The sequence below is a fragment of the Chlorocebus sabaeus genome, chromosome 12 (genome assembly GCF_047675955.1).
Source record: "Chlorocebus sabaeus isolate Y175 chromosome 12, mChlSab1.0.hap1, whole genome shotgun sequence".
NCBI lineage: Eukaryota > Metazoa > Chordata > Mammalia > Primates > Cercopithecidae > Chlorocebus > Chlorocebus sabaeus.
This window is the reverse complement of record NC_132915.1, coordinates 62,264,607-62,407,771: the sequence shown is the minus strand read 5'-3', so window position 1 is coordinate 62,407,771 and position 143,165 is coordinate 62,264,607. Positions and strand designations below refer to the sequence as shown.

The window sequence follows — 143,165 nt, the reverse complement described above, 5'->3', positions numbered from 1 at the left end:
TTCACCATGTTGGCCAGCCTCGTCTCGAACTCCTGGCCTCAAGCAATCCATCTGCCTCCGTTTCCCACAGTGCTGGGATTACAGGCATGAGCCACTGTGCCGGGCCCAGGATTCTTGTCTATTTCCAAGCACCAGACTTTGTAGATGTCGAATGCAAGAGGGATAGGGAAAGTGCAGCGGAGTAATTCAGTGTGCTTTTTTGCTGCATCTCTCATCTCTTTTACTTTAATTCTCCAGAGTAACCTCTCCTTACACAGAAAAGATGTTTTGGGGGCCGCCTTGATCCACAAAACCGAAAAATAAAAATAAAAAACGAAACTAAACTAAACTAAAAACCTCACACATGTGATGACATATTTAGGAAGTGCTGTAGACTTGAGAAAATCTTATCAGAAATATGAAAATAAGACCCGATTATGCACTAAGCTTGCTCCTCCTCCTTTGTTCCCATGAGAGAGGGGCACCACCCCACCAGAAACCCTGGAGCTACCCCACACTTCTCACACCTGCACCCCGACTTGATCATTCACTGGCGCCATCCTCCAGTCCAGCCCCTTTTTCCAATCCTGATGCGACTCTCTTTGTTCCAGTTACCACCAACTCCTGCCTTTATTACTGCAACTGCCTCCTAACCAGTTTCTCTGCTCCACTCCTGCTCTTACCACCAAATTCGTGCCTTCTGAGCTACAGCAGTGCTTTAGAGCTTTCTAATATACTAATATTTCCCTGCCACTCCCCTGTTTACAGACCTTCAGTGACCCCCATCACTCCCTGGAGCAAGTACAAGACCATTCATGGTCCAGCCCGGCCTTAGCTCTCTAGTGTCAGGGGCTCCCATCTTGCTCTAGCCACACATTTCCCAGGCTCCCTCGGGGCCTCTGCATGAGTTGACCTATTCTTTCTATTCCTCACCCTTTTGCCTGGCTCTCTCTCATCTCTGCTGTTAAAGTGAATGTCCCTTCCTCCAGGAAGGCGTCCCTGATATTCCCAAGCCCCAAGCCTGGTTCAGTGCTGTCCTTTCAACTCCCACAGATCCCTGTGCTTATCACCTCTAAACTTGCATTGTAGCTTTTACTCACCAGCTTCCCTACATGCCTTGTAAGTCCTCCAGAGCTGGGACTGGGACTTGCACATCTACTACCTAGCACTTGGGAGAGCTCCCACGGCTGAATAAATGAATAATGAATAAATGAAGTACTCTTGTAGGAACTGATTAACACTTTTTCTTCTTCTGCTGCTGCTTTATTTTATTTTATTTTTTTATTTTATTTTATTTTATTTTATTTATTGAGACAGAGTTTCACTCTTGTCGCCCAGGCTGGAGTGCAGTGGTCCAATCTCAGCTCACTGCAACCTCCACCTCCTGGGTTCAAGCGATTCTCTTGCCTTAGCCTCCCAAGTAGCTCGAATTACAGGTGTGCACCACCACGCCCAGCTAATTTTTGTATTTTTAGTACAGATGAGGTTTCACCATGTTGGCCAGACCTCAGGTGATCCACCCACCTCAGCCTTCCAAAGTCCTGAGCCACTGTGCCTGGCACATTAACCCTTCTTAAGATGGTCAGTAGACATTCAGAAAAAAATGTCCTAAAAGGACCCATACATGCTCCAAAGAAGGCTTAATTGTCTTAGGATCTAAGAAATCATGTAGATTTGATTGGCAGGAATTTGGGGGTGAATATATAGATAGGAACTGTGGTGTACTAAGTGGAGGGGGCAGTTGGTTCCCCACAAATGGGGTATTTACCACAAATGGGGTAAAATACCCCATCTGTGTATTTTACCACTGACGTTGTTTAACATTGCTGCTGATGGTGACAACAAGAAGCAGACTGACTTTTAGTCAGTTTTATTGTTTTTAAGTTCATTGCCAGTGATGTACCCCCTATTGCCGGCCCCTGGGGAGGATAGCACCCATCCCCACGCCCCCATTTAAGTATGCCACCAGTAAGGAACACTAATTACTGGGTGAGCTGGTCTGTTTTCCTTCCCTCAGCGCTGAGCTGGGAAGCATCCAACCTCCCAAAACTCTGCAGGGCAAGACTGTCTCTCCTGGACTGGGACCCACCTCCCTGTAACTCCTCTAGCACCCCCCACTCTCTCAGGCGAGCCCTCTGAGTCTCCTCCCTGGAGGCTGTCTGTGGGAAGAAGCCTTCCCGTGTAGGGATGGGAGGCCTTCCCTTGCATAGGATCTAGCCTGGGATCTAGTCTTGTCTCAGCCACTAACCCACCCTAAGGCCTTGGTCTGGCCCTCAGGGCCTTACTCCGCCTACCTATAAAGCTTGAGGAGTTTGGTGAACTGGGTCCTGAGGACCTTCATGGACCTTCCTGAGTTGCGGAAGGGGTGTCAGCCATGGGAATGGGTGGAAGGTGCCCCCTCCAGCCCCCTCTTCCTGCTGTTCTCTCCGACCTGAGTGAGACATTCTACCACAGGGCACTGGCTGGGTTGGGCGTGTCAGCCCATAGGACAGAAGGCAAGTCTGGACAGGTGGACAGTGGAGCCTCGGCCCCAGGGTGGGGTGTGTGTCCTGGAGAACTAGGAGACAGGGGCGGATCCTAGGCAAAGATCAGGGCTGGGAGAGGTGGCTACAGCAGGCTGGCTGCCCTTACCTGGTGACTGTCTCCAGGAACTGCAGAGACAGATGCTGGGCTAGGCTAGGTCCTGGCTCTGTGGTAGGGCTGGGGAGGGGCTGGAGGGTGGAGAACAGCCCCTTGATGAGGTCACTTGTAGGGTGGGACCCCAGATCCCTTTCTGGGAAGGAAAGACAGTGTCATGAAAGCAGGAGAAATTCAGGTTAGACTATAGGAAGGGCAGACCGGGTGTGGTGGCTCACACCTGTAACCTCAGCACTTTGGGAGGTCCAGGCAGGTGGATCACGAGGTCAAGAGCTCGAGACCATCTTGGCCAACATGGTGAAACCCTGTTTCTAATAAAAATACAAAATTAGCCTGGTGTGGTGGCATGTGTCTGTAATCCCAGCTACTTGGGAGGCTGAGGCAGGAGAATAGGTTGAACCCAGGAGGCAGAGGTTGCGGTGAGCCAGGATCACACCACTGCACTCCAGCCTGGGTGACAGAGTAAGACTCTGTCTCAAAAAAAAAAAAAAAAAAAAAAAAAGGAAGGGCAGGCGATGGCAGATTAGGGAGAATGAGGTGCCTATTTGGGCTGCCTCTGAGGAGGGAAGGGAAAAGCCGTACCACTCAGTCCCTCCATGGGAAAGGGGGCTGTCTCGTTAGAAGGCAGGGGAGGAAAAGAAAACAAACGAACAAACAAACAAAAAAAGGTGTGGAAAAGAAAAAAAGAAGGCAGGGGAGGGAGATGGATGGGATGACCTTGGGAACGGGGTAGTCTAGGCCGGTAGCCGTGGTTCGGAGGATTCGCAGCTGAAGGGGAAGCCCTGGGATATCTGAGGCTTGGAGGAGGCCAGCTCTGTGCCTCAGTTGTTCCTCTGGGAAATGGGAAATCTCCTTGGTCACTGCCTACCAAAGGGAGCCCGAAGACAAAGCATCTCCTGACCTGATTACTGAAGACCAGGGAGGCTCCCTTATAAGTTCCTTCTGAAGTCCAAGGGAGCTGAGAGAAACTCTAGCTGCGAAGCAGGCTGAGTGGAGTGGAGAGGGGAAACCTGCACCTTGTGGGGGCAGGGTGGTGCTTTAGGATGCCAGTAGATCAGCCGTCTCAACCCAAAGGCCCCCACAACAACTAGGGGGCATTCTGACCCTGCCCTCCCAGACATTCTGAGCCCCTGGATGAAGCCCCTCTCATCAGACCCCACTTCCCTAATTCTGTCTTTTTGCCCCAGTATCCTTCTGCAAGGCCCCTCAGCCCCTTCGTACTTCATTGCACACCTTTTAATGGAGTGCAATGCATGTGCATGCACGCATTTTATTGCAAGAAAATAAGTGGAGTAGTCTAGCCCTTAATGGCTATGAGAGAGAAAAGCCTACATGGCTGTGAGAACCCATCGAAGGCACCACATCCAGTTTAGGTGAGCCAGGCAGCAGGTAATGTGGACCCTAAGTTTCTTTCTTTCCTTTCTTTAAAAAAAAAAAATATGGAGACTGGGCAAGGTAGCTCATGCCTGTAATCCCAGCACTTTGGGAGGTCGAGGTGGGTGGATCATGAGATCAGGAGTTTGAGACCAGGCTGGCCAACATGGTGAAACCCTGTCTGTAATAAAAATACAAAAATTGCCGGGCGCGGTGGCTCAAGCCTGTAATCCCAGCACTTTGGGAGGCCGAGACGGGCGGATCACGAGGTCAGGAGTTCGAGACCATCCTGGCTAACACGGTGAAACCCCGTCTCTACTGAAAAATACAAAAAAACTAGCCGGGCGAGGTGGCGGGCGCCTGTAGTCCCAGCTACTTGGGAGGCTGAGGCAGGAGAATGGCGTGAACCCGGGAGGCGGAGCTTGCAGTGAGCCGGGATCGCGCCACTGCACTCCAGCCTGGGCGACACAGCGAGACTCCGTCTCAAAAAAAAAAAAAAAAAAAAAAAAAAAAAAAAATAAAATAAAATAAAAAAAAAATAAAAAAAAAATAAAAATACAAAAATTAGGTGGGTGTGGTGCGTGCCTGTAATCCCAGCTACTCAGGAGGCTGAGGCAGAATTGCCTGAACCTGGGAGGCAGAGGTTGCAGTGAGATCGTGCCACTGCACTCCAGCCTGGGCGACAGAGTAAGACTTCATCTCAGGGAAAAAAAAAAATACATATATATACACACACATATATATGTGTATATATATATGGAACGCTTCACAAATTTGCCTGTCATCCTTATGCAGGGACCCTGCTAATCTTCTCTGTATCGTTCCAATTTTAGTACATGTGCTGCTGAAGCGAGCATGACACTTGAAGAGTGACTTGGCGTTTGCCAGGGAGCGTTATGGGAGACGGCACAGGCACAGGCGGTGGTATGTGGAGCCAGTCCAACAGGCTTGTGAGAGCCAAGTGTTCCATTTTCAGGAAGTTTGCAGGCTGCTTGTTAAACACTGCCACCACTAAAAATTAAATTATATAAACATATAATTAAATTATTTTAAAAACAAAGGTAATACATAATCAAAACTCATCACTTCCTAATTATTACTATGTTTTATTGTTATAGGCTCTTCATGGTATTTACATCTGTTGTATCTTTAAGGTGGAGAGTCTGTATGATGATGTGCTCTGCTCATCTCGTCCCACCTCCTTGTTCAGTGACCACACAGTGGTATTTGGAAATAGGCCATCGGGGGAGTATTTGCATCGTTGAAATTGACAAATACTACAAATCAGGGCTTAATTGACTATTCTGTTGATTGCATGGACCAGAGGTTGACAAACTACAGCCTGCAGGCTAAATCCAGCCTGTGAGCTAAGAATAGTTTATATGTGTGTGTGTGTGTGTGTGTCTGTGTGTATTTTTTTTTTTTTTTTTTTTTTTGAGACAGGCTTTTGCTCTGTCACCCAGGCTGGAGTGCAGTGTCATTATCGTGGCCCACTATAGCCTTGAACTCCTGGGGTCAAGTGATTCTCCTGCCTCAGCCTTCTAAGTAGCTGGGACTACAGGTGCGTGCCACCATGCTTGGCTAATTTTTGTTTTGTTTTGTAAAGACAGGGTCTTAGTATGTTGCCCAGGTTGGTCTTGAACTCCTGGGCTCAAGGGGTCCTCCTGCCTCAGCCTCTCAAAGCCCTGGAATTACAGGCCTGGGCTACCATGTCTGGCCTAGGAATGACTTACTTATTGAATTTGATAGTAATCAAGCATTTGTTCATAGTTTGACTTTGTCATACCCTATGAATTGCAACCATACGTTGGCTGCAGATGTAAGGGTTGGCAAAAAGTCGAAAAAGCATTCTCTGGAGCATTTAACTTTGTAGAATTTACAATAAAGAGCACTGTATACTTTGGTATGATTTATCTGGTATATTATGTGCTATTTTACAGCTTTATACTATTAAAACTTATAATAAATAGAGGGACATATCTATGCATGCAGTTTTTACAGACATCCAGTTGTTAAGCATTTTCCAGCACACCAGGGTACAGAGGGTTCTAGGCAGAGACAACTGAGGGAAGTCTGGGTGTGCAAGGCAATGTGAGAGGGGCAATGGAAGGCTGGAGCACTGGGCCCGGTGTGAAGGGCCTTGTGAGCAGGGCTAAGGAGCCACGGGGAGCCATGGACGGATGGCAAGTGCAGGAGTGACCCCATCACATCAGTGGTTAGAAGGTCACATTGACTGCTGTATGAAGATTGGATAGCTGGGGACAGACTATAAGGGAATGAATCAGTAGGGGGAGATTAATAGTAGCAAACTGTTAAGAGCTCTTATGATAGAGCAAGCCTTCTCCTAAGCACTTTCTATGTATTATTAACTCATTTAGAGTTCACAACAACTTCATGTGGTGGGTATTATTTCCTTTTCACAGATGAGGAAACTGAGGTACAGAGAGATAAAGCAACTAGCGAGCAGCAGAGCTGAGATTTAAGCCCAGGCAGTCTGGCTTCAGAGGTCATATCCTTCCTTTATTTGTTATTTTATTTTTTAGTACAGGTGAGGTTTCACTGTGTTGCCTGGGCTGGTCTCAAACTCCTGAGCTCAAGTATTACACCCAGTCTCAGCCTCCCAAAGTGCTGGGATTGCAGACATGAGCCACCATGCCCAGTACAGAACCCATATGTTTAACCACTTTATGAAAAAAAAAATCAGCTTTGAAAGATAGAAAGTTGGCAAGAGTGGCCGGGCGCGGTGGCTCACGCCTGTAATCCCAGCACTTTGGGAGGCCGAGGCGGGCGGATCACAAGGTCAGGAGATCGAGACCATGGTGAAACCCTGTCTCTACTAAAAATAGAAAAAATTAGCCGGGCGCAGTGGTGGGCGCCTGTAGTCCCAGCTACTCGGGAGGCTGAGGCAGGAGAATGGCGTGAACCCGGGAGGCGGAGCTTGCAGTGAGCCGAGATTGCGCCACTGCACTCCAGCCTGGGAAACGAAGCGAGACTCCGTCTCAAAAAAAAAAAAAAAAAAAAAAAGAAAGTTGGCAAGAGTTAGTTTTCTTTCTTTCCTTCTTTCTTTCCTTCCTTTCCTTCCCTCCCTCCCTCCCTCCCTGTCTCTCTCTCTCTCCTTCCTTCCTTCCTTTTCTCTTCTCTTCTCTTCTTTTTCTCTTCTCTTCTCTTCTCTCTTCTCTTCTCTTTTCCTTCCTTCCTTCCTTCCTTCCTTCCTTCCTTCCTTCCTTCCTTCCTTCCTTCCTTCCTTCCTTCCTTCCTTCCTTCTTCTTTCTTTCTTTCTTTCTTTCTTTCTTTCTTTCTTTCTTTCTTTCTTTCTTTCTTTCTGAGACAGAGTTTCGTTCTTGTTGCTCAGGATGGAGTGCAGTGGCGCGATCTCGGCCCACTGCAACCTCTGCCTCCCGGGTTCAAGTGATTCTCCTGCCTCAGCCTCCCAAATAGCTGGGAATACAGGTGCCCACCACCATGCCCAGCTAATTTTTGTATTTTTAGTAGAGACAGTGTTTCACCACGTTGGCCAGGCTGGTCTCAAACTCCTGACCTCAAGTGATCTGCCCTCCTCGGCCTCCCAAATTGCTGGGATTACAAGTGTGAGCCACCATGCCCGGCTGAGTGACACATGTACAAAGGTGACCATGTGTTTACTGATATGTCTGGCACAGAGTAGGAGTGGAGGACATTCTTTAGACCCAGCAAGACTTGACTTGGTGATTAAAGGGGTGTGCTGGTAAAGCAGAGGAGGAGCCAGGTGGGCCTTTTTTTTTTTTTTTTGAGACAGAGTCTGGCTCTGTCCCCCAGGCTGGAGTGCAGCAGTGCGATCTCGATCTCGGCTCACTGCAAGCTCTGCCTCCCAGGTTCACACCATTCTCCTGCCTCAGCCTCCCAAGTACCTGGGACTACAGGCGCCCACCACCACACCCGGCTAATTTTTTGTATTTTTAGTAGAGACAGGGTTTCACAGTGTTAGCCAGGATGGTCTCGATCTCCTGACCTCGTGATCTGCCCGCCTCAGCCTCCCAAAGTGCTGGAATTACAGGCGTGAGCCACCGCGCCCTGCCTCCAGGTGGGCTTTTAACCAGCTTCCTTCATCTGGGGGACAATCAACTCACCTGGGCTACTCGGGTTTCCTGGTTTTCTGTCTATGTTTGCAGACTGCCCTTCTGTCCTCAGGGAGTTCCCAGACTTGGGGACGGACTCCTGAGCAGGAATACCGAGGTGAGAGAGGGCAGGAGGGGATGGAGCCCGTCTGGGCCTAGAATGGGTCTCTCTGCTCAAGCGTGTGTGAGCTAAGAGGGGTAAAAGGTATGAATGATCAACGAGAAGGGGTTCCATGGGGGGCAGAGTTAGGAGTCTTGGGGTTTGGACAGAGGAGAGGAGAGGGATGGGTCCTGCTGCCTCCCTGGTTTTTCCTTGAAGTCAGGCAGTATCCTTGAGGCGCAGCGACAGCTCAGCTGCAGATATATGTTGTAAAGGAAAAGAGGTGCCTTTCTGGCATGAGGCCCGGCTGAGGGTGTGGGCAGGAGGTAATAAGGGTGGAGGTAAGGGGCTGGGGGGCACTGGAGGCTGGTGGTTGGGCGGGCCCCACGCGGGGTGTTGGCCCCTTGAGGCCACAGCTGTCAGCTTGTGGCTTCCCATCCTGCTAGCTCAGCAGGTCCCACAGGTTGGCAGGTGACTCACCCCTCACCCTCAAATGGTCCTCGCTCTGAAAGGTGTAGGGGGGGATGCAGAATGTAGCACCTGTGTGTTCATCTATATGGGTGCAATGCTGTGTTACATTCCTGGGTCCAAGATGCGTACCCGTGTCTGACTGAGCACACACAGGGCGTCCCCAGGCACACAGCCCCCTAGACTGTGGGCCACAGGTGTGAAGGAGGCATGTGGCATGAGGCGGAGGCTGTGTGGATGAACACACAGCGCTTCCCAGAGCACATGCGCATGTGACAGGTGTCTTCCTGAAAAGAAGGATGGCAGCTTCAGGGCCTGTCGAGCCATAAGAAGGGCAGGTCTGAGAGGTGGGAAGGGCTCCCTAATGACAGCTCATCTTCCCCAAGAAGGACTTGGCTGGATCAGCTGGCAGAGCTGGGCACCCTAAGCCTGTGGTGACGGCAGCAGCTTCCCTAGCCTTACCCTAAGCTCCCGGCTGCAGGCCAGGGTGGTTCCACTGTCCTAACCCTGAGACGGGAGGTACACCCCACAGGCCACACAGGCAGGCCAGGAGCAGTGAGTGGGAGGTGGGCCCTCAGTCATTGTTTTCTCTTACTCCTCTGCACGCGGGAGGGTCATGAGGGTCCTGGGCGCGTCTGGTCTGCAGGGCTGCGGGATGAGCGTGTCAGCGCCAGGTTGCCCATGCCCCTGGTTTGTGTGGCGCTGTATGCACACTCCACGACTTGGTGTGTTGGCCCCTGCCTCGGCACCTGGGGCCTAGTGCTGCCTTCCCATCATGCTCTGTGATCTGAGAGATGTTTGAAGTGGGGCAAAGAGTCTGGACTAGGAGCCAGGAAGCTCTCACTTGGTGACTTTGGAGATGTCTCTTTACCATGTCTGGGACTCCATTTGTAGAGGGGCAATAATCCCTGCGGGGTCACCTTCCCAGGTTGCTGGGTAACAGATTCTCATGGAGGTGCATGGAAAGTCAGGAAAGCTCAGTCCTGGAGGCTTCCCGTGGGGGATGGTGGTGTCCCCTGTGTTGCTCAGTTGAAGGACTCGGGGCTGAAATCAGATAGCAGCTTCCAGAGAACTTGCACTGCTCCACAGAGGGGTTCAGACCTCCTGGAGATGTGAGGCATTAGAGTTCTGGGGCTGAGCTTCCAAACAAACTTCAGAACAGTGATGTGACAGGCCAAGACCTGCCCTCAGTGAGGCTGGAAAAATCCTTCCACCCATCCCTGCCCCTAGGCCCCGACCCTGCTGCTGGAGTGAACAGCTATGAACTCCAGCCTGAGGCTGGGAACCAGCTCAGATCTTACCCTCTCTCTCATTTGCCTCCGTCCCCACTCCCAGCCTGCTGCCTCTCAGGTTCACACTTCCTGGGCTCAGAGTTTCATCCTGCGGCTGTTGGCTCAGCCAGAACAAACAGAGACAGCACTAAAGTCAACAAAACCAGAGAGCAAGCAGCACAGGTGACGTGGAAAAGAAAACTTGGAAGCCACAACAAAGGCGTGTGGGCTGGGCTGGGTGGAGTCTGTGTCTCCCCTCTGAGCAGAACCCTGGGTCTAAAGTGGGCCCTGCCAGTCCCTTGAGGGGACTGGAGTTGGGGACACACCGGTGGCACCTCCAGTGGACTCAGGCTAAAGGAGTCAGCTTTGGCTGCCAGCAGGGGGTGCTAGAGCCAGTCTCATGGGTGCTGAAAACAGGATGAGGTTGGGAGTCTGGGGGTTAAGATTCCACCTCACCCAACCCCATCTCACTGAGGCCCTCGGTTGGGATGCCTCAGCTGCTGTGAAAGGAGCGAGAGGCTCAACGTGCGTGGGGGTGGGCAGGGCGGGAGTAGACAGGCTGGAACAGGAGGAGGGAGGAGCTCCCAGCTCTTTGCCCCACCCCAGGTGCTTCCCCCTGCTCCCCTCGCCCAGGACTCAAGGGCTTGGAGCCATGAATTCCCGGGGATGCCCAAGACACCCCCACAGGCAAGAGTCACCTGACAAACGATTTCTCTCCCACTCAGGGGAGGGAAAGCTCCATTCTCTCAACATTTATTGTGCATCTGCTATGTTCCCAGCGTAGGAGAAACCATCTGGGAATCAGATGGCCTCACCCGTCACGGGCTCAGCAGGCCATTTGTTCCCAGGAGGCGGCCTGCCCAAGGCTCTGTCATGCCTGGATCCCCCAGCCACTCAGCAAGTTGGCTGCCTGTTAACTGGGCTGGCAATTGCAGGGTGCCTGGGGCAGCCTGGCGCCTAGACTGAGAGAGTGACCAAGGGTTCAAGTCCAGAAAGTTAAGCCACTAGGCTGCAATGGCAGGGGCTGGGAGACCAGACGCACCCACCATTAGAGCAGCCAAAGAATAAGGTGGATGACCCTGAGCATCGCCGTTGCTGTCTGCAGAATGAGCACATTATACTCTACTCCCAGCACTTCCGGCTTGGCCCTGGCATCGGGCAAGGATCTGTTAGGGCAGGAGGTGTGGAGTACAGAGTTCCCCTCCCTCAAACGGGCTTCCTACCCACCACCCAGAGTGTTTACTCTACCAGGCCCTTGCCACGCCCTTGCCCACTCAGTCCATTCTCCCAACAACCCTGCAAGGTAAGGATTACTATCTTCATTTTACAGATGAAGAAGCCCAGTTAAATTTCTTGCTTTAAGTCACCCAATGCTGATTAAGAAGCTGAGCTGGATTCAAGTTCAGGTCTGTCTGTCTAAAAAGCCTGAGCTCTAAACCACTCACCACCCAGGTGGGGCCCGGAGTAGGGAAACTTCACACCAGCCTCAAACTCAGGCTCCTGGCCAGGAGGTCGCTGGATTTTTCCACTGCTCCTTCCGGCCACCACTTCAGTCTCTCTTTCCTCCTTCTCATGAGGCGTTCCTTATCCTGGCCCTCCTCCCTGCTCCGATTAACCTCGTACCTGAGTCTCTACCATTTTTAGACTCATTCTTTCCTGTGGGTTAGGAAATTGCTGCTTGGAGCTTTTCCTTTAAAATGCTTTATTGTGTAAGATTATGAAATGGGGCCGGGCGCGGTGGCTCAAGCCTGTAATCCCAGCACTTAGGGAGGCCGAGACGGGCGGATCACGAGGTCAGGAGATCGAGACCATCCTAGCTAACACGGTGAAACCCCGTCTCTACTAAAAATACAAAAAACTAGCCGGGCGAGGTGGCGGGCGCCTGTAGTCCCAGCTACTCCGGAGGCTGAGGCAGGAGAATGGCGTGAACCTGGGAGGCGGAGCTTGCAGTGAGCTGAGATCCGGCCACTGCACTCCAGCCCGGGCTACAGAGCAAGACTCCGTCTCAAAAAAAAAAAAAAAAAAAAAAAAAAAAAAAAAAAAGATTATGAAATGGGTTTAGGTAGAAATCAAAGAATAAAAGCAGAAGGCGAAGGACTGATGGGGGGTGGGCAGAGGGGAATGTGACAATGGAGGGGTCAGGCTGTCACTCCCTGAAGCCACTGAGCAGTTCGCATCACTGAGCGTGGGCAGCTAGACATGATGTGCTTCCTGATGGGATGAAATAGGAAGCATGCAGCACCTCCGCAGAGGACAACTGCCCCAGCCCACATGCAAGACTGAACCTAAATAAAATCACACCAGGCAGGGCGCCGTGGCTCGTGCCTGTAATCCCAGCACTTTGGATGGCCAAGATGGGTGGATTGCTTGAGCCCAGGAGTTCAAGACCAGCCTGGGCACATGGCGAGACCCCATCTCTACAAAAACCACAAAAATTAGCGTGGCATGGTGGCACGTGCCTGTAGTCCCAGCTGAGAGAACCACTTGAATCCGGAAAGTCGAGGCTGCAGTGAGCAACATTCACGCCACTGCATTTCAGCCTGGGCAACAGAGCGAGACTGTCTCAAAAAAATAAACAAACCCGGGCAGGGCGTGGTGGCTCACGCCTGTAATCCTAGCACTTTGGGAGGCTGAGGCAGGCAGATCACGAGGTCAGGAGGTCGAGACCATCCTGGCTAACATGGTAAAACCCCGTCTCTACTAAACATACAAAAAAATCAGCCAGGCGTGGTGGTGGGCACCTGTAATCCCAGCTACTCGGGAGGCTGAGGCAGGAGAATGGCATGAACCTGGGAGGCAGAGCTTTCAGTGAGCCGAGATTGCACCATTGTACTCCAGCCTGGGTGACAGACTGAGACTCCGTCTCAAAAAAATAAATAAATAAAATGAATTAATAGAAAAAAAAACCATACACCATTAGAGGTTTTTTTTTTTTTTTTTTTTTTTTTTTTTTTTTTTTTTTTTTTTGAGACTGAGTCTTGCTCTGCCACCCAGGCTAGAGGGCAGTGACACAATCTTGGCTCACTGCAACTTCTACCTCCCAGGTTCAGGCAATTCTCGTGACTTAGCCTCCTGAGTAGCTGGGGCTACAGGTTTGCATCACTGAGCCCAGCTAATTTTTGTATATTTTAGTAGAGATGGGGTTTCACCATGTTGGCCAGGTTGGTCTCAAACTCCTGACCTCAGGTGATTACAGGAGTGAGCCACCACACCTGGCCACTTTTTTTTTGTTTTTGAGATGGAGTCTTGCTCTCTTGCCCAGGCTGGAGTGCAATGGGGCAATCTTCGCTCACTGCAATCTCTGTCTCCTGGGTTCAAGTGATTCTCCTGCCTCAGCCTCCGAATAGCTGAGATTACAGGCGTCCACCACCATGCCCAGCTAATTTTTGTATTTTTAGTAGAGACGGGGTTTCATTATGTTAGCCAGGCTGGTCTCAAACTCCTGACCTCAGACGATCTGCCTGCCTTGGTTTCCCAAAGTGCTGGGATTGCAGGTGTGAGCCACTGCGCCCGGCCCAGAGCTAACTTCTCATATATTTTCCTTTATTTCTTTCTCTCTCTTTTTTTTTTCTTTTTTCTTTTTTTGAGACAGGGACTTGCTCAATGGCATAAACATGGCTCACTGCAGCTTTGCCTTCCCAGGTTCAAGTGATCCTGTTGCCTCAGGTTCCTGAGTAGCTGGGACTACAGGTGCATGCTACCATGCCCTGCTAATTTTTTTTTTTTTTTTTTTTTTGAGGCGGAATCTTACTCTGTAGCCCAAGCTGGAGTGCAGTGGCATGATCTCAGCTCACTGCAAGCTCCACCTCCCGGAGTAGCTGGGAGCCATTCTCCTGCCTCAGCCTCCAGAGTAGCTGGGACTACAGGTGCCCACCACCACATCCGGCTAATTTTTTGTATTTTTAGTAGAGATGGGGTTTCACCGTGTTAACCAGGATGGTCTCGACCTCTTGACCTCGTGATCCACCCGCCTCGGCCTTCCAAAGTGCTGGAATTACAGGCGTGAGTCAACGTGCCTGGCAATTTTTGTATTTTTTGTAGAGACTGGGATTCTCCATGTTGCCCAGGCTGGCATTGAACTCCTGGGCTCTAATGATCCACCTGCCTTGGTCTCCCAAAGTGCTGGAAATACAGGCGTGGGTCACTGTGCCCAGCCACTTACTCAAAGAAATACAGGGGATGAAGGAAAAGCTAAATGACACTACAAAGAAAAAACACAGACAAATCTAGAATGTGGGACTCTTATAGGACCACATTTATTCAACAAGTCAATGACATGCAAAAATAATGACGGAGAAAGGGGAATTCCTCTTGTTTAAGAGAACATTTAACCCAACGTAATGTATGACCTTGTTTGGATTCTGATGCAAACAACCAACAAATCAATGCAAAAAGACATTTTGAAACAATTGCAAGTATTTGATCATTCTATGGAATTGTATATTTTGTCAGGTATGGTACTGATTATTTAAGAAAATGTTCCTATATTTTAGAGGGAACACTGAAGAATGTAGAAATGAAATGACAGAGTAGCTGGAATTTAACATATTTCAGAAAAATAAAAATAAAAGAAAATAAAACAGGCAGTTTGAGACCAGCCTGACCAACACGGTGAAACCCCATCTCTACTAAAAATACAAAAATTAGCCAGGTCTGGTGGTGGGTGCCTGTAATTCCAGCTACTTGGGAGGCTGAGGCACAAGAATCTCTTGAACCCGGGAGGCGGAGGTTGTGGTGAGCCGAGATTGCTCCATTGCACTCCAGCCTGGGTAACAGAGCAAGACTCTGTCTCAAAAAGGAAAAAAAAATTGCTGTAAAATGGAGAATGGGTGAGGGTGATGCAGGGGAGGTGAGCCCCAAAGTGGGGCTTGGCCTGTGAGGGTTCTCGGCTTTGCCTCTCAAGGGCAATGCAGAGAGAAGTAGAAGAAAACAGCTTTACTGAAGCGGCAGTGTTAGAGCTCCAGGACTGCTTCTGCACAGCAGGGCTATACATAGGCAGAGAGCAGCAGCCCAGGGCAGTTTTGCAGTTATATTTAAACCCACTTTTAATTGTATGCAGATTAAGGGGTGAATTATGCAGAAATTTCTAGGGAAGGGGTGGTAACTTTGGGGCCATTGGGTCATTGCCATGGAAAGGGGTGATAACTCCCAGGTGTTGGCATGGCAATGATAAATTGACGTGGCACATTGGGGGGCATGTCTGATTGGAAATTTGCTTCCAGCCCTGTTTTAGCTAGTCCTCAATCTGGTCCGGTGTCCAAGCACCACCTCTGGAGTCCAGTCCTGCCTCCTACCTCAAAGGGGATGCAGACTGGGAGACCCGTGAAGAGGCTCTTGGAGATGGGATAGATTTAGGGCTGACTGAAGGGGCCACGAGAGAGGGAATAGGTGAGTGATTCCTGGAGGGAAAGCTTCAGAGATGTGGTGGGGAGGAGCATTCCTTGGGCCAGGCTCTTGGGAAGGGGCAGATTGTGGGGAAGTGAGGTTGGGTTGGGGCAGGTAAAGGTAAATGTGCTTGTTACACATACGAGATAACAAGAGAGGAGGTGGATCACTTGTTCTGGAGCTCTGGGCTGGAGATGGAGGTTGGGGAGGTGGCAGCATTTGCGTGGGGGAAGAGGATGTGAGAGACATTCAGGGCCGCCTTCTCCATGATGCACAGGAGGCACAAGACCCATGAGAATGTTGAATCTGAGGGCCCACAAAATGTTTAGTTTGCATCAAAATAAGAAAAAGAAGAACTTGTAGGCTGAAGAAAATGTTTTAATATTAATATATTGGGGCCGGCATGGTGGCTCACACCTGTAATTCCAGTTATTTGGGAGGCCAAAGCGAGTGGATTGCTTGAGCTCAGGAGTTTGAGACTAGCCTGGGTAACATGGAGAAACTCCATCTTTACAAAAAATATGAAAATTAGCCAGATATGGTGGCGGATGCCTGTAATCCCAGCTACTTGGGAGGCTGAGGTAGGAGAATCGCTTGAGCCCAGGAAGCGGAGGTTGCAGTAAGCTGAGATCGTGCCATTGTACTCCAGTCTGGGTGATGGGAGTGAAACCCTGTCTAAAAAAAAGAAAATTAATATATTTGTCTTTATACCAATAGTTGTAAAATAGAATTAATTATTATTATTGTTATTATTTGCTGGAAGAAGGGGCCCAAAAGGGCAAAAATGCCAAGGGCACATATATCCAAAAGAATGGAAAGCATTGAGAGCTAAATGATAAGAACTTGTGAACACAAAGTAGGAAACTACAGACATTGGGGTCTTCTTGAGGGTGGGAGGGGGGAGGGAGAGGAGCAGAAAAGATAACTATTGGGTACTGGGCTTAATACCTGGGTGATGTAATAATCTGTACAACGAATCCCCATGACATGTGTTTACTATATATCAGACCTTCATGCGTGCCTCCAAGCCTAAAATTTAAAAAAAATAATTGAAAACAGGATTTCAAAAGATAACTGTACACCCATGTTCATATCAGCACTATTCACAATAGCCAAAAGAGGGAGCAACTCAAGTGCAGGGAGTTGAATGGATAAACAAAATGTGGTACATTCATACAATGGAATTTTGTTCAGCCTTAAAAAGAAGGAAATTAGCTGGGCGTGGGGTGGGCACCTGTAATCGCAGCTACTTGGGAGACTGAGGCAGGAGAATCACCTGAACCCAGGAGGCGGAGGTTTCAGTGAGCCAAGATTGTGCCATTGCACTCCAGCCTGGGTGACAAGAGCAAAGCTCTATCTAAAAAAAAAAAAAAGGAAGGAAATTCTGACATGTTACATGGAGGGAGCTTTGAGAACATTATGCTAAGTGAACTAAGCCAGGCACAGAGAGACACACAGTGTATGGTTTCACTCATATAAAGTATCTAGAGTAGTCAAACTCATAGAGACAGAAAGTAGAATGGTGGTCGCCAGGAGTAGGAGAAAGGGAATTGAGGAGTTGTTTAATGGGTATAGAGTTTGTTTTGCAAGATGACAAAGTTCTGGAGATTGTACAGCAATGTGAATATACTTTCCGCTATTGAATTCTTTTTTTTTTTTTTTTTTTTTTTTTTTTTTGAGACGGAGTCTCGCTCTGTCGCCCGGGCTAGAGTGCAGTGGCCGGATCTCAGCTCACTGCAAGCTCCGCCTCCCGGGTTTACGCCATTCTCCTGCCTCAGCCTCCCGAATAGCTGGGACTACAGGCGCCCGCCACCTCGCCCGGCTAGTTTTTTGTATTTTTTTAGTAGAGACGGGGTTTCACCGTGTTAGCCAGGATGGTCTCAATCTCCTGACCTCGTGATCCGCCCGCCTCGGCCTCCCAGAGTGCTGGGATTACAGGCTTGAGCCACCGCGCCCGGCCTCCGCTATTGAATTCTACGCTAAAAATTCGTTAAGATTGGGCCAGGCATGGTGGCTCATGCCTGTAATCCCAGCACTCTGGGAGGCCAAGGCAGGCAGATCACGAGGTCAGGAGTTTGAGACCAGCCTGACCAACATGGTGAAGCCCTGTCTCCACTAAAAATACAAAAATGAGCCGGGCGTAGTGGGGCACGCCTGTAGTCCCAGCTACTCGGGAAGCCGAGGCAGGAAAATCGCCCGAACCTGGAAGGTGGAGGTTGTAGTGAGCCGAGATCGAACCACTGCACTCCAGCCTAGACGACAGGGCAAGACTCAAAAAAAAAAAAAAAAAAAAAAAAGTTAAGACCCCCCCCCCCAAAAAAAAATAGTTCAGATCACTAAGTTTATGCTGTATTTTTTTTTTTTTTTTTTGAGACAGAGTCTGGCTCTGTCGCCCAGGCTGGAGTGCAGTGGCCAGATCTCAGCTCACTGCAAGCTCCGCCTCCCAGGTTTATGCCATTCTCCTGCCTCAGCCTCCCGAGTAGCTGGGACTACAGGCGCCAGCCACGTCGCCCGGCTAGTTTTTTGTATTTTTTTAGTAGAGACGGGGTTTCAACATGTTAGCTAGGATGGTCTCGATCTCCTGACCTCGTGATCCGCCCATCTCAGCCTCCCAAAGTGCTGGGATTACAGGCTTGAGCCACCGCGCCCGGCCTATGCTGTATTTTTTACCACACACATACACACCCACACAGATGCCAGGCTGGGCACGGTGGCTCACATCTGTAATCCCAGCACTCTAGGAAGCCAAGGTGAAAGGATGGCTTGAGCCCAGGAGTTTGAGAATAGCCTAGGCAACAAATTGAGACCTCATCTCTACAAAAAGAATACAAAAAATAGTTTGGCATCGTGGTGTGCGCCTGTAGTCCCAGCTACTCAGTGAGAGGAAGCTGATGTGAGAGGACTGCCCAATCCCAGAGTTTGAGGCTGCACTGAGCCAAGTTTGCACCACTGCACTCCAGCCTGGGTGACAGAGTGAGACCCCGTCTCTAGAAAAAAAACTGCCGAGGGCCTATGAAAGTCCTAATATGCCCCTAGGGTGGAGAGGAGACCGCCCAGAGATGGAGCCTGAGGGAGGTGGAGGCAGAGGGGCTATGCTGTGGAAAGAGCCTCAGCAGTGAGCGTCTCCCTCCATCCATGCTCCAGCCTTCTCTCTCCCATTCAGGGAAGCACTGGGGCATCCTCTAGCTGGGCTAGGATCCAGGACACCTGGGTTTGACTCACGCTAGCCCTTGGGCTGTCCCAAAAGCAGAAGAGACAGTGTCTGCTCACCCAGCCCAGCCTGGCCCAGCCTGCACCCCAGGGACCAGTGCAGGCGTGGGAGGGTTCTCCATCAACCCAGGGAGAGGCCCAGCAACTAGGGAGGTGCCACTCTCCCTGGGGTCCACATGTCCCACCAAGCCTTCCTGGCCGAAGCTTAATGCCCATGGGTGCCGGTACCCCAGACCCTGACCACACAGATCTCTGCACAGGCCCTTGGTGCAATCACTGTGCTCCTGGAAAGCTGCCAATTGAATCCCATCTTCCCATTGGCTCACCTGGACATTGCAAAGCTGCTTTCCTGCTGAAGGCAGGGGCTCGCTGTGAGCATTTCCTAGGGTCTTTGCTTCCTGTTTGTCCTTAAGGGGACAACTATGCATAGAGAGGCCTCAGGATTTGGGCAGAGATGAGGCAGTGGGGAGGGTCTTTCAAGGAATGGCTGGCCTTGGCCCATGTGGAGGCAAGCAAGGAGGCTGTCCCATCAGGGAGTCCCCAGCGTGAGTGGGGAGACTGGGCAGTCACACTACACTGGGGCTGCCTCCTTTCTCTGGCTGAGCAGGAGAGTGGAGAGAGTGCAGCTTGCCTGGGGGAAACTGAGATGGGCTCCCTGCCCACCCTAATCCCCCTGTTCCAGACCCACAGCCACTGACCAGATCAGATAGGGCACGTTCCTGCATCGAGCTGCCCACTTACTGGGACCGTGCTGACGCAGGCAAAGAAATATTAACCCGGCAGAATGGTTGCATGTTCACGTGTGCGTAACTCGGGGAGTGTGTGTGTGTGTGTGTGTGTCACTACAGAGAGGCTTCCGTGTGCAAGATCAGACACATATAAGCAGATGCATGTGTGCGCACATACACACACACCCACACACCTGTCCATCCACACAGGCATATGCTCACATATAGGTATATACAAAGACACAAATGCTTCTCACACATGCAAATTTCTTCAGTGTTGTCTCCCTGGCTGCTTCCGTTAATAAGACCCTTCTTCCTTCAGGAAGCCTTCCCTGATAGCTCCAGCTCATACTAGAAAGTGACAAGCCTGAGCTCAATCCCTGGTTTCAGGCAGCTTAATATAGGCTCTTTTCAGATGGAGTAGGCCGAGGGTGGAATTCTGGGTTCTCAACTTCAGGGGATCTTTGCCCTTGGACAAGTGGCTGTGCCTGATCCTGTCTGCCTTGGTCTCCATCTGCCCTGTCCTGAAAGCCTGTGGATGACTCCGAGAAGGATGAGAGCCTGGGCGGGGGGTGAGGGGGAGTTCTGGTAATTGGTGGGTGTGAGAGTTAAAGACCTTCCTGGGTCCTACCTGTGCCCTTGCCCCTCCCCAGCCTCGCCACCTAGTAGGGGAGCCCTGGTCTCCTTGGGGTGAGCCAGAGCCCTGGTCTGGATGTTCTAGTTCTAGGTGATCTTGGGCAAGTTGTCACCTTGCTCTGAATCTATTTTCCTACCCGAAAAATGAGTTTGGAAGGAGACACTTACCTGGGTGGGGCTTAAGTGTCTTTTCTTTTTGGGACATTCTGAGAACGTTCATGGCTTCAGATGATTTGAGAGAGACCAGGGCTCCTTGAGGGACCTACCCTGCCCTCCTACCCCCACCCCTGCGCCTGGAGCCAGAGTAGCTCCTTCCTTACTTGTTTATACCATGGGCTCCTGAGTTATGCAAAGGATTCCGTGGCTCGAAAGAGTCAGAAAAACCACAAGTGTAAAACAATGTGATGAAAAGCAGTTTTTGTGATAAGTTAATCCAATGGCGTGTTGATTGAAACAATTTAATCAAAATGTTTATTTTGTGTGTGTGTATCAATACTTTGGGGAACATTTGAGGGCAGTTTTTAGCATCTTTAGTCATTTTTGTTTCTTCATTCTGATATTTTAAAATTTCAATTTTCATTTTCATTCTTTATTGAGTTTCAGCCAATTGTGTTTATCCCATCCTGTTCATAATAGAGAAGAGCTGGGTCTGTTTAAAATTGGAGACAATCGAAACACCCATCAATAGAAGGATTCCGCATGATATAATCTCCATCAGGTGGAATGCTGTATAACAGGCATGAGGTGGACATGGACCTACTGGCACAGAAAGATATTCTTGACAAACGTTTGAATGAAAAAAGTATTTTAGGCAGGGCACAGTGGCTCATGCCTGTAATCCCAGCACTTTGGGAGGCCGAGGCGGGTGGATCACCTGAAGTCAGAAGTTTGAGACCAGCCTGGCCAACACGGTGAAACCCCATCTCTACTAAAAATATAAAAATTAGCTGGGCATAGTGGTGCATGCCTGTAATCCCAGCTACTCGGGAGGCTGAGGCAAGAGAATTACTTGACCCCCAGGAGGCAGAGGTTGCAGTGAGCTGAGATGGCGCCACCGCACTCTAGCACTCCAGTGACAACAGCGAAACTCCGTCTCAAAAAAAAAAAAAAGTATTTTCTTTTATTTTTATATGTATTTATTTATTTTGAGACAGAGTCTTACTCTGTCACCCAGGCTGGAGTGCATCTTATATTTTATCTGCTAACTCTACTCAAGCCCATCCTATGAAGAAAGGACCCCAGGTGTTCCCTCTCTGCCCCACCCCCATCTTCACTGGCTCAGAGACCCCCTGCAAGCTCTGTGCAGACTAACATGCTTCACAGCTCTGACCCAAACTCCCACCTTGGTGGCCCCTTTAGCTGCCTCTCTTCTCTTTGCAGTTGAACTTTCTGCCTCCTCAGCCTCAGCTTCTTCAGCGCTGTTGCCACCCTCTATCCCCACCAGCTCATCCAGGCAGCTCTATGCAAACACCTGCCTGGCCAGCCCCTCCCAGCAACCAACTCTGGGGCAACAGCCCCCTACTGGCTCCTGTCAGTCTCTGGGCAGCCCCGTGTCTGGGTTTCCAGCTCCTTCCCCACCCACTCCTTCATCATCCCTGTTCCCCAGAATCCTGACCCTGGCCCCTGCCTCACTCCCTGTGCTTCTTGGGCAGCCCCAGCGACTCTAGTGCTGAAGCCCAGGGGCTGATATCTCCTCTTCTCTTTCTCCAGCTAGACCCCTCTCCCGAGCGCAGGCCCAATTGTGCCTCTGCCTGCTGGATGCCCTGGGACCTTGGGGACCTCAGGTTGACCCCATTGCTCTTCTCTTTATTAAGAACCCTTTGAAGGCTCCTCAGGCCCTTGGGCTAAAGTCTGAACTCCTTGGCCTGGCCGACAAAGCCTTTCATGGTCTATCCCTGCCCATTTCCACAGCGCTCTGCAAGTCACTCACAGCTCCCAGGTTTTCTCACAATCCCATCAAGCTTCAAATGCCACGGTGCCCTTCCTCCCCCTGCTCGTTTTGGAAAACTAAGTTCCCATGTCACCTCTTCCGGAAGACCCTTGTCCCCCTCGAGCTTGGGCTAGCCCTGTCTGTATTCCTTCCAGCTTATCTGGTGTGTCCTAAGTCACCTGCTGCTTACCTGTCTCTGCCATGAGACAGACGGGACTGTGTCTTCTCCACCTCTCAGTCCCCAGGGTCAAGTACTGTAAATGAGCTTAGGGTCTGATCTGTGACCCCAGTATGGATCCCAATTCCCCCCCTCACCAACCTGACACTAGTCCAGTTCAACTCTGCTCAAGTGCTGACCTCATCCAAGACCCCAGATCCACTTCTGACATGACCTCATCCTGGCCATGGAAGCACACATGGGAAAGGAATAAAGGCAGGGCTCTCCCATTTCCAGGCGTGCACCCCTCCCTTCCTGAGGAAGAGAGACTGAGTCTCAAGCCCACGTAGAATCTGCAGAGGGAGGCCGGGTGCAGTGGCTCACACCTATAATCCTAGCACTTTGGGAGGCCGAGGTGGGTGGATTACCTGAGGTCAGGAGTTCGAGACCAGCCTGACCAACATGGTGACACCCCGTCTTTATTAAAAACACAAAAAACATTAGCTAGGCTTGGTGGCACATGCCTGTAATCCCAACTACTTGGGAGGCTGAGGCAGGAGAATCACTTGAACCCACCAGGCAGAGATTGCGGTGAGACAAGATGGTGCCACTGCACTCCAGCCTGGGTGGCGTGGGACTCCATCTCAAAAAAAAAAAAAAAAATCTGCAGAGGGAAGTTAGTGCCTTACAGAGGGCTTCTGACTAGGAAGCCCCGGGACTGCGGCCGACCCCTTCCTCTCCCTGCCTCACCCCTGCAGAAGGACCTGCAGAAAAAGCTGGAAGGGGTGGGAGGGTGTGTGGGGGCTATGCAGGTTCCACACCTGGTCTTTGGCACCCTCTACAGGACAGTTCCATTCCCACACCTGGGCTTTGGACAACTGAATCCTATGCCTTTTCCCACCCATGGAGCCTGGCCCCAGAAGTTCTCAGGACTTACCCACCATCTACCATGCCACACAGCAAGTGTCCTCAGAGTCTGCAGACCAGAAACACCTCCCTCGTGTCTCAGCACTGGGCCACCTGCTGAAACCCCGGACTGCCTGCCCCATTGTTTGAGACCTAGTCAGGCCCTGGCTCCAAAAGTCCTCTTGGACTGCCGCTGGTCCCCAGGGTCTCTCCTGACCACACCTTGGTCCCGGGGCTCCCATGCTGCTGAGCCCCAAACCCCACGCCCCGACCCAGCTCTGGCTCCTTCACAGGAGCCCTGCTGACCTTTCCTAAGGGAGGTGTTTTCCTGAGGACAGGGTCTAGGTTTCCACCTGCTCCTCGGACTAGGGGCCCTCAGAGGGCCAGGCCTGGGCTTCTGCCTCCTCCCTCAGGCTCGTGTTTCTCTGCAAATATGGCTTGTGTGTCCTCCTTCCTCTCAGACTGGGGGCCCTGAGGACTGGGCCTGAGTCTCCCTTTCCCCCTTCAGAATGGGGCTCCCTGAGGACTGATCCATGGCCTCTCCGCGTCCCCTCCACCTGGCTGTTGATCTCCAACACTTCCACCTCCAGTCCTATTCTGCACAGCTCTCCCCAACGCTGGGGGCTCAAAGGCCTCTGCAGCCTTCCCCAGGGCTGGGGCTTGGGGAGGGCTTCCTCAGGCGCTGCCCCAGAGTCAGGCTGCACATTGGCTTGGAGGACAGGCCTTTCCTCTGGGACTGTGAGGCCCAGAGTGCCCACCCGGATCTGCACCTCTGACCTCACAAAGGGCTGCTTCAGAACTCGGTCTCCATGGCACCGCTGGCCAGACGAGGGATGTTATTTTGGGCAGTGCATCTGGACTTGGCTCAAGTGGCACCAGCCAAACCCCAGCCTTACTGACCTCTCCCTTAGAGGAGCAGGAGCAGTGCTTGAGGCTGCCCTGGGAGGGCTGAGAGGCAGGCTCTGGACTGGGGACACAGGGATAGCCGAGCCCCAGTTGGGAGTGGAAGCTGAGCCAGGGACCGTCTTGGAGGAACAAGATCAAGATGCACTTTAACTGAGAAGCCCCCAAGGCAGAGGCTGAGAATCAGAAGGCATTTCAGCAGAGTGAGTGGGGCTCCAGGCAGGGTGGATGGGGCGGCCTCCTCAGTGCCCAGATCCAGAAGGGCCATTCCCTTGGTACCACACAGGGAGGAGGTGACTGTGGGATTGTTTGGGGAAGGAGCGCCGGCTGGGAGTGGAAGGCCTGGCTTTCTGGCTCTGGTGCAGTCCTGTGTTGCTGTGTCACACAGGCACACACACCCTCTCTCTGAGCCTCAGTTTCCTTACCTGTATATTGGTTGTTGGGAGGACCAGCGGTAGAGCAGAGATGGCAGGGATGCGCTGGGCTGGGCTGTCAGCAGACCATGGGAGTGGGACGAGGAGAGAGCGGAAGACCACCGGCCGTGGACCACAGCGGGAGGAGTGCAGGCCAGAGATGGGTCAGCTGCCAGCTTGCTGGAGTTGTTCCTCCCGCGGAGTCCCCTCCTGCGGGGCTAGAGCTGGGGCTGGAGGGTTTCTGCAGTCAGGGCTGGGGATAAGAGTCTGTGCTGCAGCTAGAGGGAACTGAGTTAGAGAATGAGGAGGACAGACAGGGTGAGGGGACTTGGGGCTACCTTCATGTTGTCAATTAGAGAGAAAGATAGGAGTACAAAGGGGAATTTTTAGGCAAGGTACAGGGTGAAATGAGTTTTCAGAGCCTCATCCTGTGTGTTCACCTTCTGTGTGTGTGTGTGTGTGTGTGCATGCGCGTGTGTGCATATCTGTGTGTGTGCAGGTCCTGGACAGTCACAGTTTAAGTTAGCAGCAAGTGGGCTTGAGGTTAAATGTATAGCACGCAAATACGAGGCTGGAGCCACTGAGCAGAGGCTGAGGGCATCTCCACAGTCCAAAGCCGGGCTGCAGACAGGGAAGGTCTGGAGGAGCGCTGGAGGGTCTGGCCTGGGGTTGGGGTCCTGGGACCAGCATGGGTGGGTGGGGCTCCAGGGCGTCGCCTCATTGGCTGAGCACTGCTCCTCCCTCCCTGTTGCTTGGCTGGGTTAAGGGAGTGGCACTAGTAGGAGCTGCCCCAGGGCTTCTCCCCTGGGGGCCAAGGTCTGATAGAAGTGTGGGGCCAAGTTCTGTGTGCTCCAGCCATGGTGACCTCTCTTTGGCTCCTCAGCATCTACAAATCTGAAAGACAAAACATGGTTCAAACATCCAGGCACAGGCGGTAAGTACCCAACCCCCTTCTCCCCCTCTAGCTCCCTGTCCTCCACCCAGCCCACTTCAGTGCCCTTCCTGCTCCACCCTCAGCCTCTTCCTTGGGGTAGCTGTTCCCCCTCTACCTCCTCCTCCCCACCCACCCACTCGCCTCTGAGGTCCCAGAAGAAGAGCATCTTACACCTGTTGCCTGGGCTGGGTCCTGGGGTGAGGGGAGGCTCAGAAAGCCTTGGATGAGGGTCAAGGCATGCACGTGGCCTTCAACTCAACCGAACTCAGCACCTCTCACCCTCTCAGGCTCCGTTGTCTTTGGGGTGAACAAGAACCAGTCCTTGCAGTGGCCAAGGCCCTGCCTATGTAGTCCTTGTTAGCTTTCTGGCCTCCCCACTCCAGCCCCCTGCTTTCCCTCCTCCAGCCACACTGAGCCACACTGAGTTTCTTTTCTGGGTTTTTTTTTTTTTTTTTTTTTAGACAGAATCCAACTCTGTCCCCCAGGCTGGAGTGCAATGGCGCCATCTTGGCTCACTGCAACCTCCGTGTCCCGCGTTCAAGCGATTCTCTTGCCTCAGCCTCCTGAGGAGCTGGGATTACAGGATTATAGACACATACTACCACGTCCAGCTAATTTTTTTTTTTTTTTTGTATTTTTAGTAGAAATGGGGTTTCGCCATGTTGGCCAGGCTGCTCTTGAACTTCTGACCTCAGGTGATCCACCCGCCTCGGTCTCCCAAAAGGTTAGGATTACAGGCGTGAGCCACTGCACCCGGCCTCACACTGACTTTCTTTGCTTTCTTCAAATATCCTGGGAGTCCTCTGATGACTATTCCCTCCACCTGAGGGGCTTTCTGCAGTTAACATACAGCCCACTCTCATCTCCTTCATGGCTTTGCTCCAACGCCACCTTCTCAACGAGGATTACTCTGACTGCCCTATTTGAAATCACACCCCATGTCCAGCCCCTGCACTCCCAATTCCCCTCTCCTTGCTCTGTTTTTTCCATACAAGCTGGTACCTTCTCTTATACAAATGTACTTGCTTATTACACTTCATTGCTGTCAGCTCCACACGAGCAGGGATATTGGCCTGTTGTACACTTGGAAGGAGAGAACGAATACTGCCCCTCTGTTGACATCACTGCCTCCAGCCTATGTCTCTCTCCAGGGCTTTAGATCCTGTTTCTAGAGACCCACTGGTGTCTCACAGGCAACTCAGCTCCTAGATGGAAACGGCCTCCTCCGCCCCCTGCAAGTTCACTCCTCCTGTGCTCTTGGCTCAGTCAGGGGCCCCCTTCTCCTCAGTTGCTCAAGCCAGAAGTCCAGGTCATATCCTTGATACTTCCCTCTCCCCCATGTCTCATATCCAGTCACCAATCTCCTAAAATATCTAGAATGTGCACAGCTTCCACCATTCTTTCTATCACCAGCCTACTCCCCCATGGCCATGTCAGGCCACCACCCGCCCATTCTTCAAAACCTCCTTCAGGCCCCACCTCCCACGTCTCCCCTGAGCCTCCCCAAGTCCCAGGCTGCTTCTCTCTGCTGGTGTTGCCATTACCCATCTCTTCCATTAAACAGAGTGACCCCAGGGTGGAGAGCGGGTTTTAACTTTGTATTTCTGGTGCTTGACTCGTAAGTAGGTGCTCAACAAAAAAAAATTTTTTTTTTCTTTTTTGAGACAGAGTCTTGCTCTGTTGCCCAGGCTGGAGTGCAGTGGTGCGATCTCGGCTCACTGCAACTTCTGCTTCTTGGGTTCAAGTGATTCTCACGTCTCAGCCCCCCTAGCTGGGAATACAGGTACCTGCCACCAAGTCCAGCTATTTTTTTTTTATTTTTAGTGGAAATGGGATTTTGCCATGTTGGCCAGGCTGGTCTTGAACTCCTGACCTCAAGTGATCCACCTGCCTTGGCCTCCCAAAGTGTTGGGATTACAGGCGTGAGCCACCATGCCTGGACAACAAATGTTTGTTGAATGAAGAAATGTTGGTTAGCAGGTTGAATTGTTGGCTTGTGGTTAGTTGGATAGTTTATGGTTGACTGGTTGATTCGATAATTAAATGAGCTAATAGCTGGTTAACAGGAGAGTCAGTTAGTTGGTTTTTGATAGATTAGTCAAAGAGTTAGTAAGCCACCGGGCGTGGTGGCTCACACCTGAATTCCCAGCACCTTGGGAGGCTGAGGCGGGAGGATTGCTTGAGTCCAGGAGTTTGGGACCAGCTTGGGCAACATGGCAAAACCCCATCTCTACAAAAAATAGAAAAAAAATAGCCGGGCATGGTGGCGTGCTCCTGTAGTCCCCGCTACTTGGGAGGCTGAGGTGGCAGGATCGCTTGAACCCTGGGAAGTCTAGGCTGCAGTGAGCTGGGACTGTGCCACTGCACTCCAGCCTGGGCGACAGAGTGAGACCCTGTCTCAAAAAAGGAAAGAAAAAGAAAATAAACAAGCGTTAGTGAGTTGTTAGCTATTTAGTTCCTTGGTTAGCAGATGACTTAGGGGATCTGGTTGGCTGTCAGTTCCTTGCTTTGTAGGCTGGCTTTCTTGGGCTGCTCTTCTTAGTCTGTACCCTCTTCTTGAGCTCTGTTGTCTGTGTCCATGGCTCAGAGGACCATCCGTGATTTGCTGACCTCCACATGTGTCTGTAAGTGAGACCACATGACCAGCTACCTCCTCACTGGCCATCCCACCCAGGTGTCCAGCGGGCTTCTCACACTCAGCATGTCCAGAAAGGGCCTCCTCGTCCGTTCTCCCGCGGCTTCTCTGCTGCGCCCCACACTAGTCATTCCGCTGCCCTAGCCAGGACCTGAGGGTGTCGCTGAGCTGCCCCGCTCCCTTCCCTCTCTAACCGAACACCAATCCTGTCAGCTTGACTGTGCTCTTGTGGCCGTTGGCACTGCCATCTCTGTGGCGCAGGCTGCCACCACTTCTCTACTCGTCTGTGGAGAAGCTGATGCTCACCCTGCCTTAACTCCACTTCCTCCATCCTGGCCTCCACAGGGGAGGCAGCTCTCTTGCTGAAATCCTCCAGTTGGCCCATGGCCCTCTGGTAGAGTTCAGACTCCCTAAAGTGGGCCATGGGGCCTTCTGCTACCTGGCCCTGGCCCCTCTCTGCCCATCTCATACCACCTCCACTCCTCTGTGGCCAGCCCATTCCTGCACATTGGATACTGCCTTAGCTGCAGGCCTTTGCACACGGCAGTCCTATGCCCAGAATGATCCCTGCCTCCCTGGAGGCTCCTTTACCCGCCAGCCTTCTTTTCTTGACCTAGATTTCCCTTTCTCTGGGAGAGCGGCCTACCCCCTCCTCTAGGCCATTCACTTCCAGCTGGGTCCCCCTCTTCCAGCTAGGGCAGTGCTCATCACACTGCACAGTAATTGCTCAATCGATTGCTTTTCTTCCCACGGGCTGGGATCATACCAGTGTCCCTTACTGCAGTGCCTGAACATTCTAGGCGTAGTAGATTCAAGAAATCTTGAGTTCATTGGCTGGTCGGTGGTTATCTGTTGCTTACTGTGTCTTGCCTGCTGTATGGTGATGAGGAAGGAGCCAGGCTTCCAGGATTCTCTTGGTGTTCTTGGCTTTCTGCTCTGTCCACTTCTCTCCCCTCTTCTGTGGTTGCCTCCAACACTGGAGCTGGGGTTAGATGGGGGCCAGTGGAGGGTCACCTCACCCTGCTAGGGAAAGGTGGCAGGTAAAGGAGCCTCTGGGGACGCAGGGGACCATTTTGGGCGTAGGACTGGCATGTGCAAAGACCTGCAGCTAAGGCAGTACGTGATGTGCAAGGATGGGCTGGCCAGAGGAGTTGAGGGGCTGGTGTCAGCTTCTGGGCATGCAGACAGTGAGAGAGCAGAGTGACTAGTCTAAACAAGCACTAAGGCCACACTTAGAGGTATCTGTATCCCTCTTCTTCCCCCCCACTTTATTTCTTTTTTTGAGACGGAGTCTCCCTCTTGTTGCCCAGGGTGGAATGCAGTGGTGAGATCTTGGCTCACCGCAATCTCCGCCTCCCGTGTTCAAGCGATTCTCCTGCCTTAGCCTCTGAAGTAGCTGGGATCACAGGCATGTGCCACCATGCCTGGCTTATTTTGTATTTTTTAGTAGAGATGGGGTTTCTCCATGTTGGTCAGGCTGGTCTCGAACTCCCCACCTCAGGTGATCTGCCCACCTTGGCATCCCAAAGTGCTGGGATTATAGGCATAAGCCACTGGGCCCAGCCCCTCTTCTTCCTCTTTATCCTCCATCCCCACCCCACCACCTTCCCCAAACTCCAGTCCTATACCTCTCCCTATACGCAGATTTGGGACCTGTTACTGTTTCATCTACCTGTCCATCTAATTGTGCACTTCACTAAATATATATTAAGTGCCAGGCACTTTGGGAAGCTTTGAGGATCTAGTTGAGAGTAAGACAGATTCCCCAGTTTTCACTCATTCAACAAATATTTATTGTACATCTACTATGGCCTGGCATTGTGCTAGGCACTGAAGATACACCAGGAAGTAAGATCCAGTCCTTCCTTTTCTCCCTCCCTCTCTCTTGATCATTCATTCATTCACTCACTCTCTCACAAACCTCTGTTTGCACTGACCTGGTTGCAGAGCCTGGTGCATTTTGCTGACCCCTTCATCTTTGACAGAACCTGGTACATGTTTCAGCGCTCAGTGCTGTTTATAGAGCTCGGCAGCAGACTTTGTCACACCTCATGCTGTTTGTAGAGTGCCTCACTGTTGCCAGGCCCTGGCCTGTGACCCTAAAGTTCTGGCTCTAGCAGATAGGCAGACAGACAGATGGATAGACATAGACAACTGAGCTCCACTTTCCAGTCTGCTCTCTCCTACCCTGCTTTTTCCCAGAGACTTGTTGGCATCGTGGATCGCACTTTCAGCTCCCCACCTGCCCCTCTGCAAAGTGGTTTCATTAGTGTGCCATTTTTACTGGTCCAGTCCCAACTAGAAGGAGCATGGCCTGGCTGTCTACCCCGTTCCTCTCCATGTCCCCATGGCTCTCAAGTGTCTCCAATTCCAGCTGTCCCAGCTGCCCTGGGCAAGAGGAGGTGTGTGTGGTGAGGCTGCCGGGTTACCCATTAACTCAGTTGTGAGTTGAAGAGCTGATGGGCAGCAGGCAGACTTGAGTCTCCTTTCTGTCCATGGGCTCGGGTCACTGTCTCAGGTCCACCCGTGGCTCCAAAATGGTCTCCTGGTCCGTGACAGCAAAGATCCAGGAAATACTGCAGAAGAAGATGGTGCGAGAGTTCCTGGCCGAGTTCATGAGCACGTATGTCATGATGGTGAGTGGGTGGGCAGCACGAAGTGGGTGGGGCTCCACCAGGGCCATCCATGACCCCCTCCCCATGCTGACCCTATAAGTCACATTGTCCATTCCTTGCCTCTGAGCTGGGAGCCAGGGGAAGCAGCAGAGGAAAGTAAAGAGGTGGGAGGCCTTTCTCATCAAGTCTATTTGTTTTTTTTTGTTTTTTTTTGTTTTTTTTTTTTTTTTTTGAGACAGAGTCTCGCTCTGTCGCCCAGGCTGGAGTGCAGTGGCCGGATCTCAGCTCACTGCAAGCTCCGCCTCCCGGGTTTACGCCATTCTCCTGCCTCAGCCTCCCGAGTAGCTGGGACTACAGGCGCCCGCCACCTCGCCCGGCTAGATTTTTGTATTTTTTAGTAGAGACAGGGTTTCACCGTGTTAGCCAAGATGGTCTCGATCTCCTGACCTCGTGATCCGCCCGTCTCAGCCTCCCAAAGTGCTGGGATTACAGGCGTGAGCCACCGCGCCCGGCCAATCAAGTCTATTTGGACAGAAAGGCTCATAATATGTGGGGGTCGAATGAAACCATGCACTGGGGTATCAGGGGCATGGCTGGAAATGGGGAGAAGGGAAACCCAGGGTGAAGACATTGAAGAGGCCCAGGTGCAGTGGCTCATGCCTGTAATCCCAGCACTTTGGGAGGCTGAGGCAGGTGGATCACCTGAGGTCAGGAGTTTGAAACCTGCCTGGCCAACATGGTGAAACCCCGTCTCTACTAAAAATACAAAAATTAGCTGGGCATGGTGGTGGACGCCTGTAATCTCAGCTATTCGGAGGCTGAGGCAGGAGAATCACTTGAACCTAGAAGGCAGAGGTTGGAGTGAGCTGAAATCACATCATTGCACTCCAGTCTGGGCGACAGGAGCGAAATTCTGTCTCAAAAAAAAAAAAAGATAGATAGATATTGGCCAGGCGCGGTGGCTCAAGCCTGTAATCCCAGCACTTTGGGAGGCCGAGACAGGCGGATCATGAGGTCAGGAGATCGAGACCATCCTGGCTAACACAGTGAAACCCCGTCTCTACTAAAAAATACAAAAAACTAGCCGGGCGAGGTGGCGGGCACCTGTAGTCCCAGCTACTCGGGAGGCTGAGGCAGGAGAATGGCGTAAACCTGGGAGGCGGAGCTTGCAGTGACCTGAGATCCAGCCACTGCACTCCAGCCTGGGCGACAGAGCGAGACTCCACCTCAAAAAAAAGAAAAAAAAGAAAGAGAGATATTGAAGAGAAACTTGATGATCAGCCTCTGAGAATGAATCCAGAGGGCACTGGGCGATGTTGAAGGCTGGCAAGCAGGGGAGTGACATGATCAGATTTGGATTTTAAAGGTAATTTTGGGTGCAGTGTGGAGCAAAAGCAGGACAGGCACGGCTGGCAAGAGGGAATCAGTTAAGAGGCTGTTTCTGATCTGGGACAGAGAGAGGGTGATGACTGGTCTGGGGTTGGAGAAGAAAGCACGTGTTTGAGAGGGCTGTGGAAGATGGAACTGGGGAGACTCTGCCAGCAGAAGATGTGGGCAAAGCGCTGATGAGCTGTTCTGGAGCACGGGGCCCAGCACAGGGTGACAGGCAAGATGCCCATGGGGAAATCCAGGAGATAGTTAAATACAGGCAAGGGGCTGGAGCTCAGGAGAGGCTTGGTCTGGAAGGAAAAAGTTGAAGTTCATCATAACACAGGTGGTGATTGTCGACATTGTCCAGAGAGAGTGTACAGAAAAAGGATGGTTTGAGGACAGAGCCCTGAGGAATGAAGAGGTGCACGAAAAGGAGCCTGAGAAGGAATGGTCAGAGAGGTGGGAGGAGACCCAGAGCAGACTGCATGACAGAGGGGGGCAGTGGTTCCACCAGGAAGAAGCTGTCAGCAGATGGCCACGCAAGGTGAGCACTGGCAAGAGGCCTTAGGGTTTGGCAACGTGGAGGCTGCTGGTAACCTTGACAAGGGCTCTTCTTTAGTGTGTGACTGGGACAGAATCCAGACTGCAGGCGGGATGTGAGGTTGCTCCCTCTCCACCTGCTTCAGCCCTGCCACTTACCACAGCGAGCCTCTGCCCTTAACACGACTATAGCCATGTTTACTGCACCTTATGCAGGGTCCAGGTCTAGAAAAAGAAGGGGCAGCCTCTGGGAAGGGAAGCAAAGGCAGCCAGGTGCATGCTAGAGGAAGGTGGGGTGAGAGAGAATGTTTGTGTGTGTGGTAGCGCCCATGGATCTCAAGGGAGAGAGGAAATCAGAACACCAGGGTTCTTAGCCTGACCCTGCCACTGAGTCACCGGTTGGCCTTGGGCAGGTCTCTCCCTGGCTTAAAGCCTGACTTCTCACTTATATTGTGTAGAATTAGGCCTTCATGGGCTTTGGAGCTGTGTTTGAATCCTAGCTCTGTTATCTTCTAGCTGTGTGACCATCCACAAGTATCTTAACTGTTCACAAATTTACCTTTCTTGTTTTTGAGACAGGGTCTCACTCTGTCTCCTAGGATGGAGTGCAGTGGCAAATCTCGGCTCACTGCAGCCTCCACCTCCCATACTCACGTGACTCTCTTGCCTCAGCCTCCTGAGTAGCTGGGACTACAGGCTCGTACCACTGTGCTCAGCTAAGTTTTCTATTTTTAATAGAGATGGGGTTTCAGCCTGGGTTGGCCAGGCTGGTCTCGAACTCCTAAATTCAGGTGACCTGCCTGCCTCGGCCTCCCAAAGTGCTGGCATTGCTGGCGTGAGTCACCTCGCCCGGCCCACAGCTTTAGCTTCCTTATTGGTTAACAGGAACACTAACACCAAGCTGGAGGACTTGTGTGAAGAATGCCAAGTCTCAGCACCCAGTACGCATGTGGTACCTATGTATTGGTTTCTTGTTATTAGGACAGGTGCTCTCAGCTGCTCTCTCCTCTCTGCCTCTGGCCCTCCCCTGCTCCTCTCTTACCTCCCCACCTGCTTGGCTCCTGAGCTGTGAGGACAGCAGCTGGATCCTGTCCCTCCTTAATCCAGGGCAAAGTAATTCACTTATCACAAGACATTCCAGTCCCATGAGGGCTGTTAACCCTTGGAACCTCGGAGGCAGGAGGGTGCATCCTCTGAGAGCTGTTAGGGAAATAGGCACCGCCCACATGCTTGATACCTGCCCACATCTCTGTTTCTCTTCCTTTTATTGAGATTTTCATTGAGCACCTAATGCATCCCGGGCTCTGTGATGGGAAGCACCTTACATGAAGCATCTTCCCAAATCCTCGCAATAGCCCTGTGAAGTAGGTACTATTATTATCCCAGTTTCACAGATGGGAAAACTGAGTCTCCTTGAGACTAAGCCTCTTGCCCAAGGTCACACTTTAAGTCAAGATTAAATCCAGTGCAGTCTAATATCACAGTCTTTTTTTTTTTTTTTTTGAGATACAGTCTTGCTTTGTCATAGTGGTGCGATCTCGGCTCACTGCAACCTCCACCTCCCGGGTTCAAGCGATTCTTGTGCCTCAGCCTCTGGAGTAGCTGGAATTACAGGTGCATGCCACCATGCCCAGCCGATTTTTGTATTTTTAGGAGGGATGAGGTTTCATCATGTTGTCAAGGCTGGTCTTGAACTCCTGACCTCAAGTGATCCTCCCGCCTCGGCCACCCAAAGTGCTGAGATGACAGGCGTGAGTCACCGTGCCTGGCCTAATATCACAGTCTTGACCCTTAACCTCTATACTCCGTCCCTTAGCTTAAATATGGCCAGCTTTTCAAGACTCTGGCTTGTTGATGCTCCCCCAGCCAGGGTAAGGTCCTCATTTTCAGGTAGTTCAAGACGCCTCTCTCGGCCTCAGTTTCCCCATCTATAGAGTGGGAGAAAAATTCTTGCTGTGCAGATTTGCTGTGAGAATTGAAGACAGTAGCACTTTAAAAGAACTTTGTGAGGTGAAAGCCTATGTCGGACATTGTGTTGTTGTTATTTTTAGTTGCCAGGCTGTGCCAAGAAGTGAGGGCTTTTTTTTTTTAAAAATATATATAGGAATTTCAGTGAGTCACCAGGGTGAAGGTTTTGCCAAAAAGCTACTGTGACCTTGGCCCCATTTACTGCAGCCGGGACGAGGGAAGCGGACTGATCCATGTTGCAGCTTCCGGGGTGTTGCCTTGGAGCTGTGGCCTCCTGGCTGTCGGGGAGACTTGGATGGGCTGGGCCACATTCACTGATCAGGGAGAGGAGGGGCTGGAGCCATCTGGGCCCCGGAAAACCAGCCGTACTAGTGAGCCATGGGGCAAGGGTTGTAGATCACATGCTACAGGGGCCAAGAGAGCGGCAACTCAGGGCGGTGGGGACTTTGGCTGGCTGCTGAGTGCCAATCTGTGCGAGGCTGTAGCTGCTGCCACTCCAGCTGACTGTTGCCATGGAGGGTGGAATGCAGGCCAGTGTTGCCTGAGCTGCTCATTTTTCAAGAGAGACGGAAACTTCTGTTCTTCAAAACCAAGTTATCTAAATAAAACCTGTGCGCTGGATGAATTAGGGCATGACTTGCCAGTTGGCAACCCTGACACAGGGAATCATGTGGGGTTCATTCGCTCACCCATTTTTTTTTTTTTGAGACAGAGTCTCACCCTGTTGCCCAGGCTGGAGTGTAGTGGCACCATCTCGGCTCACTGCTCTGCCTCTTGGGTTCAAGCGATTCTCCTGCCTCAGCCTCCCAAGTAGCTGGGGTTACGGGTGTGTGCCACCACGCCTGGCTAATTTTTTGTATCTTTAGTAGAGATGGGGTTTCACCATGTTGGCCAGGCAGGTCTTGAACTCCTGACCTCATGATCTGCCCGCCTCGGCCTCCCAAAGTGCTGGGATTACACCACACCCGGCCTATGCTCATTCAGTATTTTTAGCACATGGTATTGGAGTGGGGGAAAGGCCATGGGGGCCCCTGTTTTCAGACCCTCCATGCCTGCTCCAGTCCCTCTACCTCCTTATCCCGCCAGCCTGTCAGCCTGTCCTGGCCTCACTCCCCACTGCACCCACATCTGTTCCTGCCCTCCCCTGCTATACGTTATCTTGGATCTGAAGCCAGCCCAGCTCTGGGTTCCCCTGCTTCTGTCCTGGGGCTTCTGAGGGACCCAGTGGGGCCTGCTCAACTGCCTCTCCCCCACCATATCTGGGCTATTTCACATGTTCTCAGACTTCCCCAAATCTGCTCTGTACTCTGACTTTATTTATTTATTTATTTATTTATTTATTTATAAAAATAAGCAAATGTCTTGACCTGCTGCTTGACAGGTAAAATAATCAACACTTCCTGTGGTGTTCACCTCACCCTCTTGTCCCTCTCACCACCAGACCCATTAACCACCCATGTATCCACATATCACCCCTTGGCTGGGGTGGGGTCCTCTCCTTCCTTGGAGGACCCCTCCACTTCTGCACCAATCCAGCTGTCCAGCCTACTCAGGTACTTCACACTGTCACTTTATTCTCTCCTTTATCTTCAGCCTGTCCCTCTCTCAGCCTATAAACATACCGAAGTTTCTCCACTGAAAACAACACAAAACGAAACCTCCCTCCCCTCACCCTGTCAGCCCCTTCGCGGATCCTGTTCTCTCTCCCCTGCTCCTCAGGCGAGTTCTCAAAGAGGAGTCTACACTGGTGCCTTTCAACTCTTTGCTGCCACCTCCTCACCTCTCCAGCTCTGGAACCAGGCTTCTGCCTCCACAGCTGGATGACGCAGTGCTCACCATGTTCCTAATGACTGCTGGATTGTCACATTAAAAAAAAAGCATGCTTTCTAGGCCCGTACGCACTTGACCTAGAAGCTCCATGCGACAGTGTGGACCGCACCTTCCTTGGGAAACTCTGTTTCTCCTCGGCATCCATGGCACATTCTCTCTCGGTTCCTCTCCCATTTCAACACCTGCTTCACAGTTGAGGTTTCCAGCGTCCACCCATGAGTGTGATGTGTGGCTCTACAGGCAGGCCCAGCTACCTTTTTTTTTTTTTTTTTTTTTTTTTTGATAAGGAGTCTTGCTCTGTCATCCAGGCTTGAGTGCAGTGGCTCGATCTTGGCTGACTGCAACCTCCGCCTCCCGGGTTCAAGCAATTCTCCTGTCTCAGCCTTCTGAGTAGCTGGGATTACAGGCGAGTGCCACCACACCTGGCTAATTTGTGTATTATTAGTAGAGAAAGGGTTTTGTCATGCTGGTCTTGAACTCCTAACCCAAAGTGATCTGTCCACCTCGGCCTCCCAAAGTGCTGGGATTGCAGGCGTGAGCCACCGCGCCTGGCCTGGTCTGCCTTCTTACCCTGTACCCCTCCTGGGGCCTTCTCCACTGACGGCTTTGACTTCGGCCCTCATGTCCACAATTCTCCAGGTTTTCTCTTTCATCAACGCTAGAACAAAGCTCTCCAGGGGAAATACAATACAAGCCATCTATATAATTTAAATTTTTCTAGTATCCACACTGAAAAGGTAAAAAGCAACAGGTGAAATTAATTTTAATAATTAACCCATATATCCAAAATCCTATTTCAAGATGTAGTCAGTGTAAAATTATTAGGATATTCTGGCCAGGCATGGTGGCTCAAACCTGTAATCCCAGCACTCTGGGAGGCTGAGGTGAGAGGATTACTTGAGGCCAGGAGCTCGAGACCAGCCTGGGCAACATAGTGAAACCTCATCTCTACACAAAATAAATTGAAAGGCCGGACGCGGTGACTCACGCCTGTAATCCCAGCACTTTGGGAGGCTGAGGCAGGTGGATCACAAGGTCAGGATATCGAGACCATCCTGGCTAACACGGTGAAACCCCATCTCTACTAAACCTACAAAAAATTAGCCGGGCGTAGTGGCAGGTGCCTATAGTCCCAGCTGCTCAGGAGGCTGAGGCACGAGAATGGCGTGAACCCGGGAAGCAGAGCTTGCGGTGAGTGGGAGATTGCGCCACTGCACTCTAGAGACTTTGTCTCAAAAAATAAATAAATAGAAAAAATTAGCTGAGGCCCGGCACAGTGGCTCATGCCTGTAATCCCAGCACTTTGGGAGGCTGACGCAGGCGATCATCTGAGGTCAGGTGTTTGAGACTAGCCTGGCCAACATGGTGAAACCCTGTCTCTACTAAAAATACAACAAAATAGCTGGGCGTGGTGGCATGCACCTATAACCTCAACTACTTGGGAGGCTGAGGCAGGGGAATCACTTGAACCAGGGAGTTAGAGGTTGCAGTGAGCCGAGATCGCACCACTGCACTCTAGCTTGGGCAACAGAGCAAGACTCTGTCTCAAAAAAAAAAAAAAAAAAAAAAAAAAAAAAAAAAAAAAATTGGCTGGGTGCCGTGGCACATGCCCATAGTCCCAACTACTTGGGAGGCTGAGGTGGGAGGATCATTTGAACCCAGGAGATGGAGGGTGCAATGAGCCCTGGTCACGGCACTGCACTCCAGCCTGGGTGATAGAGCAAAACCCTGTCTCAAAAATCAAACAAACAAACAAAAACAGAGGCACGAGAGAGTAAGGCATGCGTGGAGCAGCGCAGTTGTTTGGTTTAAGGCCATCTGGCATAGGTAACTGCCTGGATTTAGTCCTGGCTCACCATGTACAGGCTGTGTGACCTTGGACAAGCCATTCAAGTTCTCTAAGCTTCAGGTTACTCAGCTGTCAAGTAGGGGAGAATAATAGTACCTAACTCATAACATTGGCATGTAAGGGTTAAAGGAGGTGATCAGTATAACTTGCTGGCATGTAGGCAGTGCTCATTAAATGGTTATTATTATTTAGTAGCAATACTATTGCTGAATGGAAAGAATACTGGGGCAGATATGAAACAGGCAGAAAGGATGAAATTATGCAGGGTCTTAAATGGTGGCCTACTGAGTTTGGACTTCATCCTAGAAGTGGAGGGGAGCCAGTGAGTGAGCCCGGGGAAGACGCGATGGGGTTTTTGTTAGGAAGGTCACTCTGGCTGCAAGGAGGAGGCTGGGTGAGGTTTGGGGAGAATGTAAGCAGAGCTGATTGGGTGTTGGGGAGGATAGCGAGGAAGCTCCCATTTGCAACATCTGAGTTTCTGGCTCTGCCAACGGGGATGGGGAACATAGGGTGAGGAGCAGGTGTGCTGTGAGATGGCGAACCTTCAACAGAACCTGAGACGCCCGTGAAACACCAGGAGAGTTCCAGTGGGGATTTGCAAATAGGGATCTGGCTTGACAGTGGAGATGATGGGAATTTTACTGCATCAAGCATAGCTGAAGCTGTTGATGTGGTAAAACCATGCCTGAAAAGACCTTTGGAAAATCAGGAGGTTGCTGGAGCCCTTGGAGAGAGCTTTGGTGTCTGTGACATGTGGAAGTGGAAGCCAGATTGACGAGGGGGTGCGAGGGAAGGGGTGAAGCAGCTGGACAGTGTGTTCTCTCATGCAGCCTGACTGAAACAGGGAGGGGGCATCCTGGAGAAGGACACTGGGCAGGGGTGGGACAGTTTGCTGGGAAGGATGAGATTCCAGTCTGTGGAAGCCAATCAATGGGAGGATGGAAGGTACTGGGGAGATGGAGGCCTCTGCAGAGGGAGAGGATAGCACAGAGCTAGGGCTGAAGGGAACAGTGGTTCCAGACTGAGGCTAATGGGCCTGAAGGTACGCCCCTTCCCCTGTGAAGGCGGTGTCATCTGAGGAGCCGTGAGGGATGGGCAAGCGGCAGCAGCTTGGAATGCTGCCTGAGGTCAGTGGAAATGAAGCTGAGGGCAAGACAGTTAGGACCCCACTGTTCCAGCATTGCAGAGGTTGGGGGGGAGGGTGTGTGTGTGTGTGTGTATGCAGGGAGGGGTTCCTGGCAGAGTCAGTCATGGATGGATTTGGAGGTCCCTTAAAGAAACTTCCTTCAGGCCAACCTGAAGTGTGAGGGACTCTGAGAGGGTGCAATCCACATCAGCCATCCCCTCCTCGCAGCCTTGCCTTACCCCAAAACTTCAGGTGGGCCTGGGGCTGAGGTGCTTGGATGTCTGTCGTAAGAGCTTCTGACTGCCGCTCCACCTGGCTCTCAGTGGCTCAGGTCTGAGAGGCCTCAGCAGGGGCAAGGAGAGGAGGCAGTAAGGAGGGAAGGCTCTGGAGGAAGAGGGCGTGCCAGAGGATTTTCGAGGCAATGCCAGGGAGGCCCAGGGCACGGGGGTGAGGAGCTAGAACTGAGCTCCGAGCCCTCCTCTGAGGTTGGGGCTTCTGGGCAGGCAGCCCCCTTAGAGGCCCTCCCTTGTAGGTGTTCGGCCTTGGTTCCGTGGCCCATATGGTTCTAAATAAAAAATACGGGAGCTACCTTGGTGTCAACTTGGGTTTTGGCTTCGGAGTCACCATGGGAGTGCACGTGGCAGGCCACATCTCTGGTGAGTGAGCCCAGCCCCTGCCGGACCGGGCAAGACGAGGTGTCCCCAATAGGCTCTTTCCTGCCTGCCTCAGTCAGCCCCTTCACCAGCACAGCCAGTGCCTGAGCCTGGCTACTGGGCAGCAGGAAGTCTCCTCTGAACCCCGTGCCTATGACGTGTCTGCCCCAGATTCTTCCCGGGTCCCCCTGACCCACCATTTTCACTGGCTGTGTCACCTTAGGCAAGTCATCACCTTCTCTGTTCCTCAGTTTCCTTAACAGTGAAACGAAGATGGTGGCCCCGGCCTCACTGGGTGGTTGTGAGGGCTCAGTGAGAGCGCTCTGTCACGGAGCATGTTCTTATACACACTAGCCATCGTTGTTCTCAATACTGTTTGTCACCGTTGTTTGTTTTGCTCTCCCACTTGCCTGCTGCCCGCAGGGGCCCACATGAATGCAGCTGTGACCTTCGCTAACTGTGCACTGGGCCGTGTGCCCTGGAGGAAGTTTCCGGTCTATGTGCTGGGGCAGTTCCTGGGCTCCTTCCTGGCAGCTGCCACCATCTACACCCTCTTCTACAGTGAGTGTCTTACCCAGGTGTCCGCCTCTGGCCTCAGCCGCCTCCTATGAAATATGGGCAGACTGGACCTCAGTGTCCTGATTAGTCAAAATAGCTGGGAGAAAAAAGCCCTGGAGCTCCCCCACCCTCTAACCTATAACCTCATTTCTGGGACCCGGTGGGGCTTAGCTGGGGGCAGGTTCACACGACAGTCTGTGTCTCCGCAGCGGCCATTCTCCACTTTTCGGGTGGACAGCTGATGGTGACCGGTCCCGTTGCTACAGCTGGCATTTTTGCCACCTACCTTCCTGATCACATGACACTGTGGCGGGGCTTCCTGAATGAGGTCAGTGGTCCGGGATGAGTACCCCTCCCCCTGCCCTCCACCCCTGAGGACGGAGCCAGCAGGGAGCCCCTCCGGATAGACAGGACAAGAACTCTGGATGGAGACTGTACCGAGACGTGTCTGTGCTGGTGGGCTTGGATCTGGGGCACTGCCGAGGTCCTGTGGCTTGGGGAGCGGCCCAGGTGAGCTGCCACAGCATCTGCTCCTTAGGCGTGGCTGACCGGGATGCTCCAGCTGTGTCTCTTCGCCATCACGGACCAGGAGAACAACCCAGCACTGCCAGGAACACAGGCGCTGGTGATAGGCATCCTCGTGGTCATCATTGGGGTGTCCCTCGGTATGAACACAGGATATGCCATCAACCCGTCCCGGGACCTGCCCCCTCGCGTCTTCACCTTCATTGCTGGCTGGGGCAAACAGGTCTTCAGGTACTGCCCCTGCCCAGGCCCATTCCTTCGAGTTTTTCTGTGGTTCTCCTGTGTGTTGAGGGGTGGCGGGTGATGTGAGGGGCAGCGCAGTAGGGTCCTGCTGAACCCTCAGGTGGCCTGGGGAGCAGGAGTGAGTCCCAACATTTCCCCAGGCCAGTACAGATACAGATCCTGCACCTGCACTGGGTGTCAACCCTGTCCCTGAATCGGGCTGAGGCTGACCAGGTCCCCGGGTTGGGGATGTTTCCTGGGGTAGCCTGGGGATGAATCCTCTGCTCAACCTGTCGTGGGCCGAGGTGGATGAGGGTGCTGTCCTGGGCATCAGCCCCCTCAGCAGGCCTCTGCCTCTTGCCTGCAGTGAAGGGGAGAACTGGTGGTGGGTGCCAGTGGTGGCACCACTTCTGGGTGCCTGTCTAGGTGGCATCATCTACCTGGTCTTCATTGGCTCCACCATCCCACGGGAACCCCTGAAATTGGAGGACTCTGTGGCGTACGAAGACTACGGGATAACCGTATTGCCCAAGATGGGATCTCACGAACCCACGATCTCTCCCCTCACCCCTGTCTCCGTGAGCCCTGCCAACAGATCTTCAGTCCACCCTGCCCCACCCTTACATGAATCCATGGCCCTAGAGCACTTCTAAGTAGAGATTATTTGTGATCCCATCCCTTCCCCAATAAAGCAAGGCTTGTCCCACAGCAGTAGCCCCACTTCCTGGGGGCCTCCTGTGGTCAGGCTTCCCTCCTGGGTTCTTCCAGGAGCTCTAGGGCTATGTCTTAGCCCAAGGTGTAGAGGTGAGGCGCCTTGAGTCTTTCACGCCCTGGGAACTGGGGTGCCCCAGGGGGAGAATGGGGAAGAGCTGACCTGTGCCCTCAGTAGCAACAGGGTGAGATGAAAGAATGACAGAAACAGAATGAGGGCTTTTCAGCATGGGGGAAGGAAGGGCTGTTTTGGGGAAAGGACCGTAGCTGGCTGCTGGGGGGCCGGCTTTGGAAATACTTTGAAGGGATCCTGAGATTGGACTCTAGACTCTCCCCTGGTTCTTCCTTTCCCCGAGTTCTGGCCAGTTATTGGACCAGACAAGGCAAGGCCCAAGAATGTAGATCAGAATTTTTTAGCCTTTTTTTCTTATTAGTGCCTTCCCTAGTAGTCTTCTAGATTTTTTTTCCTTAATCACATGAAATTTTAATATCACAGATATATCTATTTATGTGCTGTATATGTTCTGTGCTTTATACATAAAAAAGAGTTAAGATTTTTTTTTCACCTCTCCTTTTAAGAATCAGTTTTAATTCCCTTGAGAATGCTTGTTATAGATTGAAGGCTGGTTAGGGGTTGGGCTCCTCTTTCTTCTCCCTGGTGCCAGAGTGCTCCCACATGAAGGAATTGGAAAGGAAGATGCAAAGAGGGAAATCCTTAGAACACATGAAGACACAGGAAGAAGCCTCATAGAGCCCCAGGGAAGCAGCCGCAGAGGTTGGGTGGGGGTGGGGGGCCAGGATCTGCTGACCCTGGGGCCAGGCAGGAGTCACTCTGCTGCCTGGGGCTCAGAAAGCAGCATCACCCATGGTTCCTGTCATTGCTCATGCATTTTGCCTTTCAACAATTATTGTGCACCTACTGTGTGCACCTGCCTGGACACTGGGGATGTGCAGTGGGTGCGCTGTGCTCTGCCTTTGAGGGTTGCAGTTTAATGGGGAACAGGTAATTATAAGGAAGAAGGTGCGTGCAGAGTGGGAGGCTTGGAGGCTGTGGGGCTCGGGGTGGGGAAACTCACATCCAGCCTCTGGGTCAAGGCCAGGAGGCTTCCCAGGAGCAGACAGAGCAAGGTATGGTGGTGGGGGGTGTCTTTTTTGGGGCTGGGCACTGCACTTTACAGTTTAAGGGGATGGGCAGAGGAAGCTGGGCTTCGTTCTGGAGGTGGGGGACATGGTGAGGTGAGGTTTAGAAAGCACACCTGAGCCACAGCGTGTAGGATGCTGGAAATGGTGGAGACGGGCCTGCGAAGACTGCCGGGAAGTGATGAGCCAGGAGCAGCAGCCGGGCACCTAATAATGGGTCAGCACTGTGGACGTGGAGACGAGAGATGGGATTGATCAATACCCGAGAAGTACAATGTGCAGGACTTGGGTTCCATTTGGATGGAGTGGGTGAGGGAGAGGGAGGAGTCAGAAAAGGCTTCCAGTTTCCAGCTTGGGCCTGGGGATTGGAGATGTCCCCACTGAGAGTAGGACACAAGTGCGGAAATGGTTTGGAGAGGAAGATGATAAGTTACATCACGGACGTACTGAGTCTGAGTTGCCTATGGGACTTGGAATTGGGGGTGGCAAAAGGTGTGTGATCTTGAGCAAGATATTCAACCCTTCTGGGCCTTGGTCTTCTCATCTGTAAAATGACGATAAGAATATTACCTCCCATTTGTGTTGCTGTGAAAATTAAATGCACTACCACATGTAAAATGTTGAGAATCGTTTCTGGCTCAGAGTAAGTGCTCAATAAACACAGTTATGCCTTTTATATGGTCTGGAGCTCAGAAGTAGAAGATGGGGGTTCGTGAAGTCATGGGTCTGTGGATGTAGCTAGAGTGTGGATTAATGACAGGAGGGTCAGGGGGCACTGCACAAGGCAGATGGTCAAGAGACACTGGACACAACCCAAATGTCCCTCCACAGGGGAACAGATACATACAAGGCTGTGCAATTGCACATAATAGAATCCTATACAATAGTGAAAATTAAGGCACAACAGACACCTGCAACAACACAGAAAAATTCTGGAGGCATAAAAAGTAATAACAGTAGCTGGGCGTGGTGGTTCACGCCTGTAATCCCAGCACTTTGGGCGGCAGAGGTGGGTGGATCACAAGGTCAAGAGATCAAGACCATCCTGGCCAACATGATGAAACCCTGTCTCTATTAAAAATGCAAAAATTAGCTGGGTGTGGTGGCAGGCACCTGTAGTCCCAGCTACTCGGGAGACTGAGGTGGGAGAATTGCCTGAACCTGGGAGGCGGAGGTTGCAGTGAGCCAAGATTGCATCACTGTACTCCAGCCTGGTGACAGAGCGAGACTCGGCCTCAAAAAAACAAAAACAAAAACAAAAACAAACAAAAAACAACAACAGCCTGGCGTAGTTGGGCACCTGTAGTCCCAGCTACTCAAAAAGCTGAGGCAGGAGAGAACCCCTTGAATCGAGGAGGCGGAGGTTGCAGTGAGTGGAGATTGTGCTGCTATAGTCCAGCCTGGGTGACAGAGTGAGATTCCGTCTCAAAAAACCAAAAAAGTAATACAGACTATATACAATGTGACACCAGTCTTGTAGCTGAAAAATAAGCAAAAATACATTCTTCACTATATATATGTAAGAAAGCTATTTTAGAAAAAGAAATAATTCCTACAGGCAGATGGGGAGGAACACCAGAGTAGTGCAAGCTATTAATAATTTTCTAGTTCTGGGGTTGGACATTTGTGGGTTTATTATATGATTGATAGCATATAAATGTGATCCATATTGTTTGTATGTTTTTTATATATATATATATTTATATATATATATATATATTTTTTTTTTTTTATGGAGTTTCGCTCCCATTGCGCAGGCTGGAGTGCAGTGGCGTGATCTCAGCTCACTGAAACCTCTGCCTCCCGGGTTCAAGCAATTCTCCTTCCTCAGCCTCTCAAGTAGCTGGGATTACAGGCGTGCGCCACGACACCCGGCTAATTTTTGCATTTTTAGTAGAGACTGGATTTCACCATGTTGGCCAGGCTGGTCTCAAACTCCTGACCTCAAGTGATCCACCCACTTTGGCCTCCTAAAGTGTTAGGATTACAGGCGTGAGCCCTCGCACCTGGCCAGTATGTAGTATTTAAAAGACAAAGAAAGAATAGCTGTAGTGTGAGAATGGGGGGCAGGGGGTAGGGGTAACAGGTGGGGAGCCTGGTGAGATCACAGGGAATCCAGGGAGGACGACTGTGTCTGACATCCCATGGTGGGAGGAGCTGAGCCAGGGGAACCAGGGCTGGGAGTGACCAGGGAAGGGCCCACAGCTGGAAGTTGGAAGTCCCCAGCTGTACAATAGCCTTCTTCGGTGACCCTCTGTAAGCCCCTTCCCCAGTCTTACCCTCAGCGGCCCTGTGAGCCTCTCTCATTCTTGGCATTCCAGAGCAGAATGGTCCCAAGGCCTCAGTTACAGCTGAGAGAGGCATATACGGGGCCCAGGGTTCTGGTTCCTACCCTCCTCTGCCCTTCCCCAAGCACTTCAGCCCTCTGGCATCCTCCTGTCCCTGGGAGGGGCCCTGGAGGCAGGGCAGCCATGGGTTCATACAGAGCTCCCACCTGCTGTCCACTGCTCTGCCACAGGCTTGCACGAGGCCCGCTGCCCTTAACACCTTGCAGTTTCTGGTCCCAACATCAGGCTCAGATGAGCCCTGACCAGTTGCAGAGCAAGCCTTTCCATTCTCTTGGCAGATACCAGTTGAGAGCCCCCAGTGTGCCAGGCACCATTCCAGCATTGAGGACACAGGCATAAGGAAGATAAAAGTCCTTGTCCTCATGGAGCTAGCGTTCTATGTAAAATATATGGCGTGTTATAGATGCTATGGAGAAAAAGCAGGCAGCGTATAGAAAGTGTGGGGAGGTGTGAAGAGCAGATGGCCTCAGTGAGAAGGTGACTTTGAGTAAAGACCTGAAGGAGTGAGGGAGTGAGCCATGTGGACACTTGGGGAAAGAACATGCCAGGCTGAAGGAACAGCCAGCTCTCTGAGGGGGAGCTGGAGGGGCCATGGTGCTGGAATGGAAAGAGGAAAGGGGAGAAGATGTCAGAGAAGTAAGGGGGATGGTGGGTGGACTGAGGCCAGGCCCTGGGGAGAGATGAAAACAAGGGCTGGGGCAGAGGTGGGCAGTCTCTGGAGGAGAAAGACAGGTACTGCATCAGGAAAGAAGGAAGGAAGGAAAGGAGGAAGGAGGGAGAGAGGGAGGGAGGGAGGCATCAGGATAAGGTGGGGTGGGCATCATAGTACCTTGTAGGTCCCTGCTCTTGGTTTTGCTGTCATGCACACGCACGCACACACACGTATGCACATGCATGCATATGCATGGTTCCTCCTGTAGATGGATCTGTGCAGCTCTGGGACCCGGGCTAGGACATGAGCCATGGGAGCACTGGACCCTCTCCCATTCTCCCAGGCCCAGCATGGACTGGCTGTGTGACCTGGATAGGACCCCTTCCCTCTCTGGGCCTCAGTTTCCCCACATGTACAGAAGGCTTGGATCTTTTGGTGTCTGGAGAGCCCCCCAGCTCTTCTTATAGCACTTTGAAGCCTCATGTCATGGCCCCACTCCCAGGCCAGGCCCATCCAGGGCTCTGCAGATGAATGTATGGTTCTCAGCCTAGTAGTCCCAGCTTTGAGGGAAGCCCCTTACCCCTGCCTGGTCTGCTCTCCCATTCAGCTCCAGGGATTCCAAGGGATACTGGCAGCACCCTGATCTGGCTGGTCTTAGGTTTCCTCCCTCAGCTGGGGTCCTGCAGCCTAGGAAGAGGTGGGAGCAGTCGCCTCAGGCCTGGCCTGGTGCTGGCACCCTCACTGTGAAGAGGCCGGAGTCACTCTGAACAGCACAGCTGCTCCACACCCACCTCTGTGCTGATCTTACAGTAGAAACAGTGAAACTCAGGGTGACCCCCACCCTCCTGTACATGGCAGGGGCTCATACTGTGGCACTTAGCACAGACAATGAAGCAAGCCCGCCCGGATCCAAATACCGGCCCTGCCACTCACTAGCCATATGACCTTAGGCAAGATAATAGCTCCCACTTCACAGTGCCGCTGGGAGGATGACGTGGGCGATGCCTGGCACATGGGAGTGTGTGTGCTGCTATCACTACGCACCCTCTGAAGGGAGCTGCACGTCGTCATGCCATCTGACATACAGGGAAACTGAGGCCGGGGAGATTGGCTCAGTAAGGGGCAGAGAGCAGGAATTACAGCCCTTGTCAATGTGCCCGTGAAGCCTGTGCTTTCAGCCAGAAACCAAGGAGGTGACCTTGGCTAGTTTTTGTTTGGTTTTTATTTTTTATTTATTTTTATTTATTTTTTATTTTTTGAGACAGAGTCTTGCTCTGTTGCCCAGACTGGAGTGCAGTGGCGCGATCTCGGCTCACTGAAACCTCTGCCTTCCGGGTTCAAGTGAATCTTCTGCCTCAGCCTCCTGAGTAGCTGGGACTACAGGCATGCGCTACCACACCTGGCTAATTTTTGTATTTTTAGTAGAGACAGGGTTTCGCCATGTTGGCCAGGCTGATCTTCAACTCCTGACCTCAGGTGATCCACCCGCCTCTGCCTCCCAAAGTGCTGGGATTATAGGCGTAAGCCACCACACCCGGCCTTATTTGGTTCTTAAATTGTGTATTAAGTATATTTTGTAAACATGAGTATATATAACATATAGGTATAGTTAAAATAACAAACACACAAAACAAAACTACAAATTAAAAAAACCCACTCAAGTGTGCACCCTGAACTTTGGGCAAGTGATTTAATCTCTGTGGGCCTCAGTTTTCATACCTCAAAAATGGGATAATGAGGCTGAGAGGAACTGAGACGCTTCAAGTTTAATTCTTGACACTAGCATTCCCTTGTGACGTAGCAAGGCTGGGTGGAGTTTGCCGGAGCTCATGGTCTCTCCTTGTCTCTATGGTCAGGAGCCAAGGTGGGTGTTCTGGAGAGGATGCTCTGGGCCCAGTGGGAAGGCCTGGTTAGTGGAGGGTGGAGGCTCTGAGGCTGGGTCAGGGGCTAAGGGAGAAGACATACACAGCTCACACAGATGAGGCCCCAAATTTTGGGCTGATCCTTTGAGTCCTCCAGGGACCCAACCAAACCCTCACTGGCCAATGAGGAGTCCTTAGATGGGGGTTGCAATAGGCCCCTGGAAGAGCCCTGTCAGGGGCTAGCAAAACCGTGTTCTTGCCCTCCCCAACCCTCGCCATTCCCCAAGCCCTGCCTTGGCCTCTGGTCCTGTGCCAGGGGATATGAGACAGATGATAAACTTCTAAGGCTAAGGGAGACTCAGTTTTTGGGCGGAGGAAGGCTAGTTGAAGGTGCCCTCCTGGGCCCACCCAACCTCTGGCCCCGCAAGAGTCTCTGATGCGGGAAGGAGATGTCTCATTTGAGAGGTCCTCCAGAGCCCTGCTGGAAGGACTCCCTCTTTCCCCACCACCCCTGACCCCCAACCCAGTGCCTACCCCAGCTAAGGCACTTCTCACCCATACTAGGCAGTCTTGTTCACCAGGGACAGGGGTTTGGGGGTTCCAGCTAGAGGTAACGGCAGGAACAAAGGCTCAGAGTTCAGAGCCCCAGGATGCTCAGTGTGGCTGCAGGGGAGTGTCAGGCCTCTAAGCCCAAGCTAAGCCATCATATCCCCTGTGACCTGCATGTATACATCCAGATCACCTGAAGCAACTGAAGACCCACAAAAGAAGTGAAAATAGCCTTAACTGATGACATTCCACCATTGTGATTTGTTTCTGCCCCATCCTAACTGATCAATGTACTTTGTAATCTCCCCCACCCTTAAGAAGGTTCTTTGTAATTCTCCCTACCGTTGAGAATGTACTTTGTGAGATCCACCCCCTGCCCACAAAACATTGCTCCTAACTCCACCCCCTATCCCAAAACCTATAGAACTAATGATAATCCCACCACCCTTTGCTGACTCCTTTTTTGGACTCAGCCCGCCTGCACCCAGGTGAAATAAACAGCCTTGCTGCTCACACAAAGCCTGTTGGTGGACTCTCTTCACACCGACGCACTTGACAGGGAGCAGGCAAGGTAGGGAGTGGCTGGAGGTGCTTAGGGGGCCAGGGTGGGCAGCGGGGACTTTCATCTTTTAGATATTCAGAAAAGAGTGTTAAGCCAAGTCATGGCAGAGCCAGATTTGTGCCGGAGAAGGGGCCCTTTAGCCTCTGTGTGGAGGCTGAATTGGAAGGGGAGGGACTGGGGGCAGGAGAGCAAGGAGAAGCAGCTGAATTGACACAGCTGGTGAAGGGTGGGGGAGAAGAGAGGATGACCGGATAAGAGATTCAGAAGCTGGAAGTTATGGACCTTGAGTAGGCTCTGGGAAGGGTGGAAGGTGTTGTCCAGGGCTCTGTCTAGGAACTGGGTAGGTGGTGGAGACATGAGAAGACAGTTTGTGGGGGAAAGATGGCTGCGGTATTGAACATGCTGGGACATCTAGCGAAAGCCAGGGATCTGCATTGGAGACAAAGCACTGAAGCCCAGCAGTGGCAGCTGAAGGCTTGCAGGTGGACGAGGTAGCCCAGGGAGAGACTGCAGAGACCTCTAGAGCACCCATATTGGGGCAAAAGAAAAGGAGAGGAAGTCGGCCGGGCGCGGTGGCTCACGCCTGTAATCCCAGCACTTTGGGAGGCCGAGGTGGGCGGATCACGAGGTCGGATCCTAGCTAACAAAGTGAAGTCCCGTCTCTACTAAAAATATAAAAAATTAGCAGGGCGTGGTGGCGGGCGCCTGTAGTCCCAGCTACTTGGGAGGCTGAGGCAGGAGAATGGCGTGAACCTGGGAGGTGGAGCTTGCAGTGAGCTGAGATCGTGCCACTGCACTCCAGCCTGGGTGGCAGAACGAGATCCCATCTTGGGGAAAAAAAAAAAAAAAGAAAATAAAAGGAGTGGAAGTAGCCAACGCTCATGGCCTCCTTTGGCCCTGGGAACCCGAACACTCTTGAGGCCTTAACTGACTATGTGCCCTGGGGCCAGGCCCTTCTCTCCAGGGGTTCAGACAGGTCAGGATAAGTGAGAGAAGCCCATCCTCCCCTAGGCAACCTGGAAGAAAACCCTAAAGCCCGTCACCCTACAGGACTTCCTGTAGCACTGAGTCCTGCAGCTTCAGCCCGTCTCTGGCTTTGGATATCTCTAACTCCTGCCCTATTCTCAGCTTCCTGCCTTCAGGATGAGGGTGTACCCAGGGCATAGTTACCTTTGGACATCTTCTCTTTCACTCTCCTTCCCTACATGATTTCACCAGCCTTTAAATACCATTATAGGCACCATTAACAGCTCCCCAAATTAGATTTCCAGCCCAGTCCTGTCTCCAGACTTCAGACTCCCACACACAACTGCCTACTGGACAGATTTTCATCCCCAAGCCCGCTCCTCCCACACACTTTCCTATCTCAGTAAACATCAAACTCAGTCTTCCAATTGCTCAGGCCAAAAACTTTAAAGTCATCCCTGACTCTTCTCTCGCTCTCACACCCCACATCCCAGCTGTCGGCAAAAGCTATAGGTGTTAAGCTGCAAAATGTGTCCAGAATCCAGCCACTCCTCACCACTACAGCCCTGTTACCTTGGTTCCAGCCAATGCTGCCTCTTTCAGATTATAGCAGGGGCCTTCTGGTCTTCCAGCCTCTTCCCTTGTTCCCACTCAGCCCTGTGGTCTAGTCTCAATACAGTAGCTAGCATTACCCTTTAAAAAAATGAGCTAGCGGGCTGGAAGCAGTGGCTCACACCTCTAATCCCAGCACTTTGGGACGATGAGGCAGGCCCATGAGGGAAGCCCATGAGCAGGAACCATTATCTCACCTGAGACTGGAATGGCTAACATGGTGAAACCTCGTCTCTACTAAAAATACAAAACGTAGCCGGGAGTGGAGGTGCACGCCTGTAATTTCAGGCCTGTAATTTCAGCTACTCGGGTGGCTGAGACAGGAGAATCGCTGGAACCCAGGAGGCAGAGGTTGCAGTGAGCCGAGATCACGCCATTGCATTCCAGTCTGGGGGACAGAGCAAGACTTGTCTCAAAAACAAAAAGCTAGGCTTTATCATTCACTCCTTTGCCCTAAACCTTCCCATGGCCTATACTGTGTATATCAACAAGCAGAGAGAAAATAATATTAAAAAAATGAAATGTGACGAATTTTAAAAATATTGGTTATAAACTCTACTGAACAGTTTTACATAGAGAGCTTTCCGGAGGCAAAGTGTAAGCGTTCCTCCACTCCACCCCCAGGCTCTGGGTTTAGGGATACATACTGCACCCTAGTGGCCACTGGAGAAAAAGCCTTATCTTCTAGAGCAGGAGTTGGGGATTAACTGGTGTTTTCTGCTTTGGAATATGTGTAAACTTTCCTTCTACTTGGACTGACCTGGGCCACTCTGCCCCAGGAACTCCAAGAAGAGCTGTACAAATGCCCCAATTCCAAGGCAGTTTTAAGACAGTTTCAGGGGCAATTCATATAGCTCTTGTCAAGGACACAGACCTGAGAGGAATTTCAGATCATCGGTTGTTTGCTGAGTGATCTTGGGCAAGAGACCTAACTTCTCCAATCTTTAGTTTCCCCTCTAGTAAAATGAGGATAATAAGAATACATACTTCACGGGGATTTTTTTTTTTTTTTTTTTTTTTGAGACGTCTCTCTCTGTTGTGTAGGCTGGCATGCAATGGCACAACCTTGGCTCACTGCAGCCTCAACCTCCTGGGCTCAAGCAATCCCCCCACCTCAGCCTCCCAAGTAGTTGGGACTATAGGTGCATGTTACCACACCTGGCTAATTTTTTGTAGAGACGGGGTGTCACTTTGCTGCCCAGGCTGGTCTTGAACTTCTGGGCTCCAGTGATCCCCTCCTGCCTCAGCCTCCCAAAGTGTTGGGATTACAGGCCTGAGCCACTGCACCTGGCCTTTGTTTTGTTGGAGGCAGGGTCTTGCTCTGTCATCCAGGTTGCAGTGCAGTGGTGCAAATGTGGCTCACTGCAGCCTCCTGGGCTTGCACAACTCAAGGGTTCAAGCAATCCTCCTGCCTCAGCCTCTTGGGTAGCTGAGATGTGTGCCACCATGCTGGTTTCATGGGGCTTTGAGGAGTAAGAGATGGCTGTGGTGCTCAGCACATATTAAGTGCTCAATAGCCATTACCTACTGTAAAAAAAGGTTCTGGGGAAAATGTGAGCAGATGAGGACTTTCAACTCCCTCACTGATGTGTCAGGCTTGAAGCTAGTGAGGGGAGTGTCAGTAGGGGTGGCCAAAACCCTAGCCCTTGTCTGAGCAGCCTGACTACAGCTCTGTTCCTTTCCCCCTTCCCCAAGAGCTATTCTCTGAGGGCCAGACCTGGTATGGGCTCCAGAGGTTTGCCTGTGCTGAGATGCCACATGGCACTTAGAGACTCTCCTGATCTCTGACCCTCTCTGTCTACTCACCACCCTCACGATCGCTCTGGGAAGCCGATGAGCAGGAACCATTATCTCACCTGACAGATGCAGAAACTGATGCCCAAACTGCCCAGGGACAGAGTGAGTGGAGGCAGCAACACAGATATCCTAGCTGTCCAGCTGGATTCTCTGCAGACAGCTCTCCCAGAAGGTTAGGCATTATGAAGAATGATCTTGCAAAGCCTGGGCTGAGGGGAGCCTGGGACACTGGGAAGGACTTCCCACTGAGCTGTGTTCGGGGAAGCCAGGAAGAAAAACAGTTCCCCTTGTCCTGAGGACTCAGCCCCCTCCTGGTACAGGATGTTTCCAGTGTGGCAGTGTGACCCCAGGGAACTTGTTCCTTCTGGGCTTGGCCTTTGTAGGCTGAGGGACTGACATGGCCTAGAGAAGTCCCTGGGGATCCTTGAGCCATGGGAGATGCTATGGGACATCTGTGTTGAGGCCATGTGGGAAGTTAGGGAGGCTGAACTTCCCAATGTTTGTGTGTGAGGAAGGCTAATGAGGAAGGCAGGTCTGCTATGGTGAAGGAGCTGGCCTGGCCGTCCCTCCCCGATTTTAGAAGAGGACGCACATCAGCAGGTTCTCCTTAGGGAACAAGGTCTCCAGGCTTTTGGGCATAAAGAAAGAAGGCCAGCACTACACAGGAGGGATTCTCCCCCAAACCTTAATCTATAGGACTCAGTGAGCGAGTCTTTGCCCCTCCTCCTCCCTCAAGACTGACACTCCTCCTCCTCCTCCCTTGCCACCTTCTCTGGCTTCTCCAAGACAGAATCTAGGGCTGTGGCCAACAGACCTGCAACTAGGAGGGCCTGCTTTCATCTCCACAGTCCCGCACATAACCACTATTGCATGCCAGGCAGGTAACACTATTGACAGCAACTGGCCCTGCCAAACAAGCCAGAGGGAATTTGAGAGAAGAATTTGGTCTCTGGAAAGCTCTGGCCCATAAAAACTCTCCTGCTGAAAGACAGTGTGGAAGCAGGGAGAGAAGTTACCACCTGATTCTCAGGGAGCAACAGCTTGGGGTGCTGGTGCCCTCCCTCCATGCATGGGGTGGCAGGGGCAGAGGGCTCTTTCTCTCTAGCTCATGCTCCTGTACACTCTTGTCAATGCCACAGCTCAGTGAGGAATCCACCAAAGCTACGAGAAGCAGCTTCCCCTTGCTGAGGAGACCTGGGGTCCCCTTGGTGATTTGAGGGGGGCTAGTTCTCCCATTAACCTCTGGTATCCAATCCTACCTCCCTGATCTGAATCTCTCCCTCTTTGCAGTGCCAACTCCCATAACCCTCATTTCTCTCCCTGGATCACTTCTGCAGCTTCCTGGCTGAGCTTCTTGCCTCAAAGTAGCCCTCCAATCCCTTTTATACTCTTCTGCCTGAGGGACTGCTCCAGAACAGAGTAGGTAAAATAAAGTCCCTGGTCAAATCTAGCCTGTTGCCTGTTTTTGCACAACTCATGAGCTAAGAATGGTTTTTATGTTTATAAATGGTTGGGAAAAAAAGTCAAAAGAATATTTTGTGACATAAAAATCATATGAAATTATTTCAGTGTGCATAAATAAAGCGTTAGAACAGAGTCTTACTCTTTCATTTACATATTGTCTGCGGCTGCTCTCACACTATGATGGCAGAATTGGATGGCTGCAACAGAAACTATAAGCCTCACAGTCTACAATATTTACTATCTGATCTTTTTTCACAAAACATTTGCTGAATCCTGGTCTAGATCCTAAATCTGGCCATGCCACTCTGCTTAAAATTCTTGTCACTACCTGTGGCGCTCCACGAGCTGACCCCTGTCCACCTCTCCAGCCTCATCACCTGTCCCGCTAGTAGTCTGCCTGCTCTGGACAACCCTTCCTCGACCATTCCCCCAGCCCTGTCTCCTGCTGCTTACCTTCACTCGGCATGTGCCTCTTTCCTCCTCCAAATGGCAGTCTACCATCTTAAGCCTCAGCTCAAACGCTTCCTCCCATTTCACTTTCCCACACGTGTCCTGCCCCGACTCCCAGAGCTAACCCATTTCTACCGCGACTTCACAAAATATTCCTCTTAGGACTCTTCAGCTTTTAATAACCGATTAATGACCTGTTGGTGGCAGACCAGCCAATTCCACTAAGAACATCTGTTCACATGTGTGCTCCCTGGATTACTAAATGTACGAAACCAGCCTGCATCTGCTTCCCACAGCCCTGGCACAAGGCTGGCACAGGGTAGGCATGCAAATATTCACCAGAAGAGGCCTGGTTAGCATTCCACACCTTTTACTTGGCTAGTATTATGGAGGAAGACGTGTACATATTTTCTAGATACTGAGTATCATTTTTATGAACTTGAGCATCTTTGATGGATCAGGTACCTCCATGTATATTACACCTTTAATCCTTACAACCCTCATGAGGTCAGTGAAACTTTCATTGCATCAAGTGGCAAGTTGTTATGTGGCAGAGCTAGAATCTGAAGTCAGGTCTCCTGCCTTTTGCTGATTCTGAGATACTCTCACACGTATTGTTCATCCACTGAACCCAATGCTTGAAAGACGTAACAGATGCTCGTGGGCTTCCTGTTGTGTGTGGGGCCAATGACCTGCACTACATGGGCGCAGATAGAGGTGGTTTTATTGTTTTCTGTCACTTCCCTCCAGCTGCCTGTTCCTGCTGCTGTTCCTGATCCCTTTCGAAGCACACTGGGTAAGGACCAAAGGACAGCCCTGCTACAGGAGGAGGAGGATTGAGGAAAAAAATGAAAAGAAATAAAAAAATGAAAACATCAAAAGGAAGCCCTACAAAGTTAAATTTTGTAATTTAATTATGTGCTTGTTTTCGTGACTCTACTTCTCAAGTCTCCTGCTGTTGCTCTGGGGCTTGTGGCTTGTTCTGGGGCAGAAGGAAGTTGCTGGAGGCCTGGCCTCCAGGCTGGAGGGGTGCCAATGCAAGGGTCATACTAATGGAACTATCAATGCACCTGCCTTAAAGGAGCCTGAAGAATGCCTCCAGTGGGCTGCTGGGCATAAGCCCTGAACTGTCCATACACTACTTAGGATATTCAAAAAGAGTCCAGAGCTCAGAGGCAGGGAGAGCCAATATGGCTGCTGAAGGCCTAGGGAAAAGCAACACAGGACAGTTGTCCATTTGAGACTCTTTCTCTATCAGAGAGGAGTTAGGAATATACTGGTTGGTTCAGAGACCACACTGTGAACCTGGCAGAAGAACTTGCTCTATATATCCCCTACCATCATGGGGGACAGCCAAACTGATTGTCACTGAACAGGTTCAGTGATGTGATACGAGAAGAGCCAGGGGACTTAAGGAAATGGAAATCTGTAAAGCAGTTCTAGACCCCTTCCAGGTCTAGAACTGATCACATTGGGAAACGCTAAAGTAAGTTCAGCTAGATATACCTATGAGAGGTTTTGGCAAAAGACTTAGGTAAGATGGCTGGGTTTAAGACAACATGTGTAATTCCAGATATGGCATACCAATTCATTATTTGGTATTTCAGACTAAGAAATTCATTTGTGCTCCTAAAGATTTTAATCAGTTTGGGTAAAGCAAGCAATGTCTGTCTGATGTTTCAGGCATTTTCGGGAGAACAAATAACTGGGACAACTGAGGCTATGACTTAGTGGTATAAAGTTGGTTTCAGGCTAAAAGTATGGTTTGTCCAAATAAAACCCAATAGTCCCCCAACTCTCAGAGGAATCACAGTGATGGTGTGAAGAGCCTCTTTGAATACACAACTGCATACCTAGTGACCATACAATCGGAGATCTGGTCATAATGAAACACTTTATACAGATAGGAATAGACAAGGAATTTCTGACACACTCATGCTTTGGATGTGTTAGTACAAGACAGTATGTGAGACTGTGATTCTGCCAGGCAGAGGGGAACAGGCATGATTTATCTGCTGGCAAATGAGTCCTCACTACACCTAATCATTCTTTTATCTAAGTGCACCTTGATCTTAGTCCTGGACATCAAAATAGTCAATTATTGGCTCCTTGGTTATTTTCTGTAAATTACTGCTCCCAGGATTCCTGAAAAACAAACAAAGAATGATCAGTCTTTTCTTTTTTGGGGGAAACAGATATAGGTCTTCAGAAAGTTAAGGATCAGCTGATTTACCATTTGTGAAGCTTAAACATTTACTTTATTTTTATTTTATTCTTACTTTTTTCCTTCTGCCCTTTGTGAACAATTTTTTAAATTTTTTTTCCTAGATTTACATATTACATGGGGAATTTCATTCTGTGAGACAACAAATTCTCTATTTACACTTTACAGTTTAGAGATAACCTTTGACAATCTATTCACAGGATTTCATACATGATGATTATTTTTCCCTGCCTTCACAGTTCAATGAATGCTCAGTTAACAGCTTAAGCAAGCGAGCATCTCACTTGTGAAGTTTTGATAGTGGGACAAACATGAGCTGGTGATTTTGAAATTTGGTAATGGGCACATGGGCATTTATGATAGTAATACTATCCTCTCTGCTCTAAAAAGTTTCTGTAATGGAGTTTTGTACAAAAATAAAGCAAGCAAAGTGTTTTCAAAAAGATAGCATGGGATAAAGGGGCCAATAACTTTACATGGTTGTGTCTAAGCAGGACTGGACCCGACTGTGGCAGTGTCTGAGAAAACCCCTCATGTTTCCAAAGTGACCGCCCATATGGATTTGTAGACTGTGCTGACCAGAACCTAGGGCACTCAGCTCCTAGGGGTGGAGAGGGGCTGGTCCTGGGGACCAGGACGCTCTTGGCTGAGTCAGAGCCCAGTGGGCAACACCTACCAGTCCCACAGGAACACTAAGTGCTATGACCTTCATGGTGACCTTGTAAACTGCCCTAACCACCCTTCCAGAGGTTTTGTGCAGGAATCACAGAGGAGGTACTGCTAGGACTTGTTTGTGGAAAGCCAGAACGGGAGTAGGCACCCCTCTCCTTCTGGGCTTTGAAGTAACTTTTAGCCACACTGCCTTGGTTACAGTGGGGCAGCAGAGGAGCACCATCCCGCCTTCCCTTCCTCTCCCTGACAAGTGACAAAAAACTGGGACAACTGCGGGTATGACTAAGTGCTCTAAAGTTGGTTTCGGGCCACAATTCTGGTTTCTCCAAATAAAGCCCAATAGTCCCCCAACTCTCAGAGCTCCTTCCCTGCTCCTGTCCAAGAAAACATCTGGCAGACTTGCCCCTTGCCAACTTGGCTTTCTTTTCTCTTTAAATCATGAATATGTTTGTTATTAAAATTATTCAAACCATATAGAAGTAGACAGAGCAAAACAAGAAAGTACCACCCACCCCTATCACCGGCAATTCTCATCCCCACACCCACTTCCATCTTCAGAGTAACTGTTCTTTTTCTTTGGGACGGAGTCTGTCTCTCTGTTGCCCAGGCTGGAGTGCACTGGCGTGATTGCGGCTCACTGCAACCTCCACCTCCCACCCAGGTTCAAGTGATTCTCTTGCCTCAGTCTCCTAAGCAGCTGGGTTTACAGGTGCCCACCACCATACCCGGCTACTTTTTTGTATTTTTTAGTAGAAATGGGTTTTCACCTTGCTGGCCAGGCTGGTCTCGAACTCCTGACCTCAAGTGATCCATCTGCCTTGGCCTCCCAAAGTGCTGGGATTATAGGTGTGAGCCACCGTGCCCAGCCCAGAGTAACTATTCTTAACTACATGATGTTTTAGTCTTAAACCATCTGGTGTGACAGACTGAATCCACTTCCCAGTGTCACCATCTACACCGTGGAAACTACATCCAGTGACTGCTCTCTCTAGAATCAAGCACTACAAACATCAAACTTAGGACCCCTGTTGTGGGAACAAATGTGTCTGATACCCCAACTAAACAGTACATATATGAACATGGCACCCCAAGGCAAGGCCTGAAGAGGCCACCAATGGCTGGTGCAGCCCAGGACAATTCAACCCCTGCTGGCTTTTCTGGACAAATAGGTCCCCTTGGAAAGCAGCTGGAGAATCTTACTTGTCTGACTGATGTCTGTGATGAGGAATTGGTGGTGGAGGCCGTGCCTGCATTTCCCTTTCAAGCACACCTGTCAGCGTTGTAGGAGGACAAATGGACTTCCCCCTGATAAAAGTCAAAACACCAAGCATTGAAAAGTGAGAATCATTGGTGGAGATGGACAGAAAGCTAGAAACTCAGCCCATGAGTTTGGCACTATGACCTACTGAGCACTCTCTGGTATGAACTGTCTGCTCTCAGGCATGGCCACCTGCATTTAACCCCCCATCCCTTCCACCCATCTATGCTAGGCCTGTGGCTTGCTTCCTTTCATGTCAGACTTAAGTTTTCTTCATTGGGAAGTTCTTCCTATTCCCAGGTTCTGAGAGTGATCCTAGGTCCTCCCTGTCCCCTCCTGGTCACATTACTGCTTCAGTTTCCTCTGATGGCAAAAACACCATTCACAGAGGGTGCCTTGAATCAGAGTTTAGCATTCTTTCTGTTTTCTGCCAAGAGGACAGAGCCAAGGAGAGGACAGACAGAGGACCAGGAGACAGAAGGAGAAAAGAGCACATATGATGGGCAGGCCCCCTTGCCTGAAGAAATGCTGCTTCCGCCATCTGGTATGACTGTAGGCAGATGTGACACTTGTGCATTTTGAGTGCATCTGCCCTGTGGATCGAGGCATAGGTTTTACTCTTTGGCTCAGGCCTTTAGATTATCAGGGAAGTGCCAGAGAAGCAGATTTTCCTTCTACTTTTCCAAGAGGGAGAGTGGTAGTAAGAAAGACAAATATTGACAGACCCTGCTTCTTGGGTCCAGTTTGCCCTGCTTAGGAGTTCTTCCTCTGATGGCGGGATCGACCTACCTGACAGCAGTGATCACCACATTGCGCTTTGGTTCACTGTCATAGCTCACGCTCTCTAGGCCATAAACTTGGGCCAGGTCATGGATGATCCGGCGGTGGTCTCTGTTCATGGGAGGGAAGCTGTGGCTTTTCTTACTATTCTTTCCCTGTATTAAGGGAAGAGATGACAGATTGATCATATCATTCTGAAAACAAAAGGCTTACAACTAATCTTACCACACAAGAATTACACGGATCAATGAGGTAATTTTAGAGGCCCACAGCATACAGCATTTTACTAACTGCCAAGCAAGCCTGGAGGGGTTTGGGAAGATGGGTGTTGATGCACTTCTTTCACCTACTCTGTTAGCCACAACAGTAGCGGCTGGACAGGGTTAGGGACAAAGGGTAAGTGAACCATGACTTAGATAGACAGCATAATGGTTCTTCCTGACAGGTTCCATCACGGGGGAGTGGGTGATATTCCCCAAAAATAACTAAATAAAGACTTACAAAACAAGAAAATAATATTTCCTTTAAAAGTATGTTCTACTTTAAAAATCATGAGTATTCAGATACAGACACACAAGCAGAGAAACACATCTGTTCAGGTTTCTTAATTAGGAGAGGAACAATGCACTCCATTTTCTCCTTCATGTTAGTATTCTGCTGGGAAGTGGTAACAGAAGGAAGGAAAGGAGGGGAATGGGAAGAGGGTAATGAGACTGGGAAGGAAAACCACCAGCATTAGACACAGGGGCTAAAGCAGCTATCTCATCCTTACTCACAGTCCCCTCTGATGGAAGAGGGAGGGAGCCAATGCAGCACTGGGGGCTTCTGACTAAACTCAAGACTTTTTCACTTAAAGCTACCTCCGTGACATCCCTGGCTGCCTCTAGGACAGGGGTCTCCCTCTTCTGAAGAAGTCTATCCCACTGCTCTCCGGCTATAGTCATACAACTTTTATCCTTCCCAAAGGGGACATTCCTGCCTTTAGAATATAAAGAATCAGTGGGCTTTCCTAGCATACAATAGCCCTTCAAAGATCTGAGGGGCTAGAGTGTCTTCCTAAGTGTCCCACACAGTCACTCAACTATCACTATTGAGACCTCTCACCCAGAGTTTCTTCATCCATTCGTAGGCATTTAGCCAGTATTTTTCTTTTCTTTTCTTTTCTTTTTTTTTTTTTTGAGACAGGATCTCAAGCTGGAGTACAGTGACTCTACCTCAGCTTACTGCAGCCTTGACCTCCCGGGCTTAAGCAATCCTCCTTCCTCAGCACCCTGAGTAGCTTGGGAGTACAGGTGTGCACCACCACACCTGGCTAATTTTTTTTTTTTTTTTTTTTTTTGAGGCAGAGTCTCGCTCTGTCGCCCAGGCTGGAGTGCAGTGGCCGGATCTCGGCTCACTGCAAGCTCCGCCTCCCGGGTTTACGCCATTCTCCTGCCTCAGCCTCCTGAGTAGCTGGGACTACAGGTGCCCGCCACCTCGCCCGGCTAGTTTTTTGTATTTTTTAGTAGAGATGGGGTTTCACTGTGTTAGCCAGGATGGTCTCGATCTCCTGACCTCGTGATCCGCCCGTCTCGGCCTCCCAAAGTGCTGGGATTACAGGCTTGAGCCACCGCGCCCGGCCCTGGCTAATTTTTTATTTTTTGTAGCGACAGGGTTTTGCCATGTTGCCCAGGCTGGTTGCGAACTCCTGGACTCAAGTGATCCGCCTGCTGCCTCAGCCTCCCAAAGTGCTGAGATTACAGGTGTGCGCCACCATGCCTGGCCTTTACTGACAGCTGACTGCAGATCTTTTCTTTCTTTCTTTTTCCTTTTTTTTTTTTTTGAGAAGGAGTTTCACTCTTGTTGCCCAGGCTGGAGTGCAGTGGCAGAATCTCCGCTCACAGCAACCTTCACCTCCTGGGTTCAAGGAATTCTCCTGCCTCAGCCTTGCAAGTAGCTGGGATAACAGGTGCCCGCCACCACATCCAGCTAATTTTTTTTTTTTTTTTTTTTTCTGAGACGGAGTCTCACTCTGTCGCCCAGGCTGGAGTGCAGTGGCAGGATCTCAGCTCACTGCAAGCTCCGCCTCCCCGGTTCACGCCATTCTCCTGCCTCAGCCTCCCAAGTAGCTGGGACTACAGGCGCCCGCCACCTTGCCCAGCTAGTTTTTTGTATTTTTTAGTAGAGACGGGGTTTCACCGTGTTAGCCAAGATGGTCTCGATCTCCTGATCTCCTGATCCGCCCGTCTCGGCCTCCCAAAGTGCTGGGATTACAGGCTTGAGCCACCGCGCCCGGCCCACACCCAGCTAATTTTTATATTTTTAGTAGAGATGGGGTTTCGTCACGTTGGCCAGGCTGATCTAGAACTCCTGACCTCAGGTGATCTGCCCGCCTCGGCCTCCCAAAGTGCTGGGATTACAGGCCTGAGACACTGCGCCTGGCCGACTGTAGATCTTTTCTGCAGTCAACTGTCCTGAACCAGGACAGGCTTCCACAGATGGTATAATGGCTGTGTTTTGAGAAAGATAAGGATCCTTGAAGAAGTTGTGACTTTTTCCTACAACTACTCTGGGTTGACAGTGTTTCCAGGACTTGATTTTTTTTTTTTTTTTTCCATCAAGCTGGCCTTAGAGAAATGTCCAGTGGGATGTTTCCACTTCAACCTTATTCACGGCCTCCACGAGGGTTTCCATTTCCTTCTCAACGTCACTGACAAACTTTAAGTCCTTCCTGAAATGAGAAATCACCGCAGTTAATTTTGTCTGTCCCTGCCCTTCTGAGAACCCCTTTCACCCATCCTCTCCCTGTAAAGTGTAGACAATAGACAATGCTGGCAGAAAAACTGCAGAGATTAGGAATTGTCAGAAAACAGAAGGATGACTGTGATGGAAGAAAGAACAAAAGAGAAAAATGTAAGAAATGAGAAGATGAAAGGAGAAATAGCCACTGGAGGGCCAGGGACTCCAGGAGAAAAATAAGAGCTGTTACAGCTCCAAGTGAGAACTCGTGCAAATGTGAGACTCAGGTGGACAGAGGTGGAATGAAGCCCAGAGATCCTCCAATTTAGTCTAGTCTAGCCCTTTGGAGGCCCAAACTCTTAGCACCGCCCCACCAAAACTCTTACCTCAAACCTACCCCAAGTTCAGTTCTTTAAGGGGACAGTTTCGAAAAACCAAGAGAAGGATATTTATTAAACAGCATGTAATCTTTTACAATAGATAAACAAACAAACTTGAACTGGCTTAATCACAGGAGGAGCACATATTAGTTACGACATCTCAAAAGACCAAACCCTCTGACAAGCCACAATTAAGAAAGCAGGGAACAAGTTACATACCTGGCATCTTCTTTCAAACTATCACTGAATTTTGACCCTGAAGAACGTATATTGAAAGGATCGGAATCCTCACTGATATGAAACGCCTCTGCTAATCTCCTGAAAGGGAGAGAGAGGTATGCAAATAAAAGGAGTGGGAGGGAAACTATCTTACAGTAACACCGAGTGCCTACTATATCCTAAATTCTTTATGCATTATTTATCTCTATTTCAGTAAACTGATTAAGGAAAGAATAACAACAACTTGGGATATGAGGTGGTATTCATAAAAGAAGGTAAACAAAACAGATCTATAAGGATCTGAGTAAGTCATAGGCTGAATACTGAGGACTTAGATTATTTGTGGAAGAGGATTTTGCAGGTGTAGGATGGTCTGAGAATGGTCAATGAGGGATGACTTTCTCTGAGGCTTAGTTTAAAGATAAAGTACACAAAATAGACATACAAATGTTAAAATAAATATAGAAATCTGAAAAGTAAAGAATTCCATTAACATATGCACGTCATTTTTATACATTTCTTGGCTGGGTGCAGTGGCTCACACCTGTAATCCTAGGACTTTGGGAGGCCAAGGTAGGTGGATCACTTGAGGCCAGGAGTTCGAGACCAGCCTGGCCAACATGGTGAAACCCCGTTTCTCCTAAAAATACAAAATTTAGCTGGTGTGGTGGCGCATGCCTGTAATCCTAGTTGCTAGGAGGCTGAGGCATGAGAATCTCTTGAACCCAGGAGAAAGAGGTTGTGGTGAGCCGAGATTGCGCCACTGTGCTCCAGGGTAACACAGCAAGACTCTGTCTAAAATAATAATAATAATAATAAATAATACATTTCTTTATTATTTTACTTTTATTGACCAATTGTTATTGCTTCATATTTATGAAGCACAGTTTGACGTTTCGGTACATATATACTATGCTGTAAAATGACCAAATCAGTGTATTAGGCATATCCATCACCTTATTATTTCTTTGTGGTGAGAATATACAGAAGCCTCTTTTCTAGCTATTTTGTAAATATACTATACCTTACTGTTAACTGTCATCACCCCAGTGTGCAACAGAACACCAGAACTTAGGCCAGGTGCGGTGGCTCATGACTGTAATCCCAGCACTTTGGGAGGCCAAGGCAGGCGGATCACCTGAAGTCGGGAGTTCGAGACCAGCCTGACCAATATGGAGAAACCTCGTCTCTACTTAAAAATACAAAAATTAGTCAGGCGTGTGGTGCATGCCTGTAATCCCAGCTACTCGGGAGGCTGAGGCAGGAGAATCACTTGAACTCGGGAGGTGGAGGTTGCAGTGCGCTGAGCCATTGCACTCCAGCCTGGGCAACAAGAGCAAAACTCCTCAAAAAAACAAAAACAACAACAAAAAAACATACACTGGAACTTATTACTATCATCTATTTGTAACTTTGTATCCACTGACCAATCTCTCCTCATCCTCCCCTTTCCACCCCATCCCTCTTCTCAGTCAGATAACCACTGTTCTACTCTCTGCTTCTATATTAATTTTTAAAAAATATTCTACATATGAATGAGATCATATGGTATCTGTCTTTCTGTGTCTGGTTTATTTCACTTAACATGATGTCCTCCAGGTTCATCCCATGTTGCTGCAAATGAGAGGGTTTCATTTTTTTTATGGCCGAAGGAAGAGTATTCCATTCTGTATATATACCCATTTTCTTTATCCATTCAGCCATATTGGCCACTTGAGTTGATTTCATATCTTGGCTATTGTAAATAGTGCTGCAACAAATGTGAGAGTATAGGTATCTCTACAGATTTGATTTCCTCTGTACAGATACCAAGGAATAGGATTGTTGGATCATATGGTAGTTCTATTTTTTTTTTTTTGAGACGGAGTCTCGCTCTGTCACCCAGGCTGGAGTGCAGTGGCCAGATCTCAGCTCACTGCAAGCTCCGCCTCCTGGGTTTACGCCATTCTCCTGCCTCAGCCTCCGGAGTAGCTGGGACTACAGGCGCCCGCCACCTCGCCCGGCTAGTTTTTTTGTATTTTTTTTTTAGTAGAGACGGGGTTTCACCGTGTTAGCCAGGATGGTCTCGATCTCCTGACCTCGTGATCCGCCCGTCTTGGCCTCCCAAAGTGCTGGGATTACAGGCTTGAGCCACCGCGCCCGGCCGGTAGTTCTATTTTCAATGTGAGGAAATTCCATACTATTTTCCGTAGTGGCTGTACTAATTTATAATCCCACCAAGAGTGTATAAGTGTTCCCTTTTTTCTAATTGTTTTTTTGAGGCTGGGTCTGGCTCTTGTCACCCAGGCTGGAGTGCAGTGGTATGATCTCAGCTCACTATAAATTTCTGGGCTTAAGCCGTCCTCCCACCTCAAGCTCTCCAGTAGCTAGAACTATAAGTGTGCCACCATGCCTGGCTAATTTTTGTATTTTTTGTAGAGACAGGGTTTTGCTATGTTGCCCAGGCTGGTCTTGAACTCCAGAGCTCAAGTGATCTGCCGGCCTCAGCCACCCAAATGCTGGGATTATGGGCATGAGCCGCTGTGCCCGGCCCCTTTTTTCACTATAACATTTTTCTCTATGTGTGTATATATATGTATATATTTTTGGAGATAGAGTCTTGCTCTTGTTGCCCAGGCTGGAGTACAATGGTGCGATCTTCGCTCACTGCAACCTCCGCCTCCCGGATTCAAGTGATTCTCCTGCCTCAGTCTCCCGAATAGCTGGAATTACAGGCGCCCGCAACCATGCCCAGCTAATTTTTGTATTTTCAGTAGAGATGGGGTTTCAACATGTTGGCCAGGCTGGTCTTAAACTCCTGACCTCAGGTGATCCGTCCGCCTCGGCCTCCCAAAGTGCTGGGATTACAGGTGTGGGCCACTGTGCCCAGTCTTTCTCTATAATTTTAAGTAGCTGCCATTATTATATACAAAATTGTCTCATCCCCCCAAAAAAATAAGAATGTGAGGTAATGCATATGCTAATTAGCTTTATTTAGTCATTCCACAATGTATACTATACATACACATCATGCTGTATTACCATAAATATATACCATTTTTATTTAATAAAAAAATTAAAAAACTTTGTTTCTTTGCCTCTCCCCAGCATTATCTTGTTAGCATTTCTCATATTATTATTTTGTTTTCACACTTAACTGTTTTCATAGCTCACAGTCTTCTAATTATGTATATCCCATATTTTAATCATTTTCCATTTAGTGGAACTTTAACAGTTCCCCAGTTTCTCAATATTATATAGGACACAATTAATATCTCTGTGCAAAAAGCTTTGAAAATGTTTCCAGTTGTGGGGTAAATAGAGTGGACATAAGACTCTTGATCAATGTGGAGTAAGTGGTCTCCAGAATTGCCACTTTGTGCCCTAGCCATCAGTGTCTGAATCTCATGGCACCTCACCAACACTCAGTTATTTTATTTTTTTAAAGATAGATTTCAGCTTAGCACTTAGTACAATTTTCATTTACACTGTACCAGGAGTCACTTACAAGCTTAGTGCCCACAATAATCTGGTTCACATTGCTAGGCTTCCAATTTTTCAAAAGAGGCTTACTTTTCAAATTTTCATGAGAATTTCTAGGGGAAGATCTTTTGATGTTTTGGTTAGTTGGCCACTAATACAAATTTAAACACCTATAAAACCTGTCTGTGGGCTGAATTTGGCCTGCTAGTTTTTTATTTCTACAATAGAGATATAAACACATGCATACACACATACATATATGCACAGGTGTATGTGTGTATATGTGTGTGTGTATAAATAGATACAACTTTAGGCGGAATTTTCTTTAAATTTGCATTTTTTTTCTCTTTGGATTGTGTGTATTTATGAAAGAATCTATATAGTAAGGGTCATTATGTCATCACCAAGATTGAGGAGAAATTCGAAAGGCTTTCAAAAATACCTAGTTTTAATCAATAACATTTACTGAGTACCTACTATGTGCCAAGCTCTTGTGCCAAGAGCTTTATGAGTATCATTTTTAATTTTAATGTATTAATCCTCACAACAACTCTGGAAGGTAAATACTGTTATTGTCATCATTTCTAGATTTTTAAGAAACCTAAGGCTTTCAGACAATATGTGACTTTCCCAAGGTCTCACAGCTAAGTGATTTGTGAAGCTAGGATTCAAATCCAGACAATCTGACTCTAGATCTCTGGCTCTAACTAGTATACAAAATGTCTTTCAACCATCAAAAGTATATTTCCATGTTTGGAGACCCTTCTGTGTATTCACTATAGCATTTCTGAATACCTAGGACTCCTAATTTACATTCTGCAGCTGAGAACACTGACTGATGGTTCCTAAAGGGCAAGGGTTTTGAACAGCACTCACTACAAAGTTATTGTAAGGGTCAAACCAAGGAAAATTTGGACAGCACTACTAGTCATCATATTACCTCTACACAATACGTAAAGAGGTACTATTAAAATTGTTGAAAGTCAAACTTCAAGGTAAAATAGGGCTAAACTTTGTCTGCATTTGTCTAACATTTTATCTTAAATTTCAAGGACAAGTTATGATAATATTACAATAAACTTCTGTATACCCTTCACCTAAATTCTTCAATTATTAGCATTTTGCAGGGCTATTCAATTTAATTAATCTTTGCTAGAATCAGAAAGTTTGCCAGTCGTTGAATAAATGCCTCTTGACCTGATAGCGTATCCTCAAATAACTTACTGCTGACATCATATTTAATGGTGAAATACTTAAAGTTTTCCCCAAGAGATGGAGGATTAGTCAGGAATATCTATCTATCTATCTATCTATCTATCTATCTATCTATCTATCTATCTATTTTTTTGTGAGACTCAGTCTTGCTCTGTTGCCTAGGCTGGAGTGTGGTGGCGTGATCTCGGCTCACTGCAACCTCTCCCTCCCAGATTCAAGCAATTCTCTTGCCTCAGTCTCCTCAGCAGCTGGGACCACAGGTGTCCGCTACCACGCCTGTCAATTTTTGTATTTTCAGTAGAGACAGGGTTTCACCATGTTGGCCAGGCTGGTCTCCAACTCTTGACCTCAAGTGGTCCGCCCGCCTCAGCCTCCCAAAGTGCTGGGATTACAGGCATGAGCCACCATGCCCGGCCAAGGAATATCTATTATTACCACCTTCCATTCAACAATATACTGAAGGCCCTAGCCAGTACAACAACGTAAGAAGAAGAAATAAAAGTTAAGAATTGGAAAGAAGGAAAAAAGATAAAAGAAAAAAGAAAAGAAAAAACAGCAATTGAAATTAAATTACTATCATTAGAAGACATGATTGTATATATGCAAAATCCAAAAGAATCTACAATATCAGAAATAAGTGAATTTAGTAAGGTTGCTAAATAAGTCAATAAATATCAACTGTATTTCTAAATACCAGTAACAAGCAATTAGAAAATACCAATTTAGGCCGGGTGCGGTGGCTCACACCTGTAAACCCAGCACTTTGGAAGGCTGAGGCAGGAGGATTGCTTGAGCCCAGGAATGTGAGACCAGCCTGGCCAAAATAGTGAGATGCCATCTCTACAAAAAAACAAAAAAACAAAAAAATTAGCTGGATGTGGTACAAAAAATCTAAAAATTATTAGCTGGGTGTGGTGGCATGCACCTGCAGTTCCAGCTACTTGGGAGGTGAGGTGGGAGGATCACTTGAACCCAGGAGGTAGAGGCTGCAGTGAGCTGTAATTGCGCCATTGCATTCCAGCCTGGGAGACAGAGTGAGACGCTGTATCAAAAAAAAAAAAAAAAAGTCCAGCCATTCATAGAATTTTTTCTGCCTTATCTGTGATGTATTTTTATGCCTGCTGAAGCATATAAACATCTTCTGTAACACATTTCTAAAATGAGCATTTGCTTTAAAATGAAGGCCTTGTAATTTGCATTTTTTTCTTGAGGATGTCAACCTGGTCAAAAACAAAATAAACAAAACCCTTGTCACATTACATAATAATAATTTAAAAAAAATTAAAAGTTGGCCAGGCGTGGTGGCTCACACCTGTAATCCCAGCACTTTGGGAGGCCGAGGTGGGTGGATCATGAGGTCAGGAGATTGAGATCCTGGCTAACATGGTGAAATCCCGTCTCTACTAAAAATACAAAAAATTAGCCGGGTGTGGTGGCGGGCACCTGTAGTCCTAGTTACTTGGGAGGCTGAGGCAGGAGGATGGCGTGAACCTGGGAGGTGGAGCTTGCAGTGAGCCGAGATCGTGCCACTGCACTCCAGCCTGGGTGACAGAGCGAGACTCCGTCTCAAAAAAAAAAAAAAAAAAAAAAAAATTACAAGTAATACAAGGTAAAAACCCATCTATAGCAGCATCAAAAATCAAGAAACAAATCTACTAACAGAACACAAAATCTATATATACAAAACATGAAGTATAATTGAGAGAAATCAAAGAAGACATGAAATGCAAGAATACACCCTCCTCATGGATTAGAAAATTCAATACTGTAAGCATTGCAAATTGACCTACAAGTTAAATAACAACTCAATCAAAATCCCAGCAGGTTTCCTGGGTATATATTATAAGAAGTCAATTGTGAAATATAAGTGGATATGGGCTGGGTGCAGTAGCTCATGCTTATAATCCCAGCACTTTGGGGGACCAAGGTAGGAGGTTTGCTTGAGCTAGAAGTTTGAGACCATCCTGGTCAACATAGCAAAACCCCATGTTTACAAAAAAAAAAAAAAGAAAAACTTAGCCAGTCGTAGTGGTGTGTGTGCCTATAGTTCACCTATTTTGGAGGCTGAGGCACGAGGATCCCTTGAGCCCAGGAGTTCAAGGGTGCAGTGAACTATGATTGTGCCATTACATTCCAGCACGGGTGACAGAGCAAGATCCTATCTCAATAAATAAATAAATAAATGAAAAAGACATTAAGTTGAAATGTAAAGGGCTAAGAATAAAGAATAATCAAAGACAATATTGAAGAGGAGTCATGGTTAAGGATATATACTACCAGGTATTAAGACTTGTTATAAAGGCACAGTAATTAAGACAGTGTGATACTAGTGCAGTTGAACACGATGAGCTCAGAAATAGACTCACATACATATATTTGATATATTTTTATTTATGTATTTTTTTTTTTTTTTTGACACAGAGTCTCACACTGTCACCCACGCTGGAGTGCAGTGGCATGATCTCGGCTCACTGCAAGCTCTGCCTCCTGGGTTCACACCATTCTCCTGACTCAGCCTCCCGAGTAGCTGGGACTACAGGCGCCTGCCACCATGCCCGGCTAATTTTTTGTATTTTTTAGTAGAGACGGGGTTTCATGGTGTTAACCAGGATGGTCTCGATCTCCTGACCTCGTGATCCACCCACCTCAGCCTCCCAAAGTGCTGGGATTACAGGCATGAGCCACCGTGCCCAGCCTATTTTTGTTTTTGTTTTTTGAGACAGGGTTTCACTCTGTCACCAAGAGTATAGTCCAGGCTGGTGATCATGGCTCACTGTAGCCTCAGCCTCGCAGGTTCAAGCAATCCTCCCACCTCAGCCTCCCAAGTAGCTGGGACTACAGGTATGTACCACCACACCTGGCTAATTTTGTTTTATTTTTTGTAGAGATGAGGTTTTGCAAGTTGCCCAGGCTTATAGGTGATTTATGACAGAGGTGGCACTGCAGAGTGCTGGGAAAAGGACAATCTTGGTACTTGTCAAATGGATATTCCCATGGAAAAAAGCTGAATTGTAAACTCTCCTTATCCATACTCAAAAAAATCAGTACAGGTCAACTGTAGATTTAAAACGTGAAAGGTAAAATAATACACTTTCTAGATAGTAACAGAATATCATCATGGCCTCAGGATGACAAATTTTTCTAAATAGGACATGAAAAGTGCTTATTAAGAAACTCAAATAAACTGGACAATATTAACATTAAAAATTTCTGTTTATCAAGACATCAAGGGTTCTTTAGCTTCTGGGATAAAAAAAAGGTATCAAGAGAGTAAAAAATGAAGGTACAGAGTACAACAAAGTACTCACAATGTATACAGAAAGCCAACAAAGGACTCATATTCAGAATACATAAATAATTCCTACTAATCAATACAAAAGAGCACAAAAAAGCAAAGGACTTGTATAGGCACTTCAAAAATGAGGCTATCCAATGGCCAGTAACTATAAGAAAGGTGCTCAATCTCTTAAGTCATCAGGAAAAAAGAAATTAAAAGCTCAGTGACATCTTGTTATACACATCTACAAAATTGCTAAAATTAAAAAGACTGACAATTCTAAGTGCTGACAAAAATGTACAGCAATGGGAATTATCCTTTGCTGGTGGGAGTGTAATTTGGTACAACCACTTTGGACACTGGCAGAATCTACTAAAGCTGAACATACGTAAACCCTATTAATCAGCAATTCTACTTCTGGCTTATATCCAACAGAAATGTACAGAAATATAGAGCAAAGCAAGTTTAAGAATGTTCTGGGCCAGGTGTGGTGGCTTGTAATCCCAACACTTTGGGAGGTGGAGGCAGGTGGATCACCTGAGGTCAGGAGTTTGAGACCAGCCTGGCCAACATGGTGAAACTCTATTTCTACTAAAAATATAAAAATCAGGCCGGGTGCAGTGGCCCATGCCTGTAATCCCAGCACTTTGGGAGGCTGAGGTGGATGGATCATGAGGTCAGGAGATGGAGACCATCCTGGCCAACACGGTGAAACCCTGTCTCTACTAAAAATACAAAAAATTAGCCAGGTGTGGTGGCAGGCGTCTGTGGTCCCAGCTACTTGGGAGGCTGAGGCAGGAGAATGGTGTGAACCTGGGAGGCAGAGCTTGCAATGAGCCGAGATTGCGCCACTGCACTCCAGCCTGGGAGAGAGAGCGAGACTTCGTCTTAAAAAAAAAAAAAAGCACAAAAATCAGCCAGGCATGGTGGTGCGCGCCTGTAATGCCAGCTACTCTGAAGGCTAAGGCAAGAGAATCGCTTGAATCTGGGAGGCAGAGGTGGCAGTGAGCCAAGATCATGCCATTGCACTCCTGCCTGGGCGATAAGAGCAAAACTCCACCTCAAAAAACAAAAAATTCTTAACAGCTTTATTTGTAATAGTCTAATACTTAATACAAAGATATCCATTAACAGTAGAATGGGTAAATGAATAGTAATACAAAAAAAATCATGCAGGAATAAAAATGAATAAAGCATTGCTACATGCAACAACAGGAGTGAATGTCACAAAAAAGTAATGAAAGAAGCCAGACAAAAATAATACAAACTACATGATTTCATCACCTACATAAAGTTCAAAAACTAATCTAAAGAGAAGTTAGGATAGAGGTTTTACGTTTATGTAGAGTATAAGGGACAGTTCTGGTAATTATCTTTTCACCTGAGTGCTTAATTACACAACTGTATTCATTTAGTGACGATTCACTGATCTGCACACTTCCAATCTTCACTATGTATGCTAAACTTCAATGAAAAGTTCACTAAACATTGTTTTAAACAATGAGTCAGGAAGTTGGCCAGTCCCTGAACAAGTATGCTGTGGTATGATGTTTCTATCATGCCCAAAACTACACAGCTCATGTTTCTCAATATACTGAAATCACCTCAGTGATTATCCTTAAGACAATTCAATTCTTGGTAGCGGCATTTCTCTTGCTCTTTGATAACAGTAAAAGACGCAGCGCAGTGCTGAGTGAATGTCTGATGTTTGAAGGGTTGCTCCCTTCCATTAATTTCACAGAGCTCAAGGGCAAGGAGATTTAAAAAGCAACTGAAACTACTTACTTTTTCCTTTCCAAGGCTGAACACTCCTCATCACACTCCAGCCTGGATAAGCAAATGAAAAAAAAAATAAAGTCAGAGTACTGGCTGTACAGCTCCTATCCAGCAAGAAAAGAAAGTCTCAGTCAACCTGGAAGCACAGCTGACTCTAGGCAAAGAACATTCCCTCAGGCCAGGAAGCCTGTGAGGCCACCTGCTCTTCAGTTTCCATTAGTACCCTTGCCCTAGAAATATCATTTCCCCACGGACCCCAATCCAGGGATGGCTGGATGAGGTCTCTCTCAAGGACAGGTGGGATGGCCTCTCTGTTATGGGGCCTAGGAGTCCTCCAGTGGCCTCAGAGTGTTCCCTGGCTGCTCAGCCCCAAATGCTCCACAGGTGCCCCTCTTAACAGCCCAATCTCCCACTCCAGAGACAGTCACCACTCTGGGTTCTCTATTCTCACATGGGTTAAGCTAAACACACATAGGTCTCTGCTTCCTTTGGTTACTGTGAGGCCTGGAAAAGTCTCCTCTAGTCTTAGCTATCTCCTGAGTAGGATGCATTGGGGATGGAACGGATGTCTCAACATCAAATTGTCTATTGAATACTTATTATGTATGCAAGGTTCTACTATGAAGTACTGAGATAAATGAATAATCCCTGCCCTCTAGTTGAAGTCTAACTGAAGAAAGAAGGCACATATATGCATTTTAAAAACTACCTGGCTTGATGAACTTCCTTTTTGGTAATTAACTTGCTGATCTCCACTGAACCTCCAAGTTGCATGTCTGTTATCTTAGAGGCTATGGAAATTGCAGCTATTCTGAAATATAAAAAAGAAAGGGAAAAAGAGGCATTGCAGTTTCACAAGAACCTCCTTATACTTGGGATACAGAAGACCTCTTTAAAAGCAAATCTAGGCCGGGTGTGGTGGCTCACACCTGTAATTCCAGCACTTTGGGAAACTGAGGCAGGTGGCTCACCTGAAGTCAGGAGTTCAAGACCAGCCTGGCCAATATGGTGAAACCCCATCTCTACTAAAAATACAAAAAATTAGCCGGGCATGGTAGCAGGCTCCTGTGATCCCTGCTACTCAGGAGGCTGAGGCAGGAGAATCACTTGAACCTGGGAGGTGGAGGTTGCAGTGAGCCGAGATCACCCCACTGCACTCTAGCCTGGGCAACAAGAGTGAAACTCCATTTCAAAAAAAAAAGCAAATCTATCACATGAAAACTGGTGTGGTCTTGGAAGCCCGGCTACTATGAACTACCGACATATCTATGTCATATCTCCTCAATTATATTCAAAGCAGCTACCTGGGAAGTGATGAGGTGACTCAAACCCTCAGTATTCCCTAGAGCAACACTTGGCACTTAGTAGGTATTCAAACACAGCCAATCTGATGTGTGCATCCTCTTAAAGTCCTATATCCATGGCACCTCCCCCCATCTAACCAGATATATATAAAATATATATAAATTATAATATATCTTATATATTATACATATATATAAAACCATTCATTCTCTAACATCTCCATCTCAGCACTCAGATCCCTATATGGCTACACAGGTCCCAAGACTTCAGGAAGCTGCAGAGATACCTCACAGAACAATTAGAAACCCTCACACTGGCTGGATGTGGTGGCTCAAGCCTGTAATCCCAGCACTTTGGGAGGCCAAGACGGGCGGATCACGAGGTCAAGAGATCGAGACCATCCTGGCTAACACGGTGAAACCCCATCTCTGCTAAAAAATACAAAAAACTAGCCGGGCGAAGTGGCAGGCGCCTGTAGTCCCAGCTACTTGGGAGGTTGAGGCAGGAGAATGGCGTGAACCCAGGAGGCAGAGCTTGCAGTGAGCTGAGATCTGGCCACTGCACTACAGCCTGGGTGACAGAGCGAGACTCGGTCTCAAAAAAAAAAAAAAAAAGAAACTCTCACACCAGAAGGGCACAGGGCTTAGCCCTGGCTGTGCCAATGACAAATGGTGGGATGTCAAAGCAATTCACCTAACTTCAGGACATCTTCCCTTCTTATCTCACAATGTAATACGACCAAAAGAGAGAAAAAGAGAAAGAGGAAGGAGGAAGCGGAAAAATTTAAGTTATTTTACACACCAAAGTTAGGGAAGAAAAGGTACATAAAGCAGCACTTTTTCTTTGAACTAGAGAAACTAGATTCTTAAAAATGTATGTAAGAAACTTTCTAGCCAGGTGTGGTGGCTCACTCCTGTGATCCCAGCACTTTGAGGGGCCGAGGTAGGAGACCAGCCTGGGAAACAGGGCTAGACCCCTCTCAATAAAACAAAACAAAACAAACAAAAAAACCTTTCCAGCTTTTAGAAAAGGTGCAAGGATACTATGATAAACACATGTATCTGTGCAGTGGTGTTTACAACTGATCACAACCAGTTACAGAGTTGTTTCTTCTCCACTCCCACTGATTCACTTGATTAGCTTTAAAAACAAAACAAAACACATGTATCTGTTTCACCTAGGTCACCAGTTGTTAACATTTAAGTAACACTAACCTTTGATAAGTACTAGATGCTTCAGAGCAAATCACCATCTCTTTTCTTCGTCCACATTCACACTGTAGCTCTACCTGAAGTCAGATGACATGGAACGACTTTTAGCGCACTGGAACCATGTGAATAAAGCAGTTTTCACTCTTAAATCCTCTCAAACCATAGCAGAGACTAGAGAGTCAGCGGGTGGCCACTCTCCAAGCTGGAAGAAGCTAACCACACATGCAAACTGACACAGTTGCTGACATGCTAGAAGTGCCCCATCCACAACGCCCCCTTTTGGAAACCACCTCTGCTCTTCATCCTGGCTGAAGGGGCAGGCCTGGGATGAAGTTTTTACCATCAGAGACAGACGCTTGCCCTAGGCTCAACTGTGGCCTAGCCAACTCCACCTCAAGGTGGCCACACTTGATCCTTTAGACCAGGCTAAACCTCCCATTTACCTGCTCTCATAGCACCCTCCACAAGGCTTAAACTACTCCCTCATGACACCACAGCCATAGTTAGTTATCTAAGCAATAATTGAATATCTGTCCCATCAGGTAGTGAGGAACCATGTGTCTCTTGTTCACCAATTTATCCCTAGCACCTCATACTACGTCTTGCACAAAACACATTTATACATTTATTAAATAAATGGAGTAAACAATCAGTGTCTATTGAGAATCTGATCCAAGGGAGACACAGACTCTAGTCTGGTGGCAGCGGGTACCTGCTGAATCAAAAGGCCACACCAAGTTTGGCAGGCAGAAACCTGTGTGACTTACTCTACCTTTCTCTAACTTGTGGTTTTTGGCAACCAATGACCCCTGATTAAGATGCATGCCCAGGGGCTACTGTAGACAGTTCGGGACTCACTAGTAGCCTCAGAACCACAGTCAATGCTCCATCTGTGGCCAGAAATACCCACCTTGGCTTTACAAGCAGTCACAGGGCAGGGTGAGCTGGTATGGCAGGGTGCCATACACGGGTGACCACAGTCAGCTCTGGGGGTGGTGCAGGGCTGCTTGCAGGCCTCATCCACAAGACACTCCCCTTTGTGACACAGTCTCTGACATTTGTGCATCCCACATGGTAGCGTGGCACCGCAGGGTAATCCGCAAGAGATATCAACCAGGTGACAGGGGATGTTGCTCCGAAACTAGGAGAGACAGAAGTAGTCAGATTCTCATCTCCATGTGGGATTTGGGGTGAGTTTTAACTTCCTCTTAAAACATTTCTGAGCTTATAGCAGGTTTTTTTTGTTTTTGTTTTTCTGATACAGGGTTTTACTCTGTCGCCCAGGCTGGAGTGTAATGGCATGATTATGACTTTCCTGGGGCTCACGTGATCCTCCCACCTCAGTCTCCCAAGTAGCTGGAATTGCAGGTGCGTGCCACCACGCCCGGCTAATTTTTGTATTTTTTTTTTTAAGAGATGGGGTTTCACCATGTTGCCCAGGCTGGTCTCGAACTCCTGAGCGGAAGCAATCCACCTGCCTACGCCTCCCAAAGTGCAGATACAGGTGTGAGCCACTGCATCTGGCAATAATGGTTTGTATTTATTTATTTATTTATTTTGAGAGGAAGTCTCACTCTGTTGCCCAGGATGGAGTACGGTGGCGCCCATCTCGGGGCTCACTGCAACCTCCACCTCCAGGGTTCAAGGGATTCTCTAGCCTCAGACTCCCGAGTAGCTAGGATTACAGGTGTGTACTACCATGACCAGCTAATTTTTGTATTTTCAGTAGAGACTGGGTTTCGCCATGTTGGCCAGGCGGCTGGTCTTGAATTCCTGACTTCAAGCGATACACTTGCCTTGGCCTCCCAAAGTGCTGGGATTACAGGTGTGAACCACCACACTCAGCCTAGTTTTTAAAATAATAATTATTATTATTTTAATTTTTAGAGACAGGGTCTCACTATGTTGCCTAAGCTGGACTTGAACTTCTGGGCTCAAGTGATCCTCCTGCCTTAGTCTTCTGATTAGCTGGGACCATAGGTACATGCCACTACATCCGGCTTAAAAGCTGTATTTCTAAAAAAGCTCTATTTATCTGGAAAAAAAAGCATTTTGATTTTCAAAGTCTGAAAGGTCAGTTTGAGATGTAGAAAACAAACCTTAACTTTATTTAATAATCTCTGTTATGACTCAAAAGGATTTGTAGCAGAAGCCAAAAATGTGATCTGGGACATAAACTTTCCAAAGTGACAACAAACAAATGTAACTAGATAACTAGGGAGTGCCTGAATATGCTATGACTAACTGGGAGGGGCAGATGATCTTTTCCCTCCTTTCTGAACTGCTAAAGCAGAGTCAACAGACTAACTCTTATAGACGCGGGGGTGGAGGGCAACCTTGGCCTAGGGTTCTGAGACTGAGGGCCCTTTTTTGTTTGATTTTGCTTTTTTTTTTTTTTTTGAGACGATCTTGCTCTGTCGCCCAGGCTGGAGTGCAATGGCGCGATCTCAGCTCACTGCAACCTCCACCTCTCGGGTTCAAGCGGTTCTCCTGCCTCAGCCTCCCAAGTAGCTGGGACTACAGGTGTGTGCCACCATGCCCAGCTAATTTTTGTATTTTTAGTAGAAACAGGGTTTCACTATGTTGGCCAGGCTGGTCTCGAACTGCTGACCTCTGGTGATCCACTTGCCTCGGCCTACCAAAGTGTTGGGATTACAGGCGTGAGCCACTGCGCCCAGCCTGTTTTGCTTTTTTTTTGAGGCAGAATCTTGCTCTGTTGCCCAGGCTGGAGGGCAGTGGCATAATCATGGCTCACTGCAGCCTTGAACTCCTGGGTTCAAGTGATCCTCCTGCCTTAGACTTCCAAGTAGCTGGGCATACAAGCATGCCACTAAACCCAGCTAATTTTTGTATTATTATAGTCAGGATCCCACTGGTTGCCCAGGCTAGAAGGTTGTTTTCTGCAATTAAATACTTAACTCTCCTCATGTCTCCCAACTCATGGTCTCCACAACTTCAGGCAGTCCTGTCCTTTAAAAAATTTAGAGAAAATAGGCCATGCAACCCCCAATTCATTTTTTTTTTTCTTGAAAAATGGCCTATTTCCAGGTTTCCTCACCATAGGAAAAAGCTGCTGCAATTTTACTCTTGTAGGACCAAAGGCTAGTCTTATATATTCACTCAAATTCTTTCATGAACCCTCGAAATGAGGGATATACTTCTACTGCAGTGACACACAACTTCTCCCTTGAAGATACCTCCAACATCTAGGACACACGTTTCCCATCGCACTGGAATCCGTATTTTGGTGGAATGTAGTTCTCAATCATTAAACACTTACGTATTCTACCACCAGGGCAATGGGGATAATTTTCGCCGATGCTATGCCCTGTCATCCTCTCCACATTACTTTCTTCTTGCTATCCTTTAGGACGTTAATTCTTGCAAAACACCTGGAGAGCCCTTCCATCCTTAGCCCTCTGTATTTCCCACATTACTGCTATTGTCTGTTTTCATGCCTGCCTCCCAACCCAAAGTGAAAGCTTCATAAGGGCAAGGGTTAGTCTTGTTCACTTTCAAATCACCCAAACCTAGCCTGTTACCTAGCACATGGTAGGTACTCATACTCGATATTTGTTGAATGAAGTGTGAATAAGCCATCAACACAAAGATAACATATTGATGTTTTAGAATGGATAAACTGGAAAAGGTGAGATACATAGAAAAGAATAAATACCAAGGACTTGAGAACCACCCACAGGAAATCAGTGGAGGGATATACATCCATGAAGATAAAAGAATATGGCATGCTGTTACAGATGTCAAGAGAGTTTCATGAAATGTTGGCCAATACTTCAAGACGCAAAATAAGCAGGTTACAAAACAGTATCTTTTTTTTTTTTTTGGTATAGGACAGTTGGAATGTAGAAAACAGTATCATCTTAATCAGAGCAAGGAAAAATGTGTATCACATGTCTGGTGGTTTATATGCCAGAATGTTAGAGTATTTCTTTCTCAGTAGCAGAATTAAATCTTTTCAACTGTACAATAAATATGCATTTTTTTAATAGGACTTCACTTTATTGCATTTCATAGATATCACATTTTTTACAAATTGCAAGTTTGTGGCAACCCTGTGTCCAGCAAGTCTATCTGTTCCACTTTTCCAACAGCACATGCTCATTTCGTGTCTGCATCACATTTTGGTAATTCTCGCAACATCTCAGAATTTTTCATTATTCTATCTGTTATGGTGACCTGTGATCAGTGATTTTTTTTTTTTCCTTTTTCTTATTTCAATAGTTCTTGGGGAACAGGTGGTGTCTGGCTACATGGATAAGTTCCTTAGCAGTGATTTCTGAGATTTTGGTGTACCCATCACCCGAGGAGTGTACATTGTACCCAATGTGTAGTTTTTAAATTTTTTTTTTTTTTTTCGAGACGGAGTCTTGCTCTGTTGCCCAGGCTTGAGTGCAGTGGCACAATCTTGGCTCACTGCAACGTCCGCCTCCCGAGTTCAAGCAATTCTCCTGCCTCAGCCTCCCAAGTAGCTGGGATTACAGGGATGCACCACCATGCCCAGCTAATTTTTTTAGTAGAGATAGGGTCTCACCATGTTGGCCAGGTTGGTCTCAAACTCCTGACCTCGTAATCTGCCTGCCTTGGCCTCCCAAAGTGCTGGGATTCTAGGCATGAGCCACCATGCTCGGCCCCAGTGTGTAGTTTTTTTAATCCCTCACCCGCCTCCCATCCTTTCCCTAGAGTCCCCAAAGTCCACTGTATCATTCTCATGCCTTTGCGTCCTCATAGCTTAGGTCCCACTTATGAGTGAAAACATACGATGTTTGGTTTTCCATTCCTGAGTTACTTCACTTAGAATAATGGTCTCCAAATCCATCCAGGTTGCTGTGAATGTCATTATTTCGTTCCTGGCTGAGTAGTATTCCATGGTACGTATATATATATACACCACAATTTCTTTATCCACTTGTTGATTGATGGGCAGTTGGGCTGGTTCCACATTTTTGTAATTGTGAATTGTGCCGCTATAAACATGCGTGTGCAGGTATCTTTTTCATATAATGACTTCTTTTCTTCTGGGTAGACGCCCAGTAGTGGGACTGCTGGATCAAACGGTAAATCTACTTTTAGTTCTTTAAGGAATCTCCACAGTTTTCCACAGTGGTTGTACTAGTTTACATTCCCACCAGCAGTGTAAAAGTGTTCCCTTTTCACCACATCCACGCCAACATCTATTATTTTTTGATTATTGCCATTCTTGCAGGAATAAGGTAGTTATTAAAAAAAAAGTTGGTGTTTTAAAGTAAAATGATTGGAACAGACAACAGATCATTGGTTTTCAGGGGCTGGAAGTAGGGGACATTGAGTACACAGGGGCATGAAGGATGTTTGGGGGTGAGTGAACTGTTCTACATCTTGATTGTGGTAGTGGTTTGATGGTATGTATGCTTTTGTTAAAACTCATGGATCTGTATAATAAAAAGGGTAAATTCTGTTGTATGCAAATTATATCTTAAGAAAAAATTTTTAAGCAATGGAAAGTTTCTACTTCTGAATGTATTTACTTTGAGAAACGATGAGACTAACAATTCTTAAGTAATAAAATCATGAACCTCTGCCTGGAACAATGAGCACTTGAGAGAGAAAACTTACCTCATGCTTGCCCATGCACCACTTCTGAGTTAGGAAAGTGCAAGGGGGACACTTCTCCTCACTATGACAAGAATGATATACTGCAGAAAGAGAAAGGTAACTTTAGGAATACTTTCAAAATAAAGTCACATAAACCATTATACATCATATAAATGGCATACAGCATGAAACTTTTAAATTCAGAAACTGGGAGTACTTTTAAAAAATGGTCACAGGAAAGTAAAAAGTACCTGACTTTATGTTAAAGTGTTGAAGGACAAGCATGAGTGAGAAAAAGAAACCCAACCAAGGCGGAAGAGACATGCCCAAACAGAAGCAGAGGCGGCAGCTTTCTCATCTCATCTCTTGCAGCACAGCCATATGGTCCATCCAATTCTACTATGTCATTCTTTTGGCCCTACCTTAACAGCAACTGCTCACTTCTGCTCAGATATCTTTGCTATTAATTCCATCTAAAATGCTTCTGCTGATTCCTTCCAATTTCATTACTGCCTATAAGGGGCAGTTCATCAAAACTCACTTCCTACAATGAAGCCTTCCTTGGCTGACCACACTCTAGCCTGAGCTCCCTCACACTTCCTGGTGTCTCAGTTCCTACGCAGATGGGTTGCTGCCACATTATTTAGCCCATCTGCATGTGAAGGGTGGTTGTATCATGTGTATTGAACTACCATTCTCCTCCTCGCAGGGAGAACGTAAGAACCTCATGGTCACGGGGTATTTTCGCAGGGAGAACGTAAGAACCTCATGGTCACGGGGTGTTTTCACAGGGAGAACGTAAGAACCTCATGATCATGGGGTATTTTTCTCTTCCTCTGAAGTTCCCTCTGTGTCTGACACCATGTTAGAAATACAGTAAACACTTAAGAAAATGGAAATGAATGGGGAACAAAATAGGCTAAAACAACACAATTCACAAATGGTGAAGTTCTTACTATGGATCTTGCCCAGCAGGATTTGGGCTTCATCTGTAACACCTGCAAGTAAGTGTAAAGGAGGGAATGGGTGGGGACTGGCCTGGGCATGTACTTCATGCTGGTATGAATGCCACAGGAGGGGCTTTCAAACTATGCTGGGAGGACTATCCTAAGATTCCCAAAGAAGGAGGGAACATTCCACTTAATGAAGAATTTAAGATCTGTTTTACTCCATTAACTTAAAAAATCAAGAGCTGGTTTTCTAGTTTTAAGTCTGAATCATATTGCCAGACTAACTGTGGGTATCAAATCTGGTCCCCTGAATTATTTCAGGTTTGCCTCTGGTATTTGGTAAAATGAAATGATGAGCCCAGTATGGTGATAGAGGAAAGCCAGCAACCAGACTTGACAGATACAGAAATTGAGTGATGTCAAGTGGTTGTTGGCCTGGTATCTGAGCAGTTTATCAGAGAAAAACTGGAAACACTGAAATGTCCAGCAACACAAGACTGACTGAGTAAGTTATGGTCCATCCATGTAACAGGACACTCAATTGCCATTAAAAATTTATATTAAAAAAAAAATACTGACAAGGTGACAGATTAAAAATATAATAATAAGAGTGGGAAAAAAGTTAGTTAAAAGCATTCAGTTCAGTAAGATCCCATTTTTATTTTGGGAAAAAAATGCAAACATATATATTTGCACATGGCAAAAGATCCTGAGAAATACATGTAAGGTATAATTCTTAGGAGGTGACATATAATAGATTATTTAATTTCAAACTTCGACTTTATTTTTTTTTTTTGAGTCAGAGTCTCACTTTGTCACCCAGGCTGGAGTGCAATGGTGTAATCTTGGCTCACTGCAACCTCTGCCTCCTGGGTTCAAGTGATTCTCTTGCCTCAGCCTCCCAAGTAGCTGCGATTATAGGCATCTGCCACCATGCCAGGCTAAGTTTTATATTTTTAGTAGAGACAAGGTTTTACCATGTTGGCCAGACTAGTCTCAACCTTCTGACCTCAGGTGATCCACCTGCCTTGGCTTCCCAAAGAGAGGCGTGAGTCACTGCACCTGGCCTTTTTTACTTTTTTTTTTTTTTTTTTTGAGACGGAGTCTCACTCTGTTGCCCAGGCTGAAGTACAGTAGCACGATCTTGGCTCACTGCAACCTCTGCCTCCCAGATTCAAGCAATTCTCCTGCCTCAGCCTCCCGAGTAGCTGAGATTACAGGTGCCTGCCACAATGCCTAGCTAACTTTTGTATTTTTAGTAGAAACAGGGTTTCACCATGTTGGCCAGGGTGGTCTCGAACTCCTGACCTCAAGTGACCCGTCCACCTCGGCCTCCCAAAGTGCTAGGATTACAGGCACGAGCCACTGTGCCTGGTCTCTATTTTCTTTTTTTTTCTTTTTTTTTTTTTTTTTTGAGGCGGAGTGTAGCTCTGTCGCCCAGGCTGGAGTGCAGTGGCCGGATCTCAGCTCACTGCAAGCTCCGCCTCCCGGGTTCACGCCATTCTCCGGCCTCAGCCTCCCGAGTAGCTGGGACTACAGGTGCCCGCCACCTCGCCCGGCTAGTTTTTTGTATTTTTTAGTAGAGACAGGGTTTCACCGTGTTAACCAGGATGGTCTCGATCTCTTGACCTCGTGATCCGCCCGTCTCGGCCTCCCAAAGTGCTGGGATTACAGGTTTGAGCCACCGCGCCCGGCCTTCTTTTTTGAGACAGAGTATCAGTCTGTCACCAGGCTGGAGTGCAGTGGTGTGATCTCAGCTTACTGCAACCTCTGCCCCCGGGGTTCAAGTGATTCTCCTGCCTCAGCCTCCTGAGTAGCTGGGACCACAGGCGCATACCAACACACCTGGCTAATTTTTATATTTTTAGTAGAGACGGGGTTTTACCATGTTGGGCAGGATGGTCTCGAACTCTTGACCTCATGATCTGTCCCCCCCTTGGTCTCCCAAAGTGCTGGGATTACAGGCGTGAGCCACTGCGCCTGGCCCTCGCCTCTACTTTCTTAATTTTAATAGGATAAATACATATTGCTTCTATAACAACAAAAAAGTCACTTTTAATTTTGTAAAAAGACGCTAAATTTCAAAATATGCACTAAAGTGGAGACCACAAAGAAAGAAAAGTTCTTGAGAGATAAGATCAGCTGGGGTGTCTTCCAACATTTTTAGGTGTCTTTGACATCCTTAGAGTAAACCAATGGAGTAAACCAACTATATCACAATGGATTGGATGCAGAAGTAGATATGAGAATTCAGGTGTGATTCCAAGCTGTGGCCCAGATTACAGACCCACCTTCACAGAAGCAGCCCCTGAGCATGGGAGCAAGGGGCAGCCATCACAGCATGACTTGAGAGCAGCAAAGACAGTTACACAGCAGGATCCTAAATGACACGGTGTGAGCAGGCTGAAGTGTGAAGACAAGATGCTACTCACCTGGATGGTCACATTCATGGACTCTAGCGCAGGTTTGGGTACATTCAGGGGGCCTAGTACCACAGGGAACTGGAGGGTAAATCACTGATGCACCACAATGGCAGGTTAATTCATCAAAACCTGGTGGAGCAGCAGGTAAAACAAAAGAATCCTTTCTGAGTTTGGGATGTGCACATACATATTTACACACACACACACACACACATGCACACACACATTTTTGCTTGTAATTTTAGCAGAGAATTTTTGGAGGTGTTACTTTTTTTAAAGGAGGTTTTTATTTTATTAAACTTTTATTTTATTAAAACTAAGCTGGTGAAAAAGGCATGCACAGATATGAAGTTTCATTTACTACTATGACCCTGACAGCTTCCCAATACTTTTCCCAACCTATTTCTAGACTGGAGATTATAAGAATGACTGAGTTTTTAATATTATAACAGGAAAGTTATCAACATTTCAAAGATCACATAAGAATTATTTTCCAAATGATCAATGTGGGCTGTTATAAAATCATGCACGGGGCTGGGCGCGGTGGCTCACGCCTGTAATCTCAGCACTCTGGGAGGCCGAGGTGGGCGGATCACGAGGCCAGGAGATCGAGACCATCCTGGCTAACATGGCGAAACCTTGTCTCTACTAAAAATACAAAAAATTAGCCGGGCGTGGTTGTGGGTGCCTGTAGTCCCAGCTGCTGGGGAAGCTGAGGCAGGAGAATGGCGTGAACCCGAGAGGCGGAGCTTGCAGTGAGCCAAGATCATGCCACTGCACTCCAGCCTGGGTGACACAGCAAGACTCTGTCTCAAAAAAATAAAATATAAAATAAAATAAAAAATAAAATAAAATAAAATAAAATAAAATAATGCACGGGTAAAAAGATCCATTCAAAGTATAAGAAAGTCCAATAAATTTTAGTGACAGAGAACAAAAACACTGAGCCAAGTCCTTTCTAAAATGAAGTTGAATTTTGGTGTAATTTCAAAGAATATCAGTAATTATTTGAAAACATCTTTAAAATACTCTTCCCTTCTCCTGTGTAAGGTTATCTGTGTAAGGATGGATTTTTTTTCATATACCTCACCTGTATCATGATGGATTGGATGCAGAAGTAGATATGAGAATTCAGCTATCTTCTAATAAACCAAGTATCCACCATTCTATATTTTTGAAGTTATCTTAAAAATTTTTGTGATTACATGCAATGAATATATTATTATTATTAAATATACTAATAAATTATTTTTTAAATTTCTCAGTTTTAATTTCTAATATGGTAGATACAGATAAATACAACTCACATAAAAAGAGCTCTTTAGGATACTTTTTAGTAATGTAAATGAGCCCTACTACAAAAAAGTTTGCAAACTGCTGCTAATAATATAGAGAAAGAAGATTGTTGAGGACAGAACCTAGGCAAATAACATACATGAGGCAGGTAGCAGAGAAGGAATCTATCAACAAACTAGGCCCCATCTGAGGATCACTGCTCATATCACAAGTTTTCAGGGACTACAATACAGCATTAGAAGTAACTTTAAAGAAAGTCTCAACATATTGGAAATACGAAGGCTTAGTTCAAGAATCCATACCATTCTAAGTAAATCAATCTCTCAAAGTATATTATGTCTGAATTTCTAAAAAACTCTTCTAATAAACTATATAGTAAAGACACTCACTGGCTTGCCAGCATGTCTGGCAGTTTCCACGATGACAAGGTTCTTCACACCTATGAAGGCCACAACGGAGTTTCCTCCCACAAATCAAAGGACACTTGTGCTCCTTATCCTGGGAAGAGAGATTTATATTTGTTCATAAAATGGTCTTCATTTTATATTTTCCATAAACAACAACAAGATTAATAAAAACAAAGCTCTACACATTTATGGATAAAATGATGTCTGGAAATACCTTCAAAATAGCCACAAAAGGGAGAGTAGGTGGGGATGAAGATAAAACAAAATTCGTCACGAGGTGATCAATACTAAAGCTGGATGTTGTGTATACGGGACTCTCTATACTAGTCTCTCTGCTTCTGCATATATTTGAGATATATACATATATATATATATATTTTTTTTTTTTTGAGATGGAGTCTCGCTCTGTCACCCTGGCTGGAGTGCAGTGGCGCAATCTCGGCTCACTGCAAGCTCCGCCTCCCAGGTTCACACCATTCTCCTGCCTCAGCCTCCTGAGTAGCTGGGACTACAGGGGCTTGCCACGATGCCTGGCTAATTTTTTTTGTATCTTTAGTAGAGACAGGGTTTCACCGTGTTAGCCAGGATGGTCTCGATCTCCTGACCTCATGATCCGCCCACCTCGGCCTCCCAAAGTGCTGGGATTACAGGCATGAGCCAGTTTGAAATTTTAAAAAAATGTATTTTATTTTTACATTGTGTGTGTGTCTTTGTGTGAGAGAGACAGGGTCTCACTCTGTTGCCCAGGCTGGAGTGTGGTGGTGCGATCTCGGCTCACTGCAACCTCCACCTCCCGGATTCAAGCAATTCTCCTACCTCAGCCTCCTGAGTAGCTGGGATTACAGGTGCCCACCACAATGTCCAGGTAAGTTTTAAATTTTTAGTAGAGACAGGGTTTCACCATGTTGGCCAGTCTGGTCTGGAACTTCTGACCTCAAGTGATCTGCCCGCCTTGGCCTCCCAAAGTGCTGGGATTACAGGCATGAGCCACCACGTCCAGCCTTATTTTTACATTTAAATCTATTTATTTATTAGAGACCAGGTTATGAGATGGGCATTTTTGTAGTTTTGGTAGAGATGGGGTTTTACCATGTTGCCAAGGCTGACCTTGAATTCCTTGGATTAAGTGAGATCCACCCACCTCAGCCTCCAAAAGTGGAATTACAGGTGTGAGCCACCATGCCTGGCTGTAAATTTTTTTATAAGAAGAGGAAGTCTTTAAGCCTTCTAACACTAGTTTATAATACTTGCACAATTCATCATTCTTCACTTTAATATATAAATTTTAAAAATAATTATGTATGTTATATACATACATACACATGTATTACCTTGCTATTGGTACTGTGTTATCTTGTTTATGTATATACACACTGATACAGTTTGGCTGTGTCTCCAACCAAATCTTATCTTGAATTCCCACATGTTGTGGGAAGGACCTGGTAGGAGTTAACTAAATCATGGGGGGGAAGGTCTTTCCCATGCTGTTCTCTTGATAGTGAATAAGTCTCCCGAGATCTGATGGCTTTATAAGGCCGAGTTTCCCTGCATAAGCTCTCTCTCTGCCTGTTGCCATCCATATTAAGACGTGACTTGCTCTTCCTTGTCTCTCACCATGATTATGAAGCCTCCCCAGCCACTTGGAACTGTAAGCCCATTAAACCTCTTTTTTTTGTAACTTGCCCAGTCTCGGGTATGTCTTTATCAGCAGTGTGAAAACAGACTAATACAGTAAACTGGTACCAGTAGAGTGGGGTGCTGCTGAAAAGATACCCGAAAATGTGGAAGTGACTTTGGAACTGGGTAACAGGCAGATGATGGAACAGTTTGGAGGGCTCAGAAGAAGACAGGAGAATGTGGGAAAGTTTGGAACTTCTCAGAGACTTGCTGAATGGCTTTGCCCAAAATGCTGATAATGATATGGACAATAATGTCCAGGCTGAGGTGGTCTCAGATGGAGATGAGGAACTTGTTGGGAGTTGGAGCAAAGGTGACTCTTGTTGTTTTATCAAAGAGAGTGGCAACATTTTGCTCCCGCCCTAGAGATCTGTGGAACTTTGAACTTGAGAAAGATGATTAAGGGTATCTGGTAGAAGAACTTTCTAAGTAGCAAAGCATTTAAGAGGTGACTTGGGTGCTGTTAAAGGCATTCAGTTTTAAAAGTGAAACAAAGCATAAAAGTTTGGAAAATTTGCAGCTTGCCAATGTGACAGAAAATTCTATTTTCTGAGAAGAAATTCAAGCTGACTGCAGAAATTTGCATAAGTAATGAGGAGCCAAATGTAAAACCCCAAGACAATAGGGAAAATGTCCCCAAAGCATGTCAGAGGTCTTCACGGCAGCCCCTCCCATGACAGGCCTGGAGGCTCAGGAGGAAAAAATGGTTTTGTGGGCCGGCCCTAGGGTCCCTCTGCTGTATGCAGCCTAGGGACTTGGTGCCCTGCATCCCAGCCACTCCAGCTGTGGCTGAAAGGGCCCAACACAGAGCTTGGGCCATGGCTTCAGAGTGCAAGCACCAAGCCTTGGCAGCTTCCATGTAGTGTTGCGCCTGTGGGTGCACAGAAATCAACAACTGATGCTGGAAACCTCTGCCTAGGTTTCAGAAGATGGATGGAAACACCTGGATGTCCAGGCAGAAGTTTGCTGCAGGGGTGAGGCTGTCACAGAGAACCTCTGCTAGGGCAGTGCTGAAGAGAAATGTGGGGTTGCAGCCCCCACACGGAGTCCCTACTGGGGTACCAGCTAGTGGAGCTGTTAGAAGAGGGTCACTGTCCTCCAGACCCTAGAATGAGAGATCCACTGACAGCTTGCACTGTGTGCCTGGAAAAGTCACAGACACTCAACACCAGCCTGTGAAAGCAGCTGGGAGGGGGCTGTATGCTGCAAAGCCACATGGGCGGAGCCGTCCAAGACCATGGGAACCCACTTCTTGCATCAGCGTGACCTAGATGTAAGACATGGAGTCAAAGGAGAGCATTTTGTAGCTTTAAGATTTGACTGCCCGGCCGGGCACAGTGGCTCACGCCTGTAATCCCAGCACTTTGCGAGGCCGAGGCAGGTGGATCACAAGGTCAGGAGATCAAGACCATCTAAGATGGTGAAACCCCGTCTCTACTAAAAATACAAAAAAATTAGCTGGGCGTGGTGGCGGGCGCCTGCAGTCCCAGCTGCTCGGGAGGCTGAGGCAGGAGAATGGTGTGAGCCTGGGAGGCAGAGCTTGCAGTAAGCGGAGATCCCGGAGACAGCAAGACTCCATCTCAAAAAAAAAAAAAAAAAGATTTGACTGAATTTCGGACTTGCATGGGGCCTGTACCCCTTTGTTTTGGCCAACTTCTCCCATTTGGAATGGCTGTATATACCCAATGCCTGTACCCCTATTGTACCTAGGAAGTAACTAATTTGCTTTTGAATTTACGGGCTCACAGGCAAAGCAACTTGCCTTGTCTTGGATGAGACTTTGGACTGTAGACTTTTGAGTTAATGCTGAAATGGGTTAAGACTTCGGGGGACTGTTGGAAAGGCATGATTGGTTTTGAAATGTGAGGACATGAAATTTGGGAGGGGCCAGGGGCAGAATGATATAGTTTGGCTGTGTCCCCACCCAAATCTCATCTTGACTTCCAATATGTTGTGGGAGGGACCTGGTGGGGGCAGGTCTTTCTCGTGCTGTTCTCGTGATAGTGAATACGTCTCATGAGATTTGATGGCTTTATAAGGCCAAGTTTCCTGGACAAACTCTCTTTCTCTGTCTGCCGCTATCCATGTGAGATGTGATTTGCTTCTCCTTGCCTTCCACCATGATTGTGAGGCCTCCCCAGCCACTTGGAACTGTAGATCCATTAATCCTCTTTCTTTTGTAATTTGCCTAGTCTTGGGTATGTCTTTATTGGCAGTGTGAAAATGGACTAATACATACATACATATACATACACGTTTATACATACATGTTATCATGTCATATATTACATATATGTTATCTTGGTTTTTTTAATATATAAAAGAGTATATTAGATAACAGAGTACGAATAGCCAGCTAGTGCTTTATTTAGCGCCATAAAAGCAAATATTTTAAATAAACATTTTATTTTTAAAAATCTTTTTTAAAAATGTCACAATAATTTTTCCTACTGACCTGACCTAAGCAGTACATGAAACCTGAAACCCAAGTTGCTAAGTCCAGTCTGTGTTGGGACAACACACAATCTCCTGCAGAAGACTGTGTGCTCATCTAGGGGTCTCGGGCTCTGGGGTATGAGACATTCTCTTTCCTCTTTCTCTTCCTCTGTGTTGCTACTAGATGCCACTGGCTGACTTCTTGACCTGGGTGAGACTAAAAAGGCCCCGTCTGTCTCTTTGTAGAGAGGTTATGGGGACTATGAGAGCTCTTCGACTGCTGCTTAGGGGCCCATACCAATGACTTTTAAATCTGGGTTGCATTCTCCACATGGCTCAGGCTTCCAGAAGCCCAGCCCCTGGATGAATGGAATCTGATTATGCCTAATAAGTCCACTTACCACACAGCATATCTCATTACATTTATGCCGTCCACACAACCGTTTCTTGTTACACCGCTTGTCACACATAAATGTAGCATCTGCTGTGGCCAATTAAAAAGAAAAAAGAAAAACAGGCAAAGGATATAACATTCATTCCACAAATATTTGAGTGACTATAAGCTAAAAGATTACAATAGTAATAATACAATTGTAATAATGTAAATGCAGTTTTTTTTGTTTTTTTTTTTTGAGACGGAGTCTCTCTCTGTTGCCCAGGCTGGAGTGCAGTGGCATGATCTTGGCTCACCACAACGTCTGCCTCTTGGGTTCAAGTGATTCTTGTGCCTCAACCTCCCAAGTAGCTGGGCTTACAGGTGCCCGCCACCACAGCCGGCTAATTTTTGCATTTTTAGTAGAAGCAGGGCTTCACCATGTTGTCCAAGCTGGTCTTGAACTCCTGATCTCAGGTGATCCGCCTCCCATGGCCTCCCAAAGTGCTGAGATTAAATGAATGCGCCACTGTGCCTGGCCTTTTTGCTTTCTTTTTTTTTCTTTTTTTTGAGATAGAGTCTCACTCTATTGCCCAGGCTGGAGTGCAGTGGTGCAATCTTGGTTCACAGCAACCTCCACCTCCCAGGTTCAAGTGATTCTCCCACCTCAGACTCCCGAGTAGCTGGGATTACGGGTGTGTGCCACCACGCCCGGCTAATTTTTGTATTTTTAGTAGAGACCGGGTTTCGCCATGTTGGCCAGGCTGGTCTCGAACTCCTGACCTCAGGTGATCCACCTGCCTTGGCCTCCCAAAGTGTTGGGATTCCAGGTGTCAGCCACCATGCCAGGCCGTCAGTTTTTTTTTTTTTTTTTTTTTTTTAAAGAGACAGGGTATCTTTCTGTCACCCAGGCTGGAGTGCAGTGGCATTAACATAGCTCACTGTAACCTCGAATTCCTGGGCTCAAATGAGCCTCCCATCTTGGCCTTCCAAATGTTGGGGTTACAGGTGTAAGCCACTCTGCCCAGCTGAAAATGCATACTAAAATATCAATTTTCACCTTTAAAACTGTCTAAAAAAAAATAGCAATGGTAGGGTTTAAGGTGTGGAGAAAAAGGCACACTCATCTTGGTAGATGGGTGTACAAACTTTTGCAGTCCATGGGGGACTGATTCCAGGACCTCCCTTGGATATCAAAATTCACAGATATTCAAGTCTCTTATACAAAATGGTATAATATTTGCATATAACCTATGCACACTCTTCTTTATACTTCAAATCTTCTCTAGATTACTTATAACACCAAATACAATGTAAATGCTATCTAGATAGTTATTGTTTAGAAAACGATGATGAGAAAAAATTTTGTACATGTTCAGTACAGATGTAATTTGTTTACAAATTTGTCTTTGAATATTTTCAATCTATGGTTGGTTGAATCCATGGATATGGAACCCGTGGGTGTGTAAGGCTGGCTGCATGTATGTTTCTATCAAAAATTTAAGTGTGGCTGGGCATGGTGGCTCCTGCCTGTAATCCTAGCACTTTGGGAGGCTGAGCCAGGAGGACTGCTCGAGCCCAGGAATTCAAGACCAGCCTGGGCAACACAATGAGACCCTGTCTCTACAAAAACTTGCTCACTGCAACCTCCGCCTCCTGGGTTTAAGCGATTCTCTTGCCTCAGCCTCCCGAGTAGCTGGGATTACAGGTGCCCACCACCATGCTGGCTAATTTTTTGTAGTTTTAGTAGAGATGGGGTTTCACCTTCTTGGCCAGGCTAGTCTCAAACTCCTCACCTCAAGTGATCTGCCAGCCTTGGCATCCCAAAGTGCTGGGATTACAGGTTTGAGCCATCGCACCCAGTCCTGCAAAAACTTTTAAAAATTAAGTTTTTAAAACTTAATTAAAAGTTAATTAAGCCATGGGCATGGTGGCGCATGCCTGTGGTCCCAGCTATTTGGGAGGCTGGTGTGAAAGGACCACTGGAGCCCAGGAGATCAAGGTTGTAGTGAGCTGTGATCTGCCACTACACTCCAGTCTAGGCGACAGAGAGAGAACTTGTCTCAAACAATAAATATATTTTAAAAATCAACAATGAAATATCAGAGACATCATATCATGTGGTAGTGATATATCACTTCACTAGGATGGCTATGATTTTAAAAACCCCCAAAATGGCCGGGTGTGGTGGCTCAAGCCTGTAATCCCAGCACTCTGAGAGGCTGAGGCGGGTGGATCATGAGGTTAGGAGTTCGAGACCAGCCTGACCAACATGGTAAAACCCCGTCTCTACTAAAAATACAAAAATTAGCCAGGCACGGTGGTGGGCACCTGTAATCCCAGCTACTCGAGAGGCTGAGGCAGCTTAATCACTTGAACCTGGGAGGCGGAGTTTGCAGTGAGCCGAGATTGCACCATAGCACTCCAAGCCTGGGCAACAGAGTGAGACCCCATCTCAAAAAAACAAAAACAAAAACAAAAACAAAAAAACTCAGAAAATAACAAGTATTGACAAGGATGTGGAGAAAACGAAACCCTCACACATTGCTGGTAGGAATATAAAATGGTGCAGTCACTGTTGAAAACAGAATGGCAGTTTTTCAAAAAAAGTAAACACAAGATTACCATCGGATCCAGCAATTCTACTCCTAGATATATACCCCAAAGAAATGAAAATAGGTATTCAAACAAAAACACATATACAAATGTTCATAACAGCACTATTCACAATGGCCAAAAAGTTGAAACATGCTAAGTGAAAGAAGTGGGGCACATAAGATTATATATTGTGACTCCATTTAGATGAAGTATAGTAAATCCATACAGATAGAAAGCAGATTAGTGGTTACCCGGGTGAGGGCTGAGTGGGGAGTAAATGCTTAGTTAATACACGGTTTCCTTTCAGGGTGATGAAAATGTTTTTCCCCAGCACTCTGGGAGGCCAACATGGGAGGATCACTTGAGGCCAACCATTCAAGACCAGCCTGGTCAACATAGTGAGAACCTGTCTCTACATATTTTTAAAATAAAATTTTAAAAAAGGCTGGGCACGGTGGCTCATGACTGTAATCCGAGCACTTTGGGAGGCTGACGCAGGCAGATTACGTGAGGCCAGGAGTTTGAGACCAGCCTGGGCAACATGATGAAATCCCATCTCTACTAAAAATACAAAAAAATTAGCCTGGCATGGTGGCAGGTGCCTGTAATCCCAGCTACTCAGGAGGCTAAGACAGGAGAATCGCTTGAACCCAGGGGGCGGAGGTTGCAGTGAGCCAAGATCGCGCCACTGCACTTCAGCCTGGGCAACAAGAGCAAAACTATGTCTCAAAAAAAAAAAAAAAAAAAAGGTAAGATAAAACAAAATAAAGGAAAAGAAAAAGAAAAGATAGAGAAAATGTTTTGGAACTAGATTGTGAAAGGAGTAAGTGCCACTGAACTGTACATTTAAAATGGTTAATTATATGTTATGTGAATTTCAACTAAAAAAACGTGGGCTAAACACTGAAGCATTTATGGGCGAAATGATATTTGAGATTTGTTTTCAAAGTACTTCAGCATAAATAAAATGTTGGGAAGGGGGATGGATGAAAACAAGAGAGGCAAAATGTTGACAACTGATGATGACAAGTCATAGGTATGTGGGGATTCATTATACCACTTTCACATATGGCTGAAATTTTGCATCGTAAAGTTATAAAAAGTGGGACAGGACAGTTCCTGCTTATTAGTAATGGGGAAAACCTGGAGACAATCTAAATGAACACCAAAAGGGCCATGGTGAACTATGACATGGTGGACCCATATACAGAATACTCTGCAAGAGCAAGAGTTATGCATACTGACATGGAAATATGTCTTTGAGATATTAGTGAGGGAAAATAAACTGCAGACAGTATCTTTAGCATGAGCCTAAATCTAGGGGAAAAACAAAACTATGCTGGCATGTTTATACATCTGTATGAATAGGGAAAAAGACCTGGAACCCTATCTAACAAACTACTATCAGAGGGTAAATTTTCATCTTTTGCTTTATATTCTTTTTTTCTTTAAACTTCATAAGTGTATTAATTTTGTAATTTTTTCAAATTATGTTTTTATTATTTTGTTTTATTGTTTTAGAGATAGGGTCTCGCTCTGTCACCCAGGCTAGAGTGCAATGGCACAATCACAGCTCACTGCAACCTCAAACTCCTGGACTCAAGCAATCCTCTGCCTCAGCCTCCCAAGTATCTAGGACTACAGGCACATGCCACTATGGCTGGCTAACTTTTAAAATTTTTTTGCAGAGACAGTGTATTGCCCAGGCTGGTCTTGAACTCCCGGCTTTAAGTGATCCCCCAGCCCTGGCCTCCCAAAGCATAAGGATTCAGATGTGAGCCACTGCATCTGGCCCAAATTATGTTTTTCTTGTTTGTTTTTTGATAGAGTCTCTGTCACCCAGGCTGGAGTACAATGGCTTGATCTCAGTTCACTGCAATCTCTGTCTCCTGAGTTCAAGTGATTCTCCTGCCTCAGCCTCCTCAGTAGGGGAGATTATAGATGTGCGCCACCACACCTGGCTGATTTTTATATTTTTAGTAAAGATGGGGTTTCACCATGTTGGCTAGGTTGGCCTTGAACTCCTGACCTCAGGTGATCTGCTCACCATGGCCTTCCAAAGTGCTGGGATTACAGGCATGAGCCACTATGCCTGGACCCAAATTATGTTTTTAATAACCAAACTTTTTTCCTTGATACAGATGGCACACTGAGCCAAAAGTTTAAATACGGTTTTGAGGCAGATATTGCTGGGTACCTCCCAGTCACTCTCCTCTTTCAGGCAAAGACAGCCTTAATTTTGTTCAGAAATTGGAGGCCAGCGTGCTCCTCAGTTCCAGGGGTGGATGTTGTTTAGCTTTACCCACCAGGGTAATTCCGTTCACTTTGCTAGTGACAGGTTTAGGTAGAAGCATTGGACACAAAGTGTACTGAGAACCTTTCAGGACTGTTTTCCTTGCTCTTACATAGGAAGAGAAGATCAACACTCTCCTCATGGATTTTGTTTAGATGTTGTTGGGCAGAGACCCAACGTGTGAAGTTGCAGTAGCTGACATACTCACAAGGAGAAAATCAAGAAAACCACAGAGAAGCCGAATTGAAGTCCTGGAAATCACTGAGCTTAAAATTAACCAATCTCAGACCTGTTCTGCCTCCAGACTTCCTATTAGGTGTGACAGTAAATACCTTTATAGTAAAAGTCACTTTTTCTTGGGTTTGGATACCTGCATCCAGAAGCTTCCTAACCGATACAGCTAGCTTTCTGACTACAATAAGACCTTTTATTTTGCATATCCTTATCTTCCATCACTTTTCCAAAAAGGTTTTAAAGTGGTTTCAACGAGAGTATGTGACGGTCATCAAAACAGGAATTGAGGCCGGGTGCCTGTAGTCCCAGCACTTTGTGAGGCTGAGGCAGGTGGATCACTTGAGGTCAGGAGTTAGAGATCAGCCTGGTCAACATGGTGAAACCCCGTCTCTACCAAAAATACAAAAATCAGCCAGGTGTAGTGGTGCGCACCTATAATCCCAGCTACTTGGGAGGCTGAGGCAGGAGAATCGCTTGAACCTGGGAGGTTGAGGTTGCAGTGAGCCGAGATCGTGCCACTGCGCTCTGGCCTGGGCAACAGAGTGAGACTCTGTCTCAAAAGAAAAAAGAAAAAAAAGTTCAAACGATTTTACATTGAACATCCATATGCCCATATCTAGATTCTACCATTAACATACTTTTTCATATATATATATATCCATTCTTCTAGCTACCCACTAATTTTCTTTTTTAATGCATTTCAAAGCAAGCTGTAGACATGAGAATACTTAGCTTAAATTTTTCAGCATTTCATCAACAGAATTCAATTTATAACTTTTTCCTATTGAGGTGAAAGTTATACACAAATCTTAAGCAGTCCTTTGCTGAATTTCGACAAACATATAACCCAACTCCCTACCAAAGTGAAGATACCCACATCCCAAAAATTCCCTCATGCCCCACCCCAGTCATACCTTCACTTTTGAGACTGGTACATGGAAGCTCCTATGGAAAAAGAAAAAGAAACGGTAACTACTTTAGGAATAATTAAAACAATACAACTATAATATAATGCCAAAGGTAACAAGAATATCCCAAATATCCCGTACTTCTCTGATAGTCACTTATTCACCAACTTCACTTGCCATGCCTGGAGTGAGCCTAATCCCTATATGAATGAGCTTTACTCGTGAGAGGACTCCAGGCTTACAGACTTTTCATGAAAATACAATTCTAACAATCTTTGTGGTCTGGTCTCCAAATTCACAGTAGACTAACAATTATAAAATCTGAATAGAAAGAGGGGCTGCTAAGGGTATGCAATGGAAAGAGAAGTCATTACCTAACAAGGGTACAGACAGAAAAAGCCATAAAAAGCAGACATAAGAATTGAAAACAGGTAACAATCTGTACCATGCAGGGACAAACGGCTCTACACACTTCAGAGCACACCTGACAATACCACCAAACTATAGCAAAGTGAAATAAAGCAGATCTTTGGTTTGGCCTCTGAAGTTTTATTACTGTGGCTTCCATTACATATGAGTGGTCTAAAAGGTCTATCATGTAATTTTGCTGAGGCATGATCCTAAAAAACGTGGGTAGCGACGCTAGTGTGTGGGAAACAAGTCAGTCACTTGGGGTAGAATGAGTCTGGCTAGCTGCCTGGCTTCTACATCTGATTTTGGCTTTGATGTCATTTACAGGTTGCCATGTACTCAGAAATGACAGATATGAGAAAAATGACTTTAAAAGTTCCCTCTTAGTAAAAATTATCCTGGGGAAAGAAAAAAAAAAAAAGCAGCTACTGGAGTTGATAACAGATGCGAAGAGGTCTAAGTAATAAAAGGTTCTTGGCTGGAAAATATACATTTCAGATTAAAAAAATGAGGTGCCTGGGACTGGTGATATGAAAAAGTTCCCTATATGCTCTCTACAGATATAAAGCAAAAGTGATTTCATGAGCATTAACTCATGAAACTGGGTTAATGCTCCCAACAGTGAACATTGGATTACACAGAAGAAATGATATGCAGGAGAGGTTATCTAGAAATGTCAGGAAAGGCAGAACTCCCATAAACTCCTACACATGAATTACCATAAAGACTTAAATATAGCATGCTTTATTAAGACATAGTAAGACACAGCATACATTTATCAGAGTCCCACCAAAGAGATGAAATGAAAACAACCTTTGAAGTTTTAAGAAATAAGTTTTATTTATCTAGAAAACTCACTTCTGTGAAAAAGCCCATTCCATTACAAAAACCATGTCATGAAAAATCCATATTCATGAAAAATCTAGTTAAATAATGAGGTGATAATTATCAGCTTTTTTTTTTTTTTTTTTTTTTTTTGGAGACAGAGTCTCACTCTGTTACTCAGGCTGGAGTGTAGTGGTACAAACTTGGTTCACTGCAAGCTCCGCCTCCTGGGTTCACACCATTCTCCTGCCTCAGCCTCTGGAGTAGCTGGGACTATAGGCACCCGCCACTGTGCCCGGTTAATTTTTTGTATTTTTAGTAGAGACGGGGTTTCACCGTGGTCTCGATCTCCTGACCTCGTGATCCGCCTGCCTCAGCCTCCCAAAGCGCTGGGATTACAGGCATAAGCCACCGTGCCCAGCCAATTATCAGCTTTTTGAAGAGATTTTTTTACTTTGTCAAACAGGTTTAACAGTTTGTATAGACAGTGAGCTCCTCCTGTAATTTAAGAACTTTTACTTGCAAAAATCCAGTTTACATATAGCTTTTCAGGAATACACTCACTGCTATGGAGTCTGCTATTAGAGGGAGTGAGGACAGAGAGTCAATGAGAAGCAAGAAAACGTAGAGATAGAGAGAGGGATTGTGGGAGAATGAAGAAAACTGACAGCAGCCACTTCCAGCTTGTATGTCCCAACCCTGCTTATAATTTTCAGTCACAAAGATCACGAAGAGCATCTCTGGGCATTACTAAATTTATGATTGCCAAATCACAGCATCTCACAGACTTTAATATTATATTTGCAAAGTACAAAGTGGTCCCATACCTGACATTCAAAATGCCTCTACTATCCCATGTATATTGTAATTTCTTTCAGGAAAAAAACCCACACATGATTACACAACTTTTGTAAAATGTAAATTACACTAATTTTCCCTTTTTTTCTGAAGCTTTCCTATTAAACTAGCTTCCCATTTATGGACTATATCCTCAGAATTATCTGCAAGTCAGATGCTGCCAGACCCTGCATTGTGTTTAACATAACCAACGGTTTAGAATTCTGTCTCCACCCTGGCTTGTACTCTACTGGGACAAACATTGATATACACTGAAATGACCAGGTAGGTCAAAGAGCAGGATAAATCAACACTCAGTGTGTTCTCCAAGTTGAATCACCTGAAGACTTTTGATAACATAAAGTCTGATAAAAACTATCCAAGGTAGGCTGGGCACAGTGGCTCACATCTGCAATCCCAGCATTTTGGGAGGCTGAGGTGGTAGATTACTTGAGGTCAGGAGTTCAAGACCAGTCTGGCCAACATGGTGAAACCCCATCTCTACTAAAAATACAAAAATTAGCCACGTGTGGTGGCGTGCACCTGTAATCCCAGCATTTTGGGAGGCTGAGGCAGGAGGATGACTTGAGGTCAGGAGTTTGAGACCAGCCTGACCAACATGGCAAAACCCCGTCTCTACTAAAAATACAAAAATTAGCTGGGTATGGTGGAGTGCACCTGTAATTCCAACTCCTCCAGAGGCTAAGGCATAAGAATCACCCGTAAACCCGGGAGGCGGAGCTTGCAGTGAGCTGAGATCCGGCCACTGCACTCCAGCCCGGGCGACAGAGCAAGACTCCGTCTCAAAAAAAAAAAAAAAAAAAAGAATCACTCGAACCTGGGAGGCGGAGGCTGCAGTGAGCCAAGACTGCACCTTTGCACTCCATCCTGGGTGATGGAGTGAGACTGTGTCTCAAAATAAGTAAATAAACAAAATTAAAAAAAAAGAAAAATAAAAACTATCCAGGCTTTCACCAGAAAGTAGAAACTGACAAAACAGTTGTACAAAACAGTTGTACAGTGAAGAATTAAACCTTACTCAAAGAGAGTCTGGCCTTTGCACTTGGCTTCTGAGAGGTAATCTCTAAGCCTAGTGGAATGCCATGTCTGATAGAAGTGTCATTGTTTGCCTGGAGTCTTGAGTCACTGGATAGTCCAATTACGTGATTTAGGAGCAGGCTGGTCACACTGGACAGTTTTAGGGCAGGGGCTTTGGGTCACATGGTATCAGTAGACCTCTGGAGAGACTGGAGACTGAGATTAGCCACATGGGCAGTCAACTATGACTGCACAATAGAGCACCAATAAAAACTGAACACACAAGCTTGGGTGAACTTTCCTGGTTGGCAATACTCCATGTACGCTGTCACACACTGACGCAGAGAGAGTAATACTTTCCTGACTCCACAGGGAAAGGACAAATGAAGTTCCACTTCTGGTACTTTTTTGGACTCTGTTCTACATACTTCTTCCCTTGGCTGATTTAATTTGTATCCTTTTCCTTGTAATAAAACTGTAACCTCCTTGTAGTAAACCTCTAACCATAAGTGTAACCATCAGCAAGTTCAGTGAGTCCTTTTTATCAAATTATCAAGCCTTTCAAGTGGTCTTAGGGACCACTGAACTTTCAATTGGTATCAAAAGTTGGTATCACAAGTGGGTGGTCACATGGACTGTTTCCTCTAACTTCCTAGTTGGCTGACTCCTTGCAACAGTGCTATTGTTCCTCTTTTCAGGCTATCATACCTGTATTTGGTAGAGTGATCTATTTGCCTTATCTCACTATTGGCCTCTGGACCTTGAGTGCCACAACCACTTCCCCTACCTATCCTACTGAGGTTATTTTGATTCCTCCCCTCCCATAACCACCATTTTAAAAAAAACATTGATGGCAACAACTCGAGCATTGTTTAGGATTTACCTTTGTTCTGAAAGAGCATCTGCAGGAAATAACTGATGTGCGAGAGCATGGTCCACAGTCTCCTTCATGGCAGAGCTTTTCACAGGTATGAATGAAATCTTTAATAAAAACGAAAAGAGCTGGAAATGAAAACTGCAACTACTCATTTCCATACTCCCAAATTTGCTAGCCACACTGGTCTTCCCCTCCATGCCCTGCAACTCCAGAATCAGAGTTGAGGGAAGGATGCAGTCAATGCTTCTTCCCTATCTTCCGTTCATCTGGCAGACTGGGCCCTTTCTGACAATTTCAGGGCCTAGCATTAGATACTGGAATACGCTTTAAAGTACACGATGTTTTGCCTAAGTCAAAAAAAGGCCAGGTGTGGTGGCTCATGCCTATAATTCCACCACTTTGAGAGGCCGAGGTGGGAGGATCGCTTGACCCCAGGAGTTCGAGATCAGCCTGGGAACATGGTGAAACCCTGTGCCTACCAAAAAAAAAAAAAAAGCACAAAAACAAGAAATTTGCCAGAGGTGGTAATGCAGGCCTACAGTCCCAGCTACTCTGGAGTCTAAGGTGGGAGAATCTCCTGAGCACGGGAGGTTGAGGCTGCAGTGAATTGTGATCGCACCACTGCACTCCAGTCTAGGTGACAGAGCAAGATCCTGTTTCAAAACAAAACAAAAATGAAGAATAAATCATCTTTTTCCTCAGGCCCCACATCTCCAGTGTAGACTTGAATTTCCTTAAAATTGTAGCCATGGATGACTTTAGTGGAATGCTCTCGACTCTGAAAGTCATCTGGGGATTATAAATAATCAGAAACCATGATCCACAGTCTCACTGACTTGAGCTCTGTGAATATCTGGTGGTGCCTGCATCCATGACTAGGTTTAAGACAAGTCCTGTTTCCAGGACCCTATGGGGATCACCTGGAGTCTCTTATGGCTACTGTTTACATGGTGTACTTTTTCTATTCTTTAACTTTCAGCCTCACTGTATCTTTGACTATAAAGATTGTCTCCAGGGCCTGGTGTGGTGGCTCACGCCTGTAATCCCAGCACTTTGGGAGGTCAAGGCAGGCAGATCACAAGGTCAGGAGTTTGAGACCAGCCTGACCAACATGGTGAAACCCTGTCTCTACTAAAAATACAAAAAAATTAGCCAGGCGTGGTGGTGCCTGCCTGTAATCCCAGTGACTCAGGAGGCTGAGGCAGGAGAATCACTTGAACCTGGGAGGTGGAGGCTGCAGTGAGTCTAGCTCACGCCACTGCACTCCAGCCTGGGCAACAGAGCAAGACTTTAGAGAGCATACAGTTGGATCTTGTTTTTTAAATCCAGTCTAAACATTTTCTGCTTTTGGCTGGGTACAATGGCTCATGCCTGTAATCCTAGCACTTTGAGAGGCCAAGGTGGGAGGACTGCTTGAGCCCAGGAGTTTGAGATCAGCCTGGGAAATAAGAGTGAGAGTCCATCTCTATAAAAAATAGATAAATCAAAACTCAAAAATCTCTGCTTTTGCTTAATTCATTCACATTTAATGTTACTCTTATAGCTGGACTTATGTCTGCGATTTTTAGTTTTCTATAAGTCTCATGTCTTTTTTGTTATTCTAATACTCCTTTCCTATTTTCTTTTGCATTTTGTCAATATTTTCTATAGTGTAATTCCTTTAATTATATTTTTCACTACATCTTTTGAGTTATTTTCTTAGTGGTCCCCCTGGGGCTTACCATATACATCTCATCAGAACTACTTCAGATTGATACTAACTTCCGTAAGATATAGAAAGTTTACCCTTACCCAGCTCTATCCTTCTCCCCTTTAGTGCAATTATTGTTATATGTATCACATCTATATGCTATAAACCCAATACTGCTTTGTCATAACTTTATATAATGTTATATCTATTAAAGAAGCTGAGAAAGAGAACAAATAGACATATTTACAGCTTTATTTATTTACTTTTGGAGACAGGGTCTCACTCTTGTCACTCAGGCTGGAAGGCAGTGGCATGATCATAGCTGACTGCAGTCTTGAACTCTTGGCCTCAAGTGATCCTCCCGCTTTAGCCTCTCGAGTAGGTAGGACTACAGGCACATACCATCATGTCTGAGTAATTAAAAAAAATTCTTTTAGGGATTGAATCTCACTATGTCGCCCAGGCTGGTCTTGAACTCCTAGCCTCAAGTGATCCTCCCACCTCAGCTTCCTGAGTAGCTGGGATTACAGGTGAGAGCTACTGTGCCCAGCCTTTTTTTTTTTTTTTTTTTTTTAAAGACAGAGGCTTGCTCTGTTGCCTGGGCTAGAGTGCAGTGGCACGATCTTGGCTCACTGCAGTCTCTGCCTCCTGAATTCAAACGATTTTTGTGCCTCAGCCTCCCAAGTAGCTGGGATCACAGGCATGTGCCACCACACCAGGCTAATTTTTGTATTTTTAGTAGAAACGGAGTTTCACCATGTTGGTCAGGCTGGTCTCGAACTCCTGACATCAAGTGATCTGCCCACCTTGGCCTCCCACTGGGATTACAGGTGTGAGTCACTGTGCCTAGCCCTCCTCTTTTAAAAAATTTACCACTTATGGCTTTCCTCATTTGTTCCTGTAGGTTTGAGTTGTGATCTGGTATCATTTTCTTATTGTAACACAACTTTGATCTCATCTATCTCCTTTATGCTATAATTATCAAATATACTTCTACAGGTTACAGGCCTAAAAATATAATTATATACATATTATTTTACACAGTTTTTTAAATCAGTTGAGAAGAAAAAATACGCATTTATACTGCCTTTTATAACTACATAATCATCTTTACTAGTGCTCTTTGTTTTTTCATGTGGATTTGAAATTCTATTCGGGTTTACTTGCTTTTAGCCTGAAGAATTTCTTTTAGTACTTATTGTAAGGCAAGTCTGCCTGCTAGCAATAACTTTTGTTTTTATCTTTATTTTCTAAAGTTAGTTACATGAGATGTAAGATTCCTGGTTGCCAGTTTTCTTTTTCTTTTTTTGAGACGGAGTCGCTCTCTCTGTTGCCCAGGCTGTAGTTCGGTGGTGTGATCTCAGCTCACTGCAAGCTATGCCTCCCGGGATCATGCCATTCTCCTACCTCAGCCTCCCAAGTAGCTGGGACTACAGGCGCCCGCCACCACGCCCGGCTAGTTTTTTGTATTTTTTAGTAGAGACGGGGTTTCACTGTGTTAGCCAGAATGGTCTCGATATCCTGACCTCGTGATCTGCCCGCCTTGGCCTCCCAAAGTGCTGGGATTACAGGTGTGAGCCACCACGCCCGGCCAGTTGCCAGTTTTCTTTCAGCACTTTGAGTATGTCATCCTACTGCCTTCTGGTTGTTACATGTTCTCCATTGTTTCTGACGAGAAGTCCACTGTTAAGCTTACAGAGGTTCCCTTGTATGTGATAAGTCATTTTTCTCTTGTTGCTTTCCAGACTTTCTCCTTATGATTAACTTTTAGCATTTTTATTATGTGTCTATGTGTGGATCTCTTTCCTACCTGGAGTTTACTGAGTTTCTTGGATGTGTAGTGTTTTTCAATAAATTTGAAAGTTTTTATCAATAAATTGGAAAGTTTTTATCTATTGTTTCATCAAATATTTTTCTGCTTCTACTCTCCTCCTCATATTCCCATTACATGTACACTGATACAGTTAAACACATCCCACATTTCTGAGGCTCTGTTCATTTCTCTTTATTATATTTTCTCTCTGTCCCTTGGGTTATATAATCTCTTTCTTTTTTTTTTTTTGAGATGGAGTCTCGCTCTGTCACTCAGGCTGGAGTGCAGTGGCGCAATCTCACCTCACTGCAAGCTCCGCCTCCCGGGTTCACGCCATTCTTCTGCTTCAGCCTCCCGAGTAGCTGGGACTACAGGCGCCCGCCACCAGGCCTGACTAATTTTTTTTTGTATACTTAGTAGAGATGGGGTTTCACCATGTTAGCCAGGATGGTCTCAATCTCCTGACCTCGTGATCCGCCTGTCTCGGCCTCCCAAATTGCTGGGATTACAGCTGTGAGCCACTGTACCCGGCCGAATCTCTTACAATCTATTTTCATGTTGACTAATCGTTTCTTCTGCCAGCTCAAATCTACTATTGAGCCCCTTTAATGAAGTTTTCTTCTTCCTTTGAGAAAGGGTCTTACTTTGTCGCCCAGGCTGGAGAGCAGTGGCATGATCACAGCTGCAACCTCGACCTCTTGGGTTCAAGCAATCCTCCCACCTCAGCCTCCTGAGCAGCTAGGATCACAGGCGTGTGCCACCATGCCCACCTAAATTTAATTTTTTTTTTTTGTTTGAGATGGAGTCTTACTCTCTCGTCCATGCTGGAGTGCAGTGGTGTGATCTCGGTTCACTGCAACGTCCGCCTACTGGGTTCAAGCAACTCTCCTGCCTCAGCCCTCCAAATAGTTGGGATTACAGGCGCGTGCCACCATGCCCAGCTAATTTTTGTATTTTTAGTAGAGACGAGATTTCACCATGTTGGCCAGGCTGATCTCGAACTCCTGATCTCAAGTGATCTGCCTGCTTCAGCCTCCCAAAGTGCTGAGATTACAGGCATGAGCCACTGTGCCTGGCCTAAGTTTTTAAAATTTTTTGTAGAGATAGGGTCTCACTATGTGCTCAGGCTGGTCTTGAACTCCTGGGCTTAAGCAATTCTCCTGCCTCCACCTCTCAAAGGACTGGGATTCAGGCATGAGCCACTGTACCCAGCCTAATGAATTTTTCATTTCAGTTATCCTACTTTTAAACTTCCGAATTTCCATTTGGCTCTTTTTAAAAATAGTTTTTGCCTTTTTATCAATATTCTCTATTTGATGAGACATCATCTTCACACTTTTCTTTACCTCTTTAAGCATGGCTTCCCTTCAGTTCTTTGAAGGTATTTATTTATTTGGTTTTTTTTGAGACAAAGTCTTGCTCTGTTGCACAGGCACAATCTCGGCTCACTGCAACCTCTGCCTCCTGGGTTCAAGCAATTCTCCTGCCTCAGCCGCCCGAGCAGCTGGGACCACAGGCGCATACCAACACGCCCGGCTAATTTGTGTATTTTTAGTAGAGATGGGGTTTCACCATGTTGGCCAGGCTGGTTTTGAACTCCCGATCTCGTGATCCGCCTGCCTCGGCCTCCCAAAGTGCTGGGATTACAGGCGTGGGCCACCGTGCCCGACCCAGTTCTTGGAACATATTTATTAAGATTATCCTAAAGTCTTTGTTAAATCTGACATCTGGTCACTCTCACAGGCAGTTTCTGTTGCCTGTTTTTTCCCTGTTTCTTTGCATATTTCATAGTTTTTCTTGGAAACTAGACATCTTAGCTAATACAGCAACTCTGGATACTGCTTCCCCTCTCCACAGCTTATTTTTGTTGTGGTTGCTTATTTATTTGCTTTGTGATTTGGCTAGACTATTTCAGTGAAGTCTATTTTCCCTACAGCATGAAGCCATTTGGATGGCACAGCCTTACGGGTACAAACTGACCCTGGAATGACAGTAGTTTCAAGCAGGGCTCTCTTTGTCTAGATCCCCGATCTCTCTGTTAAACTGTGTGCCTTATTTGGATTACGCTCAGCCTCGATGACCCATTAATTGCAGTTCTATTGTTTTTGACAATGTTCCAGGGCATCAATTGCTCAGCAGTCTGATCCAATTAAATTTGGGCAGGAATAGTCTTTGCTGTAAGTCTTCTGAGATTTGTTCTGACCTGAGGAGGGCTCCTCTTAGCTACCTTTCCCTGATTCTCTCTGATGAACTAGATGGCCTACAGTTTAGTTACTGTTCTTTACTAAGGTATGCTATCATTTTCTAAAGTGTCCTTAGGCCTGTACTTCCCCACACTGTTTCAAATAAAGTCAGTTCCTTGGGAGAGTACTTCGGAGCTCTCTTTTGTTATGAACTGTCTCTCCCCCTGGGAAAGGTCTCTGAGGCACTACTCTGGGTGTTGGGTGGGATAGTAGCCTCCTGACTTCTTGGCTTGCTTCTCTCAGTGGAACCTCTGCCCTACGAATGAGCTGAGGTGAGGACGATCAGGGCTCCAGTTCTGCTGCAAATGGGATGGAGCCTCCATTCTGTAAGCTTCGTGGAGAAAGGGAGACCTAACCTCTCAGCTGCACTCACTAGAATTTCAGCCTCTTCAACTTGGAGTTGGAGGGGAAGAGAAATGTTGACAATGTGGCCTTCCCAGTGAGATATGGTAAACCTGACTGGGAGCTGAGGGGAGAAGAAGCCCCATCTTCTTGTCCACACTTATCCTGAGTGGAGAGTTGTTAAGCTGAGCTGAGGGGAGGAGGAAGGAACTGGCTAGGGCTCAATGCCACAGAGTCTTGCTGTTGTTTACCAGAGTTTTAGTAGATTTTGTTGAAAAAATATGTCTTCATTTGATGTATGCTCTTAGAGCAATTCCTAGAGACTTTCTTTCTTTTTTTTTTTGAGATGGAGTCTTACTCTGTCACCCAGGCTGGAGAGCAGTGGTGCGATCTCAGTTCACTGCAACTGCTGCCCCCCGCCCGGGTTCAAGTGATTCCCCTTCCTCAGCCTCCTGAGTAGCTGGGATTATAGGCATGTGCCACCACACCTGGCTAATTTTTGTATTTTTAGTAGAGATGGGGTTTCATCATGTTGGCCAGGCTAGTGCTGAACTCCTGACCTCAAGTCATCTGCCCACCTCAGACTCCCAAAGTGTTGGGGATTTCAGGTGTGAGCCACTGTACCCAGCCTCCAGAAACTTTAAATGGTTGATTTTTTTTTTTTTTTTTGAGACAGGGTCTTGCTCTGTTAGGCTGGAGTGCAATGCCGCATTCATGGCTCACTGCAGCCTCAACATTCCAGGGTCAAATGATCCTTTTGCCTCAGCCTCCCAGGTAGCTAGGACCACAGGCACGTGCCACCATACCCAGGTGAATAAAAAATGTTTTTGGTACATACAGAGTCTCGCCATGTTGCCCAGGCTGGTCTCAAAGTCCTGGACTCCCACCTCGGCCTCCCAAAGTGCTGAGATTATAGGTATGAGTCACCATGCCCGGCCTCAATGGTTGCTTTTTCATAGTTCTCCCCAGCTTTGTTTGTTTTACTGGGAAGCAGATATATGGGAGCTCCTCATGCTACCATCCTTAAAGTAGAACTCTACCCAGCCTCTTGTACTGAAGCTGTGCCTCTGGGATGGAAATTTCCTACTGAGTGGGATACCAAAAGACCTAAGCGAGCTTTCTATAGATAAGCTAGGTTTGAACAAACCCGACAGTCGTTGTTATCACTAGCCATAGGCTTGTCTCTGAGCTTCTCAGTCAACTCAGCCTATTTCCTTAAAGGTTTTCCATATCTGCTGAGGTATAGCAGGTACCCTCTTATCCCTTAACCTGGTCTTGCCCCATCCCAAGGTCTGTTGCTGCCAGCTACTACCCTTCTCTTGCTCAAGTCCTTTTGCATTGCCCATTTCACATTTCCTTCTTCTCTCATCACCAACAGGATATGTGAGTGCCAGGGTAGGATTTCTGGTCATTATATGTGAAATTCTTATAAAACTGACTCATGTGCTTCCCGAAAGGGGATTTGATTTAGAAGTCATTTGATCTCCACATCACAGACACATTTCATGGCAAGCAGAGAGCCAACAGATGATTGGCTTTCCTAATGCAGATGGAACGTGTATTAAAATATAAGAAGAGAGCACTTCTCCTCTATACACAACTTTAAGGTCAGATTGAGAAAAAGGATTAAGTAGGGTGTTCCCACTGATTCATGCTGGCACTTGAAAGAAACGTGAACTCTCTCTTTTTGATGAAATGGAAGACAAACCTAAAGATTCTAGCTTTACCTCAGAAGATACATGGTTAGTTTTAGAAATAACTTTCCTATTCAATCTCAGTTGCCTACTTACCATTTTTTCTAAATCCAAGGTCTTTCAACACCCACTCAGGAGAGAAGTTGCCAAGTCATTGCAAAACTGCAGACATATACTCCTCAAAGACTGAGTCAGATAGGCTCAGTAGAGTATTACTTTGTATCTAATTCCAATGAGCTTTTTCTGGTTTCTATATCCAAGTAATCAGAAGCCAAAAATCAGAAAGGGGGAATCACTAAAAGCAGACAGGCAAACATACTAAAAGCACTGACAAGAATATAAACAACAAAAAGCTTCAACGAGCAGATACAATTCGAACTGCTCAGTGGTATGGGGCATTAGTCTGAGCAACCTCAGCAGGCCCAGGGCATCACTGTATTCAGTGTAATAAAGGAACTGGAGTTCATAAAAATGATGGCTCTGGGTCAGTAAGAGAGAAATCACAACACTTTCAGTAACCTCTGTTTAAACATGAAATGTAAATTTTAGAAAAATATTCATCCGGCTGGGCATGGTGGCTCACATCTATAATCCCAGCACTTTAGGATGCCAAGGCAGGCAGATCACCCGAGGTCAGGAGTTCAAGACCAGCTTGGCCAACATGGTGAAACCCTGTCTCTACAAAAATACAAAAAAAAATTTAACTGGGCACGATGGTAGTTGCCTGTAATTCCAGCTACTCGGGAGGCTGAGGCAGGAGAATCGCTTGAACCCAGGAGGTGGAGGTTGCAGTGAGTCAAGATCGTGCCATTGCACTGCAGCCTGGGCAACAGAACGAGACTCTGTCTCAAAAAAAAAAAAAAAAAAAAAAACCTCCGAAAAAGAAAAAAAGAAAAATATTCATTCAAAATGATGTTGAACAGGTGCTATCCTCAGCTACATGGGAAACTTAGCTACACAGACTGACATTCCTTGAATGATCTAAATGGCTGAGGTTTTACTGTACTTAAAAATTTTAGTTTTTTGGCCAGGTACGGCAGCTTACACCTGTAATCCTAGCACTTTGGGAACCCAAGGCTGGCGGATCACTTGATGCCAGGAGTTCAAGACCAGCCTGGTCAACACGGTGAAACCCCGTCTCTATTAAAAATACAAAAATTAGCTGGGCGTGGTGGTGTGCGCCTGTAGTCCCAGCTACTTGGGAGGCTGAGACACAAGAATCATTTGAGCCCAGGAGTTGGAGGCTGCAGTGAGCCAAGATTGTACCACTGCACTTGAGCTAGGGCGACAGAGCGAGACTTTGTCTCACCCACAATTAGTTTAGCAAGTTCCTATTATGTGAAAATGCTTTTCAACACTTGCTGAACCCTGGATTGGTATAAATACATATGGCATTCATAATAGCACAGGCTCCTAAGAGAAATCATAACCCCTATGGAACCGTAACTCACCACAGTTGTCCAGAGTTAATAAAATACATAAATCAGAGAGATCACTTGGGCAAATGTATGGGTTTTCGCAAGCATATTTTGAGAAGGAAAGAAAAAGTACCTACATAAATTTGATCATAATATTTAGAAACCTCTGATATTGTAACTAGCACTTACTTCCACATTGCTTAAGCACTCACTGCTGCCAAACATTTACAATAATATTTTTAAAGCTTACTTTACGCTTACTAGTTACCTAAGGAGCCACAAGGCAGAGGCTTGCCGCACACTTTTCCACATGAAGGCACAGGGTCCATGCATGTTTTCCGACCACTACTTCCAAGTTCTAGCAATTGGCTGAGAGGAGTTTGGCCACAGGGGCAACAGCGCACCAGTGGGGGGAGCCGTGGGCATGGCTGGCAGGGCTGAGGGTGGCATACTTGTGAACATGTATGGTTACCGCATTTCAAGTCCCTGTTAAGAAGAACACACTATTATATAATTGTTGCATAAAGTGCAGCTTTAGTTCAACTGAGGAAAATGTAAAACCTTACTTGCCACATATCTTTAAACAGCTGAAATCCCCAAATCCATCAGACTTTCCTACATCGGTTCCACATAACACATCTCGGGAGGTGCTGCCGCAATAGCATACTTGAAGAGAAAATTTCAAAAACAAAAAATTAGTAACATGTATGGGTTCTTAAAATATCCCAAATAATCTTTTTTTTTTTTTTTTTTTTTTTTTCTCTCTGAGGCGGAGTCTTGCTCTGTCGCCCAGGCTGGAGTGCAGTGGCACTATCTCAGCTCACTGCAAGCTCCGCCTCCTGGGTTCACACCATTCTCCTGCCTCAGCCTCCCAAGTAGCTGGGACTACAGGCGCCTGCCACCACGCCCGGCTAATTTTTTTGTATTTTTAGTAGAGATGGGGTTTCACCGTGTTAGCCAGGATGGTCTCGATCTCCTGACCTCGTGATCCACCCATCTCGGCCTCCCAAAGTGCTGGGATTACAGGCTTGAGCCACCGCGCCCAGCCAAAATATCCCAAATAATCTGTAAGAAAATACAAAATGCAGGCCCAGCACAGTGGCTCATGCCTGTAATCCCAGCACTCTGGGAGGCCAATAGAGTACTGATCAGACCTTATGCAGAAATAAGTATAGTCTACACAGCAGCTCTAAGACCCACCTAAGAGCTTTACCATAGGAAGAAATAAAAAAGGCCTTGTCAAACTATTAATATCTCATAGCGTCTCTGCAGCACATTCCAAGAACAGCATCAGAGTGAAGCAACCTTTTAATTAAGAGAACACTATCTGGTCCATAAGGCCATGGTTGAACACCATTCACTGTGAGGCTCCTGGGGGTCCTCTGGTGATGTTACAGGGGATGGACAAGCTAAGCTGGCAGTAGTGGTGGAGGAGCTCTCATCTGGATCTCCCATCCTCACTTCAACCCAAGAAGCACAGGTTTCATACTTTATGTCAGGGTTTACATAAAACGCTTGTAAAAAGGTCCCCATTGCTAAAAAGCAATTTAAAAATTGGCATGAGAGTATAAGCTCTAATGATCAGAATAAACACAGTATTATAAAAACATACCAAATTTTAAAAATCATGTATATAATAAAAATAAAATAGAAACCTTCTAATAAGGCATTAAAAATAATAGTCATAAAATAAAATCATACATTAAACAGAACCAAAAAGTTTCACTGAAACATGGGAAAAGGAAAGCCTCAAATCATTGAAGATATAATTAAGACTTTTTGTTTTTCTTTTTCTTTTCTTTTTTTTTTTTTTTTTTTGAGACGGAGTCTCGCTCTGTTGCCCAGGCAGTGGCGCGATCTCGGCTCACTGCAAGCTCCGCCTCCCGGGTTCACACCATTCTCCTGCCTCAGCCTCCTGAGTAGTTGGGACTACAGGCACCTGCCACCGCGCCCGGCTAATTTTTTGTATTTTTAGTAGAGACGGGGTTTCACCGTGGTCTCGATATCCTGACCTTGTGATCCGCCCGCCTCGGCCTCCCAAAGTGCTGGGATTACAGGCGTGAGCCACTGTGCCCGGCCAAGACTTTTTGTTTTTCAGACGGAGTCTCACTCTGTCACCCAGGCTGGAGTGCAGTGGCGTGATCTTGGCTCACTGCAACCTCCGCCTCCCCAGTTCACACAATTCTCCTGCCTCAGCCTCCCAAGTAGCTGGGATTATAGGGGTCCGCCACCACGCCCAGCTAATTTCTGTATTTTTAGTAGAGATGGGGTTTCACCATGTTGGCTAGGCTGGTCTCCAACTCCTGAGCTCAGGTGATCCACCCACCCCAGCCTCCCAAAGGGCTGGGATTACAGGCGTGAGCCACCACGTCTGGCAATAATCAAGATTCTCGATTTTTTTTTTTTTTTTTTAAAGACAGGGTCTCACTTTGTTGCCCAGCTGGAGTACAGTGGTATGAACACAGCTTACTGCAGCCTCGACCTCCCAAAGCGCTAGATTACAGTGAGCCTCGACCTCCCAAAGTGCTGGGATTACAGTGAGCCACTGTGCCTGCCTTGACTTTTTCTAAATTAGCTGAATCTAAGATTCAAGGATTCTTTATTTTTAAAATACACATTCCATCTTCCAGGAAGTACATGCGCAATTTCTTTTCTTTTTTTTTTTTGAGACAGGGCCTCACTTTGTCACCCAGGCTGGAGTGCAGTCACGTGAACACAGCTCACTGCAGCCTCAAACTCCCAGGCTCAAGCGATCCTCCCACTTCAGCCCCTCAAGCAGCTGGGAGTACAGGTGCGTGCCACCACACCTGGATAGCTTTTGTATTTTTTGTAGAGATGGGGTTTTGCCATGTTGCCCAAACCGGTCTCAAACTCCTGGGCTCAAGGGATCAGCCCATCCTGGCCTCCCAAAGTGCTGGGATTACAGGTGTGAGCCACTTCACCTGGCCTATATACAATTTCATCCCCCATTTTAAAACTCACTTGTTCATTTAATAAAAACTGATTTGATAAATTAATAAAGATTCAGAAAATACACTAAATATTTGTAGAATCAATGAACTGGTAAAGAAACCCTGGCAACTGGGAGCTTTTGCTAGTAGGCTTTTCTTTGATAAGTTTCTGCTCAAACAGAACAAAGGCTTTTTACAGAGGTAATGAATAGAAAGCTGTGAACAAAAGAATCAAGGGTCAGAACGGGTAACAATAAAAAGAAAATTGAGTTCCTGATGAAAAAATCTGAGTAAATACTAAAAAGCTCTCCTAGGCACAAGAAACAGAAAAATGAGCAGGTGACAGAAGAATTAGGTAGAGTCACAGCTGGTTAAATAGTATTAAGGAACCAAAGGACCCTGTTGCCAGCCTTAAACCATTTAGTATTTTATCAACGTATGAATAAAGACCCAAAAAGAATGCTTATTAATCTCTAGATAAGGTTGAAAGGGATCCTAGGTTCGCCACCTCTCCCACCTGCCCGATGAGCTGCAGCGGCTCCGGCGCGGACCCTGAGGCGCCCCCGGTCTCGGCTCCCGCCGCGCTGCCCGCCAGCACCGCTGCGGAGAACAAGGCCAGCCCCGCGGGGACAGCAGGGGGGCCTGGGGCTGGAGCAGCTGCTGGGGACATGGGACCCTTGGCGGCGCGGGCCGGGGAGCCAGTTGAGCGGCGTGGGTGTCGGCAGGTGGCGCGGCGCCCCCAGAGGGGGCCATGTCTAAGGGTGTTTAGGTACTGCCCAGCGCGGCCAACGGAGACGTGAAGCCGGTGGTGTCCAGCACGCCTTTGGTGGACTTCTTGATGCAGCTGGAGGATTACACGCCTACGACGCCAGATGCAGTGACAGGTTACTACCTGAACCGTGCTGGCTTTGAGGCCTCAGACCCACGCATAATTCGGCTCATCTCCCTAGCTGCCCAGAAATTCATCTCAGATATTGCCAATGATGCCCTACAGCACTGCAAAATGAAGGGCACAGCCTCCAGCAGCTCCCGGAGCAAGACCAAGGACCACAAGTATACTTTAACCATGGAGGACTTGACCCCTGCCCTCAGCGAGTATGGCATCAACGTCAAGAGCCGCACTACTTCACCTGAGCCACCCAACCTAAATGTACTTGTCTGTCCCCATGTCCCCACACCAGCCTGTTTTCACAATAAACTATTGTGACCAAAAAAAAAAAAAAGAAAGGGATCCTAGAACTATAATTCAAGAAGATAAACTATTTACATAGCCAAAATATTCTGCTAGATAACTAATGTGGAAAAACAAAAAGTCTTCAAAACTGGGTTTGAAAAATCAACTAAACAGAAACAAGGAGGAAGAGACTGGGATCAATACAGTTTTGTACAAAAAAGACTTGGGTAATTTAGCTGAGTAAAAGCCCAATATGAATCAAGAGCTAAAAACAGCAGAAGCCAGGCATGATGGTGTGCATCTGTAGTCCCAGCTACTTGGGAAGCTGAGGCAGGAGAATCTGCACTCCGGTCTGTATGACAGAACAAGATCCAAAAAAAAAAAAAAAAAAAAAGGCTCAGTAAGTACCAGGATAGAGAGCTTTTCTACACTTCCTGTTAATTACAGATCCATATGACATAACAGATAATCAAACTGGGCACAGGCAACTCTTCATTCTCTTTGAAGAGACTTAAAAACAGGGGCTGGAACATATTATCCCATTTTCAGCCTGCGATAAAGCTTGAGGAAGCACCCACAGACAGAAGCCTTGAAGTTCTATTCCACAGAGAACAGACTACAGAAATTTTAGTCTGGAAAATAATCAGGACACATTTAATCAGTCATCTGTCTCAGTGAAAAATCTCAAGAATGTACTCAAAAAACACCGAGTTTTGAGCAATACTGGTTTTGGTGGATCCCACAAGAAGACTGGCATTGCTGTGAACAATCTGGCTGCTTTTTTTCTGAGACAGAGTCGGGTTCTGTCACCCAGGCTGGAGTGTGGTAGCGTGATCTCGGCTCATTGTAACCTCCGCCTCCTGGGCTCAAGTCATCCTTCCACCTCAGCCTCCCAAGTAGCTGGGACTACAGGTGATTGCCACCATGTCTGACTAATTTTTTCTTTTTTTTTTTTTTGGTTAGAGATGTGTTTTTGCCATGTTGCCCAGGCGGGTCTCAAACTCCTAGGCTCAAGTGATGCACCCGCCCTGGCCTCCTAAAGTGCATAAGCAACTGTGCCCAGCCCAGTCTAGCCACTTTTAAGAGGATGTGTGGTCTGTAAGCACATTTCACAGGGAAGAAATGAAGCAATCACAGCTGTTAGGCCTGAAAGGAAACACTGTGAAAATATATGACAGCTGATTTTGAACAACCCAGGAGGAACATGAAATGTAGAGAAAGGCAGACCAAGGAGAGAGTATATTTCAGGGAAGCAGATTTTGGCTCAATAAAAGAAAAAACTGGGACAATTAGTTGTATCATGACCAAACAGCCTACCTAAAAATACAGGGAGCTTTCAGGCTGTTTAATCAGCGACTGAGTAACTGACAACATTCACTTTGGAGAGCAAAGGGAGCATAACTGCACTGAGAGAAAATAAAATTAGATTCCTTTTTTTTTTTGAGACAGAGTTTCGCTCTTGTTGCCCAGGCTGGAGTGCAATGGCACGATCTTAGCTCACTGCAACCTCTGCTTCCCGGATTCAAGTGATTCTCCTGCCTCAGCCTCCAGGTACCTGGGATTATAGGTGCCCACCACTACGCCCCAGCTATAAAATTAGATTCTTCTCTCCCATTTCTAGATTGCAGTAATGGAGAGGAAGAGAAAAACTGAAAACATCACAAACATAAACTTATATTCACAATTTAAAAAAGTTTTTCTATTCATGTAGATACTTTTTTCCCATTGATGTACAGCTAGGATACAATAAACACAAATATTTTACATATTCAGTTTTGATTGGTTTCTGATATCTTTTGGTAATTGTATACATCTGTGTAACTAACACCCAAAACAAGGTATCAAACATTTCCATTAACCCAGAAACTGTGTGTCCCTTCCCCTAATTTCCACCACTAGGCAACCACTTTCTAATTTTTATTATGAAAAATTAGTTTTATATGTTCTTAGATTTCACATATGTTCATTTTATTATTATTATTATTATTATTATTATTTTTAGACTGAGTCTCATTCTGTTGTCCAGGCTAGAGTGTAGTGGCGCGATCTCAGCTCACTGCAACCTCTACCTCCCGGGTTCAAGTGATTCTCTTGCTTCAGTCTCTTGAGTATCTGGGATTTACAGGCGCCCACCACCACGACCAGGTAATTTTTATATTTTTAGTAGAGACAGTGTTTCACCATGCTGGCCAGGCTGGTCTCGATCTCCTGACCTCAAGTGATCCACCCACCTCAGCCTCTCAAAGTGCTGGGATTACAGGCGTAAGCCACTGTGCCTGGCCAGTTCATTTTTAAAAAGATTATTTTGGTCTTTCTAGGTCCATAATAATCTGGTCCTTTCAAGCAGTTACTTTTATTTATTTATTTATTTATTTATTTATTTATTTATTGGAGACGGAGTCTTGCTCTGTTGCCCGGGCTGGAGTGCAGTGGCCGGATCTCAGCTCACTGCAAGCTCCGCCTCCCGGGTTTACGCCATTCTCCTGCCTCAGCCTCCCGAGTAGCTGGGACTACAGGCGCCCGCCACTTCGCCCGGCTAGTTTTTTGTGTTTTTAGTAGAGACGGGGTTTCACCGTGTTAGCCAGGATGGTCTCGATCTCCTGACCTCGTGATCCGCCCATCTCGGCCTCCCAAAGTGCTGGGATTACAGGCTTGAGCCACCGCGCCCGGCCATCAAGCAGTTACTTTTAAACAGCATTTTAAAATCTATTTAAATTAGATAGGCCAGGCACGGTGGCTCATGCCTGTAATCCCAGCACTTTGGGAGGCCCAGGCAGGCGTTATCACTTAAGGTCAGGAGTTCAAGACCAGCCTGGCCAACACTGTGAAACCCCATCTCTACTAAAAACACAAAAATTAGCAAGGCGTGATAGCGGGCACCTGTAATCCCTGCTACTTGGGAGGCTGAGGCAGGAGAATTGCTTGAACTCAGGAGGTGGAGGTTGCAGAGAACTAGGATTATGCCAACGCACTCCAGCCTGGGCGACAGAGTGAGACTCATCTCAAAAAGTAAAAAAAATTATACAGGACAATGACCTATACCAGTATGCAGGTAAAATAAAAAAACTATCTAAGCATTGTATCTCCCAAGGTCTTTGTGACTATAAGCCTGACACCAATCAAAGTTTATCAAGACAATCATTAATAAGGTTCCAGAAAAGAACACAACCATTGCTAGCTGGTGTGCCCACCACTTACCCTGGTTCAAAATGATCTGGCAAGGCTGGCATTGACCCCCATGGCACAGCTCAGCACATTGGTGCTGACCACAGTTCAAAATATTCTCACATGGGTTGGAACAGTGGACTGAGACAGCCTGACCACAGCGAACTGTGTGCCTGCAAAGACAATAGACGTAAAGAGAGCATCAGTCTAAAAGTTCCTGTTGGACAACTAAATTAACACTGCGGCCCTAACTCTTCCCCTCAAAACCTACTCAGCCTTTTTCTAACTTCATTTCCCTTACTTTTTCCAGTAAGTCTCCCTCCTCCAATCCTTATTTCCTCAATTACTCTCCCCTTCTCCACTCTTTTTCTTCTTCTTTTTTTTTTTTTAAAACAGAGACAGGGTCTCACTATGTTGCCCAGACTAATCTCAAACTCCAAGGCTTAAGCAATCCTCCTGCCTCAGGCTCCCAAAGTGCTGGGATTACAGGCTTGAGCCACCACGCCTGGCCCACTCTTCTTTTTCTTCCTTTGTTCTTTTTATTTTCCATCCTGTCTTTCTCTCCTGTTTTCTGAGTGGTGAGGAACTGAAGGCTATTCCTGAGTATTTGCTTTATGTGATTTCATCTGAGTTCCACGAAGCGGCATGCATAAGGAGAAAGAACGCTGGGGTGAGGAGTTAGAATATCTGGGTTCTAGTCCTAGCTCTGCCTGGAGCTTCCACAGTACTTCACAGACAGGGGAGAAGGATAGCTATCATGTACCCAGATCTGACACACTCAGATTAACAGCACAATGGCATTATTCTGAGACCCAGCACTTAGAACATACTATATGTGACTTTGCTTCCGGGTAGGGAAATAAGCTAATTCTAGTTTTGTTCCAATAAACATCCTGATTTTGCTGAGAGAAGGATATAAGAAAGTCCTTTTTTTGTTTGTTTATGTGAGACAGAGTCTTACTCTGTTGCCTAGGCTGGAGTGCAGTGGCGCCATCTTGGCTCGCTGCAACCTCCACCTTCTGGTTTCAAGCGATTCTCCTGCCTCAACCTCCCCAGTAGCTGGGGCTACAGGCATGTGTCACCACATCAGCTAATTTTTGTACTTTTAGTAGAGACAGGGTTTCACCATGTTGGCCCAGTTCGTCTCGAACTCTTAACCTCAAGTGATCCGCCCACCTCGGCCTCCCAAAGTGCTGGGATTACAGGCGTGAGCCACTGCGCCAAGCCGGATAAAGTACTTTTAGACAATTGTCTTCAGGTCTCTTTCTAGGGTAATGGTTAAGCACTTGCAGTCTACTCTCCTGCAAGAAGAGTTTTATCTGATCCCCGACTCTCAACTCCATATTTTGTTCTTAAAAGTCACTGTTATATACATAAATGATCAGCTTGCAGTACTTGACCTAATGACTAACACTGGCCTATTATGCTACCATTCTGCCTAGCACCATGGCTAACATTAACCCCTTGAAGTAGACACTATTATTTCTACTTTATGATAAGAAAAATGAGGTCCAATGAGACCAAGCAACTTGCCCAGAATCAACAACCAGTAAGTGACAGAACCAGGATCTGACCTTTCTGAGTCAAAACACTTACATGTAATCTCAGGCCACATGGCTATCCTCATAAGTTCAGTAAAGGCTAAACAAATGCACCTCACTGAAAATCTGCATGATTCATCTCATCCTGTGGTTCAGAAATCATTTTAAGATCTTACTGGGCCTCAGAGACACTCCACAGCTATCAGTGATCCTTGTACTAACCATGTAGGAGACCTTGTATTATAATAGAACAAGAGTGGGCTCTGGAGTCACCTATTCTTTCATTCAACAATATTCATTAAAAGATTCCTAGATGCAAGATACTGTGCTAGGCACAGGAAACTGGTCCCAGCCTCCTTGACCTTAACAGGCCTGGGTTCAACTCCTGGTTCTGTCACCCACTAGAGAGGTTAAAAAAAAATCATTGTCGACTGAACACGGTGGCTCACGCTTGTAATTCCAGAACTTTGGGAGGCCGAGGCAGGTGGATCACGAGGTCAATAGTTCAAGACCAGCCTGGCTAAGATGGTGAAACCCCATCTCTACTAAAAATACAAAAATTAGCCGGGTGCGGTAGCAGGTGCCTGTAATCCCAGCTACTTGGCAGGCTGAGGCAGGAGAACTGCTTGAACCCGAGTGGCAGAGGTTGCAGTGAGCTGAGATCGTGCCACTGCACTCTAGCCTGGGTGACAGACCGAGACTCTGTCTCAAAAAAAAAAAAAAAAAAAAAGTCCTTGTCACCTGGTATTTTACCTGAAATAATGGGTAGTCTCACAATCTCACTGTGTGTATAATTTCTTAATCACTTATAAGATTACAAAATAGGGTCATGGGCAGCACAGGGAACTACTATAGAAAAGTACTATCCGTGGTGCATTTGGTCTCTCAAGTTGCCCACTTGGCTCTCTTCCAAGTTGTACTTTCCTTCTGTCCTCTCCTTCCTGTTCTAAAGCTTAAAAAAAAAAAAAAAGTACTATTCATGCCTACCATTTATTTGTATCTAGCTACTATTCTTTTATTTTAGAAATTCACAAGTCAATCATGCATGTGAAAACTGAGGTCTTCTTTAGAGTGCAATTTTAACTTTACCTGGTTCGTCCACATTCACATGTTTTTGTCATAAAGGCAGGGCAGGGTGGGCAGGGTCCTGGATGGCAGAGACTGAAAGAGAAAGGTTTCACTGAATAAACCACAGCCATGTATCCAAATGCGAACAAAGCTGTCCTAGCTGGGTCTTATTGTGAATATGGCAACAAATAAATCTACTCTGACATGTCTTTGTATTTGTTTAAAGTTGATTAAACTATTTGAACAAAGATATCAACTGTACTTTTATGTGCAAAAAACTGACATCATTATCACCATAGACTATTTAACCAGAGAAGTAAATCCCATGTCAAAATACTGGTTATATTTGGGTCTGAGAGTCAAAGATGACATTTTCAAATACGGTCTTGGTCCACTTACAGCAGTGTGTGGGGATAAAAACAGTTTGCTACTCAGGTAAAAGGCAGAATGGCTGATAGGGTCCTGTAGAAGATTAGAGTCTAAGCAAGGTAATAGAACTCAAATCTACTGGGTTTGTAAGAAGTACAGACATACTCTTCATCAGCTATTGAAGTAATAATCAGCCACTGGGCTAACAATGGAACAGTGAAAAGAAGGCTGACATGAGGGGAGGCATGCTGGTGAGTAACATGGAGAGAATGAAAGGGAAAGGGGTCATAGAAAGAACTGGGCTGAGTGATATGCTATAGGTCAGAATTAGCCCTCTGAAAAATGCTTTTTTAAGGAGCTATATTATAGAGACCAATAGAAAAAAGTTACAATATGGAATTTGTGTATTCAAATAAATACTGTCCTCTTCAAAGCAGACACTTTGGCAAATTACACAGTAGTACAGAAATACCACTACTTAAAACATTTTGGGAACTTCTACGATAACCGTTTTTGGAGTAGGAGGGGTATATTCTAGGTGGCAAATCACAACCCTTTGGGAATCAAAAGCCAATCAGAGCCAAGACAAATTAATCAGATGGGTGTGACAGGACTCTCATTCATCACTAGTGGAAATGTAAAATGGTATGGCCACTTTTAAGACAGTTTTGTAGTTTCGTGCAAAACTAAACATAGTCTTACCATACAATCTAATAATTACACTCCTAGTTACCCAACTGAGTTAAAAACTTACATCCATGGCTGAGCGCAGTGGCTCATGCCTGTAATCCCATCACTTTGGGAGGCCAAAGAGGGAGTGTGCTTATAAAGTGCTTTAGTGTGCTTATAAAGTGGTCTGGCTGGAATGTTTAGTTTCTGTGAAACTCCTAAACAAGCTCTGATAATTCTTAAATAAGGTTTAAACATTGAAAACAATACAGGAACAAGTGTCTAGTCTTCTAAGGTGACTCATTTTGATAGGCAATACCCATAGGAGACATAAGTTTAAGCATGTTTCTTTAAAGGTGAGTATCATTATTCAACAGTTATATTTTACATATACCTCAATCCTTTTGGGTGAAGCAATTTTCATTGCTTGTCAGGTATGGGTGATTCTAGGTTATTTCAAATATCCCAGAAGCCAGGACTCAATCTCAGGTTTTCTTAACTTTTAGACCAGAGGTTCACAACACTGGCTATATATTGGACATGCCTGGAGAGCTTTTAAAAATATAGATGTTCACACCAGGCATGGTGGCTCACACCTGTGCTCTCAGCACTTTGGGAGGCTGAGGTGGGAGGATCGCTTGAGCCCAGGAGTTCGAGGGTGCAGTAAGCTACGATAGCATCACTGCACTCAAGCCTGGGCAACAGAGCGAAACCCTGTCTCTATGGCTTTTGAGGCCTAACAAGTGTAAATGAGAGAAATCAAAGCTTTCTTGGAGATCAGAAAAGTGCTACTGGGGAATGGGTTTCAGCAACCTCTATGTTGCTGAAAGTAAAAGAAAGTTCCCAAGTCAAGTGTGAGAGCTCCAGAGCCACAAAAGAGAAGGAGCAGGTTTTAAAGTGTTCTTTTCTTTCAGACATGGTGCTGATCACGTGATCTGCATCAGTTTTCATCTCTGGTAGTCATGAAAGCTTTGGAAAAATAGTCCATGCAGAGGATTAACTTATTATTGAATTTACTGAAAATGACAATTATGGCAGGAATAGCTTAAGTCCTTCCTAAAGAAGGACCTATGCGAGCAGTCAAAGAGAAGGAGGTATCTGACTGCCCAGCAGATCACAGGCCATGCTGTCTAGCCCAGTCTAAAACAGTTCTACTCCCACTGATATTTCCCCAGCACCACCACCATGCCTTGATCTCAAGGCCCCTGGTCCAATACTATCCCTGCTCCAAGCAGTAGAAACACCAAGATAACACTCTGATGCCTCCTTTACTCTTAGACTTGGGTAGTAAAAGTAAGAATCGTCATTTTTTGATCATTTGCCAGAGTCTGTACCCGGCCACATAGGTATACTAATTCATTTAATTTTCCTAGAACTCTGTATTATTATTACTATCATCATTATTTTACAGATGCAGGCTTAGATAAGTTAAGTAACTTGCCCAAGGTCACATAACTGTTTAAGTAACTTGAACCTAAGATTTAAACCTTCGTCTGAGGTCAAGGCCTGTAGAAATTTACTTGTAACTGATCAACTGTTTTTCTATTACTGTGCATTTTTTGATATTTAGAAGCTGACTGCATACAGTCTACTTATTTATTTATTATTTTTAGAGACAGGGTCTTGCTTTGTTGCCCAGGCTGGAGTGCAATGGTGCAACTACAGCTCATTGTAGCCTTGAGCTCCTCCTCGCTCAGCCTCCCAAGTAGTGGGGACTATAGGTGTGTGCCACCACACCCGGCTAATTTTAAATTTTTTTGTAGAGATGGGGCCTCACTTTGTTGCCTAGTGTGATCTAGAACTCCTGCCCTCAAGCAATCCTCCTGCCTTGGCTTCCCAACGTGTTGGGATTATAGGCATGAGCCACTGTGTCTGGCTTATGGATATAGTCTAAAGCCAGCTGTTTATTGTACAGAAAAGACTTGACATCCTACGGCTGGGTGTGATGGCTCACACCAGGAATCCTGGCATGTTGGGAGGCTGAGAAGAGCAGACTGCTTGAGGCCAGGAGTTCAAGACCAACCTGGGCAACATGGCAAAACTCCATTTCTACCAAAAAATACAAAAATTAGCCAGGTGTGGTGGCACATGCCTGTAGTCCCAGCTACTCATGGGGATGAGGTGGGAGGATGGCTTGAGCACAGGAGGCGGCGGTTGCAGTGAGCTGTGATCACGCCACCATACTCCAGAGCCTGGGTGACAAAGCAAGACCCTGTCTCAAAAAAAAAAAAAAAAAAAAAAAAAGATCGACATCTTAGAAATACTGTCTGACCAGGACCCTATACAATTGTCTTTCCCCAGACAGAAGGTTCTCCTATACATTCTCTTGGACCTGGATATCCTGGATATCAATGGGGGATAAAACATGAGTCACATTTCTTCTTAGAAGCAAGCAGTGTAATGTAATGGAAGGAGCAATGGCTTTGGAAACCCTAGCTCCACCATGACCACTGTGACACTGGGCAAGAGGCTTGGCCTTTCTGAGCCTCATCTGTAAAGTGGAGATGATAAATATCTATCCATTACTGGGCAGTGGTAAGGATTCAACAAGTTAACTGACGTAGAGTGCCTGGCACAGGGTGATCTGGGACCATTTACTGAGGTCCCATATCACCCTTCATTCCAAACTGTCACATGCTAACCAGATATGTTTACTTAGAGCCACCAGCAAAGCATGTCCACCCAGAATCCCAACGGAACTGGCATTCCAACTTACAGGTTACAGGAATGTGGACAGTCCTGGCCAGGCTGTTTCTTTCTACAAACCTCACCACAGCTATGTGGAATTTCATTTCTGCTCCACTCAGGATTCTTTACCTTGCCTAGAACACATCAGATCAGAGAGTCAATGGTACAAACTTCAACCACATCCTCAACTTTAATGAAACAGTGAAGTATAGCTAGACAGCATGCAACTTTAGTGTGGTTTTTATTATTTCAACAAATGTATTATCTCATATCCTAAAATGAAAAGATAAATATAATGCTATTCATAAAAAGTTTCACTGAGTATGATAAATCTTAAATCTTGGATTACCTGGTAAAGATAAATAAAAAGTCACTTTTACTTATGAAAATACTACCTTGACTAATAAAAACATTTAATTTAAGATAAATACCTATATGACAAGCCGTCTATAAATGGGCTTCTGGACTGATATGCAAATTGCTGCTGCAAGGATCAGAGAGAGGGAATAAGAGAAGAGCACCATGGGGAAAGGCGGGAGGCAGTAAGAGATGGAAAGGACATAAATCCCCTGTGTAGCAGGAACTCACCTATTCCAAAACTATAAAGTAGGCATAAAAAAGCTTATAATTTTATAATCAACATCACTGCAAATTTTCATGGCACATCTTCCATGGACTCAGCAGAGACAGGGAAGAGTAAAACGAAGGCACAGGATTCCTCCTTGCCCTTGAGGAATTCATCCTCACTTTGGCAATTTGCACACTAAATTGCAGCCATCCCCAGTCCATGGCCTCTGCTTTTCTCTCTATACTATCTCTTTCAGAAATTTTATTCATGTTGAGGGGTGCAGTCCACCTAAAGGCCACTGATCCCCAAATCCACATTTTCTCTCTTGCCCTGAATCTTCAGTTGCAGACCCACATGTCCAAATGTCTGCTGAACATCCTTGCTTGGGGTTTCATGGTCACCTCAAACTGGCTTCATCCACAGCCAAAGTTCACATCCCTCTACAACTCCTCCCTGCTCAGGGCTTCCTATTTCTGTCAGTGACCCCAACTCTGTCAGAGTCACACATGCTCAAAAACTACAGTCATCACTCATACCTCTTTTTACTTAATCACCAAGTTGTGTCAATTTTTCCTACACAGTGGCTCTCACCTCATCTCCTCTCCTACTCCTGCCTCTCTACTGGCCAAAACCTCATCTCCAGACTCTTACAAAAGCTTCCCTGCCTCTGTGCTTTTTTGCTCCAATACAGTGCCCTGGTTTTTCCCTAACATCTCTCAAGAGTTCTACCTCTTGTCCCTGACTCCAAATGATGTTTTGGGGTTTTTTGCTTTTCTTTCCCCTGCAAGTGTTCTGCATTACACCCTCTTCTCACTCTGTACCCTTTCATCTGCTAGGGTCTTAACTACTCCTCTCAGCTGTAATTCTCATCCTTAAGTCTTGGTCTTTCCTCAAATATTGCTTCCTGCCTATTGGACACATCTCACTGTATGTTCTGCTCACTCCTCCAACTCAACATATCTAAACTGCAGTCACTGTCCCCACCAGACCTTGTTTTTTTGACCTGCCCTTTTCCTTGGTATCACCATCTCTAAAAGCATGAAACTTTGGAGTCACATTTGGGTTCCTCCCATTCCTACTACTGTTAGGAATCAACCTAACACCATATTTTTCTTTCTATCACACTCATTAGAGGCTTGAACTGTTCTTCATCTGGATTATTGTAAGTCCCAAATTGTTTAGTCTCCAAAATACTCTACTCACTGCTACCAAACCCATCTCCATAAAGAACAACGTTGATGCCCTCAGTGGCTTCCCACAGCCTTCCAAATGAAGTCCCAACATCTGAGACTGGTATCAAAGGGTCAGCCCTTCCTTTCCAGTCACCTCCCACTTCTCTACTATCACAGACCTTGGGCTCCATAAGTGGATGAATCACTCTTCTCCCAACAGATCCTAAACCCTGTTGACTTTGAACTGCCTATGCTACTCCCTCCAACATATCTTTCTGCCTACCAAGGTTTTACCTAGTTTACAATGTCAGTTCAATTCTACGTCCTTCAAGAAGGCTTCTCTTAAACATCTAGCTGCAAGTCGTAACTCACCCCAAAGATCTCCCATAGTACTTTGTACTTCTAGCAGAGTATCGGTCTAATTGTGTCTTAACTCTTAGACTGTAAGCTCTGTTAAGTTAACCTGTTTTATTCGCCTCTTTCTTCACAGTGCCTCGAACATTGATAAGTTCTCAATAAAAACATGTTAAACTAATGGTCCCCTGGAAGAACAGTGTGGGGCAAAGTCGTCAGCAAATAAGGCCTTTATGTACATTCTCACATCATTTTACCACTTTCAGATCATCTTGACCTTCACTCCACATTCTTATACCGCGTTAGAGTCTCTCATCTAATTTGCCAGTAAAGGCTTTAACAAGATTTTTAATTCCATTGTGGTACTTTATGTTTAAAAATCCTTCAAAATAAGGTATTAAGTATTGGTATTGTCCTATTTGCCCAAATTTCCATTGATCTCTTACTTCCAGTTTCATGCTGCCTTTCTGGTAGCAGTATATTGAAGAATATTTATTCCCTCACCTAATACCAATTTAGTATCTATTAAGGCTCAGATTCTGTCAATAAAACATATAAGACCAGAAAATTCCAAATAATATAAAACAGTGGCCAAAGTGAGAGAGAGAATAACAAAGGAAAGCTTCCTTTGTAAGAGGGCTTTTGGGGTCAGATTTTAAATGCTACTGTCGTTAAGAATTGAAAGAAAAGAAGGGAATTCAAGGAGTTCACCAAGGTATTATGTCTAGAAGATACAGAGTTGATGGTAAATGACTGACTCTTTGTGAAAGCTGTTAAGTAATGGGAAAGGAGAAATATGAGCAAACCGGTTAGAAAAATAAGGAGAGCATGCAGAAAGAAACAGGAAGAGTTGCCGGGCGCGGTGGCTCAAGCCTGTAATCCCAGCACTTTGGGAGGCCGAGACGGGTGTATCACAAAGTCAGGAGATCGAAACCATCCTGGTTAACATGGTGAAACCCCGTCTCTACTAAAAATACAAAAAACTAGCCGGACGTGGTGGCGGGCGCCTGTAGTCCCAGCTACTCGGAGGCTGAGGCAGGAGAATGGCATGAACCCGGGAGGCGGAGCTTGCAGTGAGCCGAGATCACACCAGTGCACTCCAGCCTGGGTGACACAGCGAGACTCCATCTCAAAAAAAAAAAAAGAAGAGAAACAGGAAGAGTTACTTATTTCAAGAAGGGAATGGTCAAAGCTGTCAAGGGCTATCACTCTGCCAAAAAGATTATGAGCTTATAAACCAGCCTTAGATATGGTTGCAAAGGAGTCATTGGTGATTTGTTTTTATTTCATTTACTTATTTTTTTGAGATGGAGTCTCACTCTGTCACCCAGGCTGGAGTGCAATGGCATGATCTTGGATCACTGCAACCTCTGGCTCCCAGGTTCAAGCGATTCTGCCGCCTCAATCTCCCAAGTATCTGAGATTACAGATATGTGACACCATGCCCAGCTAATTTATTTTAGTAGAGACGGGGTTTCGCCATGTTGGCCAGGCTGGTCTCGAACGCCTGATCTCAGGTGATCCACCTACCTTGGCCTCCCAAAGTTTGTGCTGGGATTATAGGCATGAGCCACTAAGCCCGGCCCATTGGTAATTTCTGAATACAGTTTCAGTGAGGCAACAAGACAGAAGCAAAAATGCAATGCCTCAGGGAGGGAGACAGACAGTAAAGAAACAAAATCTGAAAAAGCAACAACTAGAGGGAGGTTAGTCATTAAAAGGTAGGAAAGGGAAAAAAAACCATGCAGAAATGGGCTAGCAGCAAGAATGAGCATCTGGGTTACAGGAAGTTTTCCCCTAATACTTAGGGGAACTGAGATATTAAAAAACAAAGAAGTATTCCATAAAGAGGGAAGATGCCAGGATAGAGTTTATAATGCTGGTTTGTAAAAAAACTGCTTCTTATAAATATCAATGACTTATTTCTAGGATTAAAATAAACACTGTTATTTACTCATACTGCTCAAATCTGGAATATCAAAGCTGTAACTGCTGGGGGTGAGATGAAGCCCACGTCCACAGCTACATCTGCTACCTGGTCAGGCCTGGTCTCAAGACCAAGGAGACCAGCACTACAGCCCAGAAGCAGCATGAGCCTCGTTGGTCACCTCCAAGACAGCCTGTCAGGAGCACAAAGGCCGTGGCTCTAGCTGTGTGATAGACGACATAAATATAGTCTTATAGACTCCTATAGCTTTGAAGTCTCCTTAGTAACTTCTAAAACATGCCCCACAGATCACCTTTCCTGAACTGAGGTACAATGTATATAGTAAAAGAGACTCCAGTGTATATAAACAAACTTACCGCAGAAACAAGTGTAGGTATTAGGAACATGTGCAGAAACATTCTGACAGGCAGGGCACCTCCAACCACTCTGGCCATCTGTCAGGAAAAATGGGAGTAGGCCAAATAAATTTTCTTCCAAAAGCCACATGTAATTAAAAAAATTTAAATCTATAGGAAGCCACAATATTGAAGTAGTGGTAATAATTTCAATGTTAAGCATACCAGACATTTAAGGAACAAATTCACAAAACTGACTGCTTAGCTTGAATACAGCATTTTCCATTGAATATGGGGTTCATTAAAAAAAAAAAAAAAAAGGCCGGGTGTGGTGGCTCACGCCTGTAATCCCAGGACTTTGGGAAGCAGAGGTGGGTGGATCACGAGGTCAGGGGATTGAGACCATCCTGCCCACCATGGTGAAACCCCATCTGTACTAAAAATATAAAAATTAGCTGGGCATGGTGGTGCGCACCTGTAATCCCAGCTACTCGGGAGGCTGAGGCAGGAAAATCACTTGAATCCGGGAGTGGGAGGCTGCAGTGAGCCGAGATCACGCCACCGCACTCCAGCCTGGCAACACAGCGAGACTCCCTTTCAAAAAAACCCCAAAAAACAGAAAACAAACCCACTAGCTAGACATGGTGGTGCATGTCTCTAATTCCAGCATTTTAGGAGGCTGACGCAGGACTGCTTGAACCCAGGGGTTCAAGACAAGACTGGGCAACACAGTAGATCGTCTCAAAAAAAATTAGCTGGATGTGGTGGCATGTGCCTGTAGCCTCAGCTGCTTGGGAGTCTGAGGCAGGAGGATCATTTGAGTCCAGAAATTCAAGGCTGCAGTAAGACATGATCACACCACTGGACTCCAGTCTGAGTAACAGAGTAAGACTCTGTATCAAAAAAAAAAAAAAAAATTACAGTTAGATAGAAGGAATAAGATCTAGTGTTTAGTAGCACTATAGCTAACAATAATTTATTGTATATTTCAAAATAACTAGAAGAGTAGAATTGGGATGCTCCTAACACAAACAAATGATAAATACTTGAGGTGTTGGAATCCTAATATGCCAATGACCCTGATTTGATCATTACATATTGTATGCTTGTATCAAAATATCACGTGTACCCTATGAATATGTAAACTATTATGTATGCATAGTAAGAATTTAAAAATGAAAAAAAAAAAGATGTTTTTTAGTTTGTTTGTTTGAGACAGGCTGTCTCGCCCTGTCACCCAGCCTGGAGGGCAGTGGTGCAATCTTGGATCACTGCAACCTCCACCTCCTGGGTTCAAGCAATTCTCATGCCTCAGCCTCCCAAGTAGCTGGGATTACAGATGCCCGCCACCACGCCTGGCTAATTTTTATATCTTTAGTAGAGATGGAGTTTCGCCATGTTGGCCAGGCTATTCTTGAACTTCTGACCTCAGGTGATCCACCTGCCTCAGCCTCCCAAAGTACTAGGATTACAGGCATGAACCACCACACCAGGCCAAAAATGAGAAGATAAATTAAAAATAGAATTACCATATGATCCTGCAATCACACTTCTGTGTATGTATCCACAGGAAATAAAATCAGTATGTCAAAGAAAAAATAATAAGTAAAAGCCATCGTTTTCAATATGAGTGACTGATTTTATCATATCCTAAAATATATTTTAATACTGTTATGTTTAGCTGGTTTATTTAAGATCTATAACTTAATTCTGGTCATCTGAAACACATGATCAAGGTAACATACACTCCCTGCAGAAAAAGTAGTCAAGAGAAATTAAATTGTATTTTTAAAGCTGGGCTTAATACTTGAACACATCAAATGGGTGAGAATAACTACTAAGAAGAGAGAATTAACTGACCTGCTTGAGATGCTGGAGACCTTGCCCATTTCTTTATGCAGTTCAAATGAAACACATGGTAACAGCTTTGACAACTCCACACTGGAGCCGTGACGCGAACCAATTCACAGCACACCATGCACTCATATTTTTCTGTAGTTAGTTGTTCAATCAGAGAACCTATTTAAAAAACAAAGTAATAAAAAAGATAAACTCAAACACAAAAAACCATTCCTCACTTTAATCAACCAAGGATCATCAAGTCAATCAAGAGGAGAATCCAAACACAGAGATTTTAAGGGATACCTGATTCTGGGTAAGGCGTCTGGCTATTCAGACTGAGGCCAATAAGGGGCAGGAATATGCTGAGGAAGAGGATTTAGGAAGGAGACATTCAGGTGGGGATTCCCATAATTAAGGAAACATCCCCAGGAAAATAGCAGAGTAGCCAAACGACCCTTGTAACAAAGCCTGAGGATCCACTGGGCAATATAGAATCTTGCTTTGCATTTTCTGTTTTCCAGGATCCTCTACATCTATCAGATCCATGGATTTAGGTTAGGAAGGGGCTCATGAAGCTGTAGTGTCAGCTATAACAAGCCCAAGTCCGGGCAGGTTCCAACAACCCATGAGTGGTGAGATGGCTCTAGCAGTTGCCCTGAAAAAGTCTTTAGTCATTCCCTTAACAAAGATATTCTTGGTGCCTACCATAAGCCCCATGGTGGTGTTACAGTCCCTGGCTCCGGGAACTCCACATCCAATGACAGAGACCAGTGTGTAGTTATCAGCTTAATCCTCCCAGATTTATTTCTGAATACCTTCGCCCACTTCCAGATTTTTTCCTCAAACACAATTACAGCAAAGTCTTTCCAGATTTCAGTACAGCCAGATACTCTCAATACTCTCAAAACTGAGTGTGAGTGTGTGTAGATGCTTTTTTGAGTACATACTTTTAGCACTGCATTTATTTCACAATATTATTGTTATTTGTTTTCAGGTCCAAATAAGTTAAAAGAATAAAACTAACCTAAAATACAACATTCCAAGCACATTACATATTATTAGTTAGTCCTCTCAAACAGGCTGTAACAGGTTGGGCACGGTGGCTTACACCTGTAATTACAGCACTTTGGGAGGCCAAGGTGGGCAGACCATGAGGTCAGGAGATCAAGACCATCCTGGCCAACACAGTGAAATCCCATCTCTACTAAGAATACAAAAATTAGCTGGGCGTGGTGGCATGCGGCTGTACTCCCAGCTACTAAGGAGGCTGAGGCAGGAGAATCTCCTGAACCCAGGACGTGGGGGTTGCGGTGAGATGAGATTGTGCCACTGCACTCCAGAGCTAGACTCCTTCTCAAAGAAAAAAAAAAGGCTACAACATAGGTACAATTTTACAGATGAAGAAACTGGCTTCATGTAATTAGATCATTTATCCAAGGTCACAGAACTAGAAATTTAAAAGTCAAAATTCAAACTTGTCAAACTATCTGACTCAAAAGCACACATCGTAATATTCCATAATATTGGCTCTCCTAAGATTTACTTTCTGATTGTTCGCTTTGATGTCAAAAGAAAGAGAGAACACCCTGAGACTGAAAGCTCTGTGAGGAGGGAGAGTCTTATCTACCTTGCTGAGTGTAGTATTTCCAGTGTCTGGCATATACTATGTGCTCCATTAAATATTTGTTAAATTCATGGATAAAGGAATAAATGAGTGATATCTAGTCTGTTCCACAACCTCCTTCCATGAAAGTTATAGGCGTCACCAAAGTTCAGGCTTGAGTGCAGTGGCATGATCGTGGCTCACTGCATCTTCAAACTCCTGGGCCCAAGCGATCTTCCCACCTCAACCTCCTGAGTAGCTGGGACCATAGGCGTGTGCCACTATACCTGGCTGATTTTTTTTGTTAGTTTTTGTAGAGATGGGGTCTACCTCTGTTGCCCAGGATGGTCTTGAACCTCTGGGCTCAGGTGATCCTCTTGACTTGGTTTCCCAAAGTATTGGGATTACAGAAATTTAACCAAATTAAAAAAAAAAATCTTCCCTGAACAAGAGTAAATAAAACAAAAGCAAAAACATCTTTTCCAAAAGGGAAAGATGAAGAAACTGTCAGAGGTGGTAGGAGACTAAGGAGACATGACTAAATGCAACGTGGTATCCTAGATTGGGTCCTGAAACAGAAAAAGAACATTCGCAGAAAAACTGGTGAAAACGGAATAACATCTGTAGTTTAGTTAATACGATTATACCAACGCTAATTTCTTAGTTTTAACAAAGGTACTCTGGTTATGTAAGATGTTAACATTAGAGGAAGTTGGGTGAAAGATATATGGAATTCTTTGAACCATCTTTGCAACTTTTCTATAAATCGAAATTATTCCAAACTAAAACATTTTACAAACAAACATCTTTTTCTCTTCCAGGCTTTTAACACTTCGGTGAATGCCAATTCCATTCTTCTAAGTTGCTCAGGCATAAAATCTTCCTTCCAAATACATCCAAAATCTATCCAATTGTTACCTTTTCCACCACTATTACTCCAGTCTAAGTCTCCATCATCTCCTACCTGAACAACTGCAATAGTCTCCTAACTTGTCCTGTTGCCTTCTTAGAGCCTGTTCTCCACACAGCAGCCTAATAATCTTTTTTTTTTTTTTTTTTGAGACAGGGTCTCATTCTGTCAGCCAGGCTGGAGTGTAGTGGCATGATCACTACTTACTGCAGCCTTGTCCCACCGGGCTCAAGTGATCCTCCTCCTTCAGCCTCCTGAGTAGCTGGGACTACAGGCATGTGCCGTCATGTCCAGCTAATTTTTATTTTTTTGCCTTTTGCAGAGATGGGGTCTCATTAAGTTGCCCAGGTGGATCTCAAACTCCTGGGCTTAAGCAATCCTTCTGCCTTGGCCTTCCAAAGTGCTGGGATTATAGGTGTGGGCCGCCACGTCCGGCCTCTGATTATTTCAGAATGTAAGATCATGCCATCCCTCTTCCCAGGACCTTCCAGCAGCCTCTCATCTTATTCAGAACCAAATCTAAGGGCCTCACATGATCCAGCCCTTGCTATTTCTCTGACCACCTTTCCTGCCCCCATCTTCATTGCCTATAATACCCCTCCCCACATTTAAATTTGCTACTCCCCCTGCCTAGAATGCTCTTCTCAAGCCAGCCACAAGGTGCATTTTTGTACTTCATTCTTGTCTCTGTTCAAATGTCGCCTTATCAAAGAGGTCAACCTATCTAAAACAGCACTCTTGTCACTCTGTCCTCTTAACCTTCTTAATATTTCTTTTTAGTCCTTATCACCACCTGACATACTAAATATCTAAGTGCTTTCTGCCTGTCTTCCCTACCAGAATGTAAATTCCACCAGTATTCCCTGTACCTAGAACAGTGCTTGGTATGTAGTATTTATGCAATAAATATGAATGAAGTGTTCTCAAAAATGATACGAATAATGTGAGAATGTTAAGGACCCAAGAGATTTGTTAAGCAGAATTCTAAGATGGTCTTCCAGATTCCCACTTCCCTGGTATGCATACCCTATATAATCTCCTCCCCTTGAGTATGGGTGGGCCTGACTTAATCAGTTAAACCCTTTTAAAAGAGTTGAAAAATCAAACAGAAGTCAGAGAGATCTGAAGTGGCAGCAGTTGCTTTCCTGCAGGCCTCAAAGAAGCAAACTATCATGCTGTGTATAAAGCCATGTGGCAGGGACACAGGTGGCCTCTAGGAGCTGAGAGACACTTCTGGCCAACAGCCAGCAAGAAAACAGGAACCTCAGTCCCACACCTGTAAGGAACTGAATCCTACAACAACTAGTGATTGAAAGATCTCAGATGAGATCACATCCCTAGCCAAATTTGGAGACATTGAGCAGAGAACCCAGCTAACCTGGACCCATTCATCTGACCCACAGAAACAGTGGCACAATAAATGTGTGTTATCATAAGCCACTACATTGTGATAATTTGCTATAAAGCAAGAGATAATTATTAACCAGCCTTAAGGATTCAATAACAACTCTGGTATAACATTGCTTTGCTTCACACATATATTGAGGTTCCAAAAACAACCCTGATGAACAAGCAACTAGAACGATAGGCTGGTGTAAAAACAGGCCCTGGGTAGATGGTGGCTTCAAGGGTTGGGCTGTGTCTCACATTAAACTGGAGAGGGGTTAAGATAGTGAAGGTCCATGAGGAAGAGCTAGCAGAATAAAACTATTTAGCTTGATGAAATATACACTTAGAGCAAAATGATAGATGTCTTTGAATACTGCAAAAAGCTGATTTGCAATAAGGAGGAGGGGAGCTGTGAGAAGAGAGACTAGTTGCTATGCTGCTCCAGAGGATAAAACTTGAACCAAAGGATAGGAAGGAAAGGAAAGAAGCTTTCAGTTCAATATAAGGATGAACTTTTAAACGGTCAGAACTGAGTACCTACTATGTTTCAAGAGCTGTGTGGGGCAGCAGGGTCACAAAAAAGAAAAGAAATACACAGTGTCTGTTTTTAAGGAGTTTACAGACTAGTAGAGGACAACGAAGCATAAATAAACTATGGCTTCCGGTAGTAAGTTCTGTAATAGAAGCATGCAAATATAAGAGAAAGACATAAGTGTAAGGGCTGTAAGAGATTAATGCTATCTATAGAGGTGAAAAAAAGTTCCCTGGACATATGACTAGAGTAAATTATTTCCCCCCCAAGACAGGGTCTTGCTCTGTCATCCAGGCTGGAGTACGATAGCTCACTGCAGCCTTGATCTCTTGGGCTCAAGTGATCCTCTCAGCTTCCTGAGTGTCTGGGCCTACAGGCATGCGCTAACATGCCTGGCTAATTCTTTTATTTTAATTTTTTTGTAGTGACAGGGTCTTCCGATATTGCCGAGGCTGGTCTTGAACACAGGTGTTCCTCTCACCTCAGCCTTCCCAAGTGCAGGAATCACAGACGTGAGCCACCATGCCCGGCCTAAAGTAGCTTTTGAAAAATGAATAAGACTTCGCCAGCGAACTGAGTGACAAATTCGAGAGAGAGGGAGCCACATGCAACAGCATGCAAAGACAAAAAAGTGTAGAATCCAGGGAATAAAATGTGATAGATACTGAGGCAACAGCAGAAAATGGGCCTGTTGAGTAAGGCAGAAGCAGTAAATGGAATTAAGCAGGGGAGTGACACAGTTTAATGAGTGTTTTAGGCCGGGCGCAGTGGCTTACACCTGTAATCCCAGCACTTTGGGAAGCTGAGGCGGGAGGATCATCTGAGGTCAGGAGTTTGAGACCAGCCTGGCCAACATGGTGAAACCCCATTTCTACTAAAAATACAAAAATCAGCTGGGAATGGTGGCACACGGCTGTAATCCCAGCTACTTGAGAGGCTGCGGCAGGAGAATCATCTGAACCCAGGAGGGGTTGTGGTGAGCCGGGATCAGTACCACTGCACTCTAGCCTGAGCAACAGAGTGAGACTCCTCTCAAAAAAAAAAATAAATAAAATATGTGTTTTATAAAGATTGCTCTCTGATGCTGGTTTAAGAGGTGAACTGAAAGAGAAATTAAGAGATGACAAGATCAGTTAGGAACTGCTACAACTAAGCAGACCAGATGAGGCAGATGAGATGATGCAGGATGAAACCAACAAAGGCAGCAGAGGTGTTATGACCCACCACTTGTGCTTTCACAACTCAAATACAATCTTGTAACCAGACATCTACACCACCCGTATTTGCATTTTTGAAAACCCTTACAAAATTCCTCATTTGGAAAAGAAAAAGAATTATTATTTGTATTTGCTTGTGATATGCATAAAACTAAGTGGTTACCTAGAACTGGGGAGGGGAGCAGCGAGTGGTGGTAGAACTTAGGCAGACAGTGAATAAAGATTGAGACTTTTCACCGTGTAACTTTTCATACCTTCTGCTTTCTAAATTATGTGAATATATGACTTATTTAAAAATTTAAATTAAAAAAAAACACAACAAAGTATTTCCACCAATCTAGGTAGGTTTACCTGTGTGCGTTTCCACATTCTTTAGCACATGGTTCTGTTTGCCTCTGGGGAAAGGAGATACTACTTGAGGATCCTGCCTCCGTACAGTGCATTTCTCTTGGTCAACCCTCCTGGAAGACTTGTTGATGACTGCCAAGTTCTCACTGTCACAGGTAGATTTTGCTGGTCTTTCATTGACGTTATCCTTTGGAATGGGGCCCATGTTGTTTCTGTGTCCTGCATTTGCATGTCGGTGGCCCTCCTGTTTGGGTGGATTTCTGCCTGGTCGTGGCCTGGCCCCCTCCACTTCCCAGGGAGGCCTTTTCTGTGGGTATCTTCTCTGCTCATTTCGTCTGGCTCCATACCCATCCAATACTCCTTTTCTAGAGGATGTATCTGAAGAGTCAGGGTGGAAAACCCCCACAGGTTTGGTATTTTCGGGTCCAGCATCCTCGGGTTTTGGAGTTGCTCGGTTACTCCATTCACATTTGAGTTTCCCCTTGACTTTTGGTCCTCTACCATAGCTATATACAAATTGTGTCGCTTTTTTGGGTTTTGCTCCCCTGGGATCTGCACCCACAACTTCCTTCTCACTCTCAGACGGGCTGTGCTCTCTGAGGTCTGTCCCACTCTCTGATCTGGTCGAGCTCTCTAATCCAGCTGTATCTGAGGTCTGCTCAGCAAGACTCTGTGCTTTCTTGACTCTGATATGGTGCTTCTCATTCCTCAATTTCTGCCAAGGTTGACCCTGAAGGCCATGGCTCTTCGGTGATTTATTATAAGGAGAGGACTGGAAAGACGTCAGTTGACTCTTAGGTTTGCTTCCTGAAGGATGATAACTATGCTGATGAACAGCAGAGATTTCATCATAAGGGACCTGCCTGGAAAGGTGACAGGGAGGTGGTGAACTGTAATTTCTTCTACCGATCCTATTAGAGTCTAATCTCCTTTGAGTCCCACAATTTAGACCAGAGTTTTTTTTCTCCTGAGGAATGAATTCAGCAGCATCTGTATTGAATTTAAAAGTACCTAGGACATAAAAAATAGACATGCCAGTAAAGAAATTAAGCTTCATCCATGAAACTCATAGACTCTAAACCAAATCTAAAAATCATTTTCCTTAGGACTTTGTATAAACATGCTGTTAAGTAAGACCTATGTTTCCAGTGAAGGTGGTAGGTTCAAGGTGCTTGTGGAGGACTAATCAATCATTATTCCATGTCCAAAAACCAAACACCAATAGCCAATCACAGCTAAGTACTGTTGAGTAAAAATGCTCACCTGGGCCATAAAGTACTATGTATACACATATTTCTTTTATTACAAAAATTTAAGGCCAGCTAATAGTTCAGGGATATCAATCATCAGGTTCCATGTGGTCTTCTTTCAAAACACTAAAGCAACATTGTGTAATATCAAGTAAACAGGCTTTGGACTAAGCCAAAATGGGTTAAAGTCCGTCTGTCCAACTTATGGTATGAACTTAGGGATATCATGTGCCTGCTTTTAGCCTTAGTTTCCTTGTCTATGGTAAAGGATGACAATACTTATTTCAGTGGTTACTGAGAAATTCAAATATGATTTCCTAAATAGTACTTAATAAGTGTATTAGTTTCATCTCTTTCCCCTAGGAATATATTTTGGGTTTTCCATACACAGTCTCTATGATATGGTCTACAATCCCGAAGCGGAAAAAATTAAGCATACTCCCCTTCAACCCACTCATGTTCCCCCAGAAGATGCTTCTTGGTACAGTCAATTCAGTCCCTGAAGTGCAAAGACAAAATGGTTTGCCTAAGGACATAAAATTAGTAGCAAAGTCAGAACTATGGGTAGCATACAGAATACACTATAAATTGATAAGACCTGGAAGACATGGGTTTAAGTCACCTACCACTTATTGTGACTTTATGAAAGTTACTTAGTCCCAGTTTCCTTACATGTAATGAAGACAGTAACAATCTCTACATCAAAGAGTTGCAATGAAGAGTAAAGCAAGTTAATAACACACATAAAATAGTTAAAATGGTACTCTATCATTGCTGTTAGGACTACAGAGTATCTGAAACACACAGGTTTGAGCATAGGTGGGTGCAGTATAGAGGCTAAGGGTTTCAGGTTTAATAATAAGGCCTAACATTTATTAGGTATTATGTGCCAGGCACTATCTTAAGCGCTTTACCTGTATTAACTCATTTAATTCCTACATTCCTGATGAGAAAACTGAAGCACAGAGAGTAAGTAACTTGCCCAAGGCCACAGAAGTATCCCAAGGAAGACTTGGGATTCCAACTCAGGATGTGTATTAGAGACCATGCTCTTATACTAACAGAGTTTGGGCAGTGGGTACCACAGACACATACAGTGAAGAATGGAATGATCATAAAGGTCATAGAGTAACCTCTCAACCAATTCAGGGTTTGTCCTGAAAGCTTTCACATAGGCAGAATTCTAAGGGGTAGGATGGACGGCCTCACAAAATGACAAGGGGATTAGACAAATGCAGAAGGTGGCAGAGGTATTCTGGAAACATAAGATAACTTAAAGATTGAAATGGTTAAATTGGACCAGTGGGTATTGTGTAGTTCTCTCTTGCTTGAAAAAGCAAGACTGGAAAGAAGGGCAGAAATAAGATCAGTAAAGATGTCTAGAGAAGCCTAGTAAAGGATGGGAAAAGAGTGCTTCATGTTAAGCAGTAATGAGTTGATGTAACTACAGAATCCAGAGAAGGTTGCATGTATTCATATACACGATATGTTCAACTAGACATGAGGCAGGAGGCAAAGCCCTCAGGAAAAAAACCCATAAGAGACATGAGGAAGGGAAATAGGACACACTGATAAGGAAACTGGCCATGGCAAAGATCAGAGACACCAATTTTTTTTCACTATTTCAAGCAGCTGGAAGTTAGTAAATAGGATATCCAGTCACCATGGCTACAATACAAGTAAGTGGTACCCTGAATCCAAGATAACACAACGGCACAGTAGGTGTCCAACAGGTGGTAGGGCAGAATAAAGAGAAATCCAACTGGCAGATTAGAAAGTCCAGAGAGAAGGCTGGTATTGCAGAGTCTGCTCATAGACAGAAAGGTATCCTCTGCACTGGGCTTCTGTTTAAAGACTCTGATGATGAGGGTGTGGGCTAAAGATGATGCTAAAATAATAACTTGGAATGGGAACTAAAGCAAAATCAAACTAAAGCACACGAAAAGGAGTAAGGAGGTCTTTGAACTAGAAGATTTTGCCTCATTAGATACTTTGTGGGTTGGAGGTAATAACTTGGGCACAACACCAAAGTTCAACACGATGACTCACAACTAGGCCCCACCCAATTCTTCTTCAAACACTGAAGGGTACAGAAATGAGTCAGAAATGAGCCTGTGGATGAGACGATCGATGGACCCAGTTTAGAGAATCTGGTGAAGGACTAGGTAAGGAGAATAACAAAATACCCAGCCCAAAAAGTTTTCCAACCCCAAGGAAGACTTAATATCCACAAGACTAGGGTATACCAATGCAGTGTGTTTTCCAACTGTTTTTTTTGAGACGGAGTCACGCTCTGTCGCCCAGGCTGGAGTGCAGTGGCGTGATCTCGGCTCACTGCAACCTCCACCTCCAGGGTTCAAGCGATTCGCCTGCCTCAGAATCCCGAGTAGCTGGGACTACAGGCGCGTGCCACCACGCCCGGCTAATTTTTTGTATTTTTAGCAGAGACGGGGTTTCACCGTGTTAGCCAGAATGGTCTCCATCTCCTGAGTCGTGATCTGTCCACCTCACCCTCCCAAAGTGCTGGGATTACAGGTGTGAGCCACCGCGCCCAGCCCCAACTTTTAAAACTAAGAACCATAGTAATAAATACATTTTACCTGCCACCCAGTATACAAATACACACATGGTCTTCTTGGTGCCCCAATAGCTGGTCAGGGACAGAGCTAAGATTCAAACCAATGGTTTCCAAACTCCATTCTGCAAACTGCTGCCCTATTTTCCAGAGTGGGCCATAAAATCAAATGAATGCAGTGGGCTGTGACATATTTTTAAACGAAATAGAAAACAGAATATATTGCTGATTGTAAAACAAACCAACCAACCCCAATGCTTCCAGAAACTTCTGATTCGCTTTTATATTTATGTAAGTGTTCAATATTTAAGGTCGTGATGCAAAATGTTTCTTTTGGTTGCTGTCCAACAAATTTGGAAAACACTGATCTATGGAACACCCTGAGGAAATTGATGTTATATTAACGAACAAATGAGGCTGTCTCTACACACTGAGGCAACTCCGGGGGGGGGGAGTGAGTGAACAATTATGGAACAGGTACAGTACAGGGCGGGAGCCATCACAGGAATTAACTTATCTACTCCCACCTGACAGATGAGACTCAGACTGAGTCACACTAGGTTCGTAGCAGGCTGAGACTCTAAACTACTGGAGTTCGGCTCGCGCCCACGCCACCACTCCAGGCAGTATGAGCACACCACACCCTACACGTCAAGAGCCCGTCACCGTCACGGGCTGTGACCTGGCCGACGCCCGCCTGTCGAAGGTCAGTGCGCCGCTGCCCCAGAAAGAGCCTGTGGGAGGGCAGTACACCCACACCGACTTGCAGCGCCGGGACAAGTCCTCTCTCCTCCTAAACCCAGTTACTAAGCTTCACCACCTAGTCCAAGAGAAGAGAGATCGCCGTACGCACGATGTGCGGGGCTTGGCCCTTCCGAGCCACTATCCGCAGCCCTAGCATGCGCTACTCTCGCGATATGAGTAGCTGGGGCCCTAGAACTTCGTCACTGACCCAATTACCGTTCCCTAAAAGGGGCCCAGTCCCACTAGGGCCGGGATAATACCTGAGACAGGAGGTGCCTCCGCCATCCCGTGCCGCAGAACCTAGATCGAGTCGTACAGCCAAGCGAGCACTGTCACCAGATCACGTGCTCCGGACTTCCGGCGCCGCGAGAATATTCGCATCTGCGCGTCGTGTAGATGGCCACAGAGGTTGCGCAGCCCGAATCTGTGTGGCGCGTTCGTGACGTCAGATAGACGCACCAGGTGTCGGGCGGGAGGAGGAGACTAGCAGCTGCATGGAAATAGCAACAATCGCGGGAGCGAGAGGTTGGCGACTTGCGTAATCATCGTGGTTTTCTTTCTTTTTTGATATAGGGTCTTGCTGCCTTACCCAGGCTTGAGTGCAGTGGTCCGATCATGGCTCACTATAGCTTCAGTCTGTAATCCCCCCGCCTCAGCCCCCGGGGTAGCTAGAACTACAGGCCGAGCCACCATGCGCGCTATTTTTAGGAGAGACGGGTTTCGCCATGTTGCCTAGGCTGGTCTCCAACTCCTGGCCTCGAGCGATCCTGCCGCTTTGGCCTCCCAAAGTGCTGGGCTTACAGGCGTGAGCCACCACTCCTGGCTCCAAACTTTTTTTTTTTTTTTGAGACTGAGCCTCGCTCTGTCGCCCAGGCTGGAGTGAAGTGGCGCGATCTCGTCTTACTGCAAACTACGCCTCCCGGGTTCAAGCGATTCTTATGCTTCAGCCTCCCGAATAGCTGGGATTACAGGCACCCACCACCACGCCCGGCTAATTTTTGTATTTTTAGTAGAGATGGGGGTTTCATTCTATTGGCCAGGCTGGTCTTGAACTCCCGACCTCAGGTGATCGGCCCGCCTAGGCCTCCGAAAGTGCTGGGATTACAGTCGTGAGCCGCCGCGCCGGCCCAAACATTTCCTGATGGTCTTTTTAAAACTGCTTATCCATATCCACTGCCCTTTTTTTTTTTCCTGATGGTCTCTTGTATATTGCTGGTATCAATCGTCAGTTTTAGACATTTAAATTGTCTTCCATTAAGTTTATTAATTTTGTCCTTTGCTGAACATAAATCTTTAATTTTGACAGGTTAGCTCATCAAACCTTGTAGTCACCTTTAGAAATTACCAGGTGTATCAGTCTGGGTCCAATCAGGAGAGAGGAACCCTACTTTTTGAACAGGAATTACATTTTTAAAAAAATAAGTTTTATTTAAAGATTTATTTAGTATATTAGGGGGTTGGAATAATAATAGATTGACTAGTAAACAAGCAAGATAATTCCAAAACAGGATTAGCATATATAAGGAGCAGCTAGGGCTGAGATAAGAGTGTCAAAGGAAGAGCCGAGACCAGAGCTGGCATGCAGACCTTGTTAAGAGAAAAGGTCTGTGGCTCACTGGATGGCTTGGAAGTTGCCAGACATTTTTCTTCTGGAGTGCTGGTTGAAGCCATCCTTGGGGAGGTGTCTCACCAGAGATACTCTACTACAAACCATCTGCGGGGAGTGCTAGGAGAAGTTACTGACAACTGGTCACTATGTAGTGCCATAGCCAGGCACTGAAGAAGCCAGTGCATTGCAGAAGCCATTGAAGAAGTCCAGACCACAGAAGCCTGCCACAATGAAACCAGAAACAGGAGCCAAAACCCTTTCCTCCTGCAGTATCTCTCCAGTGCCCTCTGCTGACAAGGTTTAATATCTGCCAGCTGGCAAAGAATAAATAAAAGACCCAAGTCAATTTCACAGAGCAAACAAAAAGGGTAAATGTAGAACTGAAAGCAAATTCATAATTGGCACACTACAGAACCTACTCATTATTTTTAAAATTTGTGAATAAATGAAAGCAAGCAAGGGTTTATCTTGCCTTTCCTATACAAACTACTTCATGCAACATACTAAAGCTTATGGCAGGTGGTGAAAGCTGTACTCAGATGGAAATGTATACCTGTAAACACTTATATTTGAAAAAGAACTCCAGATAATGGAATATTATTCAGTGCCCAAAACAAATGAAGCCAGCATGGTGGTGTTTACCTGTAGTCTCAGATACTTGGGAGGCCAAGGCAGGAGGACTGTCTGAGCCCAGGTGAGTTCAAGCCCAACCTGGGCAACATAGCGAGATAGTATCTCTTAAAAAAAAAAAAAAAAAACAGATGGCGGACGCCTGTAGTCCCAGCTACTCGGGAGGCTGAGGCAGGAGAATGGCGGGAACCCAGGAGGCGGAGCTTGCAGTGAGCTGAGATCCGGCCACAGCACTCCAGCCTGGGCGACAGAGCGAAACTCCGTCTAAAAAAAAAAAAAAAAAAAACAAAAAAACAGAAAACCAAAGACCAGGCGTGGTGGCTCATGCCTGTAATGTCAGCACTTTGGGAGGCCAAAGCAGGTGGGTCGCTTGAGTCCAGGAGTTCGAGACCAGCCTGGGCAGCATGGTGAAATCTAGTCTCTACCAAAAATACAAAAATTAGTCAAGCTTGGTGGTGTGTGCCTGTAGTCCCAGTTACACAGGAGGCTGAAGTGGGAGGATCACTTGAGCTCAGGAGGTGGAGGCTGCAGTGAGCCAAGACTGCACCACAGCACTCCAGCCTGGGTGACAGAGCGAGACCCTGTCTCAAAAACACAAGACAACAACAACAAAAAAACCCCAAATCCATATGAGCTATCAAGCCATGAAAAGACATGGAGAAAAATGCATATTGCTAAGTGAAAGAAGGCAATCTGAAAAGACTATTTACTGTTTGATTCCAACTATATAATAGTCTGGAAAAGGCAAAATTAGAGACAGTAAAAAGATCAGTGGTTGACAGAAGTTAAAGGGGAGAGAAGGATGAATAGGCAGAGCACAGAGGACTGCTAGGGCAGTGAACTATTCTGCATGATACTACAATGGGGGATCCATGTCATTACATTTGTTAAAACCCATACGATCACTTGCATGGTGGCTCATGCCTGAAATCCCAGCACTTTGGGAGGCCAAGGTGGGTGGATCGCTTGAGCCCAGGAGTTCAAGACCAGCCTGGGTAACGTGGTGAAAACCCATCTCTACTAAAAATACAAAAATTAGTTGGGCATGATAGCCTGCGCCTGAGGTCCCAGCTACTCAGGAAGCTGAGGTGGGATCGCTTGAGCCCGGGAGGCGGAGGTTGTGGTGAGCTGAGATCCTGCCACTGCACTCCAGCCTGGGTAACACAGTGAGACCCCATCTCAAGCAAAAAACAACAAAAAACCCCATGGAATGTACATCAAGTGTGAACCCTAATGTAAACTACAGACTTCGTGTGAAAATAACGTGTCAGTGTAGATTCACTGACTGCAACATACCACTGTGGTGAGGGAAGCTGATAGTGGGAAGGTTGTGTGTTATATGGGAACTCTCTGTGTTTTCCACTCAATTTGCTGTGAACCCAAAACTCTAAAAAAAAAGTTTATTAATAAAAAAGAAGAAAAATCACAAATCAATAGCCTAACCTTCCACCTTAAGAAATTGGAAAAAGAGTAACAGGGCTGGCGTGGGGGTGGTTCATACCTGTAATCCCA

The 143,165-nt window shown here is 46.4% G+C and overlaps 2 protein-coding genes, 1 non-coding gene and 1 pseudogene across 8 annotated transcripts; 2 read left to right on the top strand and 2 right to left on the bottom strand.

Moving 5' to 3' along the window:
* Positions 1–4,740: 4,740 nt before the first annotated feature.
* On the bottom strand, positions 4,741–4,847 carry LOC119624541 (U6 spliceosomal RNA). Its single transcript, XR_005240707.1, has one exon. It is a non-coding gene; the product is annotated as a U6 spliceosomal RNA (small nuclear RNA).
* Positions 4,848–23,785: 18,938 nt separating this feature from the next.
* On the top strand, positions 23,786–41,725 carry AQP7 (aquaporin 7). 3 transcript variants are annotated; one of them, XM_073021724.1, is made up of 8 exons: positions 23,786–23,981; positions 25,075–25,125; positions 30,279–30,396; positions 39,592–39,715; positions 40,136–40,273; positions 40,480–40,598; positions 40,809–41,026; positions 41,444–41,725. In XM_073021724.1, exons 2-8 carry the CDS (start codon positions 25,100–25,102, stop codon positions 41,643–41,645), a joined length of 945 nt encoding a protein of 314 aa, XP_072877825.1. In that variant the 5' UTR covers positions 23,786–23,981; positions 25,075–25,099; the 3' UTR covers positions 41,646–41,725. The 3 variants fall into 3 exon arrangements, with proteins under 3 accessions (XP_072877825.1, XP_007967191.1, XP_037854253.1); XM_007969000.3 differs by having other exon boundaries at positions 41,385–41,725; XM_037998325.2 differs by lacking the exons at positions 23,786–23,981; positions 25,075–25,125 and having other exon boundaries at positions 30,306–30,383; positions 41,385–41,725.
* Positions 41,726–56,005: 14,280 nt separating this feature from the next.
* On the bottom strand, positions 56,006–139,815 carry NFX1 (nuclear transcription factor, X-box binding 1). Of its 4 annotated transcripts, none has more exons than XM_007968995.3 (24): positions 139,675–139,815; positions 134,849–135,856; positions 128,865–129,023; positions 127,026–127,103; positions 122,656–122,761; positions 118,923–118,994; positions 116,326–116,465; positions 109,569–109,668; positions 109,271–109,488; positions 99,809–99,906; positions 95,821–95,851; positions 89,810–89,892; positions 85,278–85,386; positions 83,602–83,721; positions 80,241–80,320; positions 75,538–75,768; positions 74,631–74,704; positions 72,821–72,922; positions 72,121–72,162; positions 62,382–62,480; positions 61,708–61,774; positions 59,074–59,219; positions 58,227–58,331; positions 56,006–56,275 (listed from the first exon to the last, which is right to left on the bottom strand). In XM_007968995.3, exons 1-24 carry the CDS (start codon positions 139,697–139,699, stop codon positions 56,203–56,205), a joined length of 3,366 nt encoding a protein of 1,121 aa, XP_007967186.2. In that variant the 5' UTR covers positions 139,700–139,815; the 3' UTR covers positions 56,006–56,202. The 4 variants fall into 4 exon arrangements, with proteins under 4 accessions (XP_007967186.2, XP_007967185.1, XP_037854254.1 ...); XM_007968994.3 differs by having other exon boundaries at positions 89,810–89,889; positions 139,675–139,813; XM_037998326.2 differs by lacking the exon at positions 72,821–72,922 and having other exon boundaries at positions 139,675–139,814.
* LOC140712960 (transcription initiation factor TFIID subunit 10 pseudogene) lies at positions 111,945–114,184 on the top strand (annotated as a pseudogene).
* Positions 139,816–143,165: the final 3,350 nt, after the last annotated feature.

Coding starts and splice junctions, on each gene's coding strand:
- NFX1 (XM_007968995.3), bottom strand. CDS start 139,699: ATGGCGGAGGCACCTCCTGTCTCAG. Junction 122,762..127,025: donor TACCTACACTTGTTTCTGCG/GTAAGTTTGTTT, acceptor GATGTGTTCTAG/GCAAGGTAAAGAATCCTGAG. Junction 109,489..109,568: donor TGTTTAAAGATATGTGGCAA/GTAAGGTTTTAC, acceptor TCTTCTTAACAG/GGACTTGAAATGCGGTAACC.
- AQP7 (XM_007969000.3), top strand. CDS start 25,100: ATGGTTCAAACATCCAGGCACAGGCG. Junction 25,126..30,278: donor CAAACATCCAGGCACAGGCG/GTAAGTACCCAA, acceptor TCACTGTCTCAG/GTCCACCCGTGGCTCCAAAA. Junction 40,599..40,808: donor GGCGGGGCTTCCTGAATGAG/GTCAGTGGTCCG, acceptor TCTGCTCCTTAG/GCGTGGCTGACCGGGATGCT.